Source organism: Mizuhopecten yessoensis, unplaced genomic scaffold (assembly GCF_002113885.1).
Source record: "Mizuhopecten yessoensis strain PY_sf001 unplaced genomic scaffold, ASM211388v2 scaffold9431, whole genome shotgun sequence".
In the NCBI taxonomy this organism is placed as follows: domain Eukaryota; kingdom Metazoa; phylum Mollusca; class Bivalvia; order Pectinida; family Pectinidae; genus Mizuhopecten; species Mizuhopecten yessoensis.
The window spans coordinates 9471-151096 of NW_018408044.1; the positions used below are offsets into that span (position 1 = coordinate 9471).

At 35.4% G+C, this 141626-nt stretch overlaps 6 protein-coding genes, 1 long non-coding RNA gene and 3 other non-coding genes across 13 annotated transcripts in view; 4 read left to right on the forward strand and 6 right to left on the reverse strand.

Annotated features, from left to right (window-relative positions):
- Positions 1–11510: 11510 nt before the first annotated feature.
- On the reverse strand, positions 11511–11581 carry Trnag-gcc. The gene has a single exon. It is a non-coding gene; the product is annotated as a tRNA-Gly (tRNA).
- A 4339-nt stretch (positions 11582–15920) lies between these two features.
- Trnag-gcc lies at positions 15921–15991 on the reverse strand. Its single transcript has one exon. It is a non-coding gene; the product is annotated as a tRNA-Gly (tRNA).
- A 7207-nt stretch (positions 15992–23198) lies between these two features.
- On the reverse strand, positions 23199–23269 carry Trnag-gcc. Its single transcript has one exon. It is a non-coding gene; the product is annotated as a tRNA-Gly (tRNA).
- Positions 23270–45227: 21958 nt separating this feature from the next.
- On the forward strand, positions 45228–57500 carry LOC110458099. The gene is made up of 3 exons (XM_021509669.1): positions 45228–46133; positions 53333–53482; positions 55083–57500. Exons 1-3 carry the CDS (start codon positions 45941–45943, stop codon positions 55346–55348), a joined length of 609 nt encoding a protein of 202 aa, XP_021365344.1. The 5' UTR covers positions 45228–45940; the 3' UTR covers positions 55349–57500.
- Positions 57501–66534: 9034 nt separating this feature from the next.
- LOC110458097 lies at positions 66535–69631 on the reverse strand. Its single transcript, XR_002463768.1, has 3 exons — positions 69136–69631; positions 68501–68629; positions 66535–66641 (listed from the first exon to the last, which is right to left on the reverse strand). It is a non-coding gene; the product is annotated as an uncharacterized LOC110458097 (long non-coding RNA).
- A 995-nt stretch (positions 69632–70626) lies between these two features.
- LOC110458116 (perlucin-like) lies at positions 70627–73931 on the reverse strand. The gene is made up of 5 exons (XM_021509697.1): positions 73814–73931; positions 72862–72953; positions 71995–72091; positions 71266–71374; positions 70627–70759 (listed from the first exon to the last, which is right to left on the reverse strand). The coding sequence occupies exons 1-5, from the start codon at positions 73851–73853 to the stop codon at positions 70627–70629; spliced, it is 471 nt and encodes a 156-aa protein (XP_021365372.1). The 5' UTR covers positions 73854–73931.
- A 330-nt stretch (positions 73932–74261) lies between these two features.
- On the forward strand, positions 74262–83557 carry LOC110458119 (perlucin-like). Its single transcript, XM_021509702.1, has 6 exons — positions 74262–74364; positions 75452–75543; positions 76955–77051; positions 78107–78215; positions 79522–79647; positions 83475–83557. The coding sequence occupies exons 1-6, from the start codon at positions 74319–74321 to the stop codon at positions 83506–83508; spliced, it is 504 nt and encodes a 167-aa protein (XP_021365377.1). The 5' UTR covers positions 74262–74318; the 3' UTR covers positions 83509–83557.
- A 5951-nt stretch (positions 83558–89508) lies between these two features.
- LOC110458118 (perlucin-like) lies at positions 89509–109675 on the forward strand. Of its 2 annotated transcripts, none has more exons than XM_021509701.1 (6): positions 89509–89636; positions 101802–101890; positions 102491–102581; positions 104285–104393; positions 105632–105757; positions 109523–109675. In XM_021509701.1, exons 1-6 carry the CDS (start codon positions 89591–89593, stop codon positions 109554–109556), a joined length of 495 nt encoding a protein of 164 aa, XP_021365376.1. In that variant the 5' UTR covers positions 89509–89590; the 3' UTR covers positions 109557–109675. The 2 variants fall into 2 exon arrangements, with proteins under 2 accessions (XP_021365376.1, XP_021365375.1); XM_021509700.1 differs by lacking the exons at positions 101802–101890; positions 102491–102581; positions 104285–104393; positions 105632–105757; positions 109523–109675 and adding exons at positions 90644–90735; positions 91576–91672; positions 93791–93899; positions 95440–95568; positions 98742–98820 and having other exon boundaries at positions 89510–89636.
- Positions 109676–113513: 3838 nt separating this feature from the next.
- LOC110458100 (tachykinin-like peptides receptor 99D) lies at positions 113514–114563 on the forward strand. The gene has a single exon (XM_021509670.1). It carries the CDS (start codon positions 113514–113516, stop codon positions 114561–114563), a length of 1050 nt encoding a protein of 349 aa, XP_021365345.1.
- A 14826-nt stretch (positions 114564–129389) lies between these two features.
- Positions 129390–141626, reverse strand: part of LOC110458103 (DNA mismatch repair protein Msh6-like) — a 44784-nt gene continuing 32547 nt past the window's right edge. For 2 of the 3 annotated variants that reach the window (XM_021509674.1, XM_021509673.1), the window contains exons 27-35: positions 140689–140821; positions 140044–140142; positions 139608–139736; positions 138636–138723; positions 137969–138058; positions 137250–137404; positions 136594–136728; positions 134245–134312; positions 129390–130131 (exon numbers count right to left, since the gene is read on the reverse strand). In XM_021509674.1, the coding sequence (XP_021365349.1) occupies positions 130065–130131; positions 134245–134312; positions 136594–136728; positions 137250–137404; positions 137969–138058; positions 138636–138723; positions 139608–139736; positions 140044–140142; positions 140689–140821 (964 nt within the window). In that variant the 3' untranslated portion in view covers positions 129390–130064. The other variant, XM_021509675.1, reaches the window with a different exon arrangement.

A 141626-nucleotide genomic window follows, 5' to 3' on the forward strand; every position in this document is an offset into this window, starting at 1 on the left:
GTTCATCTTCCTAGCTACATGTAAATAAAAGTCACAATTCAGAGGAGAAAAACCATTTAATACATAAATACAGATGTCTATGTCTGCTTAGATGAAGACAGGACATTAATAAGCATGTCACCATGACGGTGACGTCACAGGGACAGCCTACAGACACAGACTCTCTGATGTATTGTCAACAGCCCCGCTCAGACTGATTTGTTTATTTTCAATTCAGTTTAATTTTTGGATTTATAGAAATTTCACAAATATACAAAAGTATGCACATTTAATTTTACATCAAGGACAATCTTCAGCAATTTGCATTTCACAAACTTCCCAAAATGCAAATAAACCTTAAAAAAAAGTAATAAAAATTGCACCCGGGCCCCCCGCGTGGCAGGCGAGAATTCTACCACTGAACCACCGATGCTTAATGAAAAGAAACTATACAGTTAGCCATGCATTTTCTTCTCTCATCTTTTTTTAAGTTTATCCTTAAAATTTATAATAATAAAATATGTTAAATGCCTTTTGCAATAAACATCAAACTATATAGTATCTTTAAAAAGTAATATGATAATAATTATTAACATGTTATTTTCACATGTGTTTACTTTGCCGGATGTTAGTGCTAACTTTACACAAAGGGATGTTCTGCTTAAGGCAGGACACGAGTCAAACATGCTACCTTGATGTTGATGTCAGAGGAATAAATACCTTAATGTCGTATCAATAGTCAGCGATATAATTCCCTCCCCTTCTTATCGTAAATGAACAGTAGTTTTAAAAAGGATTTTTGTAAATTTGAAAAACAATAGGACAGCCATTCATTTCCACCTAAGTTCCATTATGATATAGTTTAAAGCTTTTAAATATATAAAAACGTATGCATACTGTGTGCTACATACCTTACAATCATTGACAAAATAACTGTCAGATGCAGAAGAATTAAAAGTTAATTAACGTTGTGAGATTTAACCTCAAACATATTATTGTCAAAATGTCTCCATCAGTAGAGGGTTAACATATAAATGCACCAGTGAACAACGTTTCAGTAATGTTTGAAAAATATATAGGTCTGTGATGATTAAGACCCAATATGAAAAATAGTATACATGCATTTTTGTTCTACTGAAACTCCATGACGATCTAAATATTACCCTTGATGATATACTCATTCCTATAATGAAACATACTTAATTCCTGGGTGTTATATTCGATAGAAAGTTCTCGTTTCTTCTTCATATTGCCTACTGCACATTACAACATAATAAAAAGAAGTATTTAACATAAAAATATCAGTGTCCTATACTGACTGGGGAGCTGACCAGTAGATCTTACTGAATTAACAGAGCAGTTTACTGGATTATGAATCCATTGTTTATGGATCCACAAGAAAATTATATCTGACGTTATTGAATACTGTACTTCACCGGGGTCTAAGACTTGTACTTGAGCGTTTAAACCCACACCAGCTGTGAGACCTGACAAAGAGCAAACGATTCATCGTTATATAATCACAAAGAGAAATGCTGTATGTAATTAGATTAAATTAAAATCCTTCAAGTCAGCTTATAAAATTATATTTAAAAATAAATCAAATTAGATTCACTATGTGGTATTTGCATTTCGTCCTTTCTTGAAAATGCCCAAATCTATGTCGACGCAATCCGATATCAGCAAGTATTGATATTCCTTTTGATTGTGCTTCAGTTTGAAATTATTGTTCTTCAGACAGCTCAATCTTATACGAATCCTACGCCTTTCTTTCAACCTTTTTGAATCTGCAGTTGCATGTACATTATACGAATGTTTCCGTCATATATTACTAAAGGTTTGAAAATGGTCACAAAGGTCGCTGGTGTCTCGGTTGCGAATGCTGATTGTGTTGAGTTTTAAACCGATGATATTACCGCTTATGAGATCACAGTAGGAAAACATTTAGTATCAATACAAAGACAACCAATTAAATACTATTAAATACTACTAAACCGAAAACTGGTGAATGGTATCTCAGCTATAGAGAATGCTGCCGAGAGGAGGTTGTCCTTACCCGTTTCTAGCTATAGGGAATGCTGCTGAGAGGAGGTTGTCCTTCCCCGTCTCAAGCTATAGGGAATGCTGCTGAGAGGAGGTTGTCCTTCTCCGTCCCAAGCTATAGAGAATGCTGCCGAGAGGAGGTCGTCCTTCCCCGTCTCCAGCTTTAGGGAATGCTGCCGAGAGGAGGTTGTCCTTCCCCGTCTCAAGCTATAGGGAATGCTGCCGAGAGGAGGTTGTCCTTCCCCGTCTCAAGCTATAGGGAATGCTGCCGAGAGGAGGTTATCTTTCCCCGTCTCTAGCTATAAAGAATGCTGCCGAGAGGAGGTTGTCCTTCCCCGTCTCCAGCTATAGGGAATGCTGCCGAGAGGAGGTTGTCCTTCCCCGTTCCAAGCTATAGGGAATGCTGCCGAGAGGAGGTTATCTTCCCCCGTCTCTAGCCATAAAGAATGCTGCCGAGAGGAGGTTGTCCTTCCCCGTCTCCAGCTTTAGGAAATGCTGCCAAGAGGAGCTTGTCCTCCCCCGTCTCCAGCTATGGGGAATGCTGCCGAGAGGAGGTTGTCCTTCCCCGTCTCCAGCTATAGGGAATGCTGCCGAGTGGAGGTTGTCCTTCCCCGTCTCTAGCTATAGGGAATGCTGCCGAGAGAGGATCGTCCTTCCCTGTCTCCAGCTATAGGGAATGCTGCAGAGTGGAGGATGTCCTTCCCCGTTTCCAGCTATAGGGAATGCTGCCGAGAGGAGGTTGTCCTTCCCCGTCTCCAGCTATAGGGAATGCTACCGAGAGAGGGTCGTCCTTCCCCGTCTCCAGCTATAGGGAATGCTGCTGAGAGGAGNGAGGATGTCCTTCCCCGTCTCCAGCTATAGGGAATGCTACCGAGAGAGGGTCGTCCTTCCCCGTCTCCAGCTATAGGGAATGCTGCTGAGAGGAGGTTGTCCTTCCCCGTCTCCTGCTATAGGGAATGCTGCCGAGAAGAGGATGTCCCTCCCCGTCTCCAGCTATAGGGAATGCTACCGAGAGAGGGTCGTCCTTCCCCGTCTCCAGCTATAGGGAATGCTGCCGAGAGAAGGTTGTCCTTCCCCGTCTCCAGCTATAGGGAATGCTACCGAGAGGGGGTCGTCCTTCCCCGTCTCCAGCTATAGGGAATGCTGCTGAGAGGAGGGTGTCCTTCCCCGTCTCCTGCTATAGGGAATGCTGCCGAGAAGAGGGTGTCCCTCCCCGTCTCCAGCTATAGGGAATGCTACCGAGAGGGGGTCGTCCTTCCCCGTCTCCAGCTATAGGGAATGCTGCCGAGAGGAGGTTGTTCTTCCCCGTCTCCAGCTATAGGGAATGCTGCCGAGAGAGGGTCGTCCTTCCCCGTCTCCAGCTATAGGCACTGTTTACCTCCAAACTGAACTTTGTCTTTTACCTTTTCGTTTGTTTAATGTTACGTCTTTTAACAATATTTTTATCGACAATTTATTGACCAAATGACCTCGACTGTGTTGTCGGCCTATACGAACGTGATAACTGACTTATCTCCTTAATACTCCATCCGTAATACGTGCACATAAATTGATTATTACTGAACGTTTTGGAATGAAATGTCAGCTTATCGAATATGACATCAATATATTGATGATGTTTTACATATATGGTTATAACAGCACTTCAGTGTTATGTTGTGGTTTTTTAAATCTTATATAAATAAATAAAATGCAATGCTTTTGATTCAGAATAAATGCCGATACTTCGCGATAATTTTCCTTATCTCCTCGGCTGGAAAGATTTTTTTAGTTAGAATTAAGTTTACTGATTAAAAATGTCCAACATTTGATGATAGTCGGGATGCTTCATCAAAATAATATTCAAGTCTGAACACTGCGCACTGCTTATAAGGGATATTATACAATTATTGGCGTTTTATTAAAGAATTAAATTTAATCTTGAAGAACCTTACAAATGCATAAAGTAAATGCATGTACCTCCATGCATCATTAATTAGTGCATAGCTTGCTGTGACATACTGTGTGTATTTACCATTGTCTGGTATCATTGATTTTAATTCAAATTATCAAAGTGGGTAACGATGTGCGAAATTGTATTTATGAGAATCAATCACACGGGTAGAATAGATAGCATCTGAAGACTTACAGAAGAAAAAACAAAAAACAATCGTCAAAAAAGAAAAGATTGAAAAGATTATTCAACTTTCTACAGTTCTTCGCTTTGAGTGTTTTTATGTTTTTTTTATCATGTTGTTTGTCATGTGTTTTTTTTTTACAACTTGTGGTATTTCAGCTCAGTATTCAGCACATATCTGTCACCAATGAATGGCTCAAAGGTGTATATGACGTAAGTGTTCTCCACAGGAAATCGGATAACACTTGTATTACACGTGTAAAGTAAATTGCCATCACGCATACATGTACATCTAATACACATCACAACCCGACAACTCCATGAAGTAACCTGAAGGATACTTCAAAATAGTTTAAAACAATCAACTTGTTTAACATAACACAGACAATTATTGTCATTATGTCCGAGAGATCCTTTAAAGGATCGATATTATTTAATGACGTTATAGTGTTCTGAAGTTTATGTCATTAATAATTATAAATGTACCTAGTAATGTCGGTTTGTCATGTTTATTGGATCTTAATGTGATGGAAAATTAACTTACACGTGTAATACATGTCTTATCCGATTTCTTGTGAAAAGCACTTACGTCATACGCGCCTGTGAGCCATTCACTGATACATATAGCTAATCTCCCTATTTACCATGGTAATCTATAGGAATTGACACAAGTCTAAAGCTTATACAAAGGGTTATCACATGATTTTGTTAATCACATGTCCGATTAAAAAACATTTAAGAACCTGAAGTGAATCTTGATCAACAACCTTATCTAAGATAACATCCGACAAATTGTAGCATTGGACATTGTACGTTATGCATCATGCTGAAAAATACAGAAGATCCTAACTCACTTTCTTAACACACGGGGGAATTTGTTACTGAAATGTTTTCCCCTGAATATATTGCATGCTTCTTGTAAAGATTATAAAATAACTTTTGAAATTGGGATTACAGAGACTGTTAATCATAAGTCAATCAAATATGTTACTGATTAACTTCATTTCATACGTTTTTTTCAGGTTTTCCCCCAATGTTAGGTGACAAGTACATATCATTGCTTAAAATATAAAATACATTTTAGTAGGGAAATATCCTGATTTATCGTATGTTTAGGGAATGACGTGAATAGGTGTTCGGCACACAACGTTACTTCGAGGACCATCATATGTAACAAATGTTGGTATTCCTTTTTAATATGTTCAGCAATGTAAATCCTCTAACCATGTGATCCATGAACGTGTTCTCGCTGTACAACGAGCTTAATGTTTTCACTCTGGTTTGCTCGCACTATTCTGGTTCCTTCGCTAAATACAATTTTAGTTAAAACGAATTATGCCGTCTATAGCTGTAATACCAACTATTTATAGAAAGTTACGACCGAATGTTGACTCGGGTGTGTTCTGGTTTGTGAGATATTGATAAATGGCGATTTCAAAAATATCCAGCAATTGGATCTGTATTTGGCAGTTGACATTATATAGTTTAAGCAATCATAATTAATATTGTTAGATGCATTGTCAAATTAATATAAAAGGTGCATTGTTCATTCAATTCTTTCAGAAAGATTATAAGTTTGGACTGTTTATCCCTTGGTCGCTCATTTTATAGCACAGTCCTTGACAGAAAACATGGGATGTTTGAAATCGAGTTTACAATTACGGGTGGCTCTTGTTATTATTTTTGTCAAGTAAAAAAACCGTACAACCGTCCAACTTATCGGCTTCTGTGTATAGTAATGGTTTCTCGTTAGATATAAGTTTGGATGAAAAGCTGAATATTTCAAACCCTAACAATGCGATTAATCTTTATGTATTACAAATTAAAAATATACTTTAAAACTTCGATCTTTGTTGTAATCAAAACCCTGAGGTTGCCATTCATAACATGGTTGATTCAGATACGTTATATACCTATACTGTACGTTTTCTGTTAATCGAACCCGGGCCTCCCGCGATGCAGGCGAGAATTCTACCACTGAATTACCGATGCTTGATGTCCAATGCATAACGAAATGTAATGTTTGCATTCCAAAATACAAATAAAACATTTCCTGTAATTTTAAAAAAGCAAAACAAAAATTTCAGCTTTTCAACAACAACAAAATATTTGCTATATTGGTTGAGTCTAAATCTTGGAAAGAAAAAAAAATGAAATTCCCTTTGAACAGAACTTGTCTGTCATCTTCGACAACTGTAATGGCCCCTGGAAGAATGGTCGTTGGCTGGGGTTCGAGTAGGCACAGTGCTGTACTTTGATGGTGATTTACTTTGGCGAGGCCTCATTTCTTTGATCTGCCACTCTGTTGACGTGACATCAAGCACTGCCCTTCATCCATCACAATGGTGCTGGTACATGTAATCCCGTTTGACAATTTTGCAAGAATGGATTCACTTTATTTCATGAATCGCGAAAAATATTCTTTCACAGTGGAGCCTTACAAAATTAAAGAAATCAAGAAAGGGAATGTTTTCGAACGGAAACCTTGAACTAACTCGTCTATGTTGGTTATGTTGTAAGAATATAGATTTTTGTTATAGTCCTGATAAGCCAATCAATAGATTCAGCCTCATACGACGTCGAAGCATTGCCGTTGATGACCAGATTCTATACTAATAATATCTCTGTACACATGGGAAAACTTTCAAGTTAACTGTTGGTGACATGCACCAATCACAAACAATATTTCATTGAACTTACTACCGACCTGAGTATTTGACATATATAAATACACGCTGGCCTCATGAAATAGGGATGGATAGGTCTCAGTCACAAAGACCAAAAATGATTGGACGAGCTCTACATGTATCCGTTGTTGTGAAATGTATTGCACTGAAATCAGGAAAGTGGTTTATCTAATGTTACGAAACATCTTTGTTTCCTTTTCGTCCTCCGCAATGAGAGCAAATGATATCTGCATAACATATAAGTTAACTGTATTTTTTCTGTATATAAAGTCTAAATTGAGAAACAGCAACCGTCTTAATAGACAAGTTGGTTGTATAAAAGTATTAAGGTTTGATTAATAAAATGATAAATAACAACGTGCATCGAAATGAAGGCTATGGTTTTGTGTCATATTAAATCACAAGTTATGCTCGTGGGATTTCCATCCATTCAAACACTTATTCAACAGCGTGTCACGGAGCGCTGGATCATTGACAACAGGCGTATCAATAACATCTGGCAGCAGAATGGTTGCTGGCTTGGGTTCCAGAAGACGCACACTGCGGTTCTTTGTGTATCTTATAATTGCCCTTTTCTAAGCATCGCTAGACATGATGGTCATTGAATTTGGGGAGACCTCATTTCTATGGTCTGCCACTCTGTTAACGTGACATCGAACAATGCCCCTTTATCCACCATATCAATGCTGGTAGCCCTCTTTTCTTTCGTTTGACAATTTTACGCGAATGGATACATTTTACATGATTAATTGCTTTGTATAGTCTTTTATAGTCGTGCCTTGCAAAATCGAAGACTAAGTTCCACTGTACTTTGAACTCAAAACCAGTAAAAATAGGGCAACATATGGAAAAGGAAAAATTACATGTCGACTTTTGACAAATTACAAGGAGAATAAGACGAGATGTACCGGAAAGGTTAACGTCTTCTGCTTCATCGACAAGAAACTACAAATAAATGTAGGTCACATCCAAATAATTTCACGTCCACATCAGGAAATCTTGAGGAGAAATAACTACAGAACAACAAGGCACACTAATGAGCATGATAAAAACACGCTAAAACTGGTACGTTTCCTCAATGAAACATCCTCATAGTCTTCATTAACCTGCATCTTTGGAAAACCTTTGTTTTAAGTTCGTCAGCCGTCGAATCGATCACATAAATCATGACATTCGGTGCAAGCTCCTGAATACCAATACGACACGTTACCGAAGACATGGTAAGTAGGGATGTTACTATAAAGTAAGCGAACGTTTACGATCGGAAACTCGAAATCGTCCCGCTAACCGTACAACTTTCTAGTAAGCCGTCTATGTTGATGATTTCCTAAGAAATGGTCAAGATAAGCGTCTGAAGAAGAAGAGTCTGAAGTGCCCTTGATTTCATACTCAGGAGGGTGAATACGATGTCGTGGCCAATAAAATGTCTTGTTATTTAAGTCAGCACATCTTTGATATACCTGAATGTGAAGTTGAAGGACTTGACAAGGTTTCAAATACAAGTTGTGATAAGCTCATCAATAAAGTTATCCTTATATATAGTCTTGGCATTACCATGAATGACAAGATCTAGGCAAAAAAAGTCTCTACACATCCGAGAAAAGTATTTAACATATATAAACACGTGCTGACCTATTTGAATAGAGACGGGTAGGTTTCAGCACCAAAGATGTACGAAAAAAAGAAATATATCACAAACTTTATTTTTTTTATTTCTATGATCGTTAATGTGACGAGTTTAATCAAATCAGTTACAGTATTACATCAATTAGTTACAATATTGCTATAGCGGTCTCCTGGTTACTACCCTCTGGAACACACATGACAACTTGAACTGGTTTTGTGTTCGCTGGTGACCAACATTTTGGTTTATGTATATTTTAGAACTGGAACATACAACTGTGATTTCCAAGGAGAGACAGATCTAGATATTATTTATATCGGTGGTGTTGATGAGATCCATGTGTTCCACTAAGTTATGTATAACACATGGACAAGGCACTGCTGTTTGTACATTGAGCATTCTGTTCCACTGCCAAAAATTGTGACTGACTGTTCTTTCATGGCAATAGCTTTGATAAATCATTTCTGAATAGGAAACCGTACCTTGCAGATTTTTAGGTCACCTAAAACAAAATATCAAGTGACCTATTGCGATCGCCTTTTGTCCGGCGTAGTGCTTCGTCCGTCGTCCGTTGTGCGTCGTCCGTCGTGCGTCCGTAAACAATTTACATTTTCGACTTTTTCTCCAAAACCCCTGACCTAATTTCAATGAAATTTTGCAGAAACCTTACATGGCCAAAGGTCAACCAAAACTGTGAATTATATGGTCCCCAGCCCCCAGGGGCCTGAGGGGTGGGTACAAAAAGGGTCAATATGACTAAAATTTCAAAAAAATCTTCTTTTAAAGATCCAGATATGGTAGAATCAAATACTCTTCATAGATGGAAGGGTCTTAAGGTGCTTTACCAAAATGGTGAATTCTATGACCCTGAGGTCTCACGTTCCTCCCTGGGGAGGGTGTAAACTTTACTATAGTTTATATATGGTAATCACATTTTGGATCAGCATTTGTTTAATTTCCATTGGAATTAATTCAAACTTGGTAAGCATTATCAGTATTGGATAGCAGTTTGATAATATGCACAAATCAGCCCTGACTGACCCCCAGGGGCTGATGGGAGGGGCCAAAAAGGGTTGAATTGACTAAAATTTCAAAAATCTTCTTCTCAAGATCCAATTATGGTAGAATTAAATACATCTTTATAGATGGAAGGTCTTAAGATGCTTTACCAAAATAGTGAACTTCATGACCCTGTGTCTCACGTTTCCCCCGCTGGGGAGGGGGTAAACTTTACTATAGTTTATATAGGGAAATCACATTTTGGACCAACATCTGTTTAATTTCCATTAGAATTAATTCAAACTTGGTTAGCATTATCAGTATTGATTAACAGTTTGATGGTATGCACATATCAGCCCTGACTAATCCCCAGGGGCTGATGGGTGGGGCCAGAAAGGGTTGAATTGACTAAAATTTCAAAAATCTTCTTCTCAAGACCGATATATTGTAGAATCAAATACTCTTCATAGCTGGATGGGTCTTAAGGTGCTTTTCCATAACTCATCTGACTGACATAACCACTATTTTTACATAGTACATATGCTACCCAGATTTTCCACACTACTTTTGCATTACATGTAGTTCAAGTTACCTTTGTTACAAAAGTATTTCTTATTCATATGGCAACATCGATAACACCAGTTTTTACACAATTTAGGTGACCGTTAACGTTAAGGCCCATGGGCCATTTGTTTATAAGAAAGGATATATATATCATAAATATAATATAAATAAAAAACGGTGTCCTAAGTGTAAAACCTGAACGGGGCTCAACCGGGAATGGAGCCCTACTCTTCACACTATTATACTTCATGTATTGCTGAAACCTATTGAGCTTCCCATTCAACGGAAGTGACTTAGCCGAACAGTGATTACGAAAGTTAAGGGGATGTAACTGTAGAAATTAATAGCCAAAACGCAGTGGGACAAGGAACCTTAATTGGTAAATATTGCTGTATAAAAACTCTTTTTCAGAGACAATTTAATGATACTGCTTTTTATTTATGTGTATCAGAATATTTGAAGAAAGTCAATATGTGACTAGAAATAATCAATTTGGCGTTATATCTGAAACATCGGTGGTTCAGTGGTAAAATTCTCATCTGCCACGAGGGAGGCCCGGGTTCGATTCCCGGCCAAAACACATTTCTTTTAGGATAAATCAAATTGTAACACATCAACATAGAGGTAAAATGGATGATATATTTGAAACAAATACATTTTTATTATATGAATATTACCTTGCATTAGTTCTACTCAGTTGAGTTATAACGGTATTTTTTTTAAATGTCTTAATATGTTTACATCTGTTAACGGCGTTTAAAAATTCAAATTATTTTTTACAAGAAAAGCGCATTCTGGATTATTTCAGACAGATTGACCGGAAGTTAGCCATATTTTTTATTGTAGTCACCCATGTTTGTCCTAAGCTCTTTCAAGTGTTACACAGCTTTAGGCAAGACACGAATAAAACGTGCTATACACCTCGATAGTAGCGCAATTAGCAACCATCAAAGATAAAACAACAGATCCTTTACAAGTGGGACTTTCCGTGACCAATCACTTTGTCAGAAGTCGGTGATACACGTTAACGTTCTGTTGGGTTCACAACGAATATACAATTGAAGTGAAGCTTTCTTCTCATATTAATCTAACACTATTAGTTAATTTTCACATTTTACCGAGTGTCTGTTCCTACATAGTATGTTTTTAGACAAACAACCGTCACGAGTTTTGGGACCTTTTTCCCCCTTAACGTTCAGACATTAGATCCAGAATAAACATGTTTCTCTTAGGAATACATTAATCCTGTTACAATTACAATGAACTATGACGTCACAAGAGACGATAATATAGCTAAGCATTGTTTCTTGACGTTTATAATTTAGAGAGATTGATCCATGATCTAGAGTGTTACATGTATCAACTAGCTATAATGGGTTACCAACGTCTAGCAGGTTAAGAGTCTAGGGTGATGAAACAATAACAGTCATGATAGACATGTGTCTTTGTGTTAAAGTATTGCCATTTCAATTTATGAAAATGAAAAAACCTTAAAATGTGCATCGGCCGGGAGTTGAACCCGGGCCCCCCGCGTGGCAGGAGAGAATTCTACCACTGAACCACCAATGCTTGGTGTGTGTATATTATATCCAATTTGCTATTCCCAATTTAAATGGATTTGAGTCGAATGTTATAATAATAAGCATTCATTAAACATGTATATTTACATATTTCTATTCCTTTAAAACCATTGTTTATATTTACAAATAAAGGTTTTTACAAGAAAAGCCTATTCTGGATTATTTCAAACAGCATTGACCGGAAGTTTGCCTTTTTTTTAATGTAGTGACCCATGTTTGTCCTAAGCTCTTTCAAGTGTCACACAGCTTTAGGCAAGACACGAGTTAAACGTGCTATACACCTCGATAGTAGCGCAATGATCAAACATCAAAGAAAAAACGACAGTTGCTTTATAAACGGAACTTTCCATGACCAATCACTTTGTCAGAAGTCGCTCATACATGTTATGTTTGGTTCAGAACGAATATACAACTGTTTTATCAATAATTGATATAATTATTTTTCAAAACGCTATCCCGCCTTTATGACCTTTCTTATCAACTATTTTGAGATAGTTGGTGCTTTATAAAATCATTCATACTCATTTTAATCTAGTCTGATGTTCACGGACAGTGTTTGCAGTTGTAACTAACACAATCGGTTCAGAACATTCTGTTACATTGTATTACTCCATGTCAAATCAATACATTTACTTCTGTCACATAGCGTCTGAATAAGTATTGACCTACGATAGTTCAGGATTACATTTGTTGAAATAGGTCATGCATAGTAGTTCCCCAAAGAGTGAAGCTTTGTTCTCATATTCATCTAACTCTATTTGGTAATTTTCAACTTTTAACAACTTTCTTTTACTTTTTAGACAATTACCCGTCACGAGTTTTGGGACCTTTTTTCCCCTTAACGTTCAGACATTAGATCCAGAATAAACATGTTTCTCTTGGGAATACCTTTATCCTGTTACAATAACAATGAACTGTGACGTCACAACGGATGATAGTATAGCTAAGCATTAGGGAAATTGAACAATTATCTAGAGTGTTACATATGTTAACTAGCTATAGTGGGTAACCAAAAATGTTTACCAACTTCTAGCAGGTTTAGAGTCTAGAGTGATGAAACCTTTAGTATACAGTTATAAAATGGATATGAGGGAAATAGCACATTTATGGTCGTCCGAGGTGAAAAACTATTTCCCGAGGCGGTGAAGCCGTCGGGGGGAATAGTTTTTCACCAAGGGTGACCATAAATGTGCTATTTCCCGAATTACCCATTCTATAACTGTTTTATTATAACGAAACAAAGTATTAAAGGCAATTTAACAAATGAATTGATTTATTCATTTCATTTTACAATTTCAAAGAGAAAAAAATTAAAGGAAGTACTGTATGCATCGTTGTTGATGTTATCTTCATTTCTAGCATTAAAGAAGCGTTTTTATTATACCTCTACTTATTTTACACTATACAAAAATAACCACATAAACAAGCTATTTTCCCTCTAACTGCATGTCAGGGAAATAGCTCGTCTGGAGGGGTGCGATAGTTTTGAAACTATTTCCCTCGGAAAATGCGGGAAATTGAGTGACGTCGTGGGCGGGACCTGACCGAATATTGACCAATCAGCGCAATCGAATCACGTCGACAATATCCGGCCAGTGTAGCCGGTACTTTCTGGACCGACCTTCACCTCGCATTGTTGTTGACGGACGACAACAGAAATGGCGACCCCCAGGTTTTATGTGTTGGACGAGAGCGAGTTGGCGGACATATTGGAGGCAAAGGACAGTTGGAACACACGAAAAACAGTACAGGCATCCGTTACATTGCTCTCTAGCTACCTCACTGAAAAAGGTTTGGATATCGCGGACATGGAAACAGGCACAGTGGAGAATTGTGATGCGACGCTGAGGCGTTTTTATGCCGTGCTTCGAAAGCAAAATGGGAAAAAAGTATGCCAATAAATCTATGGTGGCTATGCGGTTTGGTATACAGAATCATTTTATAAAGACCAGGAACGAAGATGTGAACAACGACAAGCGTTATGTGAAATCGAACTCTATCTTCAATGCGGTTTTGGCACAGTTAAAAAAGGAGGGAGTTGGGGAAACAAAATCAAAAGAGCCAATCACCCCAGAAGATATGGGCAAATTGTACCATGATGTTTTTGACACTGACAGTGCAGATGGGCTACAAAAAAGACACTGTATGAATACATTTATTTCTTTTGTAACCGGGGGCGTGAAAATCGTGAGCATACCAAAGATGATTTTCTTGTCAGCAGGGATTCAGCTGGACGGGAGTAAGTTTGTGTCCGTCAAAAACAGACCAAAAACCACCGAGGGGATGTGCATGACAAAGATAACAAACAGGGAGGATGTACAACAGGCCTGGTAAGTGGAAATGCCTACCTTAAAAAAGAGGGAACATGTTTTGAATTAATTCAGAATTCGCATTTATGTAAATGCTTATTTTCAAGCAAAACTGTGATTTATTGTTTATTGTACATGTGATATCCTTTATTTCATGTTATTGCAAATACTGGTTTTTTCTGATGTTGATTCTCAAGAAAAAATTAGTTTTGTTAATAAAGTGTCCCAACTGTTGAAAATTTGTTGTCTAATAATATTTAGAATATTATAAGGGAGTGTGTGTATCGGTATAATAAAACAGGGGGATCATAAACTTGCTATATCCCTCATACCCATACTTTATCTGTTAATTATAGACTGTATCTCATAGTCACCAATTTTTTCCTATCATATCTAGTCCCATCCTTTTTTTTAAGTTCTGAATAAAAATTGCGTGGACACACGTTCACCTCCTCTGAACTTGCTTGACCCTAATGGTCGACGCTTCCGGCATTCCGTTCTGTTAAACAAGTTTAAAGTGAATTCACTGCAGTCTTTATAACAGCTTTTGTATTTAAGCTACGTTTAGCGTCCAAAATCTGCTGTAACTCCTCTTTACAACAACAAAACGGCCTCCATCAGTGGCTATTTCCGCTGTTGTCATTTGTTTCTGAACATGTAACGTCATGAGCGTCACGGAGAAGGCCCTGCCTACCAGTTTTTTCATTGGTTGAAATCTTATAAGCTCCGCCTACAAATATTCATGAGGGAGTAGTCCTCTTTCTTGCAGAGAGTAGTCAATTAACATACATTATATACATGATACAGTGAAAACACTCTCTGTTGAAATATCACGAGGATAAACAATAACAGCCATGATAGACATGTGGCTTTGTGTAAAAGTATTGCAATTTCAATTTATGAAAAATAAAAAATAAAAAGTGCATCGTCCGGGAATCGAACCCAGGCCTCCCGAGTGACAGGCGAGAAATCTACCACTGAACCACTTATGCTTGTTGCAAAAATAGGGACTTATCAGCTTCTGAGCATAGTTATTCTGTCATTTCTGTGTGTGTTAGATATGGGGAATTTCTATCTAACATCCCATTTCACGTGACGTGACGTCAAAATGGCTCAACAATGACGTGACGACACAAATTTGAAACTCTCCGATGCCGCAATGCGGAAAAGGCAACGTGATGAAATTAAAACCCTTTATTTTGCTTTTATATATTTCAGGTGCAGAGAACGAAAGTAAGAGTACCACTGCCAAAAACCAGCCTGATTTAAACTTTGATATATCATTTCAGAAAAGAAAACCAGACCTTGCGGAACTTTTATGACAAATTATCTGCATAAAGGAATGACGACACTGAAGTGAGAAACCGATCCTTAACTGTTTTAAAAAATGTAAATACTGCTGTTTTGGGACACAACCCAAACAAACCCCTTCGCCAAGTCAATGTGCTGCCCTTTGCCGGTACATTCCATACTCGCGCTGTGTTATCCCCCTCTAACAGTTATGAATACAGTTAATTTACATGTATCAGAGTATTAGTAATATTTGAAGCAAACCCATTTGTGAATGGCGATAATGTATTAGATTTTTATCAAGCATCGGTGGTTCAGTGGCCTGCCACGCGGGAGGCCCGGGTTCGATTCCCGGCCGATGCAGTTTTTTTTCTAATAAAATTAAATTGTAACACATCAACATAAAGATAAAATCAGATGATATAATTAAAACAAATACATTTTTAGTGTATGCATGTCACCTTCCATAACTAAGATGAGGTAAATACTTTGTTTTTGTTAAAATTTGATTGTATACTGTACGGTATTTCAGCCGAAGTTTAACTTCATGTTTATTGTTCTACGCAATGAGAGCAAATAACATTTACATGTACATTATATATGTTAGTAGTAGTGAAAAATTATAAATACATTCTAAATGGGAAACAGCGTCATTCTTAATTTGAAAGTGGGTTTGTGTAAAACCATTATGGTTTGATTTATCAAAATGAGATATAAATAAACAAAATGTGCATCGGCCGGGAATTGAACCCGGGCCTCCCGCGTGGCAGGCGAGAATTCTACCACTGAACCACCGATGCTTGATACTTCATACCATCATCCAATTAAGTATACCCAATGACATATGTATTTGAGTCAAATATTATTCTGATATTCATCATTAAAATGTATTCTATATATTTATAAGAGCGTAGCTCTCGGGCGCCTTCCGCGAAGCTCTTTAATGGTAACACATGCGTGCGTAAACAGAGTTGCTTCCCCTTTCTACACTTTGCCTTTATTTTTTTCGTCCGGAAGTAGACCTCCAGTGGGGAAAACGGAAGTGTATCCTTGAAGAAAAGACATTTGTGTTTTAACACATACCTGAACATCTTCATACAGTGTAAGCAATCTTCATGTTTTATTACTTTTTTAGATAAAAAACTAATATACATTCTGAATGAAAAAAGTCCATCAAATACAACGTGATACAATGCATGCAGCATGAAACTTCGTTCAGAGATTATCATACTATGACGTCACAAACATGTCACTCCATCGGCCATCATCGGTTATTTCCAGAAGGATGGAAAATAACTGGAAAATCTTGGAACTGATGTCCGTTGCATTTATCTCTTTGTCGGTGCTTCATGATTTTTTTTACTTCTCTTCTTGCCACAGGCACAAAAGGTAAAAATGCAGATATTTTCTGAAGATCCTTTTTCTACGGGGAGATATCTTTTAAAAAAAAACGGCATTAAACCAATAGGTCAACGTGTACATTTATTTTTTCATCGTCTAAAATTCCATTAGCTTTTGATTTCCATTTGTTGAGAATATCAACGAATTAATTAACATTTTTGAAAGTCTGGTTATAGTCTTTGCATAATTTATGTATGCATCACCACAACTCTTCAAAGAAACAATGGATAATGCATTTATGTCGAAATCAACAATAATTTTCAAGACAACCACCCCGAATTCAGAGCCGCTTTTTATCAAAGTATTACTTTTTACACAACGCATGCTGATTTATAACTAGTTACAGACAGAAACTGTTTAATTTTATTTGACATATCCTTACCTGTCAAAACTCGATGACAGTAACAAAATGTGAAATTCAATCCGGTGTTTCAGGATGGAACAGTAATTGAGGCTACATGTCGATATAAAGACAATTTCAGTTACATCAAAGTATTACAATGTTTTCTTTTTTAAATTTCATTTTTTAACTAACATCTCTATACATTTACTTAGACTAATCGTCAAATATGTAATATGCACATTGAAACGGAATTACTACTTTTTTACAGTCAAACGTGTAACACACTGACAGCTTCAAATGATAATACATAAAAGCCAAGCCAATCACTCACTACCATATTACTGTACGATAAGAATTCATTTAAATATCAATTTTGGCCCGAACAGGTTCGACCAATAATACCGTGGCAAGGTCGGCCCATGTAGTAAACACATACAAAGTTGTAAAATCTGCGATAAAATCTGACGTTGCATGCTTTATGACGTCATAATTAAGCTGATTCCAATGGGCCGAACTTACCTGAACTTTCCCCGGTCTCCCTATTGTTATGTTGGTTTTATCTCACTAGAGCTTGTGTTTTATTGTTATTCCTCGACTAGCCGACTTTAAATAAAGTTATCTTATCTCATTCTGAAAGTTGTATTCTGAATCAGTAAATATCAGAGATCAACAAAAGCTACGCTCTCTTAAGGCTTTGCCTTATTTGCCTTTTCATATTATTCCCTAAAAAACATCGTTTACATATACAAATAAGTTAAGGCGAAAACTGTATTATTTCAAACGTAATTGACCGGAAGTTAGCCATATTTGTCCTGTTTGCCCTAGGCTCTTAAAATGTCACACAGCTTTAGGCAAGACACGATTAAACCATGCTATACACCTCGATAGTAGCGCAATTACCAACCATCAAAGATAAAACAACAGATCCTGTACACACGGAACTTCCCATGACCTCGACGTTTTTTCTATAAGTCGGTCATACACGTTCTGTTGCGGTCAGAATGACTTTATATTTAAAACGGACAACTTTCTCTATTACCTTTTTTATCATTTCAATATTGTGAGATATTTGACGCTACATAAAAACATTCATAATCATCTTCCTCCAGGCTGATTATCACTGACAAAGCATGTAGTACTTGTAATAAACTTTTTTTTTAAACAAAATACTACAGTAAAACTTCAATAAATCGAACTTCGAAGATTGAACTTCACGATGTGTCAAACTGACCAGACCAGTAGTCGGTAATAAAGGATGATATTACTTTGGGGTATGTATTATTGACAGCTTACACCTAGGTATTCTAAAATGTAAGAAGATCAAACTACAGGTTTTAGTGACGCAAGAAGGTCGAACCACCTTATTTGGATCAGGGCCGCCTTGAGTTGTCTAGCGTTAGATGGTATCGCAGCGTTACACATAATAACTTAAACGATACTGCGGGGTGTTTTTTGGCATTTCATGACGCACAATTTTGACCTTTAGATAAAGATACCTAAGATAACTGGACCCTTGTGATTGTAAATGAATTCCGCATCAGGACATAAATCTAACGCTGTAAACATAACGGTTCGACTCGCCCGAATCTATTTCCCTTTATTGCTGTAAATACTTTATTTGACAAAATAAACGGACTTATATAGCATCCACTGTCCAATGAAAGCGTCATTTGGTTAAATATGATGACGTTCACTACAAATCCGAGTTCGCTGTAGTTACCAGTACTTATACCAGAATAATTGTTTACCGATAGATGTTTGAGTGCAGTAGAGTCAATACGCACAGGCTAGTATGGCCCATTTGTACCGAGGTTATGTTTAATGGACATCAGCCCTGACCAGACCAGTGTGTGTAGATGATACCTTAACTCTGTGTATAATACAAAATGTTTGGATAAAACTACAGGCGTCGGTGATGCAGGAGGGTCAAGGCACCAAATGAGGATATTAGTACTGCAGCAAAAATAATAATCATAAATCACATTATATTTTAATTGCGGTTTTCCTAACATATTATGTACATTGACGTCAATATAATTGTGTTATATCCTTATTTTGCCTAACAAAAATGTGCATCGGCCGGGAATTGAACCCGGGCCTCCCGATGCTTGATATATACCGCCTGATATATTATCTCCAATCAGATATGTGTTCGCGTTATCTCTAATCCCATATGTGTTCGCGTTATTTCCAATCAGTTCTTGTTCGCGTTATCTCCAATTAAGTATGTGTTCTCGTTATCTCTTATCACAAATACGTTCGCGTTATTTCCAATCAAAGGTGTTTTCGCGTAATCTCCAATCAGATACGTTTTCGTGCTTTCTCAAATCACATATGTGTTCGTGGTATCTCCAATCACATTTATGTTCACGTTATCTCTAATCACATGGGTGTTCGCGTTATATATTATCGCATATGTGTTCGTGTTATCTCCAATCACAAATGTGTTCGCGTTATCTCCAAACACATAGTTGTTCGTGTTATCCCCAATCACGTTTGTGTTCGCGTTATCTCAAATTTCATATGTATTCCCATTATTTCCAATCAAGTATGTGTTCGCGTTATCTCGAATCACATATGTATTCCCGTTATTTCCAATCAAGTATGTGTTCGCGTTATCTCCAATCACATTTGTGTTCGTGTTATCCCCAATCACGTTTGTGTTCGCGTTATATCTAATCACATTTGTGTTTGTGTTATTTCCAATCAAGTATGTGTTCGCGTTATCTCCAATCACATGTGTGCTTACGTTATCTCAAATCACATGTGTGTTCGCTTTATCTCCAAACATATATGTGTTCTTGTTACCTCAAGTCTAGTATGTATTCCTGTTATCTCCAATCAATTTTGTGTTTGCGTTACTCCAATCACATTTGAGTTCGCATTTTTTCCAATCACATATGTGTTCGCGTAATCTCAAATCACATATGTGTTCGCCTTATTTCTAATCACATTTGTGTTCGCGTAATTTCCAATCACATAAGTGTTCTCGTAATCTCCAATCACATTTGTGTTATTTCCAATCAAATGTGTGCTCGCATATTCTCCAATCAGATACGTTTTCGCGATTTCTCACATCACAGATGTGTTCGCCTTATCTCTAATCACATTTGTGTTCGCGTAATCGCCAATAAAGTATGTGTTTGCGTTATCTTCAATCAAGTATGTGTTTGCGTTAACTCCAATCACATTTGTGTTTGCGTTATCTCTAATCAAGTTTGTGTTCGCGTTATCTCCAAATCATATATGTTTTCGCGTTATCTCTAATAAAGAATGTTTTTGCGTTATCTCCAATCACATATTGGTTCGCGTTATTTCCAGTCTAGTATGTGTTCGCGTTATCTCCAATTAAATATGTGTTCGCGTTTTCTCCATTCAAATATGTGTTCGCGTTATCTTTAATCAATTTTTGTTCGCGTTATCTCCAATTAAGTATGTGTTCTCGTATCTCTTATCACAAATATGTTCTCGTTATTTCCAATCAAATGTGTTTTCGCGTAATCTCCAATCAGATACGTTTTCGTGTTATCTCCAATCACGTTTATGTTCACGTTATCTCTAATCACATAGGTGTTCGCGTTATCTTATCGGATATGTGTTCGTGTTATCTCCAATCACAAATGTGTTCGTGTTATCTCCAATCACATAGGTGTTCACGTTATCTCAAATCACATATGTGTTCGTGTTATCTCCAATCACAAATGTGTTCGTGTTATCTCCAATCACATAGGTGTTCGTGTTATCTCCAATCACAAATGTGTTCGCGTTATTTCCAATCACATAGGTGTTTGTGTTATCTCCAATCACATATGTTTGAGCGTTTTCTCTAAAGACACATGTGTTTGCGTTCAACATTTTTTACATACAAATGTTTCATAAAGAAAAAGAGAAAAACTGTATTCGGACAATCCAAGTAATACATGTATTTGCAATAAAAACAAGCAGTTTTAAAACAATATATTATAACTTTATACGGATCAACACATTTACTATGGTAATGTATGAAACAAAGTCTTACAATAGTCATTGTCAAAAAGGAATGGCAAATGATTCGATAAATTATTTCTGAAAAGAAAACCATAAACTTTTATAAATATTAGACTTAAATGAAAAACAAGCAATAAAGTCAAAAAAAAATAATCTAATCAGTTACTTTGATATGATTGAAAACAAAACCTCTTAGATAGAGTAGGATTCGAACCCAGGACTGTCGATCTATCAAACTGAATTATCTGGTAAACGGAGGTGCCCTGATCCAATTGCGCTCCAGAACTGAATTAAGTGGAATCTCTATTGGTTTGCCTGCAGCAAGACAAGGATCATTTTACTCAAACAATTTGAAACTAAGTGAAAATAAGAACAACAGAAAGAATAAAATGGAGACCCTTTAAAATATAAAATCAATGAGCCTTCTTTCTCAATGGTATTTGCAATCCTGGAATGTTTCTGTTCAATACCTGTTTTATCATCACAGAAGCCGATATACTGTCGTTTTGACCTTTCCAGTGCATTTCTGCTTCCAATTTGTTCTAATAATAATTATCAGAAACAGTAAAGCATACTTTAATATTTTGAGATTTAAGCCTTTATGTGGTGACACTATTGCATGATTATTTTTTTCTCTTTAACTTGAGACAATTTCCAATGTCATGTTTATATGATTCAACTATAAGAACACACAATTACATTAATGTCATAACGGTTCGCCTAGCCATATATTTGTTGTAGAATCTGAATTTAATAAAATACACGGACTAATATAGCAGCCACTGTTCCATGAAAGCATTGTTTGGTAAGAGTGTCTGTGACCTACACCACACATCGCAGTCCGCTGTAATTACTAACGTTAGAGCAATGGATAACAGATAGTGTATCATAGAGCAGTTGAGTCATCACGTACAAGCTAGTATGACATGTGAAATGAGGTTATATGTTTACAGGGTACCTTTTCTGACCAGACCAGTTTGCGCTGATCAGTGTTGATATAACTCCAGGTTATGCATTGAAACAGCTTCACCCTAAATATATTACAAATTCTACCGTGTTTGCTATCTAAAAAAACATTTCATTAATATTATCATTTTTATTGACCGATAGTCCATGAGCATGCGGATACATTAGTTTTCAACAGACCATACACAAGCAACAACCTTGGGGGAAAAAACTCCAATCCAAACAGGCAAGTCGTCGAATTCGTTAAATATATATTTGACTATTTTCTTACACGTAAACAAAAAAATGCTCTCAATCTAGTAGAGCCCTGTCAAGCATAATATAACAATGTTTCGCCGATCTGACTATTAGGATGACTAGAATGAGTGGCTGTAATCTACCAAATGGTGATTCATGTGTAAACGAGCTATGTCAATTGATAGGCATTTGTGATAGATTGAAATGAACATCTTGTATACAGCACGACGTCAACGTCCATTTTCTATCTCCTCAGATTTGATAAATGTCTACTGAAAATGAAGATTATCGGAAGTTAACACCCAATCTCTTTCATCAAGAAGATATATATAAGAAATTGACTTTGACAAGTCGTACAAAAACTTTGCAAAATTACTGCGTAAGAAGGGCCATACCAAGGCAGTGGGTATCTTCTATTCAACAAATAAATGATTAGGCATACCTTATCATTCTAAAATTTATCAAGGTCAAACAGACAAAATTGAACACTGCCTTCAGCGTTAAAAACATATTTAAACGCTCAGTTTGCTGTACACCACGTGACAGTATTTAATATTTGTAGGCGCAAAAGAACAGCATAAGTTAGATAATTGGATTATCGATGTAACCTTGTATATTATATGCTTATGGACACTAAGGTAGACACAAAACACATTTTCATTGCGTTTTACCTTGTAGACTTTATATAAATCATCATAAGTTTGTATATTATGGTGAAATATATCACTCAGGATTGAAAAATGTTGCAATTTTTTTAATTCAAACAGAAGAGGCATTCTTAAACTTTTTCCAGAATGTCTCACCATCTCAGCATATCACACAATAATACACGACCGAAGTTTGATTATTTCTGAATATCAGAAGATAAAGCTTCACGCTTCAGGATTTCTATAAAGGTTACTTGCTATTGTAACATTGCAACACCGAAGGTGCCAAATGTTGGAAGATCTCGGACATCAGATGTTATTATATCACAGGCAATAACATGCATACTTTGATTCTTCTTTTCCAGTTATAATACATTTCCTTCTACGTAGCTCTGTTTTGACTTGATTTATTGGTAAAAAAAATGGTGCATCGGCCGGGAATCGAACCCGGGCCTCCCGCGTGGCAGGCGAGAATTCTACCACTGAACCACCGATGCTTGATATACATACATGAAATCGCGTTTACTATAGCTCTGATAAAAATGATTTATTCATATGTTAACATTCCTAACAAACCATGTTAATAATTATAAAGCTTAATTCACCTAGTGAGCCGCATACTGTATAAGTCTAACAGGATTGATCAGAAGTCGGTCATACCTGTATATCATTGCAGGCAGCCATATTTTGTATGTGCTACATGTACTACAAGCGTCCAGACACGAGTTAAACGTGTTATACACATTAAAAGTAACACCGTTATCAAACATCAAAGATAAAATGTCGCTACCTGTACACTGTACCAATTGAACTTGTCGTGACCAATCAGTTCGTCAGAAGTCGGTCATACACGTTTTTTGGGTTTGGATTGAAATATCATTATCTGTGCATGTATATTGTTAACCATCGTTTATATTTCAATATAAACGCTTTTCTCTATTACATCTTTAGTAAATTTATATTCTGAGATGTTTTAATTTCATATAAACATTCGTAATGACCTTATCGTAGGCTGGGTTTCACTTTTTTATCAACGAACTGCATACACCGAGATCATTTATGTAAAACAAAATCTTGACGTATTTATACTTCTGGAAAATAACAGAAGTTTGAATTGGTCTTGAGAAACGGCAAGACAGCAACAAAACCGAAATTTGATCCCAAAATCGATGAAACTAGATGAAAATATAAACAACGGAAAGATTTACACTCCTTGAAAAGGTAAAAAGATAAAACACTTTTCAAAATGCATAAGGTACTCCCTCAATGCTATTTACAGTTCTTGGATATTGTGTTTTATCTATATATATTAAAACACAACAGAATGTCGATAAACATGTTATTGTGACATTTTGTTGAATTTCTTGCTCCAAATGTTCTTATCCCAAAGATCAGAAACAGTAAAGCACGTTTTGTTATTTCGAGATTCAATCTTTCATGTCTAGACACTATGACATGATTTGGAAAAGTGGACCATGTGATTATATCAAAACATCATAGTTACATTGTAATCTATTGCCTCTAAATGATGTAAAAACTGAAGCATATAAAGCATGCATTGTCCAATGAAAGCGTCGCGTTGTAAGTTTAGTGACCTTCACCAAACGACACAGTTCGCTACAACGACTTACATTAGAATAATTGTTACCCGGTGGATGTGTTAATGCGGTTGAGTTATGACGTATGAGTGAGTATGGTATGTGTAAACTTAGGATTTGTTAACCCAACACCTTTAATGGCGAGAACAGTTGGCGCTAAACAGTGTTTATATAACTCCAGGGCATCCACATTGCAACATTACGTGATCATAAGTCTACGTCTGGCTTCAGTATTTCAAGAAGGATAACAGCACCAAATGTTAGACCAGGTCGGCCTTGAGGCTATGTAGATTTAATAACTCCGACATGCGCAGTGTTATTCACATACGAGACGAAGGGTCGAAAGCGCAGAGTAAGGGACCAAGTGAGGGAGGGGCGGGCAGAAAGAGTTAAAAAGAGACAGAAACCGAGGCATAGAGAGAATGAATGATTATTAGGAATAATTGTACTGCTGTAATATGCAAACTATTATCTAATTGAATAAGTGACTGGACAACATGAGCTTCAGAGATACAAGGATAGATATATATATAGAATGAAGACAATAGCATACGGTCTGCTTAATAATGTGATTAAACCTAACCGAACAAAGACAGGCTGAACTTAGAAAAATATCATTAAAGCGCATCTTTGCCTAGTGTTGGAGTTGATCATCACCAGACAATCCAATTTTCAGGGAACTGTCACTAGACCTCTGAAATTGCTAAATAGCAAGGTTCAATTGCATGCCTGTACATAATTCTGCTATGACCGTCACTGCTTGGGTTGGGGTTATTTGTCATCGCCACGTGACAGAGATGTCCCGGAAACCAGACATAAGTTGCTGGATTCGACAGAGGACACTATGCAATTATTTTTTTATATATATTTAGTAATTTTTATGTTGGTCTGATGTCATTCTTTTTATTCGATGTCTTTCTGTTGCTGTCGTTGTCCTTTTTTGATTTCATGTTAATTTCCGTTTCGACTTTATTTTGGTTTCTGTTTTATGATGAATTTTCAAGGATTGTATTGGATTTATCAATACCGGTTATTTTAAAGTGAGGACAGCAGCCTCGGTAAACAATGTTTGCCTTACAGACAGATCATAAACACGTATTACTGACAATCATTTTATCATATCTATTACACAAAATCGATGAACAAAATCCAGTACATAAACCCCGAGGACTCCCGAACAGTTGGTATCCTATAATAAATAAGTATCGTGGTGCTCGTTGTCGGGCTGAGACGCAGAAAACAAAGCTGCTAGCGACAGTAACCCAATTATCTCCCCTGTATGATGCGCTATTATTCCCTTTTGGGAGTAAGCTGGCTTTGTATGGATTTACGTAACCATAAAACAGTCAAATGTTGGCTGCTTCATAGTTAATATTATGGAATAATTGCTGTCGTGTGCTATATGATATGTTGTTGTGTCTGTGAAAGATGAATACAAGTCGGTTCTCAATTGGAATATTACTGTCTAAAAGACTTCATAAGCTTACTTTCTTTTCAAGCACAGCAAATTCTGTTAACGTTTCAATCTGTCCTACTTCGTGTTAGTGGCATTTACTCCATAAATGTCTGAACTGTATCTAGTAGACGTATACTATCTCCAATTAAATTTAAACTTTTTATTTGTAAGCCCTGTAAATGACTTGCTAAATCAAATATTGATCAACGTACCAAAACATATCACATTTAACCATATCAGTTTACAAAGATCATTCAATCATATTAAGTATGTAGATGTGATGTTGATACATGTAATTCTCAGGAGTTCTGGCTGGACAATAAAATAATAATGCTAAAATGGTATAGCTATATTTAACAGTAATCAAATTCAACGCATGTTATGATTAATTGTTACACGTGTGTGTTGTCAGTGAAACTGTACTGACAGAACAGCAATCGAACAATATTGGTCACATGCTTGGATTAACTATGCTATTTTATCTTTACTACATGTACATATAAATATGATACCATCATCAAACGAGGTATTTTGTTTTGTGATTGCAGCACTTAACATATTTTTTATTCGATTGCTAAGTTTGTGTAATGAACAGAGAAAGCAAATTAAAATGTATGGGAAATAATGTTTTTTATAAATAAAACTATTTCAAAACAATGCCACTTCATATTCCAATATGTTTTCGGTTTGTCCTGATTTGAAACAGCAATATTTGCAAATGTAAAATATTTTAGGTAGATTTTCTTAAAAACCTTACAAATTCATCATGAACATGTTTATATAGAGCAGAAATAATATGGCATATTGAAGGTATACTTTAGACTTAAAAGTGTTTGAAAACCTTTCCAATCAAGTCAGATTAATAATCGTGAGGCAATGTCGGATGCAGATAACATTCCGTTTTCAAATGTTTATTCAATGACGTTACGTATCAAATTGAACTTGCGTCATATTTTTAAATGAATGCCGATCTGGTGCTGAACATTTTGAAAAAACACGTTTGTTTTGTATGAACACCCTAGTCAGGATTGAGAGGAAAGAATGTTGTTCCCGAACTGGGCCAAAGTCTTTAATTGTTCCAGACGTTTACTCATATATTGCGTTGGCAGTGGTCGGAGAAAAGCCTACTCTACATGGGTGCACTCGATTACCTCCTTTAGTGTACTTTTAATCCTTTTTGTAATTTGTTCTCCGATTAATTCAAGCAGAAGTAAGATTATTAAACATTTTGAAGTGCTGCTAACTAGAATACATTTACAGTGCTTGACATGTAAACAAAGAGGTTGTTCTACAATGTAGTTTAAAGAAGCAGGTTGTTTGCCATAGATAACCAGGTTGTTTGCTGTGTACAGAGATCAGTGTTTGTAGTGCAAATAAGCACAGAAAGTAACGTAAAAGTGCACTATAGTGTCGATAACAAGTACAAAATAGGAGCTCAAGTGGAAACCGAAACATAAAGATACGAAAAGTACATTTATCATGAACTTCAATAACAAATGTAGGCGATGTATCCAGCTGCTCCACACATGATTAACAGTTTCTTACACGACAGGCAGCACAATAATATTGCCACAGAAAAGCCAAAGAAATGTAAAAAGATGAAAAAAAATTAGTAGCTAATAGTCTCCTATATGTAGTTTTATATATAAAAAAAACATCGAGATATGAATGTTGTTTGTTTTTACATATTAGTTACAAAATTGCAGACGACATCTGGGGATTTGATTTGCTTAATCTACGACAAGATATGGTTCCTGTTATCAAATTTATCAGGTTTATGTCATATTTTTAAAATCTGATTTCCGCACTCTGAGCTATTGAACAGATTTTATATTTACGAAACCACAGTCTCCTGTTCCTCAGCTGAATATCCTGGCATGACATTTAAATACCAAAGATGAAGTCTTTTAATTCACCGATCGTTTACTGAAATTTCCTCCACGCAAACGTTTCAGCCTCCACTGCTTCTAAAGTTAATTTCAGGGTCCAGAGCTTGTACTGAGTATCAAGGTAGTTGCGCACTTTTGACAAGTACACTGTTCAATAAACCCTTTTGTACAAATTATACGATGAAGAATAAATGCTACTGTCATCGTCATGATTTGATTTCCAGCTGCTATCATTTAGTATCTACAGGGATTAAAGCCTCGTTCGCTTTGTGGAGGCGCTATGAAGGACACCACGCGTAGTGCAAGAAACGCTTACTATTCCGGAACACCTGGCCCCGGGAACATGAAACTACATTTAGTCTACAATTGTCTTAATTTTGACTATACCAATCTCACTTAACGTCATGAAAGTGACGTCATCCGTTATCGGTTTAGCAAACATTTAAGTCTTAGATTGTTTCTTGATCACAAGGCCTGGTTTCATCTGCGTTTTATTTCGCTGATTGATTATTTTTTACTAATTCACTATTGTTATCTTTTTGTGTCGACTTTGTCCTTGTGTATTCAAACTGTGGAATATTTACAAGTTGACTTGAAGCTTGTTGATTGGATGGATGGAGCGCCATGATGTGACGTCATTTAATTTGCTGTTTCCCTGATTTAGGAATAGTACATTTCTTTTGTTTAATTGTGTATAAATACCTTGTACACATATAGTTTGGATAACACTGAATGTTCGATGTGATGCAAGTTATGTATGTATGTCAATGATAGTTGTATGAAGAACGCATGCATCAGAGTAATGGAATGATGTCTCGAATAGATGATCAATTATGAAGCTACCTACTAATTTTATATACACATGTAGGACAACATGTGGTGTTACATGTATCCATGCTGGAGGAGAAAGTAACGAAAACATTCGAATAAGAGCGGAAACAACGATGGAAACCAACCTGTGAAGATTACAGTAAATATTTGTTAGACTAGAAGCTACGAGGAGCGCACTAAAATGTAGATTGAAGAAGAATGACGGGAAAAGTTAATAGCATTTTGGAAAGATATATTATCCTTAGGTACGTCACAAGTTATACAGGTGCAAGGAATCAACCTGGCAACAATTGTCCCCGACTGTATGCTACCGTATTGAGCAATGTGGCCATACAAATCATTATTATGGTAATCTTGATCATATTATACATTAATTCTATTATCATGATTAATTCTTTATTTCACAACGAAAAATAGCACAATGCCGCAGATGCAGACAGGGTCGGGTTTCCTTGAGCTGGCCCTTGCAGAATATCAGATTAGTTTGTGTCTCTGTACTTGATTCAGCCTATTCTACAGTGTTTTCCAGTCTGGTCGCGATGGTCCCATGGGCAATTTCGGGTAATAACTTGCTTCATGCTACCTACGTGTGACAGACAGCGTACAAGGTGATAGGGTCAGCACTATAAAACTGGAGTAATTACAGCAATGCATGGTAGCCAGGAGCCCGAAAGTGGAAAATCCTTATCATAACAGACCTATTTGCGATAGTCACTTCAACAATGTACGGTAGCTCGGTGCCTGATAAAGGACAATCCTTATCTTGCGACCTGTTTGCGTCAGTAATAACAACAGGTATGGTAGCCCGGAGTCTTGTAAAGGCCAATCCTTATTACGACAGACCTGTAAGCATCAGTAACTACAACGATGACTTGCAGCCCGGAGCTTTTGGGCAGACATCAGTACTAACATCAGTACTAACAACTTCCCTATCTGTGTTTTTGAGCTTACGAATACATGAACGAGTCCCTTACTTATAGCATTAATTTTTCATTGGTATATCTAAGTCTACATCGTCCACAACTATATACCCATGAAACTATAGCATCGGTTACCAATAACGATTCGGAACGATTTGTTTCAATTTGATTTGATCACTAGATAGCAGTTGATTTCCGACCGTAAATACATGATCGAAATCTGTCTGTAAATCTTAAGTAGTAAAATTCGTCAGGTAACTCATTCAATAGTACACATGGACTTTTAGTAATTAAATCAACAAACAAAATCCAGTTTGAATTGTAGATATCAAAGTGATGCATAATTCATCACTGATCATGACATTACATATTATATTAACTATAAGGCTGATGTGGAATGACGAACTGCTCGTAATAGGCAATTGTTACATAATGAAAATGTAGGTGGTCTTTGGGCTGATACGTGACATTTGAATATTTTAGCCTTCGGCACATATATTTTCTTTATAGAGGCAGTTAATGTTTTATTCAATCTCTATCATCCTAAAATGGTGTTCAATTGTGATTCAGATTATCAGTTATCAATCTATAATTTGTTCTTAAGCATATTTGTACTGAGTAGGCATTAAACACGACCATATGATATATGCATTGTATATTAACCAGTTAGTTTAATTTATCACATATTTATTTTCACGAGTATACCTCGGGGAACTTGTTGGAGAATATTTTGATTCACGTGATAATTAATGATTTATATTTAAGTGAAACATCCGTCAATGAGTTACATTGATGATCGGCGTAATAAAGAGATCAACATGAAAATACTATATTTATGGGCAGATTGATCGAGTGGTTAGCACTCCGGCCTTCCACGCAGGCAACTGGGGTTCGATTCCCGAAGTCGTCGTACGCATGGAATATTCAGAGAAAGTGTTTTTCTTCTGCCCACACAACTCCAACAACCCAGGTGGAGTATGAAATGGTCTGGGGTGGATGTTGCGGTATCTGTGCTGTTCAAGCGAGAGGGCACTTTAAATGATACCGTTGGAAGCACGGTCCCACTACAAACAGAACACAATACATCTCCAGCACACACGCAGGCATATACACATAGGGGAGATATTAGCCAGGTGGCATAGGACTAGTAGCTAGCGCCTGATAAGGCAGCTCCTGCGAATTTCTCAAATTGTATTGATTACTATATATGCTAATTGTATTGATTGTAAAAAAAATGGTTTATCTATGTACTGTTAAGCGCTTTGGAGTTGCTTAGGTTAGCTAGATAGGGCGCTATATCAAATCCTGTATATTATTATTAGTAGTAGTAGTAGTAGTAGTAGTAGTAGTAGAGGTAGTAGTAGTAGTAGTAGTGGTAGTAATAGTAGTAGTAGTAGTAGTAGTAGTAGTAGTAGTAGGTAGCAGTAGTAGTAGAAGTAGTAGTAGTAGTAGTAGTAGTAGTAGTAGTAGTAGTAGGTAGCAGTAGTAGTAGTAGAGGTAGTAGTAGTAGTAGTAGTAGTAGTAGTAGTAGTAGTAGTAGTAGTAATAGTAGTAGTAGTAGTAGTAGTAGTAGTAGTAGTAGTAGTAGTAGTAGTAGGTAGTAGTAGTAGTAGTAGTAGTAGTAGTAGTAGTAGTAGTAGTAGTAGTAGTAGTAGTGGTAGTAGTGGTAGTAGTAGTAGTAGAGGTAGTAGTAGTAGTAGTAGTAGTAGTAGTAGTAGTAGTAGTAGTAGTAGTAGTAGTAGTAGTAGTAGTAGTAGTTAATATTCTTTAAATGCCCAATGCTTAAATTGACATATAAGCAAAGAGGTATAAGTGACATTGCGGACAAAGTTTTTTTTATATTTTCAGACCATTTTATCAGGACACAAACAAGAATATATACATATCACATCATTTAACAGAGAGTACGTTTACCACGTAACAATTCTATATCACAAACTATAAAACAGAAAAAAATAATCAATGAATATCCGATGTTAAAACATATCCGTTCGGCAGCTGGTAGTAGTAGGATAATTGACGTGGAAAATCCAACTTTAAATCGTATGTCGTGAATAAAATAACTCCATAAATATGCAAGAAACACCAGATGTTTTTTTCTGATATTTAATCATTCTATATTTCGGTCCCTTATTATAACCTTTGGGGAAAACATGACAGAAACACCAGTAATGTCTCTATCTTATATGACTATAGTATGTTTCGGTCCCTTATTGTGCCCCTTTTGGGATCAAAAGTTGTTATATTAGAAACATAAATCTTTCATACCTGGAACATTCTACATATCAAATATTTGTTTTGACATTTATACTTCTTCAGAAGAAAAGATCTATCCATCTGTCTCCATTAGGAAGACAAATATTTAAAATCCCATTGTTATGTATTGGTATTATTCAATAGAAGATTGTGTTGTGTTGTGGTGTAAATAGGTATATTAGCTGTCAGAAAGAGCCATTCTCTCGTTTGGGGTCGACAATCGACGTTAGGGTTAATACAATTGTTTACCGTTACCAGTTGACATTTTTATGTTTATAATGTTCTTCCAATATTAATAAGGAAAGCTCTGTCACATTTGATACTTCACATAACAGTATTTGATTTGTTTAAACAGAAAAAGTCCCCCACTTTGGCCCGTTTGTCTGAAGTCAATTTGTCAAGTCAAAAGTCGAAAACGCATTTAACATCTATTGGTAATCCTCAGTTACAATTGCTCCATAAGCATGACATAAACAGTTTCTCCATGTTTAGTTATTTAGCCATGACTATCTGACTACCTGGGGATCCAACACACAATTACGGTGCAAAACAATGGAATATCAGTCTAGGATTGATTTCAATTGATTGGAATGTTATTCCATTTTTACCACTTACAAAGCCCTATCAGGCTGAAACCCACCATTTAAACAATCCTCAATGCTTCCATCATCTAATATGTATGCTTCATGTCAAGTTTAAAAGAAGACTATAGATCCTTTGTAAACAGAAGTCATCGATGTGAAATGTTAGGCTCAAACAAAATAACAAAACGAAAACGGATCGCCGTAGATGAATTTTGCCTTCGGCTAAGACGACCTAAAACCAAGCATTTAAAATAAACCCTAATCAAAATTCAAATATAAAAAAATACATAAATCATTTGATAAAAACGTTTGAAAAAGTCATGATTTACGGCTATGTTGTCGTTGTGTAGACTTTTAAACACTGTGATCAGATACGTCATCTTGTCAAACTTGTAAAGTCTGTTTGGCGTGAATCACGGGCTGATATTTATGTGTACATGTCTCACTTTTGATGTATGTGCAGGAACAGATCATTAACATATTAATGAGCCTTAATGATTTATACATTTCCTGTTCATTGTTGTATTTATAATGGATGCCATAACAGATTTATTAGTTATGTTCAATTTCATTCGTCAACAGTTAATAACTAAACAGGGTTTTTAATTCAGCGTACGACAAGAATTGATGAGTTTTAAGGTTAATTGTGCATATCGTCCCAACATTTTGGTTCCTGGAAAGTAGCTTTTGAGTGTTAAGAATCGGAATCGAGCTGTTTTGATTTACACATATAGTGCTCTTTAATATTCAATAAACAAATACGTAATCTGGGAAGCTGTTAAAAACATGAACAGATACACAGATAACCATATTTTGGTCCAAATAAAATCCACTAACCTCTCTTTTTTCTCTTTATGTCCTTGGCACAAAAGACCCTACCATTTTTTTTCTATCTTATCGCGTATTTGCCACCGCACTCGTCTCATCCCAATATTACTATCTGATCCTTTCTCTTCCCAACTGTCCTACTCTTAGTTTCCCTTCAAGTTACCCGGTCAGTGATGTTACAGACCCTGCTATTATCAATTATCAAAGTATGCCAATCCACGCCCACGTTCTTTTCATTACGGTCTCACGAATTTTTACTATAACTGTACTCTGATGCTTTGTCGGGTCACCGAAATTTCATTATTTTTGTTAACATGAATTCCGAAAGATGTCTAGTACTTTCTATAGCCTTCCTGTTGCCAGGATCTACATCCACATGATAAAACTGTTATGACTTATGTGTATTTTAAACTTTTGGAGAAGATAGAAGAGTAAACGACTTACCTTAGTCTGTAAAACTGTGTCTTGCTTTATCATGCCTGCTGTTGATTGATATAATAGTGCAAAACATAAAAGAAACGATGTACAAGAAGAAAATTTTGAAAGTAAATGGGAAAAAGTGTTCTTGAAAATAAAGGTAAGGGTCATTTGCTTTATCGACGTCACCGACAAGTAATTCTAAATCCCTGATGGGGACAGAAATGACCCTTAACGCCTCTAGTCCTTTAACATGCTCTCGTTTTGCCAATAATATGGCGTATTCTTCCTCATAATCCATTAATATCTTAAAATGACATTCCAATCAATAGTAGAGGTCTCTTGTTAATTTAGACCCCTGAGACCCCTGGCCGACAAATAAGCATACAAATCACTTCAACTCTTTATGATTTTTGCACTAGAATCTAGAATTCATATTGAATTTGGAGAAACAAACTTTAGGGTTTGTGTATATATTGCTATGCAATTGAGCCAGTAGTTATGGAAACACATATCACACAGCAATTTGATGCACTTTGGTGTCTGTACTAGGTACAACATTTGAAACCAGAATTCTCTTCTTCTGGCTTTGGTAGCAAATACAGCGGGGTTGAACCAAATCAAGAGTAAAGTGGTTTTCGTTGTTCATCTTTCCGTCTAGAGAGGATTGACTCACTACCCCCTCTTTACAGGACACAACGTATATACATGAAGCATTTTCTCAAAATCGAACGTCTGTTCTCGCATGGTGACATCCTAAACCGGAAATAGTACCCACACAAAAGTGATCCACTTAAGAAATAGTAACATCCGTGATTTCCATTGTTGGGTTCCAAGATATGCTAGACTTCTGACAAGATTTGCGGTCGCCATCATGACCTCACTGTGAAATATTCTACTTCTTTGAACGATGTTAATATCACATTTTTGATAATGATCATAAGTGTGTCTTTTGGTTTCGATTTATCTACAATATGAAGATTGTTTTAAGGTATTATCATGCTTCACCACTACATGAATCAAAATAAATATCCTCCAAAACACGAACATATCGCAGCCTCCCAAAACGCCCACGCAAACGCTACACGCATACATCTTTCACACACAGGAGGCCGTCCTTAAATTACCATAGATGTCGATAGGCCGTTAAACAATACTAATAACCAAACCAAACCAAATCTCTCAAAACCCAAAACCCATTCGTGGTATTGTCATACTTTAATACAATACATGATTATTTTGATCAAAATTCACGCGTGATTACAATTGCTAGATATATGATAAACAGATCTATAAATATTGGAAGCAAAATTCTATGTATTCCTTTACGTTACGTCGAAGATAGCACATCGACAATAACGTGAGTGTATCCCTCCAAGTTATCTAAATACAACGTTAACTGCTTGTGTACAACGGGCGATAACTCGTACACACTTGATCAATTTGAAATTTAAATCATATTGCATATAAAATTCGATTAAATACGTGAATGTTGATCAAAATAATTTCGATTAAATGAGCTGCATCAGATAAGAATTTAAATCTGTTTTTACTTTATGTCAAACAGGTTTTTTTATTGTAAGAATCTTTAGAACTTCATTTGTATCTAATCGTACGTTATCAGATCATGTTTTAAGCGTGTTTTAAAGAAGATTTAAAGGATAGATTACTTCATGCAAAAAATGACATGTATTTTTTATGTATCACAATATGCAGTTGTTATGAATTCCTGTGATCGCTATTTACAAATTATTTTTCTTATAAAACAGACGTTTTGTGAGACTAGTTTAGAGAAAACTAAAATAAAAAGGGTGCCGTGTATTTTCAATCAAAACGTTTACACTTATATTCCGGGTCTCTGATTTCGCGTCAATTTAAATTCAAAGTCTAACAAAATCAATTAAAACGGAGTTTTATGAATTCATCTTCATATACATGAACATCGTACTGGTAGCGCCAAATTCAATGCAATTATATTTACTATGACCTTTTACAGAGTAACGTATAGTTACACTTAGACTAATCTCACTTGTGGGCGGTCATAGACAGGTTAACAAAGCATAATGCGATTAGCACGAATTGTAAGCAAACAGTCTTATTAGCCCGAACTAAATTTTAAAGAACTTGTACATATAAGTAAACTAAGACATGTGGGTGGGTTGGATTATCTAGACATTGTGCAAACTCGAAATGTAGTGAACGGAAATGGGGACTGAGAGATCCACAAGAGTGAAAAAAGAAGAGAATCTTAGGGCTATACAACGCAAAACAGAGAACTTGGGTATTTTTCAGTCCAAAATGTATTATTTAAAGATTCCAATTTCATACACAGAAGTAAGATAATACAATGTATATATATATAAATTACTTTTGTTAGTATCAATAAACAACAAGATATTACCTGATGTCAACATTCGAACTCAAAATCGATAAAACTAAGGCAAAATTAGAACAAAGAAAATATTTACGTGGACACCCTTTAACAGTACAAGGAGTACAAGACCATGTGTTCCAGAAGGGTAGGCGTCTTCTGCTTCATCGACGATACCCGCAAAGTAAATCTTAGGCGGATCCAAGTAATGTCACTTCCTCTCATGGAGAACGCGGGTAGTGACAACAAAACCACAAGGCACTCAAACGACCATAATCAAAACCTTAACCTTCATATTACATATGAACAAGCACATAATGAGGTACATATAAATAAAGGATGTTGTCAGGTATAATACCCATTATAAATCATTAATCGAAATTTAAACTGTCCAGACATATAAACCGTTTGTGAAAGAATATGAAATGCCTACAGGCATATGTTAGTCATCTCTCAGTACCGACTTATCATATCTAATATTCATATTAAGCAGCAATTCATATCTCAGTACCTAGATGTAATATAACAGACACCACCAATAATCATGTGACGTACAACTAAAATACAATAGAAATTGTTTAAAAATTGGACAAACTATCTATGCATTAGGAAATCACCGTTTAACATTGTCATGATAAGATATTTGATCATCCTATTGTTAAAATATAAAGCTACGTAGGGTTATTAGAGTTGCGTGGACCGGAGAATTCAACACATGCCGTGTTATTCCATCAATAGGTTATTTTCCTCTTGTTTGGTGTAGAGTTAAATTTCTTCTGGAACAAAGAGTAAAATAACCCCATTATATATGTCACATGGATTTTTAGATAGACCTAGCCAATGTTGTCATCATATCATAAATCACCAAGGTACACATCTCACCAACTTTATATAATAATTAATTTTTGTATAAGGGTCTTTGTTGGTGACATTTACCTTCCGTCCACTCTGGATTGTTGACAGGACTTTGCTTTCATGACGAATCGTGGACCTGCCAACGCGTTTATTTAATGAAATTGTCCTCGATACCCTAATGTTTCATAATGGCTATCTTCTTTCAGAAACCATAAAAAGGCCTTGCCCTTATGCGTGGTATTAGAAAGAAGCTCTTTTTATGGAGAATGAATAGGTTTTTTTAACATTGTGCGGGTGTTCATATTTTTGTAATAAATCGAATGCTCCGAAATAAAACCGATCTGTATTCCAGAGTGGTTGCCATGCTACTTGCACAATGTATGTACGATGGTAGGTTGATAAATGAGCAAAGACAAGTTTTGATATAAGACTCTTTACTTAGTAGATCTAACAAAGATTCTGCGATGTCTGATAACATATGTGAGAGCAAAACCGGAGTTATCTTAACTATTTGGTGTTTCAATATATCTGGCTCTTTTTCAATAATTATTTGTCCTGGTTATTCATATCTCAGTACCTTGGTTTACAAAACACTTATCTATGCATGTTATTCAACTCGCAGTAGATTCGCTTTGCATACCTATAGACATAAGGAATCCATCTTTTATTACATTGATCTATTATAATATTTACACAGTAGATTAGCTTTGCACACCTATAGACGTAAGGAATCCAACATTACATTGATCTATTATAATACTTACATAGTAGAATTTCTTCTCTCATTATCTACATGTACATTAATTCTAATTGAAACAAACATTTCTATTGGTGGTTTTTTTATGTTATCAGCTCATAACATAAAAAAACTGACGAAAGATGGCTCGGATGAAAGAACTATTACAAGCGTTTTGATTGTATGCTGGAAACAGTTTTTTTTTATTTTCATAAGAATTAAATTATAAGTATAAATTTGATTTATTTATTTTTTTACGTTATTGAGCCATAACAAAAAACATGAAGTGTATTCGGAGTACACTTGCTATTCAAGTTAAGCCTTAAAGGAATTAATAGAGATTGACAGTAAACCTGTGTCTACATGCGAGTTGCAATATATGTAGGCATAGGTATTCTCCATTTAAAATAATGCTATTTTAGGATATCAAACAATCAGTAGAAATATGAAGTAAGGAAACGCCTTTTTTAAATATTTGTTTATGGTTCAAATTGGATTTAATTTCCCCAACATCATTAAGGAGGGATGCCAAGGTTGGGGTTCCCCGGGTTCATCCCTCTTATGTAATGTAGCTTCACAGTAGGAGACCTATTTCCCTTCATTCATTCTTCTTTATCATTTCGTTTCTCATGCTACCAATCATTAAATATTTCATTCTCATTCATTCTAATAATATTAATGTTTAACTGAATCAAGTTAATGATATATTAAATCTTACAAACAGTTCTTTTTATTCATATAAAATATTGTTTTTCGTTCATTGATGTTGAGAGCCAAATAAGAGATATTTTCGGCAGCATATGATCAGTTCGTCCATTAAGGACACATTAGTGAGGCAAATGTCAAATTATTGAAAGTGTTTCAAAATAAATGTAACAATACAACAAAAAGGGAAGTTGTCATTCAAATTCTTAACAATATTTCAAATTTGCAACGCTTGCCGCAGCATACTATATGTATTAACCTAGTAGATCGTGTCAGAACACATTTTAGCCACAATGGTACGGCCAATATCGGGAACTGATCATAGTCCACAAGCAATGTTAACCACATTTCGTTGTGAAATAATCGTTTAAATGCGAAGTTATAACATACATGTAAATTTAGTCTGTTGATACAGAAAGCAATTATTTTAATACTTCAAGCCGTAGATTTTCCAATGTTTGAGGAGGGGTTAATATATCCCAACACTTTTTGTGTTATCCCTATTAAACAATCAATCAATCGTTTTCTTATCTTTTGTAAAGATACACAGACTATTTCTAATACCACACATGCAAATATATATCTTCATTTTTACAACTATTTCCATCTAGGTGATGAGTAGAAACACGTTGTGCTTTTGACTATTTGGTTTTGGGATACCTGACTTTTTATTTTAAATTTTATATCTTATAATTTGCCTGTCATTACTGGAATTTAACAACTCACTTATATGAAAGATTAACATGGAGACTATTGGAAATGTACAAGGAGAAGAAATCAAGTGACTGTTACGTACTTTCCCGGTTTTATACTTGGCAAATCACAGTATCTTTACTTAAATGACAAGTGTTCATAAAACCAGAAGATTCTAACTGACTTATTGTCTGGGTGAGTAAGAGTCTTCTGCTTTATGAACACTTGTCATTTAAGTAAAGATACAGTGATTTGCCAAGTATAAAATCAGGAATGTAACAGACAAAACATGCGGAAAGAAAGGGCAATACACGACTGGAAAATCGACGTGTCCACCCTTATCATACCTGTCTGTAGGAATCCGTCTCTGTTGATCATGTTGTAAGTAAAGATCGGGGTAGATGGCTGAAGTAGAAGGGTATTCCGTGTCCTTGATTTTGAGTTCACGTTTGTTTATAGGGCAATATATTTATTTCTTTAATTTAAAAAAGCACATAAACAATGTGTATGAAAGTGAAAGTGAAGGACTTGAAAATGTCTATTTTACCTGTTCTGATAAGATCTTACATACATTCAGCTCTATGTGAAAATAAAACTAAGTCGGTCAAAAGATGGCCACAGTTTGTCCCCATTGGCATGTCAATAGTCTGCTGGAAAGTCTAGCCACCGAACATTACTTATCCATCTTTTTCATCGCATAATCTTACTATTGAATCTGGAAGATATAGCAATTTGGTGAGACACCTTAGAACTTGTACTTTTAATTGTGGATGTTTCTAAGACGAGTATTATTTTTTTCTAGTATGAATGTTTTTTCTGATAATAGAACAAAATATGTTTACCCGTTATTCGGCCGTCGTTCTTCTGTCTTCAAGCCTGTCAAGTAATGTAAAACAACTTAATAATCTTAGTAACTTTTTGTGTATTGCCACTGCCAGGCGTGATATCTACTAGTAATATTATTTTGTTAAATTGTATAGAACATGTATTAATTGCACGAATTATGACACGGAGCGAAATTGATAAACATTATTTAGCCTCCGTTATCTGGTATAAAGTACATTTAGTATGTTTAACACATCTTATTGCATTGTAACACTCCTATAGGTTGTACTGCTTTTTGAATTAACTTAATTGAATTGAATTTTTCAGTACCTGGATTTTTTTTCAATGCTTATATTTATTACATTTTTACCAGTGAAATATTGAAAATTATTTATTCTATAAAAGTGATATTTTTCACTAAGGAAAAATTTGATATTTTCACGAAGGAAAAATATCACTTTTGCTGATTTTACCAATCAAAACGCTGGTTACAAACCACCTTGGGAAAACAATACAAGTGGTTCATCTGGTAAAATCCTGGTTAACTTAAGGAAAGGCAAGCCTCAAGAAAATCCGTCTAAGACATTTGTCCGTTCTACTACCCAGAATAATCATCTGTTACCTATCATGGAGGAATAATACTCTGGGGAAACAAACGTTTAATTCCACAGTTAACATTCATTTTCATGAAAGCCAGCAGACTATGCAGGTCAGCAATTCCACAGACTTAGATGAAACACGGTTTCAGCGTCTCCAAGTCCAAAGTAGTCAGAAAGTATAAGAGAATCAGGGTCATAAGAATAGCTTACATAGGTGGTGTTGATATTTTATCATCAGGATAACTAATGATAAAACAACGCTGCATTTTCGCCTCTCACCACCATTGTAGATTCGGCGCTTATCAACAACGCGTAGTGATCTGAGTTGATAGGACGGGACCTTTTCTAAATGATTAAATTACGATAGACATTTTGCATACTTTATTAAAAATATGAACTTAAGTGCCTACGTAATAAAATTAAGTTACGAAAGAAATTCAATTATGTCTGCAGAGAGGACCATATTTTGTCGGGTAAGATTGTCTAGACCTGCTAGTGATAAAAGTAACTAGATCGTGTATGGTGAGCTTGATGTTTCGTTTTGCGTTCCAGTGTAGGTTTTTCGTAAAATAAATGTACTAAACAGAATATCTAACAGTGTCTTGAGTAATACTTTTTACATATGAATGTTTCACTTTTTTTACACTCTGACACATTTCTAAAATAAGTAGACGATTTCTTATAGACAATCTTTAATTAGCCCCTATACATTAATAATCTACACATAAATTATCTCTCATATAAAACCTTTTATTATTTAATCTACATACAGCTAATGACTCGATCCTTACATATGCATACGAAATTTAATAGAAATGATAAGCAAATTAGACAAAATAGTCTACACTCCAGGCATTCACAATCACGTTATTAAAAAAAACACACACACAAAAGCAGGCTTGAGCAATGCCACTAATCGTATATTAAGTGCTAGATTCCCCAGTGGTGGGGTCCAATCTATCCAAATAATTCTCATGTGAACCCCTACATTCAAGGGCATTTGAGTCATACACGTACACGAGACCCCGGTCACCTGTTTCGCGCACCTGTATTATACCTGTCTCTTCACTTACATATACGAAAAAATCTACCTGCTTTCACACCTATATAGCTAGACCCTGCCTACCCCGAACTTCGGCCCAATACACCTCACCGATAAGAAGGTGTTATACACGGCCTTGATACGGCGGTGACGTTACAGGTCAGAAATGTGCTTGTTGCTTACATACACATATATAGGCCAGGGTTTTATTTGATAAAAGAAATCTATACACTGTCAATAGAGGTTCGTCGTTCACTTTAAATCTTCAAACTGAGACAGGGCCACCTTTGGGGGATCCTCGAGAGGGCTACCCCCGTATAGATTTTATGTTTGTATAACGGTAGACTACGTGAAATTAACGTGTTCTTGTTGTATTGTGTATTGTGTAATGGTTGACAAAACACGGGCCGTAGTTTTACGAACATTCGTTCGAACGAACACAACGTCTAAGAATTCTCTCCAAAATCTTCAAAATTTACAAATTCCAAATTATTATATGATTGGCAATATAAAACTAAAAATGTTACATACCAGATTAAGAAACAGAGCTAGTACCTTAACTAATGATCTATTCCATGCAAATTTAATCAATTTCCGACACTGTCAATGTGGTCATCCCGTTGAAAATACCTATCATTTCTTTTTTGCTCGAACAATTATGTAGAACAAAGAATTAAATTATAACGTGAAACTGAACCCCTCTCTTGGAAAAGGCTTTACATAAGTTGGACAGCTTGTGCCCAATCCCTTTTGTATATTAGATGCAAAACAAAATATGTTTTAATCAAAACGCGTTATTGTGGTAAATTATTTGTTATGTACCAGACTCGAATTTTACGTCAAATCAGGACAATACAAATATACAGTAAACCTAACGTCATAAACTAGAAACCGGTGTTGTTGACTTGCCGATGCATTGAGAAGTATTTTGGAATGCATTTTTCAGAATTTATAGAAAATTTATCTTATATAATTTGTATTATAACGAATCTTGTCCGCCCAAACATTTTATCAAGCATACCAAAAAGCCCGACAATAACTTTGGAGCGATTGATCCCCTTCCTTTTGGATAAACATATTTATATTGGCCTATTGTAGACAGTTATACAAAGAATTGATATTAACTAATTCATCTATTTTACTTATGCTCAATATTCAACATCAGTATGTATATTTTATAAAAATGTTTTTTTATCGTAAAGTCACTAAGTGCTCTTACTAATTACATGTTGAATGTTTTATCGTCGAAATCCCGTGTTAAGCTGTGAATCTGTGCATGCAATTGTTTGTGTCAATTGTAGCATGTGTGTAATGTGATATTTTGTCAGTTTGGTTTGTATTTCCGTACTGCTGTGTAGTGCAATGATGACGTCATAATGAATGTGAATGTTAATTGGTATTCATATCACATCAACTCATGTAGAAGTTAGTCTTATACATGTAGCTACCAGAGACTCATTGAATTATACGTCCGTAGGCGCGTTTTATCATTCGAATGGAAAATACTTTTACTAAATTTTCATACATATGTTATTTTTACAGATAAAAGCGTTTTTGTTAAACACTATCATCATATCAGTGGTCTGAACCTTCCAATTATAATTATATATACGTTGTATTTCGCGAAACTTTGAAAATCAGGCCGTTAAATTGTTACCACTCTTAATAATGTCGTTGTGGTCCTTGTGCCTCGCTTCATTCTCTTCTGTAGTGGCTACCGGACTATATACCATTTAGCCTTAAGATCACAGATGTTATACCGAAACAAGAAGGCGCCGCGCAGTGAGGAAAGTCGAAAAAGGATGTTTTTGTTTCAGACAACTAATGTCAGATAATCTTTTTGGATGATCTACAGGAAACACACATCATAAACAACGCTATGTACTCGTCAACTTTAAAAGTATTTGAGGAAGAAGAAGATTGTGCGTAATTTATAGTTAAAACAAATATTTTATAACTACTGAAATTGCAAAAATATCTACGAAAGATCAACTCTCTACCAGTCAACTAAACATTTTCATTATATAAATTAACCAACCTGCCATTTTGATATATACGTCACTGTCGGCTCACGAATATTTCCACAAAAACAATAACTTGATGATAATATTGTACTTATGACATTCTGATAAAATTGTACATGGATATATTCGATGTAAGGTAAAACAAAATATCAACGATAAATGTATGCCATGATGTGGTGGAAGTGTTTCGAAATAAATTGTAATATTTACAGAGAAGACGGCAAAGTCATTATAGTGTTATATTAATGTAGCAGACTAGTTAGGGTAACTAGCGATGTATGGGTCCAAATAGAAGCCGTCGACTCCGAACTGTCAATGTGGTGTTTTGTCTTTCAAAGGACTTGTCGACTCCGAACTCGTACATCTGTGGTTTAAAACGATTTCACAGGCTTCAATGTGCAAATGAAAAATTGCAGTTAAAGTATTTAATCTAATATCAAATACAAACGTATTCCGTCTTTTCGTATTGCAGAGTTATCTGCTCTTGTGAGCAGGTATTGAGTATTACGTCATTGGTTAGTGAGAGTAACGTCATCAATTTTAAAGCAAACGACGTAATTTTCTCACACAAACCAATGACGTAACAATCAATACCTGCTCACAAGAGAAGATAACTCTGCAATACGCAAAGACGGAATATCATAAAGATGCAACACACCAATTATAAAAAAAGTCAGTCTAGACTCGCTCAACACTTTATTCACTACTTTAATCAAAGTTGAGAATCCATGTGTGACATGCATATCCTTTCGAAACGAGTACCACGCTACGAAACTATCAAATATACGTTATTAATGATATATGAAATTTGGACTTGGCAAATTCATTGTATCAACTTTAAAAGGTGCAAAAGATTCCGCGGATTGATCACACTAAAGGTATTGATAATGGAGCAAGCATCCCAGATCAAATGTCAACAAGCATGCATCCTTATACAATATAGGTATACAAATGCGGTCTCAGTGAAGTCTCATGCCGCCTAAATGCGAAATAAGATATTTGTTTTGTATTGCATAGTATATACACAAACGCTATTAGATTTATAAATGATATCGTATATCTATTCTTCAGTGAATTTGTTGCATTATTTTGTATCGTATTTATTTTATGTGGGTTTTTTAATTGTATAAATCGCATTGTTTGATATTTCATTACATATCTATCTCATTGTGTGTGTGTTTTTTATCTTTTATTGTGAAGTCATCGTTTTTTTATCTGCTGTGTTATTTTTATTCCATTGTGTTAATTGAATGGTATATATTTCGTTCCCGCATATTATATTATGTATTTATCATCATGTGTTGATTATTTCAAATTTTATTGAATATACACGATAACTGTGAGTTTAACAAGACCCAAGATTTCAGACTTGACACCTAAATAGATATCCCTTCAGACAGACATTGCTATCGTCGTCACATTTATTTATAATGATGTATAAATGATATATATTATCTCCGACGCATCAGATATACAATAAATTGCAGTGGTTTGTATTTTATTCCCCCACTCCCACACCCGCAGATGGTCTAACATAACGGCAGGTTTAACACAAACGACGTCGGTGTTTGTCCATTTAAATTCCGGTTTTGTTGCAGAACGACCTTATCAGACAGATCTCCGGATAGATTTAAAGCCATAAGCTTGTGTTTCTATTGAATATACATTTATATATTTTAATCAAATGGGTTAAATACCCTCTACGACATATCGTTGATATACCCCGTATACTTTGACCCAGTAACGCCCCAATTGGGCCCCACTCAGATCAGGAAAGAAACTTGGCACGATATAATGTATAAATGCATATACAAATCCTGAGACGAGAGCTGTCAGCGACTCGGGTTAAACACAACGTGCTCGACTGATTGGGACTAATCTACGTATCAATACAAGCTATTGAGATCGGACTAAAATTTTAAAACTTGAAGATTATAAACAGGTATTATAATGATACAACTCAAATCGGTGATAATAGATTTGAACTTGAAGAGTGGTGAAGTTTGGCCTGGCACATTGGACCATATAGATTCTGAACACACGGAGGGTTGGTTGCCAAACTAGTCCAGGGTGCTGAGACGTGCGCAGTTCACTCTCTCCTTGTACAACAATTCGGCAGAGTGACGCAAGGCAAATATTGATGAATCACTTCAGACGAAAGTCGGGACACATTTAATAATTTCGAAGGGGATATATTTTTTTGAGGTACAGGTGAATGTGCTGGTCATGGAGTTTTTAAAGGAACCAACTTAGTTATATTAGACAAACCAATGTGCAAATTTTATAAAAATGTGATGAAATGGAGAAGTACACCCTCCCTGTTTGATCCCTTGACCTCCAGAGACAGGCTCATCGATCCCTTATAGATTTTTATTTAAAATCATTTATCAAATCCTGATAATGATATCGTGATTAATTTCGAGGATCGGAGTAATTAAACTACATAACTTTTGGTCAAGGACGACTATTATAGGTGTGGCCAGCTGGTTAGTGGATGTGAGTTCGAATTTCTTCCGTGACTATCTGAAGCTGGAACATCATGCCTTGCCGTATCGAACTGGATTGGATAGCTTGCGTCATTGAAATTGTAGGAACAATATTCTTTATAATTGGGCTCTCTACTGACCACTGGGCAGCTTCGGACGACGGCTCGGCACATTCTGGTCTCTTCACATCCTGTAAAAGCAATGGCCTCTGTTATGACACGCACGTGTTCTATGCAGGTTATGCAGGTGAGTTGTTGACCAGTATGACGCCATCCACGTACATGTACCATGTTTATTTAATATTCTTTGTGAGAAATAATAGCTTTCCGGTCCTTTTCCTGGAATCTCTATTATTTCAATAGACTTATGCAGAACAAAAATGTGTAACCTTATATTCGAGATCATACAGTAAACAATGCTATTTTTCTTTTACTAAATATTCGGAGAAACCCCTAAATACTATACGTTTGTTCTGACAATGACGTAAGTGTTTGTTTGAGTATTAGCATGGCAGAGTATATTGTAGATAATCACGTCCTACCTAGAAAGGACGTAATCCGATATTGTCATTTTCGTATTCGTTTGCAAATCAGAGTATAGACATTATGTTATTAAGATGAAAATGAAATGATATTTTGTAATATTCCTGTAAACATTTATGTATTAAATCTATAAAACTTCACGGTAGGGAACTGAATAAATCTGAGGAACTAAATAAATACTCTTACAACTATTTATATATTTGATAGACTAAATATATGGCCAGTACTAATTTTATGGGAAAGTCTCATTTTTTTTACTGAGGTCCTGTCGAGGTAAAAGGAAAATTTCGGAACATTTCATAGATAATAAAATTTAATATTATTGTTATCAATTTACTTTGAATGACTTGTCTTACTTTGAAATATTCACGATATACGTGTTTTCTGTCACTGCAACAGAACAGGGAAACCGTTATCTTTTATTTATTACACATTTCAACAACTTACACGAACATTTTAACTGCATTAAAAATGATGGAACTAGCAGAGCATTTTTTAATTCGCCTGAAAACAAGGCTGCACGCCATTTTTAATTGACATCACAGCACAATTTTAACGTTTTCTGCAATTATCTACGATTTTTTTCTCTCGAAAATGTGACCATATGTGCAGATATTTAAAAACCTTCTTGCAAAAAATAGCTTAAACAACCACTTTTCGTTACGTCGCTTCACAGTATAATAAATATATAAAATTGATATCTTGCACTTAATGAAATAAATACTTAAGTGGTTATGTAAGTATGTAAGAAATAGGTACTTCATTGTGATTACACCTTTTCTAGTCCTGTTGATAAATTACAGGTAGCTATCACGCTGTAAATCTCGTGCTAAATTCTACAAATACTGAAATATATCGGGAAGTGCTGTTCAATACAGTATACACAGGCCTCGATATAAACAATAGGACAGGGTAAACCAAAACATGTTATTGTAGATTCTGACCTATTTACACTCAGTATTAATTAATTAGCAATTAACTAAATTTGGCCCTGACCACGACCTTTGTCGTAAAGGTCTTCGGTGATTGATATATTTGTATATCTTATCTTTACACATGTAATTTTGGTGTAATACCTGTAGCTGATTAGATCAATATTCCATACCTTGATGACGCATGGATGTATAATGTATATCGATAAATCAATTGATATGGTATATTTTGTTCCTCGTCGTCCGGTTTACAGGACAAGGTTCCCTTCTCTGTTGTCTACTATGTATATATGCCTTGTTAAACACTCATTTCCCTGTTGTCTATTATAAAGGTTATGACTTTAAACTCCCTTAACGGGATTCTCGTACACAGAACATGATTTCTATTTCCTTCCCTTTTGTCTTTTACGTAGAACAAGCTTTTAGACTCCTTCACCGTTGCCTAATACATATACTTTGTTTTAAGTAAAATGGCCATGACTTTAGACTCTCTTACCGGGAACTTCGTACAAGTGACATGGTTCATACTTCCTTTCCCGTTGTTTGTTATGAAGAACAAGGTTTCAGACTCCCCCACTTTTGTTTTCGATATACATATACTTTTTTTAAGACTCGTGTCCCTTTTGTTTAGTGCACAAACCATGACTTTAGAATTTCTTAATCTGTGTCTCGTACAAATCTCATGATTGTATGCTTCATGTCCGGTTGTCTTATGTGTAGAACAACGTTTTAGTCACCTTTCCCGTCGTGCGCTTGTAGGGCATATTGTTATACTCTGTTCTCTGTAGCAGACTAGTACTTGTGACCAATTGTAGTGTGGTTTGAAGATATTTTCATAACATTAGATTGTAATATAAGACAAGCTTCACAGAATTTATAAATATTTTCATTTTGACATTAAAATTAATTCTATTTGATCACAAACGAAATGCTTAGTGACTTTAAATTATATGAATTATCGATGAAATTGTATGTAATATTTAAAAAATAGAGACCTTAAAAGTGGTTTACATTACAAGTCTATGAAAGTAATTGATAAAAGATAAACTTCGGTTAAAACCAGGATTTAATGTTTTTAAGACTTATAACCTTAACAAATTAAAAAGCAAACCTTTATCTAGTTATATGTTTAAATTATTGAAAATCAAATCATTTCAGTATGTATAAGAATTGAAAAAAAGTTTTTTTTAAAGAAAAAAAAAGAAAAAATATTTACACAAAAAAAAACTCAAATGTTTAAAACCTTAATTATCACAAATATATAGATGTTATCCAGACATTAGGATTTTAAAATGAAATGATCCTGGACATGTATTCTAAATGTTGATATATAATGTCAAAATTATTATCTGATTGTATAGTAAATACATGTAATTAGATAAACGTCATTCCATGTTAATCACTTTTATTTGGCCATGCTATTTCAAAGCATATATTCAATCCATATGTTTAATTACTGGTTGATTACAATTTGTTCCCGGTAATTATAGCGTATCAGTTAATTTCTCCAAAATTGGTCAAGGTCAGACAGGAAGGATCAGCAGTCCTTTGTTATAATTAAGCTTTGAAGAACCAGATCTTATAGAACGAGGAAAGAAATTTCATTATGTGACATCGTTAACTCAAAAATCTAAAACAAGATGTCCTTTTAAAAAAGTCTTAAAATAAATTAACAAATCTGTGTGTGCTTTTATTGCTAATCCTGAGCTTTTTCTTAAGATTGGTACGTTTGAATTTTAGAATGATTATGTTTCATAACCAATAAGAGTTTATGTGTAAAATAAGCTAATTTAGTTATGAATTTAAAAAAAAAAACAATATATGTGACATGTAAATTTTGATAGAACCATTGGGGAGATATAATGTAACGTGGCCTTGGTGTTCTGACATGGCTGCTCCCCACACACAACAGACTGAAGGACTTGTATGTAAGGCAAGGTACATAACGATAGATCAGATGTCAATAGAGACCTGTCGGTTCCCACGTCTTAACTATACATTATACCCGCCATACCCCCACAAGGACATTATCAACCCTTCTTAAAGCTTTCTGATCAGGTAAATGAACGTTGAGTTATCTTTCACTGAGAATTAAAGAATCAAAAAGATTGACGGAAGAATAAGGCAGAATATACAAAAAACATTTATATTGAAGATAAAAAGAAATTTAATACTAGGACCATTATGTCTACACCTGTATGATAGATGATATAAACAGTCCATCATGCCGTTTTTAATTATGAGGCAAACATTTTTATATGTATAATTTTCTGATTCATTGTAGGACCAAATTAGAATATATATATATGTAGTCAATAAGATTATAACAAAAGATAACCAACTATATTATATGTGCATGTACCATATTTAAGCATTTAACTGCTTTTCATAGTCAATATGAATGCCAACTGGACAAAGACAAACCCAATGAAGAAAGCTAGTGCTTTATTTTGGACTTGGCCTTGCCCAGTTGGCATTCATTTATATTTTCTATGAATGCCAAATGAGAGTAGTTCGATGCTTAAATATGCTACATACATGCATGTAAAAAAAGTAAGTTCAAAACGTATATTTGCCAGTTTTGAAAACAGTATATCTCGAAAATACCAATTCCATTTTGCTATTAGTAAGCTTTTTATCCTATTTGTTTGTTCAATTCATAGAACAGCCACATTGGCTTGTCAGTGATACCCAACAGCTGTAATATCATCTTCCTGTCAACTAAATTCAGTTATGACAATGTTAATGTTTATGATTGTTTATTTTCGTTATAACACTAATTGAAGCAACTCGTTATGGCCGAATCGATCACCATCATTTTTATGTTTATTTAGTGAAAAAATATTTGTATTTCTGGTTTAAGACAATGTGACGAAACGTGACGACAATGATTTCACGATAGTTCACTCTCCTTTCCGTAGTTATAACATACCAACCACCCTTGTTTTATAGAGTCTATATGTCACAGTTGAGCCGTTTTTCAGAGCCTGTTCCTAGTGTTTCTAGATAGATGAGTTCATTCATTCAATCAGTTTTTAAGAAGCCTTTTTTAAGAGCTGCTCATCATTTTTGTTTCTGTTGTTTCCTCTGTTCATATAGACTGTCATTCGAATTGTGCTCCATTTTTATAAAGGCTTAAATGTCTTTTAAATATTACATTAGATATGTCGTTAACCAACTTAAACTTGAACACTGAAATAGAAACCAACAGGGTAGCATGCATTTTCCATTATAAATCTTCCTAGTATTCATAAAAAATTGAAATGAAGTTTGAATTGTCATGAGTATAAACAATAAACAAAAGTGTTGATTATAACTCTATTGTATTCCCTTGTGAATGTGGATCTTACCATCCCACTTTACATAATGCTGACTACAGTTTTTGAGTCAATCATTTAGATGACTAATACTTTCGTTACGTTACGTCAATGCCACTCGTGATATTTGGATTCACATAGAATTAAATTACTTGATGTACTGAATCGATCGTTCACAGCTACTACACAAAAAACACATAGGATACAGAAATATATTTTCATTTACTTATTTAAACTTCCTTTTATTTTTCAATTGCTTAAGTAAATGATCAAGAAGCAAGAAAACCCGGTACTTATATTAAATCTGTCTAATTTGCATAATTTGGCTGATTGCCTTATTTGATTACTTCGTGCCTTATTTTATTACTTCGTTCATTCATTACCTCATTAAATCTTTCTTTCATTCATAGCAGTATACACATTGCTTTCACCATGAAGGGTACCCGTACCACTGCCGAAAACTGTTAGTGCGCGTTGGACGCTTTAATTAATCATGATTTGAAAAAAGAAATATTTATTTAGTGAAGATTTTAAGATAAATAATAAAGATGAAACAAATGATATATGACTAATACTAGTATTTTAACTGGAAAATAAATTAACGAGACCAGGATTCGAATCCTGGAAACTCGACAATGTAACGGGACAGGGATCCTCGAAATAAATGTAAATGTCGACACTTAATTATCACATAGTCACGTAGTACTGTAGGCCATTTAAATGAGATTTGTAAAACAAAATCCAAAAAATATATGAAATATTTAAATTAATTTTAAACTAAATTGTGTAAAACTTTTTTTCTGTCTGGCAACTAAACTTCAACAAAACGAATAATGTTAACATGAACACTTGTTCACACTTAACACTTATTGGATTTAATCTTGCTATATTCGCAGTCACCAAATACAGCGAGAAATTGAATACTCAGCAAATATTATTACCATAAAATATATCTACAAGCACATAAGAAAAACTCTTATACCCGTCTACGCCCGAATAATGAAACAACGATTCAATATTGCATTTCACATATTTTTCAAAACACACTTCATAAAACAAATTCTATCCCTGATATATAAAAGAACCATTGTGAGTTCAATATTTATACCCAGCCAGAAATGAAATCCCGAGAGCCGATTCTGATCGGTCGGAACAACCGCGATATGTAAGATGACCTCTGAATTTCTATGAGTAGAAGTTAAATTGTATGTCCTACAAGTGTTCTTTTCAAGGGCATAACTGTTACCGAGCTATTAAATGAGATAGAGTCATTTTGAAACTTTCAAATTAGGACCTAGTCCTTTAAAAAAACGTCTTTATATTTCTATTGAGTTAACAACGAAATACATATTCCTTTGATTTGAATAGCTTTCAGACTTAACACGATGGACAAGTATATCTGATTAAAATCTCATGATTGACAACTGTGGGCCTATACTTTGACACACAAACATCATTCCTGGGTCCATTAGTCCTGCTAATATTTGTCCTCTGGGCTGTATTCCGGCGGTAAATAAGTCACAGCTATGCATTCACGTGTATACCTACTTTGGTAAGCTTCAGCCTTTTAAATGACACTAAGTACTACAAGCTTTTGTCGACGACATTTAATCAAACCGACTTCCATACTTACATTCAGTTAACTATATAAACAATTTATCAATGAATACATCGTACCAATTTAACTCCTATCGTTTCACTTTAAATATGCTCATGACTTTACGACAGAAATATATAGCACGTTTACTATCACACGGTATTCGCCTTTCTATTATATGCATTAATAAGGTTTTACCATTTTTGGGTTTGAATTATAACATATTTATTTCAACACAACACATTCATGTATTTATACCTGATATTACGTCATGTTTACGTCATCAGATATTATGTACAAATATACATTATAACCGATCAGTAGCAGAATGGTACACAATTAGATAAATATTCTGTTCAAAAATAATTTAATGACGCATGGCGTTCAAATTTTGGTCGAACACAGCTTATGTCAAAATTAGCACCGGGTAAAAAAACAAAATCCAAACTAAAAGATATCCTAAAATCACATGATAATCTTATCGGAAAAGGAAATGAAAATATTTCAAATTCGATCAGAATGGCGAAAACAAAACTTATATATTTCATTAACCTCTCAAAGCCCTGTGGTGTAAGTATGCCCGTCAGCATTCGAAATCTCGCACTAAAATCATGATATTCGGAGCTGGCAAATGAATGCCAAATCAATGCCACATGTTAACACCGGTTTGGGGAGTGGTATACTATCAAGAAAGGGGATATTCATGATTGGAAAACAAAGATATTTTTTGCTGAAAAAGACAATTATGATATTCAGATGTTTTATAAGCTACGTCTGTCAAACAGCCACAATAAGTAATCATGAAAGGCAAAGTTCACAATCCCCATTAAAAATAGCAAACAACGTGTACTATTTATTGTAGTAAAAAGGTAACTTCTCTGGTGTAGATTAGAACCATAGATTAAGGATGGTGACTTTTACAAACCCTTGTACGTTGACTAAGTAAATACTTTGCTTACAAGTGCTGCTATGAAATTCTTTTTTCAACTTGACCTGTTTGTGCTGTATTCAGTTGTAACATTTTGTATTTTAACTGCCAGTGTCGTTGTTGTTTCAGAGAAGGGCCAGATTATCTGTGCTGCCGTCTTCACACTCCTTGTCATGGCTGGCTTCTGTATAGTTCTGCTCCTCATGTTGTTCTACATGTGTGGACTTTTCGAGGAGAAATCTGTCGGATTACTGGCCGCAACTGTGTCCTATATAGCAGGTACGTTTCTCCCTTTTCTCCGTCGTTCATTTAATTTTATCATGCATACACCTGAGCAACATTAGTGTTAAAGATCCGACTTGTTTCAATGATTAAGTTAAAGAAAACATTTTCTCCGACATTTCTATAAAAATACGTTGCATTTAAAAACGAAATTTGTTTTTGAACTGTATAATTTGTCATAGTATGTCATTGTCCCAATAATTACATCTGCGTTACCGTTTTTGATTGAAAATAGAAGGTTTACTGCGTGTGTCGTTATAAATCATGCTATCAATCTTTCGAAAATCAGTAGAACGTTTTGAAAGCCCAAGGTTAAGTTGAATACAAAATATATTGTAAATGGCGAATGATGGTTCGCGACCGTGGTTTAATACAAACCAAGTAGCGATTCAAATAAAGAACTGAAAGCTGAAAAATATCGGTTTTATTCTGTAGTATATTAAAAAGCACGCCTAATTTATTTTTAAATATCGACGACTATTTATTTTCAATCAAATCTTCAGACGTATTTTACATGTAGTAAATAATTTTCTTCATTAAGCTTACGTGGAATTCTCGAAAAAACAAAGATTCATCAGAATAATAGTTTATTAAATAAGATAATTTGAAACTATTATTTTGTTAAGAGCATGGAATTATATCCTTTTCAAATTAACGTAAAAGTTACATTTAAATAGCTAAAATAGCAAAAACATACAGACAATACATTCCCTACCATACCACTTTATTTGAATACACTATAACAAATATTAGGGATTTAGTTTTCAATATAGCTTTATTCTAATAAAACATAAACATACAGACAATGCTAAGAATATTACCTTGTATAATTACAATACGTTTAATCAGAAAATATTTCACAATATTACTTTTTATTACATTTTTACCAATGCAAATAAGAAATAACAAATTTGATGTGAATTGCAGTAAATTTCTTCAAATGTGAAGCCATCACTTTTAGTATTGACCTATCATAACGGCACTTTCTATTAGTTCCAATCGAAGCAGCAGATTTCCAGTTGCAGCTGCAGATAACGTAACAGGACATTAACCGTTAGTTTGGTACACCTTTGCAACATATACTAAGTTCTCTAACTAACCACATTTTTTTGTTACCAAGTCTTAGCAGCTAATAGCAATATCGATATTTGCACTGGTGAAAAATATTGATAGTCTGCCGTGCTCATGTCTTAATCATGATATTCATCAAGAAAATATAACATGTTCTCTATTTATCAATGCAACATTAACAGACAGAAAAAGTTTACATCATTACTTTTTGTCAATAGCGCAACTTAAACATATATAATATAATTCACATTGTAAACAATACAGCGAATACACGCACTTCAACAACGAAATAAAGACGATAACAGCGCTTTAGAGTAGTTGACTTCAATCTTACCATAGATAATAACCCTTACTAAGTTTTTATATTTTTTATTCTATTTTTTCTTAATACATCATGTTCTAAAGTAGATTGATGTGACCTAAGTATAGACCACCAAAAAGCTTTTCTGTGCACTGTATGAAATGATGTATCAACATGTGTTGCAGATATAAGGACATGAGTTAATATGTTAAATTTCCTTTTCAGTTTTTGTCGGTTTTATTGGGATTATTGTGTACGGGTCAGCAGTCACCAAAGTGTCACAGACGGTCAGTTGGTCATGTGGTATGGCAATCATGGGACTAATTATCAACCTAGCTGGAGGGGTCATCATGCACGTAGGTAGTCAGAGATACAAACCCAACATTTTCCTGCTACCACCCATTCCCCCTAGAAGGGGACATCCTTTTATGATATCACAGCATCGCATGAGCAGAAGACTGTTGAACAAACGTGCAATATTACCACGATAATGATAACTTAAGTCGTATCATCTCGTATTACATAGTGTGAATGGAGTTGTTTCAAAATCTGCCATTCCGTTACTAAAAATTGTGGAGCATATGGCAAATCTGACTGAACGTCAAAGAGCAACTGAAACGACCGGACTTGCTTCTGACGTGAATGGCAATAACAACCGGAAGTGTTCCTTACTTGGACAGCTTCAATAACCGAAAGTGCTCACCACAAGGACAGATACAACTACTAAACAACTCCAGCTGACATGAAAGTAACATTTACCACAAGTGTTCATGAGATGAACCGCAACAGACACACCAGAACCTTATAAACACTTCTTACCAGATTACTGGTAGTGTAAATTAACAATAATCAGTCGTCACCTATGTGGTGTTGCTTTGGATACATCAAAAAAAAATACTTAGAAACAATGACGGTAAGACGAACAAAGTGTTGTTAGAATTATCTTATAATCTGTTACATCTCCGTGTCAACCTGATAATTTTACCAATAGAAAATGGCATTCATCGTTCTCAGCTATCAGCGTAAGCCATACGTGTTGTTATATATGTGACTGCAATGCATCCTTTTCGCAAACGTGTCCTCTCGCTTCCGTCATTTCTCAAAACAAAACATATTTTTCATGTCGAGTTTTCGTACAACGATCATGATGGCAAAATCAAGCAAATGTAGGTTAAGTAATATAGCTTGAGTTAGTTATCTAGGGAAATTCCTATTTGTTTCATAAAGAATGTGTTCAGTGCTGTTTTACCTGCTTGCAAATAGCAAACATAATAGCGATACATTTAAAACAACCTCTAATGGCTAATTCGGATAAATGATGTATAATAATATTGCTCCTTTATTTACATTTTTGTGTTATCGTTAGACGGTATGTGTCAATGTAGCGATCTTTCTTTCATTATTCACTGCCTTAGTTCCTGCCAACTGTCCAGCCAAACTGTTCATCTATTCTACTTTGTGTTCCTATTATTGGTTTTAATTCTTTATCCCATAAATAACGTTTCGTTTTACAAGCATATTTAATTTCACAATACATAATTTCATCAGGGGTGACAAGTTTTCATTATATAAAACCCCAACATGTGCCAGTTTTTAAATCATTAGAATAATATTCATGTGCTTAAATGCATTAAATCGTCGTTATTGTATTGTATTGAGACAGTGGGCTTATATGGTTGTGGCTATTGAACCCACAACCCTATTACATTACACAGGTTTCTATAAAAGATTTTTCTTTCGGATTAAAGCGAATTGAAAGGGAACATTATAATATAATCCTAAAGCATGACAAAGCATTTGCATTAATTTGAAAAGAGCAGAGTATATTTGTTATCACCGTGTTTCATTAATAACGTGATGATAGTTGTTACAGTATAAATGTATTTTTAAGTATATACAAAAACAACGAACGTGATTTATTTCAAATTGATTCCAATAAGTTTCAGTTCTTGTATAAATTAAGTATTGGATTTCTTTTGAAGTTAAATAAAAGAAGAAAAGAACCCATTATTCTACCTTCAAGTGACGACTATCCATACATATTATGTTGAATGACTGGAAGATCTAGAGTATATGTATAATAGAATATTTAAAATGACGTCAACCAGATAATTTAATATATGTTTCCGATAGCCTTTTTCCAATAACCCAGGTAAAACTCTATTTTCTATAATGTTTCCATTTACGTATTTTACAGACACGTGTACGAAAAAGATCAATTGCATTGCTTAATTAAAAATAGATAACTGCCTTTTATTCATGTTCATAGTTTAGCAATAAATTTAAATACCTAAATATTGAATGAAATCCCACTAGTAGTGTTTGTATGTAAGTTATACAGGCAATCCAAATATACTTACCCGTTGACTAGATATCTGTTTTATCATTTTGAAGTGATCTTATATTTAATTATGATTTATTCATTAAAATATGATTAACATTATTAAGATGGATAAAGTATTTGCAAATAATTTTTTTCGATGCACAGTTCATTTAGTATAAAACAATAATCTCAATGTGTATGTCTTTCAGAGAATCGAATTAAGTTTCGCGTTGTTAATTTAATTAGCGTATATCATCAGAGATACGGAGAAGCATAGAAAGATATATATACATAAAGACATATAGAGAGAAAGAGATGGAATAACAGAGAGAAATACAGAGAATAAGAGAAAGATAGACAAAGAGATACCGAAAGAGAAACAATTAGAGAGAGAGAGAGATAAAGAAAGAGAGAGGTAGAGAGAGTACAATGACGAAGGGTACGACGCCATACAAATACGAAATATACTAGTTATTGCGTTGTAATTTTCAGAAATATATGAGTATGATTTGCAACTGTGATGACATATATGAGCTGTATATGACAATGTTTTTGAATGAATCTACCTTTGATTAGAAAAGGGTCCCTTATTCGTAATAATATCGAGGAAACTCATTTTCGAAAACGTTCAACTAAACATTGATTTTGCGAATGAAATACTTTGCGAATCGTCGGCGGCAAAATCGATTCTTTGCTTTTGGTAACTTAGTGTAGTACAGTATCAAGGGGGTATGTCGGACGCAGTTATCTACAACAAAACCAGGCTCAAATTAAATAGAACTTCCAAACAGATTTAAGTTTTCTAAATTTTGTATTTTGAGATATCTTGACAACAAATTACATTAAACTAAAATATAAATAGCTGCCCATCGTTAAAGATAATATAACATTTGATCAGAAAGTCCAAAATATTTCTTTAAATATATTTTAATCACGATCATGTGACGAATATATATATAACTGTCACTTAGACAACCAAAATCAGAAAGCTTAAATCGGAACCTTAGTTTTTTTCGTCACATTTGAGCCATGGTTACAATTGTTGTACTGTATATAGTACCAATATGTTGAGTAAGACGTCCTTCAAACAGAACGACTCTGGTATTCCATACACCTTCTTTTGAACAGATTGTACACCTTATCGATTTTTATCATGTAGATGTTTTGATCTACCGATGTCAGCTATGACACGACTACCTCACGCCCTATGTTTCGTTTATAACTTCGTATAGCATGAATGTTCCCACAGGGTGTTACAGCTGTCATTAATGGATTGAAAGCAGTGCCACAACTTTTAAATATTTCGATTTTACATAGCGTTGATGTTACCCTGATCGATATAGCCATAAGAACAAATCAAGTGCTGTATACAATAACGAATCCGTCCTATTTTATTTAAAGTCGGTGTATATAAATTCCCACATATTTTTTGTGGTTTCGACAGCGCCAGACTTATAGTGCAATCCTATAAGGGTTGCCCTATAGGATTGCATGGTTTTATCGGTAGGCCTGTAGGGTGACATGATAAAATATATCACTGTCGATAAACAGTGCTATTATTAACACTTGTATACAATATAATATTATATACAGTGTATATTCTTGTTATGTATGTGTTGTTTATATTGTTACTTATGTAAGTTATATTCACGATGTATTCGTGCTGTAATCAATACGTGTTTATCGCCGTTGACTTTTGTTAAGTCACATGGCGGTCTTAACATTAACGACTGTTAAAACCGGCCAAAGTTGAATGTTTAAACAATTATATCTCATAAAAACATTGTTTTAAATGAGAATTGTATGTAGTTAAATGTGCCAAAGTAGTATTCAAAAGAGTCGATTTTGTAGAAAGCATAAATGTGATATTGATGTTATATTTTATTTATATCTATTATCTACAATGATGTTTCTTTTACTTTAAATTCGTATTTGTAATTTGTATTTTCAATTTGCAAATTCAAAATCTCATAAATAATTTTAGGCAAATATCAAATTATTTTTTCGATTGTTTTCTCCAACATAAATGACATATCTCACGTCAATGTTTTCATTTTGTTTTAAATTAAAATTGAATTGTGCGCACTGAAAATAGGGTGTAAAGAGTAAACCTATAGTTTTCATTTCGTTTCTAAATTATTGTGTTCTACGTCAGCCTTTTAAGTGTTCTTTCATCGGACCTGGCTCTAATTTCCTGTAATAAACAAAGCAACTGACGAGATCACTCTGTTGCTATAAATATTTCACAAGAAACTATATACATATGTATGACACCTGGTATTCCTATTTATTAATACTTTGTATTACATTTTATAAAAAGAAAATGCAAATATATTTTGTTAGTGTTATACACAAATAGAAAATTAAAATGAAGAAATGTTATCTAGAAATATGTTGTTTATTGTTGATTTTTCGTCACGGAAATTGTCGAGGGATTTAGTCTGCACCCCAAGAGACAGCCGAGGGAGTTAGTCTACATGAGGGGTAATTTTTCAGAGGAACACAGGCTGATAGAAAGCTAACTCCTTGGGCAGCGAAGGCAGGTCAACAACGGAGAAATGATCAATTTGACGAATTAACCAGTATATTGAATGCTGTTACCATTCAGGTCATTCTTCATTATGAGGGAATAATGATTACTAATGGTGGTACAATAGCAAAGGTGTATTTTTTGTCAACGAATCCTTACGTAATTGTACACATCATAAATATATAATTTCAAATGAAATTCTAATGTGCACGATATTTATGAAACAAATTCTAATGTGCACGATATTTATGAAACAAGCGTAAAAATGCAAAACGAAACTCATGATCTCATGTAAATTCAGGATTCTTTTGGTCTTTCATCCTTTTTGACAATTGTCCTTGTTGACATTTCAAAAACATAATACACGACGACGTTTACTGTGTAACACAATGGTTATATGATAAAAGATATGTACTAGGTATGCCTAATAACACAAGAATAATACACTACGTCTTATCCTAAATACTAGTTTACTTCTATTTACGCTGTATATAGGGTTCATTGGCAAGATCCGGATACGATATCCTCTATAATTCATTTACAGGTACTTATGTAGGAAAATAATGACGACTTCATTCACATCACACTTAAAAAGAAAAAGATAAATAGGAGCCAGGCCGGTAAACAGTACGAGTACTATGGCGTCAGAACAGGGACGAGACACTGCTGACGTATCAACATTGTACGAGTTGGCACGTTATACGATAGCAATGATTTAGTACACACAATACAATTTGTTTAGTATTTTTGTCAAACAATGAATGAGTGTGTTGTCTCTTGATTCAATTTACCTGAAGATTTGAAAGGTGTAAATCGGTTTTCCTTTATCGGGTTATCTGTTGATCAGCCGTGCTGAGAATACACAATACCACAGGTCGTACTAAATCGGATTACACATTTTAACGAACACAGATCGTGTTTTATAAGTATGTTAAGCTTAACGAATGGTTCACCAAAAGAATTCGATAGAAATTTCGGAAAATATTGGAAAATGTTCGTACATCCTAATTTAGACATATTTTACACATATAGTTGATACATATGACTTATACATGTTGATATGTATAATTATAAGCTTTATTTATTTACAACAAATTGTGTTTTTCCAACTTATATTTATCACTTGTATTGCCCGAACGGAGAGTGCAGGGGGTCTTATTGTGTAAAGGTGTACCCGCAGAACACCCGGGTGGTTATGCAGGTGTCCCCATAATTCTTCGTATTGAATCAGTTAGTAGAACTCCGGGCGCCTTTGTGAAAGGCGAATGCGCTATCCACTTCAACGCAAGAACCCTCATTACATTCCATTATTAACCGGATGAATGAAAAGACACGATTTACGCGACTTCAGTAACACAGAGACCGGTTTTGTTTTAATTTAGCTGATAATGATGAACGGATGGTCTTGACAAGTCAGTAGTAGCATTCAACTTATCCAATTATGAGTTTGTGGTATTTTCATTTAATCCGTATCACCTTAAACTAGTTGATAGCATTTACTTTTGAGTAAACGGATCGCCATTTTACTATATAACATGTATTCATGTCAGGGGTCCCTCCAGCAGATGACTGGGGTCAATGCTGATGCAGGACACAGATGTGCAGCAAAGAATTCGGCAACGCAAAACTAGGAGAAGGATCGGAGAGTGGAAGAGGAAACCGATGCTGTTGCTATCACAGCAGTCATAATAGCTTCGAGATAGGAGTGGTTGGTGCTATATTTCACGTAGAGATAAGAAAGCAGGCGAAATACGTTAACACCATAGTTGTGTATATGTCTGTAAGGTAGTTCGGAGGAACTGTGTCTTCAAAATATCTAGGAGTGTTCCTGTGAGAAAGTACAGCTGCAGCTACAACTCTGATCTGAGATCCGATCACCTAATTCATATGTGTTAGCCAGGCTTGGGAGACACATTCAAAAGTAGATAAAATAGTGATTAAGCTATTTCATATACATGGCAGATCACATTTACTCTCTTCTGTGTCGTTTCAAAATGAGAGGGAAGAAGAAATATCCTGATTCTGAAGTTGTTCTCACATCTCTTATAAGGTACATGTGTAGACGTATACTGTATTATTATACATCAGTTTTAGAACAGCGTTTGTGATTGGATGATACTGGTCACATGGCGTGACAATAAAATATCATGTTGCCCTCACGCGCTCAAGTTTCCCCGAGCATATTTCACTTACTCGGGGAGCATCTCAAGAAATATCGGAAAGAGCCTCCACAACCTAGTTGTTATTTATTTTCGGCATAGTAGTATATGTATGGCCCTTACTGTAGGGAACCACTATTCTTAGTTCTCCGAGGTTAATCTTTCGCCCTCGTGAAACATGATTAACCTCGGAGAAACAAAGAATCGTGTTTCCCTGCAAAGGGCAATACATTTCTTTCTCTAATTTCCATGTGTGTAAGATAAAGCTGTCCAGGGTAAGAAAAGGGTGTAGGAAATTTCTATCCTACACCCCATTTCACGTGACGTGATGTCACGATGGCCCAACAATTACGTGAAGTCACGAATTTGGAAAACTCCGATGCGGCAATGCGGAAAAGCAACGTGATGAAATTAAAACCTTTTACAATCTATCAACCGTTATGAAATTAAAACCTTTTACAATATATTTACCGTACAATTTAGAAAGATGAGAATAATTGTTCAATGCAAACTCTGTTTGCTATTATGGGATAAGGATTAATCTGACTGACTGATTCATTTTTTTCGAAAAATAAACAGGGAAAAATATTTTCAAAATGGTGTCTAGTCCAAATGCATTTTCAAGGTTTCTGAACTTATCCTACACTTCTTGGCATGACAGAGTCTTATATTGTTATATACATCCTTATAGTGTAAGGGCAATGAGAAAGTCCACACTGGGGTCAGGAAATTAGATTAGCAATGCATGATAGTTTGTAACACATGCATTGTGCATAAAACCATATCAAACAGATTTCTCTGCTATATGTACTATTAAACTGAGTCCCATCAGTTTGTAGTGTGGCTTGGTACGAGTAGCCTTATACGTCTCAAATAATTCACAATACTTCTAAGTTACTTTGATCGCAAGCCAGTATAATGATTACATGTTTGCTCACATTAGCCTATCCGCTTAACAATGACGTAATGCACTGGTTTGGAATTGACGTTATCATACTGTCATATACTCATATTTCTCCTTTGTAAAGGTAACGACGAGTAGCCTTGGCCCGTTACACAGACAATACACACGTGTTTATATAACATATTGTGTAAAGTGTCTATTGCATTCGCGATGATTACTCGTGCGTTTGAAGTTGAAAACATTTAAATGACTTACATATGCTTAATCAAAACAACAAAATGATAACATCGCCGTTATATATTTTGTCAAATGATAACATCACCGTAAACTGTTTTGTCCGAAAAACATCAAACTCTTTAACAAAGAGCCTGATCTAAACCTTATCTTTGCATATGATTTGTTCCATTGAACAGTTTGTTTACAGGACATATGTTATAAAATATCATGGAGTAAAAAATGTTATGCAAGGAGGAACAACACAATCTCTGATTACATGTACACACAATCTGGATGTTAAATTTTGATTGCCTCAACAGTTAGATGTTGGTGTTACCACCTCTGTAAGATGTGTATGCATTGCATTAAGTTTGCCTTACCCTTATCAAAGAGATATGCTATACTTAACCACAAACGTATCTCTTTTCCAAGACAGTTCCTCAGTTTAGGAACGACATTTTTATCAAATCATTGACTTTAAAAAGAAAACAAATATCTTCGATATTTAGGTCACAGGTACCAACACGTGAAGCTATATTATAACCATTGTTAGCATAGTGAAATATTTGTATAGGTCTTTTTCAAACGAAGTAACCCGTAAAAATCACACATTTTACAGAATTATAGTTATTCGAAATCTGAATGTATGAAATAGAAATATTTAAAAGAAAAACAGAAACGTTTGGGTCGAACCTCGAAATTTTCATTGAAAACCGTACATTTTATAACTGAAGGCATCCGTAATAGATACACAACATCAAAATCAGTTTTAAATTTATTAGCAGCAAAGTCAATAAAAATAAGACAAAGAATTGTAAAATAGAAAAACTCCTACTTATTGCTTTTCTATATGTGTTTTATATAGAAGAGAAAAACACTCTCAGTTGAGCTCTTCTTGACGATTATAACTTATTCCATGGTATACTCAACCTTATACGAATGGTATACTCAACCTTATACGAATGCATTCGTGCAACGATGTCATTAACGCAGGCTAAATTATTAGATAACATTAACCTAAATTATTAAAGGCAGTTAAATATAACACAAATAACAGGTACGGATATCACATTAAAACTTATTGAAAAACGGGGATTCGAAAGATGGAAAAAAGGTGATAAACAAACTCACAATTAATATGAAATAGGATACCTTTATTAAAGTTTATGTTTAGCAGAAATTGTGCTAAGTGATCTGTCATTTTCAAAGGAATTAAATCTACACAAGGTTGTTCAGTGCACACAAACAAAACTTGCTGTGACAACCCTAGGATTAAAGATGTGTGCAATGTCAATCTTGTCACGCATATCCCCCACACTATTTGTAGTGGGAGTAAATCAAGCATAAAAACTTTGAGACGTTCAGAATTTGTTAAATGCATGTTACAGTTTTACAAGGATGATACTATATTTATATACACCAATTCACTTATTGAACCAATCCTTGATAAACTAGTGGATTTTAATTGATTCTGACTTAAGCTCACTAGTTTAGTTTTAGGATCCATTCAGCGAGTCCCTCTCTAGCCTAAGTTTATTTGTGACCAGGATCAATAAAGCAAGTATCTCTCTAGCCGAAGCTTATTGGTGGCAAGGATCAATTGATCAAGTCTCTCTCTAGCTTAAGCTTATTTGTGGCAAGGATCCATTGAGCAAGTCTCTCTCTAGCCTAAGCATATTGGTGGCAAGGATCCATTGAGCAAGTTTCTCTCTAACATAAGTTTATTTGTGACCAGGATCAATAAAGCAAGTATCCCTCTAGCCTAAGCTTATTGGTGACAAGGATCCATTGATCAAGTCTCTCTCTAACCTAAGCTTATTAGTGGCAAGGATCCATTGAGCAAGTCTCTATCTAGCCTAAGTTTATTTGTGACCAGGATCAATAAAGCAAGTATCTCTCTAGCCTAAGCCTATTGGTGGCAAGGATCCATTGATCAAGTCTCTATCTAGCCTAAGCTTATTGGTGGCAAGGATCCATTGAACAAGTCTCTCTCTAGCCTAAGCTTATTGTTGGCAAGGATCCATTGAGCAAGTCTCTCTCTAGCCTAAGCTTATTGTTGGCAAGGATCCATCGAGCAAGTCTCTAGCCTAAGCGTATTGGTGGCAAGGATCCATTGAGCAAGTCTCTCTCTAGCCTAAGTGTATTGGTGGCAAGGATCCATTGAGCAAGTGTCTCTCTAGCCTAAGCGTATTGGTGGCAAGGATCCATTGAGCAAGTCTCTCTCTAGCCTAAGCGTATGGGTGAACGGAACCAAGTAAGAAAGTATCGTTCTTATCCAAGCTTAATTGGGACAAGGATCCAATAAAAAGTAATAATTACACTATGAACGGTGACAACCTGAAAAATGAATGGTGTGTGAAAGATCTTGATGTTTGGCTGACCTCTTCAATGAGTTTTAGTACCCACATTAGTCGTTCTGTTTCCAAATCAATGCGAAGGCTCGGTTTTATTAAACGTACATGTACAAGTTTTAAACAAATACCTGTTTTAAGGTCCCTATATATAAGTCTTGTCAGGAGTCAGTTAGAATATTGTTGTCAGATCTGGTCTCCTTACCAAACATCTTTAATTCACGAGGTCGAAGTTGTCCAGCGTAAATGTTTGAATTTTTTATGTTTTAAGGCACACGTTGATTACAATTCCATGTCTTATGCTGATACTTGTAGGCATTTTAATCTTCCTAGCCTCGAACAAAGGCGGGCATTTTTAGATTGTGTATTGCTTTACAAATGTGTTGATAGTGATTTTGATTGTCCATATTTAGTCAAGTAAATTAGAAAGTATAGTATTTTAAACAGGATTCAATGTAATTTTAACTATCTTGATTTTGGCACCAGACTCAGACTGTGATATGTTTTGTTCCTCTCTCGCCGAGTTTAAAGTACGGTTAAAGAATATTTGCTATCACTAGTTTCTTTTGTTTTACATATGAGTATCTTTTAGTCTATGTTACATGCATAACTGGCTGTGATATTGTATACTTGTGTTGTAATGTTGTTATCCATTCTGTAAGTGGATCCTTGGGTCTGTTGAATTGGAAATAAATAAAATAAATAAATAAACAAGTCTCTCTCTAGCCAAAGCTTATAGGTGACCAGGATCCAATAATCAGGTTTATCTCTCTAGCCCAAGCTTATTGGTGACCAGGATCCTAACAGCAAGTTTCTTTCTAGCCTAAGCTTATTGATGACCAAAATTAAGTATTGGTGACAAGGTCCAGTTGTATGAATATTGATAAGCTCAATGATACATTCCGACCGGACTTCAAATTCAACTTTTTGAAGAAATGGGCATAAATACTAATATATTTTGAGGCAGGTGGTAACTTTGAATACCGATCATATATAGTTTCTTTATATTTCTATTGGTGAAAATACGTTGAAATAGCACCAACTCAAATTTACTCTGAATCTCTTAATAAGGATATCTGAAAAAATAACTTTAAAGTGATACATTTAAGATTATATTTAGTTCTAAAATTTTAAACAACCTTTTACGAGTGACCAGACGGATACAAATGTAATAACATGAGATCAATTCCCTATGTAAGTGTATGAGTCGTTTTATTCTTTTATTGAAGCACGATTTGTTACACTCAAAACAAACTCACTGATGACTTTATCCAAAAACTGTGCCACCCTCCCACTCAATGCTGAAATAAAACATATTTACAAATTCAAATATAAGTCTTAATCAGGGCATATTATAATATGATAAAGAAAACATTGCACATTTAGAAGATTGGTACAGAAAACTGTATACTTTAATTGGCTTAAACAAAACAACTGATGAGAAAAAGAAGCTCAAACAAACAAAATTCTACAGTTAGTGATTCATATATATAATACACCAAGTCATAGTTCTGAAACGTTCCACTGATATTGTTCGATTATTTGTGTTGGTTTCCATGTCAACAAAAGGTACTCGTTAATAAGTCACTTCACTAGATTATACACACTCGGAACTCCTAGGGTGGCTTGTTCATCGTACACTTATGCATTTGGAACACCTCGTCCGATTCGGGAGCTGCAATCAGGGCGATGTGTTCCGAATGACACTAACGATGGAGCGTAGTGGAATCAACTGAGGTTTGCCGATTGGGATTATGCATGCTTGTCCGTTGCATTTTGATCTCTAAGGGTTATCGATTTGAGTCTCGTTTCATAGAATTAATCGTGATTTTTTTTTTCTTTTTTTTTTCTTTTATCTTCTTCATCGATTAAACAAATAAAGTTATTGTTAGACAGCAACATGTGTGGTTTGAGGCTTAGTTTGGTATGGTTCCAAAATTTGTAAACGAATGTTAAATAATATCATTAGATCTTAATCATTGCAATTTTTGAAATTGCAAAGAACTGCCACTTAATGACATACAAACATATTTAACTCTAAAACATATGTTAAAGCTGAAAGATGGATTATTTTTTCATTCAGATAATAACATGCTTTCCGTGAAGCTTATTCCACATTTTTCAACAACCTCAATTTTAAACAGTACACTTATCAACACCATGAATTCGCTCACAGAATAACTTATTTAGACCATTTGTTTTACATAACAATTATCATAAATATAAAGAATTGGTGGTTTTTTTTACTTCTTTCTGATGAATGTTGAAATTGAAAAATTGTTTCACATTAAAAATTATTCTTTGAAAATACGAACAAACAGAACGTTAACAAAGTGTTACAGACTTTATCTAAGATTAATTGTTTTATAAACAACAAAAACAATTTGGGTATAGGCCCGAGACACGTGTATGAGTTGGGCAGTGCAGTAGCAGCTTTACTTATTGTATGTTCTGGGTACTTAGCATAACGTTATTTTCCAATATATGGCACCATATCGATTCTAAAGAAAATATATTTAATAATTATACTTAGTTTTTCAGCACGGATTTTAAGGTATATAGGGAGATAGGTCATATACATTAGCGTTAGACGTGTTATAACTTATTTAAATGAATCACTCCTAAATGTTCGCAATATTTGTGGAACTGAAATTGTCCTGTGTTGACAATTATCAATACTACTATTAATGATAAACAACATTTGATATAGCGCCCTATCTAAGTTAACATAAGCCACTATATAAAGCGCCCTTTCTAGTTAACATAAGCCACTATATAAAGCGCCCTTTCTAGTTAACATTAGCCCCTATTTATAGCGCCCTATCTAGTTAACATAAGCCACTATATAAAGCGCTTTCAGTTCATGAATATACATTAAATACAATTGGCATATACATTAATCAATAACATTTTGAGAAATTAGCAGGAGCTGCCTTATTAGGCCCTAACTACTAGTCATATGCCACCTGGCTAATATCTTCCTATGTGTGTATTCCTGCGTGTGTGCTGGAGATTATATCAATCGTGAAATAATTTGATTAAAATAGCTTAAACATTGACGTTAAAAATATATAATCCTTAACCTGTTAAAAGAAGCAGTCGTGAGCGTTTGACATTTGAAGGGCTTACCAAAAAAAACAAATTTGCAATACAATCCTACCTGGCTTCACAGATGAAATTTTGCTTGGTATTGCAGTCTAGATCATTCCAGAGGATGCTGAATGAAAATCGTATCTCCAGACAATTCTCTGTACGACCGGCATTGTCAGGCTGCCCCGGGGACCAATTGCTGGCGAATTAAAGGAATGTATTGAATAATATCTATCAATTTAGTAAATATATCACATGAGGAAATTTTTACAAGAAATCTTTTGTTTCTGGGTATATTTAAAAAGTAGTCAAGGTATAAGAATAAATGAAGATAAAAGAAGATATCACTTTGGTTTAAACATATTAGATTGCCAATTCATTTGAACAAGGGATTAAGCACACGTTATTACAATTTCATGTTAATTTAGCAATTTTTCTCCCGTCATACATTTACAATTACACGACAACAATGATAACAGGCATAAACATGAGGTAAATATATATAATATCTACACAGGTACACAACATAAAAAACACCGTTCAAAATATATTGATGAAGTGATGTACATGTCTAAATAAATCAGAGTTAAGGTCCATCGAAAGATATTTTAGTTACAGAATATGTGAAATAAGATATCTGGTAAAACCTTTATGTGCAAACGCTCTAAAATTTAAGCAGAGATTATGTTTCTAAATCATTTATACGTGTAGCCGGAAATTGGAATGGAATTTCCATTTTTTCCCATCCATCGGAACTCTCCCTCTTTGACAACATCAGTTCCGTCTAACCAGTAATTCTCCGGAAAAATTGTTCCTGATTAAAAAAAAAATGTAAACCGTTCATGTTGTATTTTGAAATACCTAAGTTGGTGTTAATCTACTTCAAAATCAACTTTTAATCTACATGTATCTTGCATACATTGAAGTTATTCTTTATGAAAAACAAACTGTTATCAAGATATGTATAAATGTAAGATATTGAAACCGTGAAATCAGAAATTACTCTTCAGTATTCACACGTGCAGGATGAGTAAGTTCTTTTTATGGTCATTCCTGTTGTATTACAGTACGATTTGTCTCCCTTCTGCTGTTTATGATAATATAGGCCGTAAACAATGGAAAAGAAAAGAAAAATTACAATTAATTGACGATTATTCTCATTAGAATCTATTGACTATCAATGATTTAATTGATTGCTTACTAAGAATTACAATATAACGATAATTGAACTTTATTGAACAACCCATGGTAATTAAAAGAAACAATATATTTACCTTTTTACTCTTGACCATCGACTTTTCTATCTAGAATACCTGTGGTCAACTGGAATTTAAAGTTATTCTTTAACATTACAATGTATTGGCTACTAATTGTATGTCCCAATGACCACTGATAATTNTTGTTTTATAAACAACAAAAACAATTTGGGTATAGGCCCGAGACACGTGTATGAGTTGGGCAGTGCAGTAGCAGCTTTACTTATTGTATGTTCTGGGTACTTAGCATAACGTTATTTTCCAATATATGGCACCATATCGATTCTAAAGAAAATATATTTAATAATTATACTTAGTTTTTCAGCACGGATTTTAAGGTATATAGGGAGATAGGTCATATACATTAGCGTTAGACGTGTTATAACTTATTTAAATGAATCACTCCTAAATGTTCGCAATATTTGTGGAACTGAAATTGTCCTGTGTTGACAATTATCAATACTACTATTAATGATAAACAACATTTGATATAGCGCCCTATCTAAGTTAACATAAGCCACTATATAAAGCGCCCTTTCTAGTTAACATAAGCCACTATATAAAGCGCCCTTTCTAGTTAACATTAGCCCCTATTTATAGCGCCCTATCTAGTTAACATAAGCCACTATATAAAGCGCTTTCAGTTCATGAATATACATTAAATACAATTGGCATATACATTAATCAATAACATTTTGAGAAATTAGCAGGAGCTGCCTTATTAGGCCCTAACTACTAGTCATATGCCACCTGGCTAATATCTTCCTATGTGTGTATTCCTGCGTGTGTGCTGGAGATTATATCAATCGTGAAATAATTTGATTAAAATAGCTTAAACATTGACGTTAAAAATATATAATCCTTAACCTGTTAAAAGAAGCAGTCGTGAGCGTTTGACATTTGAAGGGCTTACCAAAAAAAACAAATTTGCAATACAATCCTACCTGGCTTCACAGATGAAATTTTGCTTGGTATTGCAGTCTAGATCATTCCAGAGGATGCTGAATGAAAATCGTATCTCCAGACAATTCTCTGTACGACCGGCATTGTCAGGCTGCCCCGGGGACCAATTGCTGGCGAATTAAAGGAATGTATTGAATAATATCTATCAATTTAGTAAATATATCACATGAGGAAATTTTTACAAGAAATCTTTTGTTTCTGGGTATATTTAAAAAGTAGTCAAGGTATAAGAATAAATGAAGATAAAAGAAGATATCACTTTGGTTTAAACATATTAGATTGCCAATTCATTTGAACAAGGGATTAAGCACACGTTATTACAATTTCATGTTAATTTAGCAATTTTTCTCCCGTCATACATTTACAATTACACGACAACAATGATAACAGGCATAAACATGAGGTAAATATATATAATATCTACACAGGTACACAACATAAAAAACACCGTTCAAAATATATTGATGAAGTGATGTACATGTCTAAATAAATCAGAGTTAAGGTCCATCGAAAGATATTTTAGTTACAGAATATGTGAAATAAGATATCTGGTAAAACCTTTATGTGCAAACGCTCTAAAATTTAAGCAGAGATTATGTTTCTAAATCATTTATACGTGTAGCCGGAAATTGGAATGGAATTTCCATTTTTTCCCATCCATCGGAACTCTCCCTCTTTGACAACATCAGTTCCGTCTAACCAGTAATTCTCCGGAAAAATTGTTCCTGATTAAAAAAAAAATGTAAACCGTTCATGTTGTATTTTGAAATACCTAAGTTGGTGTTAATCTACTTCAAAATCAACTTTTAATCTACATGTATCTTGCATACATTGAAGTTATTCTTTATGAAAAACAAACTGTTATCAAGATATGTATAAATGTAAGATATTGAAACCGTGAAATCAGAAATTACTCTTCAGTATTCACACGTGCAGGATGAGTAAGTTCTTTTTATGGTCATTCCTGTTGTATTACAGTACGATTTGTCTCCCTTCTGCTGTTTATGATAATATAGGCCGTAAACAATGGAAAAGAAAAGAAAAATTACAATTAATTGACGATTATTCTCATTAGAATCTATTGACTATCAATGATTTAATTGATTGCTTACTAAGAATTACAATATAACGATAATTGAACTTTATTGAACAACCCATGGTAATTAAAAGAAACAATATATTTACCTTTTTACTCTTGACCATCGACTTTTCTATCTAGAATACCTGTGGTCAACTGGAATTTAAAGTTATTCTTTAACATTACAATGTATTGGCTACTAATTGTATGTCCCAATGACCACTGATAATTACCCTGAACGCTCATAGTTTCACTATTTATCCATACCTGCGGTGTCAATCTGCTTCAATATGTTGACCAGGTACGTCTCCTCTTCCGCGGACTCGACCACAGCTAGGTCGCCTCCCACCACATCACAATATTTCTACGGCGGAAACGGACTTAAATATACATATAAGTTCATATCATGAAATATTAATATAGTATCTCATGTATGCCTAAAATGCTTAAAAGTTTACAAATCCTTCCTCGTAGGGTAAAAATGAGAAATTTTGTAATGAAAACAATAATATACAACAATCTTTAAGCTCTACCTGTCGTTTCGTGTAGGTATTTTACTAGTAACATACAGTATATATTAATGTATTGTGTAGTATAACGCAATACCATACAATGCAAATTATTTTATTAAAGTGTCACATGTCAATTTTGCTAAACATTCATACATACAAGCATGAATTAAAATATACAAACAATATATGATTGACACCCAGCCTACTGAGGCTGACGAGACACTATAGGTATTCGTTAATACGACGTAATTTATCGATACTAAAAATAAGTTCAGAGATACTAAAAAAGGGTTATTTTATTGTGTAGTTGTACCTGTTAAGGACATATTATTCAGGAAAATCCATTATAACTGTTTATATTCATTTCAAAATGTGATTACCATAATGCATGAAATGTAAATGCATGAAAAATGGTAAACTTCAAAGATATCTAATATCAAAATTGTATATCTGTGTATTATTTCCATATATTTACATTGGCGCTTCCTAAGGTTTACAAAAAAAAATCTTCCTTTTCCTTTTCATAATAACGAAACGTCTATACAATTTATAACTAAGTTAAAATAATTTTCAATATTATCCATCGTCTTTCTGGTTTGCATACACAATACATACAACTTACCTTAGCTTCTATCCATGTTGAGTTCAGTCCTACCACCAGGTAACAGGAACCTCCATGGAGAGTAAACCCGTACGGACAGACACTAAAGGCACCTACACAGAGATCAACATCATAAACATTCACTTAACTGACCCCAACCTCAAACCCTTCATTTCCTCTGACTCATCAGTTGTAACAATCATGTTAATTATACAAAAGTATATAAACTAACAATTAAAGACAATAGTATATGTTTTTAAGAGAAGTGTATAAACATTTGTCTGAAATATCTTCACGTTTCAATTTGTGTACATGACATGAATTTACTAAGGTTTGTGACTTTTGTATTGAGCACTTATACAACGGAACAGAATTTGGTCTTTGGTGATATATAGAGTGTAAAACACCGAAGAAAAAATCCTCCCCGTGAAAATAACCAGATATGCGTTTTACTTCTTAGAACTGTATTTAACAAACAAACCAAAACCTTCCCGAAGAATACCTACGGTTAATACCTATTTTCTGCAAAACTAAAATTCGAATCTGCGTCTAAAATGCTCCAAGGAATTGCCATTGCAGCCAACTAAGATGGGCAAGGAATTAACTCTTCGTGCAATGTTGAACAATAACAAAAAACACCAAAGTGTCCACGAAACATCGAACACAAAATCGATCAAACAAGGGGAAAATATGTACAAAGGAAATATTTACATGGAAACACGAAAAGGTACAAGGAGAATAAAACCAGGTGTTCCGGAGTGTCTTCTAGACCAAATCCTAGTAATGTTTCATCCTCAACAATGTTTCCAGACAAAACGTGTTAATATATGCATCAACAAAACTCGCATAAAACCAGACCAATACAACAAATATAAAAGTTACAATTGTAACATTATAAAATATTTATTACCAACAAACAAAGCGACAAAAATAATCTCATAGTAACAATTGTGATAGTAACATGAATACTTACCAACGAAAAGGGTGGACAATAGAACTGCTAGAGTCAACATTATTATCTGTGTAAATTTAAAAGGTCGACCGATTGATAAGGATATAGCTTGGCTGTGTGCGTGATAAAGAATTGGATGCATGTCATTTAGGTCAACCTGTCCAATAACTGGTCTATGTAAGGGAGGAATGACGTCGATTCGTCATTTGCTATTGACTAGCGAATTGAAAAATAATATAAAATAATTCCGTTACAAATTGCTTTGAAGAAATATTTTGAATTGTTTCTTGTTTGAAAACTAAGTGTATTAGTATAAAAATGCGTTTCGGTAATTAAAATGTGTTTTATTTCGGAAGTAGCATTTCAGCGATACGAACAATACGGGTTAAATGTTTTCTGATTGGTTGTAATTATGCTATATAAACAATTCGAGAAGCGAAGTGTTGACCTTACAATCTAATACTGATAAGAAACCACTATTAATAAGGACAAGCACGATCTTACACTCCCTAACCAGACGGTCAACATGAAGATCATTGCCCTCGTCTTCGTTCTATGTGCAGGGTTACAAGGTAGGGGGTTACAATTCGATTAAGAGTATCCTAATATGATCTGCTTAATTGTGTAGAATTAATATCAACACATATATGTTGCCACAATAGCAGATATCCTTTTTTGCTTGAGCTTTCCATTTGGCTTACAGTATTTCCCAGGTCTCTAACGGTGAAATGTATATATTGTTGTTGTTGTGGTTTCAAGTTTGCGCGGTTTATTGAAATCTGGCACAGCCTAAGGTTAATGAACATATATAATTGCTTATATCTTGGCTTTTATTCCATTCGGTTTCTACTCGAGATTTGAATATATATAGAGACCTCCAGGTAAATTAAAAAAGCCAGGTGCCGGTGTTCTGGAAATTTCGTTGCTTTAAGTGCCATCTGTCTCCCATATGCAAGATTCTTGACATTGTATAGTGGTGTATGTGATACAATCGTCCTGGAGCAAGTAGCTTCATGTAATGTCCATTTGCACAAGTAACAATATCATCAGTAGCTCGAGTTTTCTCTGGCCCTGACATCTTTCTGTCAAAATGTAGAAGTCTGGTGTCAGGGCCAGAGGAAACTCGGGCTATATCGTCAGTAGAAAATAAAGTAACGAAACGGGATTGGTATAAGTACTGAGCACTTGTTCCCGAGTTGTTGCTGATGATGTATTGAATATAACATGTTTTGTTTATTACCAGAAATAAATAAGGTTTAAATTAAATAAAGTAAATACATCTGTAAAAGATGAAGGTCAGACAGGTTGATCAAGTCGTTATGCAAATAATATAGTTTTGCACACGTAAACAACCTTGTCTGTAGGCCTCAATGAATTCTTATTAAGCTATTTGAAAATGTACATATGTCCTTCAATTATCCTTCTATCCTTATTAAGTAGAAATACGGTAGAGCTTTAGTTTTTAATTTTGTTTCTGCCACATCTACGTCTGTAAGACACACGTTTCAAAATTTGATTCTTAATTTACGATCTTATGCGATTCCTAAATGCAATACTAAACCACTCTATAAGTCCTCAAATCTCAGTGTAATTTAAACAAAATGAGACAAAAAAAACATAATTCAAGCTACAAATATTTAATTACATTACTCCATGAAGGTTCGCGAGGAGGATGTCCGAATAATTTTGAAAAGCATGGCGATGGCTGTTATAAAGTGATGGTTGAACCTGTGTCCTGGATCAATGCCAAGGTATGTACATATCAGTTATACCCTAATAACCATGTCCTTGTTATATATATATTAATAAATTAGAAAATGTATTTATATATATCAATATATAAATTCTTTAATTAGGTTTTTATAACTATAACCTTTATTTCATTCATGATTTGGCAGAAATTGTAAATTTTGCATCAATTTTGGTCAAATGTAGATGATTTTATCAATGTGTCCTAAGCCAAAACAACCACAATCAATTGAAACTGAGAACTTGATTGTAAGCGAATCTGCTAAACTACGTGAAATGGAACATGTAGATATGGGTATTATATGTATATTACAATGTATTAGTAGTAAATAATATGTGTTACCTGTAATCTCGAATATGATCGACCCACGACCTCAATAAGCATATATAAAGAGAAGAATTGACTACACACTTTGCCGTACCAAGCGTTAACGCAGTAAGATTCTATTGTTATACCTGTATCAAACATTATATACAGTTTACACAGTCAGCTTTGTTACCATCAAGACTTTTACTTTAGTTATAGTAATTGTTTTTAGACACTGTAGTAAATATTTTTTGCATTCTACTGTTCACTTCAAGTCAGCACAGAACAGAAAAGTAAACTCCAGTACAATGTTCATATAGTTCATGTCGATGAGTATACTTGGACAGGCGTTTACATATAGGTCATGTCGATGAGTATACTTGGAAAGGCGTGTACATATAGGTCATGTCGATGAGTATACTTGGAAAGGCGTGTACATATCGTTTATGTCGATGAGTATACTTGGAAAGGCGTGTACATATCGTTTATGTCGATGAGTATGCTTGGAAAGGCGTGTACACATAGTTTATGTCGATGAGTATACTTGGAAAGGCGTGTACATATAGTTTATGTCGATGAGTATGCTTGGAAAGACGTGTACATATAGTTTATGTCGATGAGTATACTTGGATAGACGTGTACATATAGTTTGAAATATTATATACTCGGTGCAATCATGTTAAATGTCTGGTCGTCTGTCGTATCAACGGGAAACCGTATATTGCAAGTAGAGAATCTCGTACTACTGCCAAGACTGGAACTATTGGACACTGTTTTCATGCATGATTTTTAGCTTTGATAAATCATTTCTGGAAAGAAACCAAACCTTGCGGTACTTTTTATCAGTAGTCCCTACCCACATGATATCATAGGTCTTATTTAATAAACTATTGATAACATAGGTCTTATATAATAAGCTATATATATCACAATTCCTATAAAATAAGCTATTTATATCATAGATCAGATATAAAAAGATATTTATATAATTATATCATAGGTCTTATATTATTAGCTATTTATATCAAAGGTCTGATGTAATAAGTTATTTATATCCTAGGTCCTATATAATGAATAGTTTATCGAAATACTAACTTGTATTTCAGCTATACTGTCAAGTATTTGGCGCAGACTTAGTGAAGATAGAAACACAGGAAGAGGAAACATTGCTGGAAACAGTGTTAAATGAAATACATATTAACAGTAGGTATACCTTAATACCTTCCCCGTGTTAACTGAGGTACATAATAGCAGTAGGTATACCTTAATACCCTCCCCGTGTTAACTGAGTTACATAAAACAGTAGGTAAACCTTAATACCTTCCCCGTGTTAACTGAGGTACATAATAACAGTAGGTAAACCTTAATACCTTCCCCGTGTTAACTGAGTTACATAAAACAGTAGGTAAACCTTAATACCCTCCCCGTGTTAACTGAGGTATATAATAACAGTAGGTATACCTTAATACCTTCCCCGTGTTAACTGAGGTACATAAAACAGTAGGTATACCTTAATACATTCCCCGTGTTAACTGAGTTACATTATAACAGAAGGTATACCTTAATACCTTCCCTGTGTTAACTGAGGTATATAATAACAGTATACCTTAATACCTTCCCCGTGTTAACCGAGGTACATGATAACAGTAGGTATACTTTAAATTGTTTTTTTATTCTTTTCGAACTTTTCACGCTTTGTGAAATCTTATATGAAACATTTTTCTCGATATCTTCTTTGTAAAACCATTATACCAAACCAAAATATTACGAAATATATCCAGATCTGATTTTAAAGGTTATTTATTTTCCATGGTATGTAAGTCCCCGACAACAAGAATACTGTTCCAAGATAAAAGTCCTAGGACACTCAATACAAGATCATAACAAATATTTAAACTTTAGTCTAACTTTAAATGTTTTCAAACATCGACACTATATTTCAACATAAATATTGAAAAGTAATATGGAATAAGTCGTAATCAAGGATCCATTATTATGTATTTAAGAAACCAGAAATTAAAAACACTGTGTTTCTGCTAAATTATATAAAGAAAAGCAAAACAGAAGCAAGCTAGTTGTAGCAGCATCGAATTTTGGCAGTTTATGTTGTCTTCTGTTTAGTTTTGACGTCTACTGTACCTAACCACTCGATGGGGAAATAATTTCTATTTTCAAATTTAGAGATACACTTTATAAACAAGTAAGTTCTTGTCTTGAATCAAAACCATGCAACATGTATGCACTCTTTTTCATTGAAGGGACTGCCCCAATAGAGAACTATTGGGTGGACGGGTCGGATTTGATGGCTGAGGGGGAGTGGATGTGGGTGGGAACACCTGGTTACTCTCAGGCCATCACCGGCTTCACGTAAGTATTATACGTTGCGAAATCGTAAAATAACTTTACTCCGTCACCCCTGAAATTTCATAATGAACTAATCCAACCTTTAAAATGGAAGAGTTCGAATGTATCTTCAGGGGTGAAAGAGTTAAGATCAGATAAGATCAGGTAATTGCACAGGCTATTTATAGTGATCAGTCTATATAACTAGCCAGGATAAATGTACGACCGAAGTACATGACTATACAATGATATGACATGTTATGCAAAGAAGTTCTCATTTTATTTCAGCATTAATCAGACGCGGATTAACTTTCCCAAAATCTGCAATCATTGGGAAAATCAACATATTATGTTCCTCTATTATTGTTGAAATAAAACCAGGATGGGGAAAGAATGGGACAAAATCAACGAAGGCCGCTATGTTAATCATTTTTCCAACATTTTTGAATCCCGTGATATATAATCAAATAATATACAAACATGTGTTGCTTTTATCGGAAAATCGGCAGACGGTTTGAACATAAGCTTGGCATTTACAATTTCAATACAGGGGACTTTTGTGGAAGAATGTTGCTCGTAAATGCATATGTTTTGCGGGACAAACTGATGCATGCACATTTATTATAGTGCAATAAAGCATGTTTTTTAACAATAAAAAGTGTCGTTACATCATAGACGTGGTAGAATAATAGTTAACATAATGAAGATTAAATTGGTACTTTTCGAAGCTACACTACGTATAATATGATACCATCTTACTGATTGAAATATTATATTTAGCGTCATAAATCAACTTATGAAGTCTCAGACTCTAACATGCACTTTGTTGAAGGTTGGGTGTTATGTGCTATGCAAAGTGCAATTTTTTCAACATCTTAAAAAAATAACATGGAAACAATGATAACACATTTTTTTGTTTATAAATGCATATCGATTGTGTTATAACTACATGCATAAAGTGTGATAATCGTACAGAACAATGAATGTTATGAACATTAATTGTCACCAGATATTTTTTTCATAATTATATAAAGTCAAGTTTAACATGTTTACGACAATACCACAATACATATATCGGTAGGATGCTAAGCTTAAAGGGAAAATACTTTGTTTGATGACTATCCGTATCATTTTGTATTTTTGAGTCAAGAATTCTGTTTATCTCCTAATACAATTGTTAAACAAGAGGTGATAGGAATTTCTATACAAATGGTATGTACAGTACAGCATTGTCGTCTTAATGTTAGAAAAACAGCTCTATAGCAATATACAATAGAACATATGAGAATCTAAACATTTTGGAGCTAGACACCATACCTTTATATTTCAGTCACTGGGCACCGCGTCAGCCTGATAACAAAAACGGTGAAAACTGTATGCTGATCAAATTCGACTTCAAACTATTTTGGAATGACGAACACTGCTCGACTCATGAAAGCTTCATCTGTGAGGCGGAGTAAGTATCCCACGTGATAAAGGGTGTATGAATATAAGACTCTGTTATACCCAGGAGTGTAGGATAGGGAAATTTCACCCGAGGGGTTTTCAAATTTGGTAAAATCCGAGGCTGTGCCGAGGGTTTTGCCAAATCTGATAATCCGGATGGTAGATTTTCCCTATCCTTAACCCCTGGGTATGAAAGAGTATTTTTCTCTCATTCCAAGTACCAGTATAAGCTTAAAAACTATGAAAATACGTTAGGATTGGCTACCATTTTGAAAATTCCCACTTTCCCCTGAGCTTTTTGACGAAAACGAATCTGTCGGCGAGATTAAGCATACTCCATATTTGCAAACATAGGTACAGAGGAAATAATCTCAGCTTGAGAGCTTGTACGGTCAATATATTGTAAATGGTTTTATTTTCATAACGTCGCCTTTTCCGCATTGCGGCATCGGATTTTCCTAATTTGTGACCCTTTCTTACCCTGAACGGCTCTATCTTACACACACAGAAATGATAGAATAAAAAGTTGCCTACAAGGCGGAGAAATTATCCCAAATGATAAAGAATGCATGTATCTAGATTGCTTCACCTGTGAGAAAGGGTAAGTATTTCCCTTGAAGGCGAACATATGACTAAGTGAAACGAAGTGGTTGTCTTATATGACGAGGAATGTCTGAATATAGCTTTACATGTATCTGTACGGTTGAGTATAGTATCCCCAGAACAAAGAGTAAGTGCATCTAGTGAGGCAAATTAATATCCCTCATAATGAAGGATGAACGTCTCTAGATTACATCATATGCGAGGCGGAGTAAGTATTCCACATGACGAAGAGTAAATGGGAAAACTTCAGGAGTAGAACGGAGTATTTGGGTCATCGTTTAATAATTCTGTATCTTTTGTTAAAGTTATAAGTGCTGAGAGAGAATATGCTCAGGGCAAGCGGGGAGGTCCTCGGTAAGAGACCCCCATATCTGTAAAATTTCCTTCCAAAAGATACCTAAATTTCTGTGTTTTGATACTTCAAATAGTCCAGTTTTTGTTAAGGTCCAAATCTTATCTCCTCCAAAGTTGTCTATATCATCTATTAATAGTTTTTTTCCAATCTGAATGATTGTTGACATCCAGACATTTGTTTTATCCATATTAGTTTTAAAGCTGTACTGTAAGAAAAAATACAAATACCTAACAAATTATTATTAATTTTCCAGGTTCCTCGCCCACGTACTTGTTTTATAAATTCTAAATCAATACTAACAGGTGAATGATCAGATTTGTAGACAATATCCATATCTGCTTTTTGAATGTAGTGTTGTAAATCGGATGATACTAAGAAATAATCTAAGCGACTTTTTTTACCATTAGGGCCAAACCAAGTGTACTTTCGTACATCACCATTCAATTCCCTCCGAACATCAATTAAATCTAGTTCCTGCATCAAGCCATAGATTGTATATTTAGCTTTGGTATTATTACTAATACGTTAACTAACAGTATCAACATAATAATCTAAAGCGACATATCAATCCCCTCCAATAGTTATAGTATCGTTTACAATACCCTCTATCTTATTTTGTAAATTTTTTTAAAAAAATCTGGAGAGTCATCATTTGGACCATATAACCCACACAGAGTTGATTAAGTATCATGCACTCTCATTGTCAAGAGTAAATAGTTTCCATTTGGATCTTTGTTTTCACTTTCAATTTAAAAATAAAACGAGGTATTTAGAGATATAGCAACTCACCTACTATTAGAAGTAAAAGAAGCAAAAACAATATAACCTCCCCATTCATTTCTCCACAGTTTTTCCGGTTTTGAATCGCTACGTGTGTCAACCAAAATAGAGATATCATATTTGGATCGACATCGATGGAAAAGGCCCGCCTTTTAACTGTATCACTTGTTATCTTTTACTTATACAGATCTATAACAGTTGAGCACTCTGCAAGCTGTTGCCAAATTGTCACCCTATAACAAAGGAATTGATTTTATAATCAATCCACTTATGTGTTACTGTCCTTCTTCGTTACGTAAGCACTCTCGGTGATAGATTTAAGATTTTTCTATGAAACGTACTTTAAATGTATGTAGCTATTTTTTTCCAATGAAAATTGGCCACAGTGGGCAGCATCTTATACGAAAATAACAATATTAGGACATAATCGATATCTGTCAACTCAGTAAATATTGTGGTAATTGTAAATATCTGAAACAAACATATATTAATATTTCTCTCCTTTCTTGATGAAAATGAAGTTAGTGAAGCTCATTAGATAAAGAAGGATCTTGCGTCGTGGATTTAATTAGCCCAAAGACTACGCTTCGTTTCACATTCACAGAAATTCTACCTCTGATTGGTCATTGTCGGTTAAAGATAATAAAATGATGCTTGCACCCATAACCCTATCGTCGTACTCCTACAATCGATTGTGCTATACTTATCGACGCACAGTAAGTGTACCGCAGTCGACTCTGGGTCAATATAAAGCTTTAAATTCTAATAGATGCAGTTGAAAACAATATTAGGACAAGGAATGTCACAAAAAGATACATATTTAACAGTGCTAGATTATTGACAAATGTACTACTCAAACTGATACCATCAGGGACATACTGTGGTTATCATAATAAAAATAGCAAAGACATAATTTAGTGCAATAAAAATCAACAAAAAAATAAATTATTTAAATAGCATACTAGACATACATAGGTTATTGAAAACAATATCATAGATTTGAACGGTTAATTATTGATAAATATCATAGACGTACGGTATTATAATAAACACCTAAGACTTGCATGAAAACAACAGAAGCGAGTATTGAAGTATTCACAAAACCGTAATTTGAACTCAAAATCAATATATCCTTCTTATAATTAATCGACGACACTGTCCTGTACTTGANTGAACTCAAAATCAATATATCCTTCTTATAATTAATCGACGACACTATCGTGTACTTGTAGGTCATATCCAAGTTAGATCAAGTCATCCGAGCGGGAACACGATAGCGACAACAAAACCACTACATCATTGGCCTCACTATGGCACAAGACACACTGATTAGTAACATCATTGGCCTCACTATGGCACAAGGCACACTGATAAGTAACATCATTGGCCTCACTATGTCACAAGGCACACTTTTAGTAACATCATTGGCCTCACTATGGCACAAGGCACACTGATTAGTTAAATCATTGGCCTCACTATGGCACAAGGAAATTAGAAATCAAATATTGAAATAAGATCACGATGATAGACATTAAACGTACCAATATCTTCAACAGCCTGAATATCAGGAACGGAAATCGTGACCTATAACTCATTGCAAAATTTATTTTTGTGAACCTGATAGACAAGGGATATATATAGGGTATTCAAATAACTAATACATAGGCCATATGATACGTAATACCTCATAGACTCCTTTATATAAATATAACAAATACCTAATACATAGGCCATAGGATATTTAATACCTGATAGACTCTTCTATATAAATAAAATAAATAAATATTACATAGGCCATAGGATATTTAATACCTGATAGACTCCTCTATATACATATAGTTACCGAAAATTTGACAACCTAAACTTGTCCACACTGTTGGAATTACTTCTTTGCCCCATATATATAGTTACCCATATACCACTCTGTATATATATAGTTACCCATGGACCCCATCTGTATATATATAGTTACCCATAGACTCCTCTTGATATATTTAATTACTATTATTATTTAATTTTTATATTATGATATAATATAAATACATATCAATATTGAACAATTAAAACATTTGTAATCGATATAAATTTTATTTTTACAGATATGAGGCGGATCCCGACTCAATTATTGGCTGAAGTGATATTGTCAACAACACAGTGATAATAAATACAGGACAATAATAAATGTGTACTTGTCTTTTACTTCATTAACATTAATTCACTCGAATATCAAGTACATCCCAGGGTGGTTTAAGGATCTCCGTACCACTGCCAAAACTGTATGTATTCGAGACTGTTTTTTCGGGTATGACTAAAGCCTAAATAAATTATTTCTGGAAAGAAAACCAATTACTTGGTGGTCTTTTATGAAACACTATAAAGATGAAATAAACAACATAATCAGTGTTTTGAGTGCAAAACAAACTGCGGGGAGTCTAAGAGCTGGTATAGTTAACAATATTACACTGTGTTCTATTGTGACTAAGGAACCTGTTTAGGACCTCATCGGAAGTAATGCTTTAGTTGTCTAAGAGCTGGCACGCACAGTTTCGTATTTTTCTACCGCAGGTATAACTAACACCAATATAAAATATTATCCAATAAGTTTAGTTGATATATTTAAATATTAATTATTGTATTAATGCATATATTTTAAAAGATTGGTATTAGGAAGAACTCATTACTATATACTAAAAGGGCTGGAATAATTCCGAGTTATAAAATTTTCGAACGAAACTCGGGTGTTCCGAAGAGCTACGGGAACTTAGAAAATGTCTGTGAAGTTGCTTGGTTTGATTATTCAAATGACCATTGGTTTTGATGGCCAAAAAGAAGGACCATGGTGAGCTTATGCCATACCGCAGCGTCCGGCGTCCGTCAACTTTACACTACTAGTCATGAACCACTGAGCGGATTTTAACAAAATTTAGTCTGAAGCATCCTAGGGAAACCAATTTTGTATAAACCGTGGGTCTAGTCCCCTAGGGGCCTGAGGGGTGGGGCCCAATAGGAAAACATGGCAAATTATTCTTTAAAATCCTTTTTCTTCTGTAGGAATGAAAGGATTTGGTCCATATTTGATATGAAGCATCATTGGGTAAAGGGGAACCAATTTTGTATAAACGGTGTGTCTTACCCTCCTGGAGGCAGAGAGGCGGGCCTCAATATGGGAAATAGAGGTAAAACCTTTAAAATCCTTCTTCTACCATCGGGATTAAGGGATTTTATCCTAATTTAGTCTGGAGCATCCTTGGGCAAAAGGGACTCAATTTCGTATAAACAGCGAGTGTGGCCCCCCTGGGGCCAGAAGGAAGGGGCCCAATAGGGAAATAGGGAATAATCTTCAAAATACTTCTCTTCCGTAGGAATGACAGGATTTTGTCCAAATTTGATATGAAGCATCATTGGGTAAACGGGAACCAATTTTATATAAACGGTGTGTCTCACCCTCCTGGAGGCAGAGAGGCGGGGCTCAATATGGGAAATAGAGGTTAAACCTTTAAAATTCTTCTTCGACCATCGGGATTAAGGGATTTTATCCTTATTTAGTCTGTAGCACCCTTGGGCCAAGGGGACTTAATTTTGTATAATTGGTGGGTATGACCCCCCTAGGGGCATAAGGCCGGGGCTCTGTTTGAAGTTTGTTCTCGCTATATCTCAAGTACTGGATGGATCTTTCTGAAATTTCATATCTACTTACAGCACCTACCATGGAGGTCCTCTGGGCCTCTTGTTTGAAGATGAAATTGTCTATTTTGCTCTTTATTGGGCCCATCTTATGCCACGCCCTTCTAGGTTGTAGAAACTTGACTGATACAAAATATGGTCACCTTATTGCCTCAACCATTTTTACCGTATATTGTAACAATTTATATGGTGACAGGCCCTTCTAGAAAGTAGTCTTTTATGAGTTAAAATTTCCCAATTCCCCCTTATTGGCCCAGCCACTCAAACCTAAGGTGGCCACATCCTAAAAATATAAAAGGCCAACAATACATTGTTTTGTGCCTACCCAAAACTTTTTTGCCAATTGTGTAAAGGAGGAACAGTTCAAGTCAAGAACACTCTCCTTTCTTTGTATAGGCTAAATAAAAATAAATGAAAAATTGCATTTATTACCTATCTATACCTATCCGTATTTTTTTCAAACATTTAACAGGAAACAAACACCTTTTGTTGTATATAGAGGATACTCATACCCAATAATTGATGACGCTTTATGAGGTAAATCAAATAGTGTAAGTTTATATGCAGTATGTTATCAGCAAGTTTCAGCAATTAGATGATATATAACTGAAACTAGTCATGAGAGATACTTCATATACATAGCTTATTAAAGAAATACATAATGTAGTGTACAGAAAATGTAAAGATAGGATTATGTATACACAGCATATAAAGGTACTATACAGAATATATGAAGTACAGATATATTTCATTCGTTATAAACTCTGTACACAACTCTATATGCTCTGTTTAACACTCTTTATATCACTCTGTTTACTACTCTCTGAATACTATGTATATGACTTTCTATATACTCTGTATTATATGATGCTTGTGTACTCTGCATACCACTATTTATATACTCTGTATACTATGTATACCACTCCTAAAATAGCCTGAATACCACTCGATATACAACTCACTTTTTACTCTGTGATAGTAAATATATCTGTATGTAAAGTCTGAAACAATAATAAAAGTTCTTCATAATGTATGTGAAAACAAGATAATTAATTATTATGTTTTTCTAACATGTCGGTGATAATAAATATAATTAAATCCACATGTATAATCATGCAGTTTTAACAATATGTAATTTTTCTGTTACATGTCTGTGAAAGTTAACACAAATTTATAACCAGTCTGAAGCAATGATTAAAACTTCATAGCCTGTCTGTAATGGTTAATACAGGTGTAATTATTGACACTGAAGATGGGTCTGAAACAACGTTAGTGCGTACATATGTACATGCACTGCTCATGATCTGTGAAAGTAAGTTCTTGTGCATTACCAATCGGAAACAATAAATAAATGACCATAACCTAAAGTAAATTTGCAAACGCTCTAAAACTGAAGCAGAAATCATGTTCCTAAATCTAGCATACGTGTAGTCGGAACTTGGAATTGAATTTCCATTTTTTTCACTTCCATCGGAACTCTCCTTCTTTGACAACTTCAGTTCCGTCTAACCAGTAATTCTCCGGAAAAATGGTTCCTGAAAACAAATTGTAAACCATTCATGTTTTATTTTGAAATACCTAAGTTGGTTTTAATCTACTTTAAAATCTACTTTTAATCTATCTTACATGTTGAAGTTCTTCCTTATGGAAAACACACTGTTATCAAGATATGTATAAATGTAAGATATTGAAACCGTGAAATCAGAAACTACTCTTCAGTATTCACACGTGCAGGATGAACGTATAAATTAATTAATCACAATTAAGGCAAAACATGGTTGAGAAAATGACAAGTTCTTTTTATGGTCATTCCTGTTGTTTAACAGTACGATTTGGCTCCCTTATACTGCGTATGATAATATAGGCCGTAAACAATGAAAAATCGAAGAAAAATTACAATTAATTGACGATTATTCTCATTAGAATCTATTGACTATCTATGATTTAATTGAACGATCCTATGGTAATTAAAAGAAACAATATATTTACCTTTTTACTCTTGACCATCGACTTGTCTATCTAGAATGCCTGTAGTCAACTGGAATTTAAAGTTATTAGTTAACATTACAATGTATTGGCTACTATTTGTATGTCCCGATGACCACTGATAATAACCCTGAACGCTCATAGTTTCACTATTTATCCATACCTGCGGTGTCAATCTGCTTCAATATGTTGACCCGGTACGTCTCCTCTTCCGCGGACTCGACCACAGCTAGGTCGCCTCCTACTACACCACAATATTTCTACGGCGAGAACGTACTTAATTATACATATAAGTTCATATCAGGAATGATATTATAGTATCTCATTTATGGTTTAAATGCTTAAATTTTTGCAAATACTTTCCTCGTCGGGAAAAAAGAACTTTTTTCTTTTTTCTCAACCTCAATACTGAAAACAATAATATACAACAATCTATAAGCTCTACCTGTCGTTTCGTGTAGGTATTTTACTAGTAACATACAGTATATGTGAATGTATTGTGTAGTATAAAACGATACAGTACAATGCCAATTAGTTTATGAAAGTGTCACATGTCAATTTTGCTTAAAATACATACATACAAGCATGATCTAAAATATACAAACAATATTTGATTGACACCCAGCCTACTGAGGCTGACAAGACACTATAGGTATTCATTAATACGACGTAATTTATCGATACTAAAAATATTACTAAAAATAAGTTCAGAGATACTAAAAAAGGGTGATTTTATTGTGTAGTTGTACCTGTTTAGGACATATTATTCAGGAAAATTCATTATAACTGTTTATAGCTTCCAACACAATATTCATTTCAAAATGTGATTACCATAATGCATGAACATGTAAATGCATGAAAAATGGTATACTTCAAAGATGTCTAATATCAAAATTGTATATCTGTGTATTATTTCCATATATTTACCTTTTCCCTGCCTAAGGTTCACAAAAAAACATTTCTTTATTCCCTTTTCATAATAATGAAACGTCTACACAATTTATAACTACGTTAAAATAATTTTCAATACTTTTCATATTTTGTATTTCCGGTTTGCATACACAAAAAATAAAACTTACCTTAGCTTCTATCCATGTTGAGTTCAGTCCTACCACCAGGTAACAGGAACCTCCATGGAGAGTTAACCCGTACGGACAGACACTAAAGGCACCTACACAGAGATTAACATCAGAAACATTCACTTAACTGTCCCAACCTCAAACCCTTCATTTCCTCTGACTCATCAGTTGTAACAATCATGTTAATTATACAAAAGTATATAAACTTACAATTAAAGACAATAGTATATGTGTTTAAAAGAAGTGTATAAACATTTGTCTGAAATATCTTCACGCTTCAATTTGTGTACATGAAATGAATTTACTAAGGTTTGTGATTTTTGTATTGAGCACTGATACAACTGACCAGAATTTGGTCTTTTGTGATATATAAAGTGTAAAAACACCTAAAAAAATATCCTCCCCGTAAAAATAACCAGATATGCGTTTTACTCCTTGTAGAACTGTATTTAACAACAACCCAAAACCTTCCCGAAGAATACCTACGGTTAATACCTATTTTCTGCAAAACTAAAATTCGAATCTGCGTCTAAAATACTCCAAGGAATTGCCATTGCAGCCAACTAAGAATTAAGGAATTAACTCTTTGCGCAATGTTGAACAATAACAAAAAACACCAAAGTGTCCACGAAACATCGAACACAAAATCGATCAAACAAGGGTAAAATATGTACAAAGGAAATATTTACATGGAAACACGAAAAAGTAGAAAGAGAATAAAACCAGGAGGGTTAAGGTTCATATAGTCCAATTATAGTAATTTTTCATCCTTAACCATATTTTCAGACTAAACGTGTTAATATTTGCATCAATAATACTCACATAAATCCAGACCAATACAACCAATATAAAAGTTACAATTATAACAAGATAAAATATTTATTACCAACAAACAAAGCGACAAAAAATTATCTCATAGTAACAATTGTGATAGTAACATGAATATTTACCAACGAAAAGGGTGGACAATAGAACTGCTAGAGTCAACATTATTGACTTAGTTTCTCTGTGTAAATTTAAAAGGTCGACCGATTGATAAGGATATAGCTTGTCTGTGTGCGTGATAAAGAATTGGATGCATGTCATTTAGGTCAACCTGTCCAATAACTGGTCTATATAAAGGGAGAAATGACGTCGATTCGTCATTTGCTATTGACTAGCGAATTGAAAAATAATATAAAATAATTCCGTTACAAATTGCTCTGAAGAAATATTTTGAATTGTTTCTTGTTTGAAAATTAAGTGTATTAGTATAAAAATGCGATTCGGAAATTAAAATGTGTTTTACTTCGGAAGTAGTAATTCAGCGATACGGACAATACCGGTTTAATGTTTTCTGATTGGTTGTAAATATGTTATATAAACAATTCGAGAAGCGAAGTGTTGACCTTACAATCTAGTACTGATAAGAAACCACTATTGATAAGGACGAGTACGATCTTACACTTCCTAACCAGACGGTCAACATGAAGATCATTGCCCTCGTCTTCGTTCTATGTGCAGGGTTACAAGGTAGGGGATTAAATTGGATTAATAGGGGACATTTTTTTGCTTGAGCTTTCCATTTGGCTTACAGTATTTCCCAGGTCTCTAACGGTTAAATGTATTTATTGTTGTTGTTGTGTTTCCAAAAGACCAATTGAAAACATTTCTGTTTATTTAAGCACATGCACGAGCTACATCAATAAAGCAGAGATATGCTACTGATATATCGCTGTTGATTGAAATTTGGCACAGCCTAGTGTTAATGAACATATATAATTGCTTATATCTTGGCTTTTATTCCATTCGGCTTCTTCTCGAGATTTGAATATATAGAGACCTCCGGGTAAATTAAAAAAGCAAGGGACAGGTGTTCTGGAAATTTCGTTGCTTTAAGTGCCATCTGTCTCCCATATGCAAGACTCCTGACATTGTATAGTGGTGTATGTGATACATTCGTCCTGGAGCAAGTAGCTTCATGTAATGTCCATTTGCACAAGTAGCAATATCATCAGTAGAAAATAAAGTAACGAAACGGGATTGGTATAAGTACTGAGCACTTGTTCCCGAGTCGTTGCTGATGATGTATTGAATATAACATGTTTTGTTTATTACCACAAATAAATTAGGTTTAAATTAAATAAAGTAAATACATCTGTAAAAGATGAAGGTGAGACAGGTTGATCAAGTCGTTTACTGCAAATAATATAGTTTTGCACACGTTGACAACCTTGTCTGTAAGCCTCAATGAATTCTTATTAAGCTATTTGAAAATGTATATATACCCTTCAATTATCCTTCTACCCTTATTAAGTAGAAATACGGTAGAGCTTTAGTCATTTAATTTTGTTTCTGCCACATCTACGTCTGTAAGACACACGTATCAAAATTTGATTCTAAATTTACGATCTTAGGCGATTCCTAAATGGAATACTAAACCACTTTATAAGTCCTCAAATCTCAGTGTAATTTAAACAAAATGAGACAAAATAAACTTAACTCAAGCTACAAAAATGTAATTACATTGATCCATGAAGGTTCGCGAGGAGGGTGTCCGATTAAGTTTGAAAAGCATGGCGAAAGCTGTTATAAAGTGATGGTTGAACCTGTGTCCTGGATCGATGCCAAGGTATGTACATATCAGTTATAACCTAATAACCATGTCCTTGTTTTATATATATATATTACTAAATTTGAAAATGTATTTATATTTATCAATATATAAAAAAAAAATAGGTTTTCATAACTACAAATGTATAACCTTTACTTCATTCATGATTTGGCAGAAATCGCAAATTTTGCATCAATTTTGGCCAAATGTAGATGATTTTATCATTTTTTTTGACACTGTAAGATATATTTCTTTCATTCTACTGTTCACTTTAAGTTACCACAGAACAGAAACGTAAACTCCAGAACAATGTTCATATAGTTTATGTCGATGAGTATACTTGGAAAGGCGTGTACATATTGTTTATGTCGATGAGTATGCTTGGATAGGCGTGTACATATACTTTATGTCGATGAGTATACTTGGAAAGGCGTGTACATATAGTTCATGTCGATGAGTATACTTGGAAAGGTGTGTACATATAGTTTATGTCTAAGAGTATACTTGGAAAGACGTGTACATATAGTTTGAAATATCATATACTCGGTGCAATCATGTTAAATGTCTGGTCGTCTGTCGTATCAACGGGAAACCGTATATTTCAAGTAAAGGATCTCGTACTTCTGCCAAGACTGGAACTAAGTATTGGGCACTGTTTTCAGGCATGATTATAGCTTTGATAAATCATTTCTGGAAAGAAACCATACCTTGCGGTACTTTTTATCAGTTGTCAATGCTCACATGCTGTCATAGGTCTTATCTAATAAATTATTTAATCATAGGTCTGATGTAATAAGCTATATATATCATACGTCCTATATATTAAATAGGTTATCGAGATATTAACTTGTATTTCAGCAATACTGTCAAGTTTTTGGTGGAGACTTAGTAAAGATAGAAACACAGGAAGAGGAAACAATGCTGGAAACAGTGTTAAATGGAATACATATTAACAGTAGGTATACCTTAATATCTTTCCCGTGTTAACTGAGGTACATGTTAACAGTAGATTAACCTTAATATATTCCCCGTGTTAACTGAGGAACATAATAACAATAGGTATACCTTAATACCTTCCCCGTGTTAACTGAGGTACATAATAGCACTAGATGTACCTCAATACCTTCCCCGCATTAATTGAGCTCCTAATAACAGTGGGTATACCTTAATACCTTCCCTGTGTTAACTGAGGTATATAATAACAGTAGGTTTACCTCAATACCTTCCTCGTGTTAACTGAGGTACATAATAACAGTAGGTATACCTTACTGCCTTCCCTGTGTTAACTGAGATACCTAATAACAGTAGGTATACCTTACTTCCTTCCCTGTGTTAACTGAGGTACCTAATAACAGTAGGTATACCTCAATACCTTCCTCGTGTTAACTGAGGTACATAATACAGTAGGTATATCTTAATACCTTTCCCGTTTTAATTGACGTACCGAATAAAAGTAGGTATACCTTAATACATTCCCTGTATTAATTGAGGTACATAATAACAGTAGGTATACCTTACTGCCTTCCCTGTGTTAACTGAGGTATATAATAACAGTAGGTATACCTTACTGCCTTCCCAGTGTTAACTGAGGTACCTAATAACAGTAGGTATACCTTAATACCTTCCCTGTGTTAACTGAGGTACATAATAGCAGTAGGTATACCTTAATACCCTCCCCGTGTTAACTGAGGTAAATAATAGCAGTAGGTATACCTTAATACCCTCCCCGTGTTAACTGAGGTATACAATAACAGCAGGTATACCTTAATGCCTTCCCTGTGTTAACTGAGGTACCTAATAACAGTAGGTATACCTTAATACCTTCCCTGTGTTAACTGAGGTACATAATAGCAGTAGGTATACCTTAATACCCTCCCCGTGTTAACTGAGGTACATAATAGCAGTAGGTATACCTTAATACCTTCCCCGTGTTAACTGAGGTACATAATAACAGTAGGTATACATTAATACCTTCCCCGTGTTAACTGTGGTATATAATAACAGTAGGTATACCTTAATACCTTCCCCGTGTTAACCGAGGTATATAATAACAGTAGGTAAACTGAGGTACAAAATAAGTGTATATATACCTCAATACCTTCCTCGTGTTAACTGAGGTACATAATAGCAGTAGGTATACCTTAATCCCTTCCCCGTGTTAACTGAGGTAGATAATAACAGTAGGTATAACTTAATACCTTCCCCGTGTTAGCTGAGGTACATAATAACAGTAGATATACCTTAATACCTTCCCCGTGTTAACTGAGGTACATAATAACAATAGGTATACATAAATACCTTCCCTGTGTTAACTGAGGTATATAATAACAGTAGGTATACCTTAATGCCTTCCCCGTGTTACCTGTGGTATATAATAACAGTAGGTAAACTGAGGTACAAAATAAGTGTATATATACCTCAATACCTTCCTCGTGTTAACTGAGGTACATAATAACAGTAGGTATACCTTCAATGTTTTGTGTTTTTTTCGAACTTTTCACGCTTTGTGAAATCTTATATAAAACATTCTTCTCAATATCTTATTTGTAAAACCATAGGGAACTATTAATGGAAAGAAAATAGTACGAAATATATTTATATCTGATTTTAAACGCTATTTCTTGCCAATGGTACGTAAGTCCCCGACAACAAGAATACTGTCCAAAGATAAAAGTCCTAGGACACTCAATTCAAGATCATGAACATTTTACACTTTAGTCTAAATTTTAATGTTTTCGATCGTCGACACTATATTTCAACATAAAGATTGAAAAGGAATATGGAATAAGTCGCAATCAAGGATCCATTATTATGTATTTAAGAAATCAGAAATTAAAAACACTGTTTTTTCTGCTAAATTAAATAAAGAAAAGCAAAACAGAAGCAAGCTAGTGGTAGCAGCATCGAATTTTGGCAGTTTATGTTGTCTTCTGTTTAGTTTTGACGTCTATTGTACCTAACCACTCGACGGGGAAATAATTTCTAATTTCAAATTTAGAGATAAAATGTATAAACAAGTAACTTCTTGTCTTGAATCAAAACCACGCAACATGTATACACTCTTTCCTTGAAGGGACTGCCCGAATAGAGAACTATTGGGTGGACGGGTCGGATTTGTTGGCTGAGGGGGAGTGGATGTGGGTGGGAACACCTGGTTACTCTCAGTACATCACCAGCTTCACGTAAGTATTATAAGCTGCCCAATCGTAAAATAACTTTAATCCGTCATCCCTGAAATTTCATAATGAACTATTCCATCCTTTATAATGTAAGAGTTCGAATGTATTTTCAGGGGTGAAAGAGTTAAGATCAGATAAGATCAGTTAATTGCACAGGCTATATATAGTGATCAGTCTATCTAACTAGCCAAGATAAATGTACGACCGAAGTACATGACTATACGATGATAATATGACATGTTATGCAAAGAAGTTCTCATTTTATTTCAACATTAATCAGACGCGGATTAATTTTCCCACAGTCTGCAATCATTGGGAAAATCAACATATGTGCGTGTATTATTATTGAAATAAAACCAGGATGGGGAAGGGATGGGACAAAATCAACGAAGGCCGCTAAGTTAATAATTTGTCCAACATTTTTGAATCCCGTGTAATATAATCAAATAATATACAAACATGTGTCGATCATATCTATTCATTTATGTAAACTTAAACGGTAATGTGTTTTCGTTTCTACATCAGTGCCCGTGCTCCTATAATATTATAGGTGTCCTAGATAATACATTTCAATAAGGCTGTTCTTTTGCGCGTGAACATTTATCACGCGAAGCTTTCAACTTTATGTCACAACAAGCTGAGGGTATTTATCTTTTTCTTGCCTTGTGGGCAGTTATCCCCTTTAGCATGTTAAACCTTGCTTTATTTGGAAAACATCAGATATATCTTGATTTATCGTCAATATACGCGAAATGATAAGAACTAAAGACGATGCGTTGTGCATGCTGCCTGAGCGTCATCTTTTACCCTGAACAAGTTTGGTATGACTGGTGAATGCTAGTATCACTGAAAATCTAACAAGCTTCATTTGAAGTAGCCATTTGGTTGATCAATTCGGCAAGTGATAAGCACTGATGTCGTTCTTTATACCAGACATTTATTTCAATCAATCACAAACATCGATTTATCGACATTCCTCGTCAACACATAAAATAAACACATGAAAGACTTACATATACTATTTCGAGTCACTTAATTGGAAAATCGGCAGAACGTTTGAACATAAGCTTGACATTTACAATTTCAATACAGGGGACTTTTGTGGAAGAATGTTGCTCGTAAATACATATGTTTATATGTTTAAATTACATAGTGCAATAAAGCATGGTGTTTACCTATGAAAAGTGTCATTACATCACAGACGTGGTATAATAATAGATAACATGAATACAGATTAAATTGGTACTTTCCGAAACAACACTACGTATAATATGATACCATCTTACTGATTGGAATATTAGATTTAACGTCATAGATCAACTTGATGATAGGAATTCTATACTAATGGTATGTACAGTACAGCATTGTCGTGTTAATGTTAAAAAGCGTGCATCGCTTAATATAAGTAACATAAACATAGAGAGGACATTTATCATGGAAAGGTTGTGAAGTGGTGCGCTCAACATTAACTCTGTAACAATATACAGTAAAACATATGAGAATCTAATAGATTGGAGCTAAACACCATACCTTTATATTTCAGTCACTGGGCACCAGGTCAGCCTGATAACAATAATAACGGAGAAGACTGTATGCTGATCAAATTCAACCTCAAACTATTTTGGAGTGACGAACGCTGCACGACTTCTGGAAGCTTCATCTGTGAGGCGGAGTAAGTATCCCACGTGATAAAGAGTGTATAAATATAAGACTATTTTATACCCAGGAGTGTAGGATAGGGAAATTTCACCCGAGAGGTTTTCAAATTTGATAATCAGGATGGTGGATTTTTCCTAACCTTCACACTGGGCATGAAAGAATACGTTTCTCTCATTCCAAGTACCAGTATAAGCTTAGCACCCATGCAAATGCGTTAGGACTGGCTACCATTTTTAAAATGCCCACTTTCCCCTCGACGAAAACGAATCTGTCAGCGAGATTTAGCCTACTCCATAATTGCAAACATAGCACAGAGGAAATAAAATCATCTTTATAACTTGAACGGTCAATATATTGTAAATGGTTTTATTTTCATAACGTCGCCTTTTCCTCATTGCAGCATCGGACTTTCCTAATTTGTGACGTCACGTCATTGTTGAGCAATTGTGACATCACGTCATGTAAAACAGGGTGTAAAATAGAAATTTCTTATACTCCTTTCTTACCCTGAACAGCTCTATCTTACAAACACAGAAATGATCGAATAAAGATTTGCCTACAAGGCGGAGAAATTATCCCAAATGATAAAGAATACAAGCCTCTAGATTGCTTCACCCGTGAGAAGGAGTAAGTATTTCCCTTGACGGTGAACATATGACTCATTATAACTTCATCAGTAAAATGGCGTGGTTGTCTTTTATGACGAGGAATGTATGAATATAGCTTTACATGTATCTGTGCGGTTGAGTAAGTATCCCCAGGACAAAGATTACGTGCATCTAGATAGGATCATTTGTGAGGCAAATTAAATATCTCTCTTGATGAAGGGTGAACGTCTCTAGATCATATGCGAGGCGGAGTAAGTATCCCACATGACGGAGAGTAAATGTTTACCATTAGGGCCAAACCAAGTGTACTTTCGTACATCACCATTTAATTCCCTCCAAACATCAATTAAATCTAGGTTCTCCATCAAGCCATGGATTGCATATTTAGCTTTGGTATTACTACGATGACAGTAACTAACAGTATCAACATAATAATCTAGGGCGACATTCCAATCCCCTCCAATAGTTATAGTATCGTTTGCAATACCCTCTATCTTATTTTGTAAATTTGTAAAAAAAAACTGGAGAGTCATCATTTGGACCATATATCCCGCACAGAGTTAATTTAGTATCCTGTACTCTCATTTTCAAGAGTAAATAGTTTCAATTTGGATCTTTGTATTCACTTTCAAGTTTAAAATCCAACGAGGTTTTTAGAAATCTATCAACTCCCCTACTATTAGAAGTAAAAACAAAACAAAAACAATGTCACCTCACCGTTCATTTCTCCACAGTGTTTCCGTTTTTGATTCGCTACGTGTGTCAACCAAAATAGAGATATCATATTTGGATCGACATCTATGGAAAAAATCCCGCCTTTTAACTGTATCACTTGCTATCTTTTACTTATACAGATCTATAACAGTTAAGCACTCTGCAAGCTGTTGCCAAATTGTCACCCTATAACAAAGGAATTGATTTTATAATCATTAACTTTTGTGTTACTGTCCTTCTTGGTTACGTAAGCACTTTCCGTAATAGATTTAAGATTTTTCTATGAAACGTACTTTAAATGTATGTAGCTATTTTTTTCCAATGAAAAATGGCCACAGAAGGCAGCATTTTATACGAAAATAACAATATTAGGAAATAATCGATATCTGTCAACTCAGTAAATATTGTGGTAATTGTAAATATAGGAAACAGGCAGATATTGAAATTTTCTCTCCTTTCTTGATGAAAATGAAGTAAGTGAAGCTCATTAGATAAAGAGGATCTTGCGTCGTGGATTTAATTAGCCCAAAGACTACGCTTCGTTTCACATTCACAGAAATTCTACCTCTGATTGGTCATTGTCGGTTAAAGATAATAAAGTGATGCTTGCACCTATAACCCTATCGTCGTACTCCTACAATCGATTGCGCTATACTTATCGACGCACAGTAAGTGTACCGCAGTCGACTCTGGGTATTCGACAATGTCGTCAATATAAAGCTTTAAATTCTAATAGATGCAGTTGAAAACAATATTAGGACAAGGAATGTCACAAAAAGATGCATATTTAACAGTGCTAGATTATTGACAAATGTACTACTCAAACTGATACCATCAGGGACATACTGTGGTTATCATAATAAAAATAGCAAAGACATAATTTAGTGCAATAAAAATCAACAAAAAAATAAATTATTTAAATAGCATACTAGACATACATAGGTTATTGAAAACAATATCATAGATTTGAACGGTTAATTATTGATAAATATCATAGACGTACGGTATTATAATAAACACCAGAAGCGAGTATTGAAGTATTCACAAAACCGTAATTTGAACTCAAAATCAATATATCCTTCTTATAATTAATTGACGACACTGTCGTGTACTTGTAGGTCATATCCAAGTTAGATCAAATCATCCGAGCGAGAACACGATAACGACAACAAAACCACAAGGCACACTGATTAGTAACATCATTGGCCTCACTATGGCACAAGGCACACTGATTAGTAACATCATTGGCCTCACTATGGCACAAGGCACACTGATTAGTAACATCATTGGCCTCACTATGGCACAAGGCACACTGATTAATAACATCATTGGCCTCACTATGGCACAAGGCACACTGATTAGTAACATCATTGGCCTCACTATGGCGCAAGGAAATTAGAAATCAAGTATTGAAATTAGATCACGATGACAGACATTAAACTTACCAATATCTTCATCAGCCTGCATATCAGGAACGGAAATCGAATAAATATAACAAATAACTAATACATAGGCCATAGAATATTTAATACCTCAACAAAAAAGGTCCTTCTGTATAGATTTACCACCTCTGTGTAGATACAGTGTATAATTACCCATAGGTTCTTCTGTTTAGATTTACCACCTCTGTACAGATATAGCTACCCATAGACCCTTCTGTATAAATTGAATATAGAAACACATAGGTCCTTCCTTATCAATTTATTATTATATAGAAACACATAGGTCCTTCCTTATCAATTTATTTTAATAAAGATTCCTTTGTATAGAATCCTCCTATATTCACTCAATGCAAACTTCTTGAATACATATCAATATTGAACAATTAAAACATTTGTAATCGATATAAATTTTGTTTTTACAGATATTCGGAGGATCCCGACTCAATTATTGGCTGAAGTGATATTGTCAACAACACAGTGATAATAAATACAGGACAATTATAAATGTGTACTTGTCTTTTACTTCATTAACATTATTTCACTCGAATATCAAGTGCATCCCAGGGTGGTTTAAGGGTCCCCGTACCACTGCCAAAACTGTATGTATTCGAGACTGTTTTATCGGGTAGGACTAAAGCCTTAATAAATCATTTCTGGAAAGAAAACAATAACTTGGTTGTCTTTTATGAAAATCTGTAAAGATGAAATAAACAACATAATCAACAAAAGTGTTTTGAGTGCAAAACAAACTGCGGGGCCAGACTGAAATTCGAACCATGGACTTTAGGTTGTTGGACATGAACTGTCACTGTAACCGATCGAGCTACTTAGTCAACGGAAGTGTACAAGTCCATAAGTGCTACAGTTGTATTCAAACGAAAGTTATAGGGAGATAACTGCATACAGAAAAACAGCAGTGCAGTGGGACAGGGATCCTAAAATAGAAAAAGTTCGTATCAGGATATATAGACTTGTTCAGTTTTGAGTTCATATTACAAAAAAAAACATGATGATTTATTACAATTTATATCCAGTACAGAGTGAAGATACTCTCAAACAGACTTTAAAAAAATCACGAGATTTGATGTCAATTAATTCTCACAGGGTAGTTATGTGGTTTATCCCATAACAAGTTAGAATTAACAAAATAATTTGGTTTATCCGATCGGAAGAAAATGTAATGTACAGTGAGATGTCATAACACAGGTATGGCGTCACAAAGAATTGTGACGTGATTCCATATAAAATAACGTCACAATGTGCAGTTATCCCAAAATATGAAATAACGTAGAAATGATGGAACATACAGCAGCTATGAGATACAAGTAAGTTCACCACGATTGTTGGCTGGTTATTGTGATCAAATTGTTTACAGACGTGACAATTAGATAAACATCACTAGTTGTTTCCTTCCGAAAGTTTATATAATTTCAAAAAATCTTCATTTATCTAAGCTTTTCCAGTTTCTGACCAGAGAGAAATCTCCTACAATAATAATAATAATTCGAGGTTCTTACGTAGGTCGTCTCAAAGCGGTTCACAAATTATAATCCGTGGTTATATGGCCTTTTCAACCAGCAAATAGTATGAAGGAACCACGAAATTATATTTAGTTAACAAACTAAAGATCTAAGTATCTTCAAACCAAGAAAGAAGGTACCCACGAACAGTTCATGTCATACATTATGAAACATGTCACTTTAATATCTTGTGTTAAATGAAAGATGTCAATCACATATTAATCATCCAGAACGGAAACAGTGCCTTAATGTCGATACCCGTTCGGTTTGAGTCAAGATGAGTCATTATTTAACGTTATTCCTTACAAATAAAACTAATGTGTTATTAACACTTGGATACTCAATATTGACACATTTTCGTAGATTATATGATGCTCAGTGACAAATTGACTTGTCTTTTACCGTTTTCAATCGAGTTTCTATCGTCTGGCTCTCCTTTAAACATAACGCACAAGAACTCTTCTTGTAATATTGCAGTTGCAATAATACATTAAATTTGTATTGCACAATAGTCAAATACCTGTTGTCATTAAAGTATCCCCAAACATGGCATGTTGTCTGTTCCTCATGTTAACAGGGGGTGCACATCAAGTATAATCATTGGTTATATGGTAAAATGAAGTATAATCATTGGTTGTATGGTAAAATGAAGTATAACCATTGGCTATATCGTATAATGAAGTATAACCATTGGCTATATGGTATGATGAAGTATAACCATTGGTTATATGGTATAATGAAGTAAAACCATTGGTTATATGGTATAATGAAGTATAACCATTGGTTATATGGTATAATGAAGTATAACCATTGGCTATATCGTATAATGAAGTATAACCATTGGCTATATGGTATGATGAAGTATAACCATTGGCTATATGGTATAATGAAGTAAAACCATTGGTTATATGGTATAATGAAGTATAACCATTGGGTATATGGTAAAATGAAGTATAACCATTGGTTATATGGTATAATGAGGTATAACCATTGGTTATATGGTATAATGAAGTAAAACCATTGGTTATATGGGATAATGAAGTATAACCATTGGTTATATGGTATAACGAAGTATAACCATTGGTTATATGGTATAATGAAGAATAACCATTGGGGATATGGTAAAATGAAGTATAACCATTGGGTATATGGTAAAATGAAGTATAACCATTGGTTATATGGTATTATGAAGTATAACCATTGGTTATATGGTATAATGAAGTATAATCATTGGTTATATGGTATAAAAAGGATGCATGTACAAAAACCATGGCAACGAAATTAAGACAATTACCTGCTAGTCAAACATGACGTCATATCAAGTCTGTGTCTGCTCTATCTCTCTCAAATATCGTTTTGAAAGAAAGAAAAAATAGATCGGAAAAAAAGTATGAGGGTTTTTTTGGACATGAAGCATTATGAAAAAACTGCAATCTGCTATGAAATAAGCCGTTCTTTCGGTTAGGCGGTCACAAATGCATCCTCTGGCAATGAGGAAGTGGTAAGGTGATGGTCAGATCCAACATTTAAAGGTATACTTGACACATTTAAGTCCAGAATTAAGACAGGATATTGTTGGCGCAATCAGGTTAAACTCTACGATACATTCTAGATAAAACGAGATCCGTTAATCAAGTTTATCCTCCATACATTCAGGTTAAGCACTTAAACAAAATCGCGATATTTTCGATATGTTGAGGAGCATAACTAAGACTTAAACTTAAATACAACGTCGTCTGGCACTAAGAGATATCATTGGTACAATTAGTTTTAGCTCGGAGATATATCTTAAAAACAGCGATGTCCAACACTTATTATTACAATCCCTATTTATTCCCGATACAGCGTTAGCCAGTTCCCCGATATATCGTCGATGGCATAACAATAAATGAATTCTGATAACATGAACACGCTTTATCCAATGAAAGCAGGTTGAGATGTAGATGTTTTTTATAATAACAGATGTGCTGAGTTGCCCTGACGGATTTGAGAGACATGGATACCGCTGTTACAAAGTCTTCGCCTTACACGTCAGCTGGATCGATGCTAAGGTAAGGCCAAAAAAGGAAACATGCAACAACTAACGGTAGAGTTATGTTAACATGATTGTTTGAATGTCATGAAGGTGGTTTAATTACATGTTCCTAACTATTATAGTGCGACTTCATATGTTTTACATTGTTTTATAAGTAATGATAATAAAACATTTTTTAAACATCACTGGAAATACAAAGCAAAGAAGCACCTGTTTAAACATTTATAAAACCAATGCAGAAATTCAAATAAAGTAAACATTTACTGTACAAAATGGTATTGGTATAAAAATATGGCATATGGTGAAGACTAAATCCTTATCTTAAAAATCTTTTTTTTTTATCTTTAAATTGTCATTTGATATGTATGGTCTGTTGGTATTAAGAAAGTAAAATGTTCTTATTAATTTTGGAAAAGAGCATTCGATTACTTCCGAAATGTTTTGGATGAAACAATGAGTTTAAATAGTTTAAGCGTAAACGTTAGAACATTTTAACTAAAGAGACGCTTGCAAAGTTCTAGTCAAAAATAAAGAACAGTCAATCGTCAAATAGAGATATGACTTTCCTTTTCAAAAGAAAGCTCACTATAAACATTAATATGTATGATTATTCCAGCAATACTGTCAGTTATACGGAGCCGACCTTGTGCAAATTGACTCTGCTTTAGAGGAGAGTATTGTTGAAGGAATCGTGAAGAGATTGCATGGTACAGCTATTATTTATTCCTTTTATACATTTCACCTTTTCATTTACCACGATACTTGTTACATACTTTAATCAGACACCGTCAAGTGAAATCGTCGATAAATTGACCTTGTTAATCCATTCTCAAATAACTACTAGTTTTATTTTGGAGTGATACATTTAACCAACGTCACATGACTTTAAAGTTATATATTTAACCCTTATCACATGACTTTAAAGTTATATATTTAACCCTTATCACATGACTCTGAAGTTATATATTTAACCCTTATCACATGACTTTGAAGTTATATATTTAACCCTTATCACATGACTTTAAAGTTATATATTTAACCCTTATCACATGACTTTGACGTAATAAAATGTCGTTTAGCAATCATCACATGACTTGGAAGTGGTGTAATTAGACATCATCACGTGACGTTGGAGTTATACAGTATAATCACACATCATAACAGGACTTCGAAGTGATACAATTTTAGAAACCATCACAGGACTTTAAAGTATTTCAATAAGACACCAATGACTTTGAGTAGAGAGGGGAAAAAGACATCATCATTTTCACGAGGAATTAATTAGCAGGATAAACAGGTTAAAGAACTAGTTTACAGTTACACTGCTTCAGTAACTGATAGAACTAACTAACAGAGAGTTTCGCGTGGTACTGCCTGCTTAGTCACTGGACCAACGTTCAGGTAAAAACAGGACAACTTCCCATATATTCAACAACATGTTTACGCCGTAAACATGTTGATAGCACTGCGCTGCCCCTTGGTCCGTTTTCATGAAACATATTCCGTGCTAAAGCAACTTAAATTGCTTAAATCATGTCAAACAATGAGAAATCAAAATAAATATTTACAACAGTATATAATTTTAAGTCTCTCCAAAATTGTTTTCCAAATCATGGACGAAATCCGAATTTTTCATCAATTAACAACCAGGGCCCGTATTCATGAAACCGTTCTCCTGCTCAAGCATAGTCAGTAGGGAAAACATCAGCAAACACCAGAAAGTTAATCTAACGTGTGACCTAAGGAATGAAAGTTTAACATATCCAACAGGACTCGGAGCGTGTCAAAACGTGCGAAAGCGCCCGGTACAGTACTACAGCTATGGTCTGTGGTTCATTCTGTAACCGAATAGAGGAAAGAAAAGTAGTCCCGTCTCCACCTGAATATCTGTCCAGTGACGAGGCAGGCAGTGCGCCCGCGAAACTGTCTCTTTAGTTGTTTTTAATCACTCTAGTAGTGTAGCAATAAATTTACTCTTACACACCGACATATTGCATTTACATATCATAGACTTTTGAATACTACCATTGTAAATTATTACATAACATAGAAGGGGTGGAAATTAATATTTTCGTATTACATTGAGGTATAATATGCATTTCTATTAGATATTATCACACGAATTTGAAGGTCATTTTGACATTATAGAAAATAATATACGAGTTGATTGTTTAAACAAAACTTTAATGTCTTCTGAGCTCTTTTAGACTTTGAGTGGTAAACTGAAAACTAAAAAAAAAAAAGATAAGCACAGCATGCAATTGATAAGGTTATGAAGTTTGAACTTTATATAATACGCAATACATTTAGAACAAGAATAAATAATTTCAAATCACACTTTTTAAACGTTTCTCTGAAACCACTGAATACGCATTCAAAAAATAATCCACGTGTTTTGATATTGAAACAGGAGCTGTTGGGGAGGAAGTTTACTGGACGGATGGGAGCGACCTTCTAACGGAGGGAGAATGGCGCTGGATTGGACAACCAGGAGAATCCCATTTAATTGATGGTTACACGTAAGACATGATTTTAATATTTATATATCATTATTATATTATTAACGGCGATACATCATGGCCAAGTGTATTTCTATTTCCATAAGCGTAAGTAAATAAATGTGCTAAAAAATGAAAGATCTTTCAATGGGAGGCAAAATAGTTTGTGAAGGCAATAGTTATACAGAATGTGGCATGAGCTATTTAAACGAACGTTGGCCATCGGTTTCTTAGGTAGTAGTGGACAAAAATATAGGACATTGATAACATTGTTTACCTTTTGTAAAAGTAAGATTTAGTTTCGGGATATTTTCTGGGCATTACGAACATATATTACAAAAAGAAATAGATCAAGGATACTTAGCAGCGCTATCATAATACAATTAGATTTGTTTTATTGTATGCATGCATGTTATAAAAGTCATATGTCTAATCATGTCGGCTATCAATGAAAATCACCTTTCCCAATTATATATATCTCACACCTTATAGGTGCAAAATGTTGTATTATACTAAACGGCTTTACATTGAGTTCATCTATATAGTTAAAAATGTGGCAGAATGCACCAATATTATAACAAGTGTTGTTGTTTTTCTCTAAAATGTGTTTTTTGTAAATAATCTCATGTGTTAACAAACGAAGAGTAATGTTTTGAAGAGTACAGTGCAATCAGTTACCATTATTCTGTTAATCTCGAAAGAGAAATCACTTTACACAAATATTGACATAAAGAATGTTTCTCTAATATACCGTATATAATATTTTTTTCAAATAACCATTTTATATAAAAAAAATTATAGAAGTTGCTTAATTATCGGCAAGAATAAAATTATGATTTTTTTAATGAACTTTGATAGAAATGCTGCTCAATGCAATTTATATTGTGTAAGGTTTTTTTGTATTCGTCTTTGATATCATATGCAGTGTTGACGTGCAGATGTAATTCCCGGAACAGCATAACGTCAACCAAATGTTTGCTCCTTACAGGCCGGAGAGGTAGCATTAAAATAACACAGATATCAATAGGTTATAATATCCCATAAACTCTTTTCACTTCTTAAAGTATATATGAGTTTTTCCCGTTCTTTTCTAATTCGCCCGACACTTGAAATTCGTGTTCTATGAATGCAAGTTTTGCTAATATTTGTTCGCAAATGCATAACATTACAAACGCGATAATTATCCCCTGACTTGCATATAATGTAACACTTTCAAGAAGCTGGAGTTGTGAGATCTTTGGAATTCTATTTTCTGACAGACATTGGCACCCTGGTCAGCCGGACAACGCCAACGCAGAAAACTGTCTGGAAATACGAGCCGCATTCGGATTTGATTGGAATGATCACCAATGCTACGATAAAAAGAATTTCATTTGCGAAGCTCCGTAAGTTGTCTCCCTTTGCTAACCATTAGGGTAATACATGGGACCTATATATATAAATGCACATGTGTTCTCATGCAAATCCAAATCAAATACCAGTCATTAGGAAAGCAGTTGGATATGTCGTTGTGTGTAAAAGATCGCAACGATAAAGATATAAATGATTTCAATCAAATTTATATCATTTGATAATTATTTCTGAGATTTTTTTTATCGTATGATATACTAAGTAAATAATTGAGCAAACTAACCTGTTTTGTCTAAAGATGAAGAAAAAAAATAAAACACCCTTAATTAGCTCTTATCTCTGAATATATACGACGTTATCTACGACGTTATCTTATTTTGAATTTTGATGTTATACTGTGCACTATTAGCATAGCGTTCAGTTAATGACAGCCAGATCCTAAAAAAATGAAAGATCTTTCAATGGGAAGCAAAATAATTTGTGAAGGCAATAGTTATACAGAATGTGGCATGAGATATTTAAACGAACGTTGGCCATCGGTTTCTTAGGTAGTAGTGGACACAAATATAGGACACTGACAACATTTGTTTACCTTTTGTAAAATGGGTTAACAAGTGCTTAAATAGTGATTAAAGAAAACGTTCAGTTTTATAAATACGTGGAACTATTTCTTTGCAACTTAACAAAATTCTGTACCTTGTAACTAAATATGAAGGAAAGAAATGATTTTTTAAAAGTATCCACGTTTGGCGCTATGGATTGTCTATGAACATGTATGATTAGGATTTGATATTAAGTTAATCAAAATCTTAGCTTCAATGTACCTTGATATGCAAAGTGCTTGTGTATATAATGGTTTTGTCACTGTGGTTCCTTATGGCGAAAGGTACTAGGCACGGTAGTATATTATCACCATGGTTGTAGAAAGTATTTATCAACGATCAATGGAAGAATTATGCAATTCAAACGCATCGCAAATGATAGAAGATGTTAACGTTACTTGTCCGACACAGGCTGACGATATTGCACTTTTGTCTTATACCAAGTGTAATCTAGATGTTTTGATGAATATATGTTACAGATATAGTTGTAAATGGAGGTTTAAGGACAACGCCTCAACAACAAATATTGTAGTTTTTAATTAATCTAATGGATCCTCACGTAACTGGCGTGTGGGTGAGAAGGAGTCTGAACTTACCACACATATTGGAACATTTTCTAGACCAATTTAAATTTGGTCGTCCAGTTATTGAAAATGTTCTTCACAAGTTTAGAAGTTTCTCGTTTTTAAATGGAGGGTTTATAAGGAAGTCGATAAACCCTCTCATTGGTCTGAAGCTGTTTCGCTGTGCAACTCTTCTGTGCAGTTTATTTGGCTCGGAATTGTAATTTTCATTAAGTGTGAAGGATTAGTCACGGCTTGAAATAATTCAACATTATTGTACCAAAATCATTCAGTGTTTTCCCTTCAGGACACGTTCTGACATGGCATTTGGTATGTTGGGGCTTACGTCACTGAAGGCGAAAGTAGTGCAGTCTAAACTTCAATTATATGGTTCTTTATGTCGTCTGAGATCTTCAGCTGCTGTAAAACGGCTATTTTTATTACGGTTGTACCAGAAACACCTGTGCGTTCATTAAAGTACCAAAGGTGTCATTTATGACATCTGGATCATTATTTTGAAATACGGTCTGGAAGAGTACTTTAACTCTTTCTTGGAAGAGGCTCCTTTCCCTTCCAAACAGTCCTGTATTTTTTTGGTTAAAAATGCTATTTATTCAAAAGAACAATCAGAATGGTATGAGACCCTCAACAATTATGACGATTTTTGTCGATTCCAATATTTACATGGAACACTTCTTTCGTCGTCTCTTTGGTTTCTGTGGAAACAGTTATTTTCTTTTCAATTTTATATTTGCAGTAGAGTAGCGAATTTGTGGTTAACAAGCCAAAACTGTGAGCTGTTATGTGCTAAATGTAAAACAATGTCTCAGGATGCTCCAGCTCATTGCTTCGGTTACCTTCTGTGACGAACTATTCACTAATGTTGTAAACAATTATCCGGTTGAGTTGTACGTCAAACTGGATAAATTAGATAGACAGGAAAGTGTTTGTATCCTGTTAGAGCACATTCCTGATAATATACGGGAACTATTCCCGGATGACGAGTGCTGCACTAGGTTTGCATACGAGTGCTGTCGTTTTTATGTCAAAGCTGCTGAATTCACTTTCCAGTAAATATGTATATATATGTATTTACATGACTTTGGACAATTCAAATTGAATTTGTTTCAATCATGTATATATTCTTTCCCCTTCTTATTTTTCCTGTTTCATGTATTTTTCCACATTGACGCCTTGACTTAGTACGATCAATATATGTCATTTATGACACCATTGATATGCCTGTAGTTCATTGATATCAACTTATTTCTAGTTCTGCGTCTACATATCGTTGCATTTTTGTATGTACTATTCATTTATGGAGGAATGAAGTTAAAGAAGAAGAAGTAGTTGTGATGTTAAGGGCAAAATAGCTGGAAACCTAAATTCTCTAAACTACCGTTGATACAGTTTATGTATTTCAAAATTTTAAGGAGTCCTAATTCATTTCAAATTAAATGTGTAAAGTGTGTTTCTTATGAACTTATGACCGTGTCGCTACTCAAAAGAGTGTAGCAATCAGGGTTACAGCAACCCCCTGGGACTAACTGTAATCCACCAGCAGAGTCTACCACCTTGTAAAAGGACCTATATTAAAAAGATATTGAAGTGCCGTGTTATGGTCCTTTTTTATTTACCTTACCTTTTCATCATTCTCTTAGCTAGTATCCAGGTAACTAGTAATCCAAAGCTTACACATTGTGAGTCACCAATAGTAGCAGGTCTGATAGTGTCTTCCTTATTCTATCACTCCAAGTGTAAACGTACCATCAGATAGCGAAAAACTGTATCAATAAAATAGAGCTACCTGCGAAAGAAAGTAACCAAGGATATATGATCAGCCGCTCCTGAACGGTCTGGGGAATATCAAATTAGCTCCAGTTCAGTTCAAGTTTATTGTGTTTTGTTTCTCATCTTCCGGCTCGTTATAATAATCCCTCCAGTCTCATCACTCTGAGTGTGTTCTCTCTGAGTGTCAACTATCGGACTCTCCACTCTCTATCTATAAATTCTACTTACAAATTCAGAAGGTATCTAACTATAATTTCTATTTGTCAACTATTAAATAAGGGTGGGACTTATCCTCATGAGATTGACAGCTAACAGGTGGTCAAATGTAAGCTTCAGTCTGTTTAATTACATTTAATGATTCACACCTCCCTTGCTCTTTTCACTATTATAAAGTTAGCTACCTGTCCTTTCATCATCAACACCAACAATCCTACATTCTCCCACGATAACACCTTGTCCTCAACAGTCTGTCTTTCATTCTTTAACTTTCATCTGACATCAATTCAATTTCTTTCTCTTACATCAATTCCGACAATTTCTCCCGCTTGTCATGTTTTTAATCATATAACAGATTGTCCACCAATTCTTCTATACCCTACTGTATGTACAATTCGTATCCTACGGACATACCTCCATTAGGATCCAGTGTTATATGGGATTTTATCGTTTATATTATTTCTTTGACCCACTACTGTATATAGATATATAGATAGAATAGATATTTAATTTTAAATAAGAATTCCATTTACTGGCCTTAATAAGGGGAATGTTTTATACAAGTTCTAAGCTTGTTAACCGATGTGTATGTATGTATTTTAAATGTTCACTTTTTTGTTGATTTCAGATACGGAACCGATCAGACTGAGATCATTGGTTAGATCACTGATGTTCACAGATCCAGTACAACACGGTTCTTCTTTGTATTTTATTGCTGTAAAACATGCAAATCAATTAAACCATATATATATATATATATGTAACCGTTACACATAGTGTGACGAAATCATTTTTTTGCCATTTTATTATTAGAACTCTACACAATTTTGTTTCAAATGAAGTCAATTCCGTCTTTGCGTATTGCAGAGTTATCTTCTCTTGTGAACTTGTGAAGGTATTGATTGTTACGTCATTGGTTTGTGTGATAAATTTACGTCGTTTTCTCACACAAACCAATGACGTAACTCTCACAAACAAATGACGTAACAATCAATACCTGCTCACAAGAGCAAATAACTCTGCAATACTCAAAAACGGAATAGCAGGGGAAGTGCACTTGTAGTATAGAACTCATGCCAATTCAGGGAAAGAACAGGACTGCTACATCCCACTACATGATCGTTTGAGGCGACTGATGTGCCCCCTCCTGTAGAATCCTCCCTGTCTACTGTTTAGGGGACGTTGAAGAAACCAAGAAAATACCTGCTGTATCCCACTGTATGTGTATTATAAAAGGCGACTGATGTGCACAATCGGGGTTTTTAACGTGTCTGCTACAAAGGGGACACAAAAGAGGCCAACATTGATCTGCTGTATTCATTGCCACACTTAGGATATTTTTCGTTTCCCATTTTTCCTGTCTTCTTTCTTTTCTATATACATTATTGTCATGCAGTGTCTCCCTAGGCAACCGTCCTTATATGATCCTGGCTGTTGTGTCTCCCTAGGCAACCGTCCTTATATGGTCCTGGCTGTTGTGTCTCCTAAGGCAACCGTCCTTATATGGTCCTGACTGTTGTGTCTCCCTAGGCAACCGTCCTTATATGGTCCTGGCTGTTGTGTCTCCCTAGGCAACCGTCCTTATATGGTCCTGGCTGTTGTGTCTCCCTAGGCAACCGTCCTTATATGGTCCTGACTGTTGTGTCTCCCTAGGCAACCGTCCTTATATGGTCCTGGCTGTTGTGTCTCCCTAGGCAACCGTCCTTATATGGTCCTGGCTGTTGTGTCTCCCTAGGCAACCGTCCTTATATGGTTCTGGCTGTTGCGAGGACGTTAAACTCCAAAGAAACAAACGAATCTCTTGTGTGTCCATATTTTTAATAAGCCTACCTCGATATGTAGCAATGGTTTTTAACGCGTCTTAAGGTATTTTATTTCTAATTTCCATCAATAATACACAAAATTCGGATAATCTTAATATTAATCAAAATATTATTCAAGGCCTATTGGTTAGGAATGAAATCCTACTGCTGTATTCATTTCGGTGAAATTGGACATGAGTAATCTCAGAAAAAAAAACAAATAAAATCGATGATTTATCATAACAAAAGAAGGTATCACGAACTCCAGACAATAAGAAACCACGCACTTCGTGTCAACTACAACGTCATGGAGAAGATGGAAAAATAATGGTCTAAACAAAACCACGGCTATTGAATAAACCTCCACTATCAGTCAATACACAGCTTCATCGAAGTGTGCACAAAACTACCAAGAACTCGGCAAATAGATATTATTATTATTGTATGTCATTTTCTCTTTGGCAAAAATTTTGCTGGTAAGTATAGGTGTTACAAAGCGACCCACAATCAATTTAATAAAACAATTTAGAAAAGTATACATCAAAACAATGTTTATTCCGAAAATGAATGAAATTGTGACTATTCAACACTTATGTGGCATTTTAATTATCTTTCCAATGGTTAAAAGTAATTGCCCATGAACTATGTTACCCTCTTGCTTGTTACAGTGTTAATCTGAATTTGCCATTAAACAGTAATGTTTTTATTTTTTACCATTACATTTTATGTGACGGGAAAGCCTAACAGAATTCGGGTACCATGAAATTTTCACATTAAAGAATATCTTAATGGATCAGTTTTCCAGTCTGTTGAATTGTAGAGAAGCTGTTTTGGAGATTTGAACAACACACTTCTCCGAGTGTCAAAATATTATTTTATTCTATTTTATATTTTAATTTCCGTGTAGGGCAGTCTGTTTTGATAGGAATATGAGTCTTTTTCTTACAATAGGTTGTTCGTAAATAATACTCCAAGCGATACCGCATGCAGAACTATCAATGGTTCATAATTTTACACAAATTAGAATCCTAGTTATTTTCTCAGAAAGAAATATAAAATTAGTTAAACTTATAGTACATGCGTCACATAGCAACCTCTGTAAAAAGGCACTGTCAAACAAAGCAGTATTAATTGTTACCACAAGATACGATAGCTGTTAGCATTACTCAATCAAACTGATATAAAAATAAAATATCTAACTTACGAAAGACTAAGATTTTAAAATGGTGGGCGCCACGATCCTACAGGAATCTGATATCTTACTACGACTACTTATAATGAGTTTTGGAGCTACAAAGCAGTCTCTTTAAAACAGGCCGTTACAGACATGGTCAGTAAAAAGACTTCCTCCCGTTCTAATCACTAGCAGCTGATAAAGCATCGATATGTCACACGATCAGTAATACATAGTAATGTCGAGCTGTAATAAAACAACTCATGTCTGTGAACAAAGCTCTTAAAACAGGAAATCACAAGCGATGTAATAAATAATGACACATTATTAAGTGAAATGGTTAAATTCAGTGCTATAAAGTATTATCTGATTATAAAATACGAATCACATGCGACAAAAAGATATATGGTTAACTTTTACCTCCCGGACAGAATTGCTCGTGAAGGAACACCTATTTTACCTGTTTGTCCATAGGTCTTTACGTCATTGACACATCGATCTGTGATCTACTAATGAACGTTACTAAAACCAGACGTGCCCGTCCGACGCAGATCACGTACAAACTTGCTACTGTTGTCGCAGAATATAAGACGCACTTTTCTTCTGACACCAAACACGTGTAACTGAAGTAGCCGGATAAAAAGCGCAGTTCTCTACTGATACAGAGTGTATAACTGTAGTACCAAGATATAATACGTGTATCTCTCCGGATACAGAGAGGGTGTATAACTGTAGTGGCAGAATAAAAGACGTGCCTCTCTCCTGATACAGAGGGTGTATGATTGTAGTGCCCGGATATAAGACGTGCCTCTCTCCTGACAGAGAGGGTGTAAAACTGTAGTACCAAGATATAAGACGTGTCTGTACGGATACAGAGGGTGTTTAACTGTAGTGCCCGGATATAAGGCGTGCCCGTCTCCTGACAGAGAGGGTGTAAAACTGTAGTACCAAGATAAAAGACGTGCCTCTATCCTGATACAGAGGGTGTATGACTGTAGTGCCCGGATATAAGACGTGCCTCTCTCCGGACAGAGAGGGTGTAAAACTGTAGTCCCAAGATAAAAGACGTGCCTCTCTCCTGATACAGAGGGTGTATAACTATAGTGCCCGGATATAAGGCATGCCTCTCTCCTGACAGAGAGGTTGTACAACTGTGGTACCCATATAAGTCGTGCCTCTCTACGGATACAGTGGGTGTGTAACTGTACGTAGTGCCCGGATATAAGACCTACCTCTCTCCTGACACGATGGATATGAGTTTATAATATATACTGCTCTGCTGATAGTGAAGGTATGTAACTCTCTGACACAGAGAATGTATAACTGTAGTGCCCGAATATAACACGTGCCTTTCTCCTGACACAAAGGTGTATATCTGTAGTGTCTGGATATAAGACGTGCCTTTCCCCTGACATAAGGAATGTATATCTGTATTGCAAGGATATAAGACGTGCTATCTGTAGTGCCTAGATATAAGACGTGCTTTTCTCCTAACCCAGAGGTGCATACCTGTGGGATCAAGTTATTACCTTGAAGATATAATATTGATCACACTAAAAGTTAAGGTAATATAATTCTGCTGTATATTTCAGCAGCATAATAAACATTTCTGAGACATCTAGGACTCTGTCTCATTCCCAATAATGATTGTAACGGCGGAGTTGGTGTACGTTTGCGTTCTGTGTGTGGCCGGGCTGGTAACTGTAACGGGAAATGGCGTTCTTGTATACCTCATGTGCTCTAAGCGAAGCCTTAGGAACGCTAGCAACTTCTATATGGCGTCCATGTCTATCGCCGACACTGGCGTCGGCCTGTTTGTCCCCGCCGCCATTGTTGTAACCATCATGGACATACCGCTACCAGTCGGCTGGGGTTATTTCTCCCCATATTTCGAACTCGCCACTCTGTCAGCCGGCATTTTCTCGTTCCTTCTTATCTCCTACGATCGGCATCTTGCTGTATCTAAGGCGTTGACGTACCATGCGACAAAACGGTCGGCGTTGACGTCATTGGCGGCGGTGTGGGTTTCAGCATTTATCTACAGTTTACGCATATTTATACAGTACGAAGTCGCCAAAATATTAAAACGGGATTTGCCTCCGTTGGACGGAGACGACGATAACATAACAGAAACTTCAAACGACGACGACGAAGTCGAAGGTGGATTTTGCAATGTATTAGTGGAGGAAGATTATAATGATTTAATCTTCAGATGTGTCGATTTTGTCATTCTTTTCATTATTCCTATAGTCTGTATGAGTTATTGGTATAAAGGAATAATAAGTAACCTATGGGCTGGGAACATTACAACTACGTCTCACGTGCGGAGGAAGAGGAGAGTAATCAAACTCCTCATCATCAATGTGGTGGTATTTTTCGTCTGTTGGATACCTTTTTATTTGTCCGATATCATCAGTGACACGCACGTGCTGGTGATGAGGCTAAAAGACCCCGAGTATGACGAGGAGGCTAGTTCAAAGGAGATCCGACTCTGTCTCATCTTCATTGCAATATCTCATAGTTATTTAAACCCGATCATCTTTTTATCTTTCCATGCTGATTTTAAAGCCGAATTGACGTCGACCGTCATCTGTAAATGCGCCTGGGCCAGGCGCACGCGCACTGTCGAACCGACGGATCAGACATTGCGCACTGCGGACCAGGCAGATGAGGGCCTACGCACTATAAGCTGAGAGGACTCTTAACTAAGTGAACCAATTAATCAGTACATGACAGTAGTGCTAATTACTGGCGTCTTATATGGAAGAATTGCAGCGAGGTAGACATTGCTAGGAAAACATTACAATTTGTGTAGGGCACGATTCTAGTTTTTCAATACATTTGTTTTTAAAAGTAAATGTGTCCTCATGACCCCCAACTCTGGAAGTCAGTCATTCAAAACAGTCCCGTATTGGGTTCATATGGGATATTCGTAAAAGAAATTGGAAATTTTTCACAAAATAAAATCTATCAAACTAAAAAAAAAATCAATCGTAAATAACCCTTTTTCATTTTGTTTGAGAAGTGATCGTGCGACATCAAATATTTCTATTCATTTGTTTTTAGTTAAGCGGCTACCAAATCGAACTGATTCCAAACAATGCAAACAACACAACAGTAATGCTACTCTGCAGGATGATGATATGTGAAAGCGTCGTTTAATTGATGTAAGAAGTCACAGAAAGTGATCGTGATCATAGACGTAGTGCTGGAGTTGTTTGTTTTTTTTGTTTTTTATTTAACGCCCTTTTAACAGCTAAGGTCATTTAAGGACGTGCCTTCGTGTGTGTTGTGTATCCTTGCATGTGCGTGTTTGTCCCGAAGACAGTGTAGGTTGTTATACATACATATTTGTGATAGTAAGGATCTAATGCCGACTTTATAGTGCTATCTCACTGGAATACCATGTCGAAGTCACCCAGCACAGCATTCCGCCCGGACACATTATTCTGACAACGGGTGAACCAGTTGTTGCCAGTACTCTCAATGCTGAACGTGAAGGGGGATAACAACTTCCATTTTTAAGGGCTTTGGTATGTCCCGGTATTCTGTGGAAACCATAAATTTAGTTTCAAAAAATCACTTTGTTAAAACAAACAGATATCGTCATTTTATAAGATAGTCCTATGTAGCAAATCCGCATTTCCACCTTTTGATGAGCGATATATCGTAAAACACATACAAGGTTTGATGAAGGAGGTAGAAACTTAGAAAGTCCTTGTAGATGGACATACGTTGTCGCGGTGTAAAATTATGTACTTAAGTGATTATATTTAAGAGTAAAAACATCCATAGATCATTCTTACATGTACTAACATTAAGGTAAATAATGTTTTTTGAGCATATTTACATCTATATTTAATGAAACACAAGCCAATTGAAATTACTCGGGGTTATCCTTGGTAAACCATTTCCTGAGTTTTGCCCTTGTGTACAAATTGTCTATTTCCTTTTTAATATTTGTCCACTCGGACAACGATGGTCGTTTTTATAGTAAACCGTTCAGTTTGTGCTACGTACTAGAACAATGGTCGTTTTAAAAAGTTGACTATTTTATTTGTATTACTTCGTAATATAATGAGTTTTCATGGTTAACGTACGACTTTGTGTCCCTCGTAAAAATAATGGTCGTTTAATTTAACATGTGCCATTTGTTGCTTTGTAATTTTTTCAAAATAAACGTTTTAGTTTGCGTCCAATTGATATTTATTGTTTGTCCCCATTAACAATGATGATTGTTTTCATTGGAAACCTCTACATTTGTTCCTGTTCATGAAAGTATATTCGTTGTTATGGTAAACGTTTTAATTTGTTTCCGTTCGTGAAAAAATATTTCTTGCTTTCGGAGTAAGCCGTTCACGGAGTGTAATTTGGCAGCAAGAGACGAGCGAGTGTCCACGGCCAGTTTCACTAACTTGCATGTTCGTATTCCCATGCCTAGTAATACTATATATGGTTATGGGGTAGGGATTTCAATCTTTTAAAAGTTGTGACCAAATGACTAAGACTTTCACACCCAACATTTATATTATTGTTGTGATGTTTTAAAAATAAAACCCAGGGACTAAGTATCTACGGGAGGGGCTGGACACTGGCGCCAACCCTAGTAGCATATGTGCATGTTGTGACCTACAGGCCAATTTTCCAACCAAAGGTCAGACAAGCCGACAGAGGTTCCATTCTTCGATTGGACGTGAAAAGGACCAAGTCACCTGCCCGACCACGTGGGTTTTCTCCGGCTACTTCTATTTTCTCCCTCATTATTGCCCCCTTCGCACTCCAAACCGGGCTAACAACAGTGGTGAATATTAGTTAGAACCTGTTTTATAATTATTGTAAGATAACAAGGCGTTATTTCTCCTTCTGAAAGTCGTTAATTCCACTCATGTAGACCATTCACCATCAGGTTAAAAAGGATCAATTTAATAAAATCGCTTTTGTGAAACGAGAACAGTTCCTATTCCGTATATGGCATTTGCGAGGATGTCCCTACCCAACATTAGACAAGACAGCATTTGTTCACTATACAATAAACGTTTTACACCCAATGAGTTACCAACACTTCAGTACCGACCACAGCACTGCCTGACATCGGGCATTACATTAACATCACGTCAATATTCTCCCTTGAAGTTGTATTGAAACTGATGCACATTGCGGTGTAAAAGGAAAATGGCAATACAGACTTATTTCAGATATTCCCTCGGTGTAGTTGTTTTAACGTTTTCCAATGAAGGAAGCATGGTCATTGTTTCTCATATATCTGTAAAAAAATCCAAAATTCAGATAGTCGTTTAAAGAATGTACACACAGCATGAAGTTCACTAGTGCATTTTCGGTATAATAGAGTATTGCCGTGTTTTATTGCAATCAGGCATCGTATTCATGTCAATATTTCCTCCGTTGTGGACTCTCGTTTAAGCGACATTGTTGGCGATGCTCGAACATGATGTCATCCTGTCAATATTTGCCGGATCTAATCGAAGTTTAGTTCAGTTAAGGTAATAAATGTCCTTCTTACATCATAGACTGATATCGTTAATAGTACATGGAAATAAAAGCTACACAGCACAGGCATCCATTGTAGACATCGTGTCCGCCTTTGAAAGATTACTCGATCGTAATGACATAATTATCTACGTTATACACACTAATTACATACATGGAAGTAAACGAGGGTTTAAAATAGGACCACTGAACTAATTAATGAGTGTAATCTGTTTTGACTTATGTATAAGACACACTATCATAAATACTGTGGTTGCATGACAGAGAGAACAGGAGGCCCAATGGGCCTGAATCGCTCACCTGGTATTAATCTCACACTTGTAATCTTAAAAGTGGACTAAACTACAACTACAGGCAGAATATCAGTGTTTGATTCATAAGAACCTATTAAAAGATTAAAACATATGACGCCAGTGACCTTGAATGTCGAACAAGGACATTAGGGTGAAAAGAGTTTATAGTCTTCAAACCCAGCATGCTTCTAGCAAAATATCATTACCCTGTACCTTTTGGTTATGCAGAACAAATCATTTATAGATTAAAACATATATTGACCACTTTGACCTTGAATATGGGCGCAGGTCATTTATTTGAACAAACTTGATAGCCCTTTATCCCAGCATATTAATGGCCAAATATCATCACCCTAGGCCTCTGGGTTATTCAGAAGAAGTTGTTTAAAGGCTTTAAACATATTTGATCCTGTGACCTTGAACATATGTCAAGGTCATTCATTTGAACAAACTTGGTAGCCCTTCATCCCAGCATGTTACTGGCCAAATATCATCACCCTTGCTGTATCGGTTATTCAGAAGAAGTTGTTTAAAGGTTTTAAACATATTTCGTCCTGTGACCTTGAACATATGTCAAAGTCATTTATTTGAACAAACTTGGTAGCCCTCTATTACAGCATGCTACTGGTCAAATAGCATCATCCTAGGCCTCTTGGTTATTGAGAAGAAGTTGTTTAAAGGTTTTAAACATATTTGACCCCTGTGACCTTGAATATAGGTAAAAGTCATTCATTTTACAAAACTTAGTAACTTTTTATCCTAGCATGTTACTTGCCAATTATCATTATCCTAGGTCTCTAACTTATTCAGAAGAAGTTGTTTAAGACAATTGACCCCTGTGACCTTGAAAATTGGTGAAGGTCATTTATTTGAACAAACTTAGTAGCCCTTAATATCAGCATGCCATTGGCCAAATATCATCACCCTGGGAATTTAGGTTATTCAGAAGAAGATGTTTAAAAATTTTAACATTTTTGACCCCTGTGACCTTGAATATAGGTAAAGGTCATTTATTTGAACAAACTTGGTAGCCCTTCATTCCAGCATGTTACTGGCTAAATATCATCACCCTAGGCTTCTCGGTTTTTCAGAAGAAGTTGTTTTAATGTTTTTAACATATTTGACCCCTGTGATCTGGAATATAGGTGACGGTCATTTATTTGAACAAACTTGGTAGTCCTTCATCCCAGCATGTTACTGGCTAAATATCATCACCCTAGGCTTCTCGGTTTTTCAGAAGAAGTTGTTTTAATGTTTTTAACATGTTTGACCCCAGTGATCATGAATATGATTTAAAGTCATTTATTTGAACAAACTTGGTAGCCCTTCATCCAAGCATGTTAGTGGCCAAATATCATCATCCTAGGCCTCTTGGTTATTTAGGAGAAGTTGTTTAAATGTTTTTAACATTTTTGACCCCTGTGACCTTGAATATAGGTGAAGGTTATTTATTTGAACAAACTTGGTAGGCCTCTATTACAGCATGCTACTGGTCAAATAGCATCATCCTAGGCCTCTTGGTTATTGAGAAGAAGTTGTTTAAAGGTTTTAAACATATTTGACCCCTGTGACCTTGAATATAGGTAAAAGTCATTCATTTTTACAAAACTTAGTAACTTTTTATCCTAGCATGTTACTGGCCAATTATCATTATCCTAGGTCTCTAACTTATTCAGAAGAAGTTGTTTAAGACAATTGACCCCTGTAACCTTGAAAGTTGGTGAAGGTCATTTATTTGAACAAACTTGGTAGCCCTTAATATCAGCATGCTACTGGCCAAATATCATCACCCTGGGAATTTAGGTTATTCAGAAGAAGATGTTTAAAAATTTTAACATATTTGACCCCTGTGACCTTGAAAATAGGTGAAGGTCATTTATTTGACCAAACTTAGTAGCCCTTCATCCCAGTTTGCTTCTGGCCAAAAATCATCACCCTATGCCTTTCGGTTATTAAGAAGAAGTCGTTTAAAGTAAAATATTGACGCCGGACGCCGGACGACGGACGGACGACGGACAGACGACGGATGCCTCACCACGGCAAAAGCTCACTTGGCACTTCGTGCCAGGTAAGCTAACAAGAGGCCCAATGGGCCTGAATCGCTCACCTGGTATTAATCTCACAATACAGGCAGAATATCAGAGTTTGATTCATAAGAACCTATTTAAAGATTTAAACATTTGACGCCCGTGACCTTGAATGTCGAACAAGGACATTAGGTTGAACAAAGTTTATAGTCTTCCAACCCAGCATGCTTCTAGCAAAATATCATCACCCTATACCGTTTGGTTATACAGAACAATTCATTTAAATATTTAAATTTGTATTGACCACTGTGACCTTGCATATGGGCGCAGGTCATTCACTTGAACAAAGTTGGTAGCCCTTCATCCCAGCATGTTAATGGCCAAATATCATCACCCTAGCTGTCTCGGTTATTCAGAAGAAGTTGTTTAAAGGTTTTAAACATAGTTGACTCCTGTGACCTTGAATGTAAGTCAAGGTCATTTATTTGAACAAACTTGGTAGCCCTTCATCCAAGCATGTTACTGGCCAAATATCATCATCCAAGGCCTCTTGGTTATTCAGGATAAGTTGTTTAAATGTTTTTGACATTTTTGACCCCTGTGACCTTGAATATAGGTGAAGGTCATTTATTTGAACAAACTTGGTAGCCCTTCATTCCAGTTGTTACTGGCTAAATACCATCACCCTAGGCTTCTCGGTTATTCAGAAGAAGTTGTTTTAATGTTTTTAACATGTTTGACCCCAGTGATCATGAATATGATTTAAAGTCTTTTATTTGAACAAACTAAGTAGCCCTTCATCCCAGCATGTTACTGGCCAACTATCATCACCCTAAGCCTCTTGGTTATTCAGAAGATGTTTAAAGGTTATAAACATATTTGACCACTGTGACCTTGAATATAAGTCAATGTCATTTATTTGAACAAACTTTGTAGCCCTTCATCACAGCATGTTACTGGCCAAATATCAACACCCTAGGCCTCTTGGTTATTCAGAAGAAGTTGCTTAAAGATTTTAATGTATTTGACCCCTGTGACCTTGAAAATAGATGAAGGTCATTTATTTGAACAAACTTGGAAGCCCTTCATCACAGCATGCTTCTGGCCAAATATCATCACTCTAGGCCTTTTGGTCACTGAGAAGAAGTTGTTTCGGGCCAGGTGAGCTAAAAATTGCGAAAACACGCGGATGATTGGACAGCAGTTATGAAACATACAACGAAACCCGTCTACTCAAAAACAAAACGGAACAAATATATTGGTTTTATCCGATACCCTGTGACGCAACATCTTGGTCAGATAAACCTGCCTAATCCGACAACCTGTGGATAACAACGTATTGGTCAGAATGAACCCGTCTTATCCGACACTTTGGTATACAACATATCGGTCTCATTCATCTGTCTAATCCGACACCCTGTGTCATTTAACATATCGGTCGTACCAACTTTTATTCGTCAGACCGGAATATAGAAGTGGTGCGCAGTGCTAGCTAGGGTTACCTATTGTCTGTGAAAGTAACCTTAAACCTTACTAAAGAGGAGACCCAATGGCCCTGTATAACTCACCTGGAATTCAATGATGGGTGGTTTGGTGGTTGGGTGGTGCAGTGAATAGCGCAATTGCCTTTCACCAAGGCGGCCGGGGTCCAATTCCCCGATCGGCGTGAAAGTCACCACATAGGTCACCCAACACATGGGTTTTCTCCGGTACTCCGGTTTCCTCCCACAATAAGACCCCGCGGCGCGTTAATATCCGGGCCAACAAGAGTGATTAATATAAGATGAAATAACTTGTTTCTTAATTGTTGTAAAATAACGTTTATGTGAACTTCAACACATATCGAAATCAGCTTTATTCAAACAAACTCGATTGGACACTACCCTTATTGTTAAAACCAATCTCACCGATGTGTCCTGAAAGTGGGTCAAGGTCATTTCCTTGAACAAATTTGATAGTTTTTTATTCCGGCTGCTCGGAGAAACAATCAACTTGGCCGGATATTAAACTTTTTTCATTTCTGCTTGCAACAAAAGGGGTTACGGCGTGTTTTGGTTTGTAATTATACTTATCGAAGCAATTATACTTAAAATATTTCTGAAATTTCATTACTTATATTTTAGCCGTACGCAGTTTTTCCAACAGATTGCGGTTCGCTTGCTTAAAAAGGACGTAATTATAACAGAGAATAACAATCTGCACTAGGATCTTTCTTTGACACTTGAAGTCAATGAAATATATCAATAAAAAATCATATTTCTTCTCTTGACTTTTCATTGCTCAGAGAGAGACATTTTATACCACTTATTAAATGGTCTATAGCAACACTGCTACAAAACCTTGCATTTTTCAGAATTCATAGAGTTTGTTTACCTCCTATTAACAGCTATGCTCATTTAAGGACATTTCAGGTTTTGGTGGTGAAGGAAAGCCAGAGTTCCCGGAGAAAAAACACCGACCAACGGCCAGTACCTGGCGACTGTCCCACGTAGGTCCCGAACTCGCGACCCATTGGTGGAGGGATAGTGGTAGCAGAATGTCAGACGCCTTAACCACTTGGCCACCGCGGCCCCAAAATTCATGTAGAACATGAAAATGAAGTGTATTTGCTACAGAACGGAACGGGACCTATTTTCTTAGTGCGACCCCGCCTCCGTTTGAAACATCCTAGATCCGCCCTTTTAAATACATGGTAGGCATGCCTATGGTAATGATGGCTAGGATTCCATCAGTAAGTCATCCATAATGTTAATGGATAATGACAGAGAACTACAGGCCATCCGAGGTTAATCCGAACAACTCATATAGCAGCTGTCCTTATACAACTTGACGTAAAAATTGGGTAAATCATCCGAGCGCTTGTAACAAGGCAATAACCGTTCGTTTGACTTTCGAGTGTCTCCGTTCAAACGTGCTTATAACGAAGAATTGTATGGACCGCGCATCTGAATGATAAAGACGCTTCCTTAATCACCCACACATACCGTATAATACGGTGTAATGGTGGATGAATTTTCCGGAGTATTGTCAATAACAACGTTTTTCATCAGCATATCGCTTTCTAATTTTCATACACATGTACTGATTTGATTAATAAAGTAGTTTTATATGCAAATACGAGAGGAAACAATTATTTGACGTCAATGATGATCGTGGTGTCACTGAACGTGTATTCTATACTTAGAGTAATCAGCAAATTCAACTTGAGGTATTTTATTCCACAACCCGTTTTATAACAAGAGGCCCAATGGGCCGGCATCGCTCACCTGGTATTAATCTCACACTTGTAATCTTAAAAGTGGACTAAAATACAGCTACAGGCAGAATGTCAGTGTTTTAAAGATTTAAACATATGACGCCTGTGACCTTGAATCTCAAACAAGGACATTAGGTTGAAAGTGGGTCAAGGTCATTCAGTCAGTACCCTGGGCCTTTTGGTTATTGAGAAGTTATTTTAGTACATTTGACCCCTGTGACCTTGAAAGTTGGTCAAGGTCATTCATTTAAACAAACTTGGTAGCCCTTCATCCCAGCATGATACAGGCCTAATATCAGTACCCTGTGCCTTTTGGTTATTGAGGAGAAGTTGTTTGAATATTTTACGACATCCCAACATGATACAGGCCCAATATCAGTACATTGGGCCTTTTGGTTATTGAGAAGAAGTCGTTTGAAGATTTTAAGACATTTGACCCCTGTGACCTTGAAAGTGGGTCAATGTCATGCATTTGAACAAACTTGGTAGCCCTTCATCCCAGCATGATACAGGCCCAATATCAGTACCCTGGGCCTGTTGGTTATTGAGAAGAAGTTGTTTAAAGTAAAATATTGACGCCGGACGCCGCACCACGGCATAAGCTCAAATGTCCAGGGTACTGATATTGGGCCTGTAGCATGCAGGGATGAAAGGCTACCAAGTTTGTTCAAATGAATGACCTTCACCAACTTTTAAGATCATATGGGTCAAATGTCTTTAACTTGAGAAGACTTCATAAGAAGTTGGTTAAAGATTTTAACATATTTGACCCCTGTGACCTTGAAAATGGATGAAGGTCATTTATTAAGTCAAAGTTGGTAGCCTTCATGCCAGCATGCTTTTGGCCAATTATCATCACCCTAAACCTTTTGGTTACTGAGAAGAAGTTGTTTTAAGTAAAAGCTGACGCCGGACGGACGACGGACGCCGCACCTTGCCATAAGCTCACCTGGCCCTTCGGGCCAGGTGAGCTTAAAAAGGATAGCCATTGAGAAAGCCCCAAAGATACCGCCAGAGCCCTAAACTCATGGGCCGTAACCTTGAAAAGCCTTCTGACATCATCGGAAGAAGACTCATAAGCCAGTTAATGGCCCGACACATCCGAGATGGATTTGTACCGATATACAAGACTGGCCATTCTTGAAAAGGTAGAAAATACCAATAATCCCCCTGCCAAAGCATAAACAGGAGAAACGCGCAGATAAGGCATGAACCTCAACGCCCGTTCTACCTGAGACAAGGGTGACAAGAAACACCGTCTCGAAACTTTAAAAAGTTTAAGAGGCCTGATTAAAAGGCTCGTAGGAAGGCCCTAAAAGGGACTTCAGAACCAAGGCTAAATCCCATTAAGGAGTAAGACATCTTAAGATAGGTGTCTTAATGATAGAACATCTAATGAGGGCTGAAATGGAGGAGGAAGATCCTACCTCTAGTCGCACTGCAAAAGCTAAAATAGCGCACATGTTGAAGGGGGGTGGGTGTCAGTATGCAACCCATTCCAGTCCAGAAACCAGAGCTTCTACTGCCCATACTGCTAGAGCTAGAACGAGAGACACACGTAGGGCTGCAACGATATATCGTATTGTATCACGATACTTTCTTGTGTATCGTGTTTTGTTTGCCTGTATCGTGATACACTAACAGTACTTAAATTATCTTTTTTTTTTATAAAACTTCTCAAAAAGTGTTCTCGTCTTTTTTAATCCTGGTCCACTGTGCAGTCATACCCAAAAGTACTAGAAATTATACAAAAATATATTTCGATAGTATTTACTATTGAAGCCTATGACAACATCCTGCACTCAATCATTATGAAGCTGACCTTTTAAGCAGATATTTGTGTCGTGATACGTATCGTATCGAAAGCATCGTACCACGATTCGCATCGTATCGTGAGGATTGCATATCGTTGCAGCCCTAGACGCAAACGCCGGCAACTGATGGTTCAAAGCTGTGGCAAATAGGTCTACATGAGGCCTGTCCCAAACAAAACTGACATATTGCTCGGAATATTGTCGAATCGAGTTGCCACTCCGTCAGAACCGGTTGAAAACGTCTTTATAGGGTATCTGTAAGGATATTGAGTCTGCCCAGAAGGTGCTTGACCTGAATATTAAGGCTCAACTCCTGGCAAAGAAGCAAATGCTAATGGCGAGGGCACAAAGGACGTGAGACCTGGTGAGTATCTGTTGCCATGCAAATTACGTGAACTGAAGCACCAGACTCCTAGCCTTGGTCAATGTCTCTTGAGCTGGAAGGACAATACCCCTTGGTACGTTGAGCCGCTAGCATAGAAACACAAAGTTCTGAGAGGGAAACCTATTTTCTCGAGGGAGGTGATGAACCCGACATTGAGAAAAAGACTCGGATCGAGTCGTCGAAGTAAATATGGATGTCTACGCTTCGCTGCTGCAGGAAACCTACCACAACCTGCAGTAGTGTGATAAAAACTAAGGGGCCCTGGCATGGACAGGCCAAAAGATATAGCCCGGAATTGAAAGATCTTGCTCTCGTATGAGAAGCGAAGATACTTCCTGTCCGACATCTCATTCCCTCCCTGACCGGGACTGCCATTCACAGAACATCTCTATAAGAGCCGTTACCATGGTATCAATTTACTAGGATGATATTTACACAAAAGTATCAATTTCTTAACAGTTTAGTAAATTAGCTGAAAGATCATCAAATTTTGATGCTATGCATGCTCTTTTGTCTGCATTTCGCTATTCTCTTTTTGAACTAGTCCGAATTATTCTGACGTTTTATAGACTTTTTTTATATCGGTCTGTCGTCGTTATCGATAGTCGATAAAACGTCAGAATAATTCGGACTATTTTTGAACAAGCACACACACGTAGTCTTTTTTATTTATTTTTTATTTTTGCAAACTGTATATATTACCAAACTGTATATATTACCATACTGTATATATTACCAAACTGTATATATTACCATACTGTATATATTACCAAACTGTATATATTACCAAACTGTATATATTACCAAACTGTATAGTATATATTACCTAACTGTATATATTACCATACTGTATATATTACAAAACTGTATATATTACCAAATTCTAAAGGTACATTCACATGTATTGGCTGTTCATCTTTCAGGATACGAAGTGGTAGACTCTGCTGGTGGATTTTGTCAAGTCCCTGAGCTCTGCCATAACCTCGATGACCACAGTTAGGTAGCGACACGATTCATAATATACCAACTTTACTAATGATTTAATTTGTAATGAATCAGGCTCCTTCTTAATTTTGAAATTCATAAAAGGAATTTTACGCACATGCCTCTCTGTTTGCACAGTAATTTAGACCATTTGATTTTTTTTGATTTTTTGACCCCTAGCATCACCGATGAGTTCGAGAAGGATGAAACAGCTTATGTAGCAGTGTTGTTTATTCTTGGTTTACTATACATATTCTATGTGCGTTACGTTCATCTTTTAAGATACAAGGTGGTAGGCTCTGCTGGTGGATTTTTAGTTCTTATAGCTTTACTCTTCTGGTGGATTGCATAGTCCCTGAGGTCTGCCGTAACCCTGATGGTCACAGTTATTTCTTTTGAGTAGTGGCACCGCTAATTATACATGTACATACACTTCACTAATGATTTAATTTGTAATTTATCAGTACTACTCTAATTATTTGAGATTCATAAAATAAAGAGGTTTTACGTGCCTGTCCCTCTATATGTACAGTAATTTGGACCATTTGGATTTGAACTTTTTAGCTCCTATCAGCTCTGATAAGTCCTAGAAGGACGAAACAGCTGTATGATGCAGTGTAATTCATTGTTTGGCATACTGTATAGTGTATGTACTACCAAACTTTAAAGGTGCTTTCACCTTACATGTGTGTTACTTTCATCTACCAAGAGGCTTATGCAAACCAAGTTGCAACATAATCTTTGAGGGACTTGTTTTAGCTAGATTTTTCGATCCATCCATCTAGGGGCAAAGTTTTCCCCCATTATCCCTTTAGCACTTTCCATAAACAACCAATGATATCCATACAAAATCTATATAATTACCTGGTGGCCATTTCAGGTTTTTTTCCACTCCGCAAAAGTTTAAAGCAAACACGAATACATTCTAAAGGGATCATGTATATCCTTTTTCATTGCTGTCCCTTCAATAGTTCTCAGTAAATAGCAATAACAACTTCAAATGCAAGATCTAAAATAGCTGCCTAGTAGTAAAGGAAGAGATGTCAGGACAAAGATTTTTAAGAACGGGACATAACTACTTAAAAAGGGTCGTAATGAAAAATACTATGGTGATGCACGACATCAGGGGATTATATTTCAAACTTTCATTGAACTTGGCAGAGTAGTTCAAAGGGTTATTTTCAACAAAGGGGCAGAACTCCTTTTAAAAATCGGAATGAAAAAGTACTACTTGGATGCACAACATCAAGGGGGAGTTGCCATATCTGTAAACTTTCTTTGAAAATGGCCCAGTAGATTAGGAGAAGTTGTCAGGACAAGGATTTTTCAACAAAGGGCCATAACTCCATAAAAAGGGTTGGAGACAAATATCTTGATGCACAATTTCAGGTGATAGTTATCATATCTGAAAACTTTCGTTGAAATAGGCCTCATAGTTTTGGAGGAGTTGTATGGAGAAGTATTTTTCAACAAAGGGCCATAACTTGGTAAAAAAGGGACAGAACGAAAAACAAAAGCGGCCTATGGGCCTTCACGGTCACCTGATATATTTATACAGAGAGTTGATTTTGTTTTTAACATGAACAGAAATATTATTCAAAGTGACAAAAAACAATAAAACCACCTTATTCAATATCTAGCATACAGATTTAAGACTGAAAAGTATTTGAAACTAGCACCTTTGATTCTAACCAAGGAAAATGAAGAAATTTTCAAAGTATCAAACTGTCNATCAAACTGCTATCCAATACTGATAATGCTAACCCAAATTGAATTACTTCCAATGGCAATTAAACAAATGTTAGTCCAAAATGTGATTTCCCTATATAAACTATAGTCAAGTTTACCCCTCCACATGGGGAAACCTGAGACCCCAGGGTCATAAAATTCACAATTTTGGTAGAGAACCTTAAAACCCTTCCATCTAGGAAGAGTATTTGATTCTACCATATCTGGGTCTTGAGAAGAAGATTTTTGAAATTTCAGTCAATTCAACCCTTTTTGGCCCCACCCATCAGCCCCAGGGGGTCAGTCAGGGCGCATATGTGCATACCATCAAACTGCTATCCAATACTGATAATGCTAACCCAAATTGAATTACTTCCAATGGCAATTAAACAAATGTTAGTCCAAAATGTGATTTCCCTATATAAACTTTAGTAAAGTTTACCCCCTCCCCAGGGGGAAACGTGAGACCCCAGGGTCAAGAAATTCACAATTTTGGTAAAGCACCTTAAGACCCTTCCATCTATGACGAGTATTTGATTCTACGATATCTGGGTCTTGAGAAGATTTTTGAAATTTCAGTCAATTCAACCCTTTTTGGCCCCGCCCCTCAGGCCCGGGGACCAAACCAGCAACTATTTTTGTTGACCTTTGGCCATGGAAGGTTTCTGCAAAATGTCATTGAAATTGATTCAGGTGTTTTGGAGAAGAAGTCGAAAATGTAAATTGTTTACGGACGCACGACGGACGCCGCCGGACAAAAGGCGATCACTTTGTCTCAGGTGACCTAAAAAAACTGGATGCACAACGTTAACTTCAGGTGGTAGTTGTCATAATTATGTGGAAAGTTTCGTTGAAATTGGTCCATTACTTTAGAAGGAGTTGTTTGGACAAACTTTTTCTACTGACAGACAGACAGACAAGCTGATTCCAGTATACCCCCATAACTTTGTTGCGGGGGGTATAATGACATGCAAAGGCCAACAAAGACCCAGGCCTGCCATACCTATTGCAATAGATATGATGATCGATTGCTTGGGATTGGCCTTTAGACAACATTGATACATGTAACAGCACAAATCAATCATCCAGAAGATCTAGATTTCGAGTTTTACCGTTTAAAGACTTAATTAAATTAATAAATCAAGGCAAACACATGTTGCATATAGAATGGTGATTTAATTGCCTTTTAAAATTTGTTAATGACATCATCACAGGCAGATTGTTACGATGATAAATCGCGATCATGATATTTAATTACAATGAATATCTTTTACATATACACTTAGTGTAGAACTATAGACTTCATTCATTTTGCTACAAATACTGTAATAATTTGATATTGCATCATAACAACATTAAATGTTTGAGATATTGTCCTCTAAGTAGTCCGTCGACCTTAACTTCACAATGATGCAACAACATTCAGTCTAAAGAAGAGTTCTTCACACTTGACTGTACATGTGTTGATCATGTAATTATTATGTTTTGTCAGCTGTTTACTTTGATGAGCGACTTTTGTTCTGCTTTTTTTCTGGTACAAACACACAATCATACCTGTCCTGGTTCATCATGCATACATAGATCTATTTAATAAGTTTTGTATCAGAAACTAAACGTCCTTCAACACATTGTTCCTCGTTTACTTTAATGTACTCGTTTATACATCATTTACTGCGATGTACTATTTATATTAAACACATCTGACACTGAATTGCTGCTCCAGTCCAATCGTTTCACTCAAACGCCTCTCAGAGTGTTTTGATATGTCCCTGATCAGCTGTGTCTTGTAAGTCCCCTTCCGGTATTCAGTGATCAATTTACTTGTCATTCAAACTTAGTTAAGTAAACATTTCTTGTCACTGAATGATTTTACTGGTCCATCTACTTCAGATATCATTTGAACATCCCTGGAAAGCATGCTGTTGTGTTCCTGATCTGCTACTTTACACCTCCATCTTACATTTTATGATCATTTCATTTGCCGTCCAATCAAGCTTTTGTGAAGTTATAGCTCTCCCATTGTTTATCTACTGCCATCGTCCACCAATTTTATACGTCCTTCCAATGACTATCAATGTTCACACTTAAGTCATGTAACATCGATCCTATGGCCCTATGTGTCAATCACACAACTGAAGTTGAGGTTATTTTCAATTGCTCTAGTAATCTAGTTAGAGGTCATTTAGAGGACCTTGGATTTCACGCATCCCTGATCTGCTGCTGGAGATTCGACAACTTGTCCACTGAACAGTCCTTGTGTAATGCTCTGTAACAATAATCAAAACATTGTATTATTTCTTCCATTACAACAGTATCTATCTGTAGAATGATTGATTCGGCCAGTCCTTGTGTAATGCTCTGTAACAATAATCAAAACATTTTATGATTTCTTCCATTACAACAGTATCTATCTGTAGAATGATTGATTCGGCCAGTCCTTGTGTAATGCTCTGTAACAATAATCAAAACATTGTATTATTTCTTCCATTACAACAGTATCTATCTGTAGAATGATTGATTCGGCCAGTCCTTGTGTAATGCTCTGTAACAATAATCAAAACATTGTATTATTTCTTCCATTACAACAGTATCTATCTGTAGAATGATTGATTCGGCCAGTCCTTGTGTAATGCTCTGTAACAATAATCAAAACATTGTATTATTTCTTCCATTACAACAGTATCTATCTGTAGAATGATTGATTCGGCCAGTCCTTGTGTAATGCTCTGTAACAATAATCAAAACATTGTATTATTTCTTCCATTACAACAGTATCTATCTGTAGAATGATTGATTCGGCCAGTCCTTGTGTAATGCTCTGTAACAATAATCAAAACATTGTATTATTTCTTCCATTACAACAGTATCTATCTGTAGAATGATTGATTCGGCCAGTCCTTGTGTAATGCTCTGTAACAATAATCAAAACATTGTATTATTTCTTCCATTACAACAGTATCTATCTGTAGAATGATTGATTCGGCCAGTCCTTGTGTAATGCTCTGTAACAATAATCAAAACATTGTATTATTTCTTCCATTACAACAGTATCTATCTGTAGAATGATTGATTCGGCCAGTCCTTGTGTAATGCTCTGTAACAATAATCAAAACATTGTATTATTTCTTCCATTACAACAGTATCTATCTGTAGAATGATTGATTCGGCCAGTCCTTGTGTAATGCTCTGTAACAATAATCAAAACATTGTATTATTTCTTCCATTACAACAGTATCTATCTGTAGAATGATTGATTCGGCCAGTCCTTGTGTAATGCTCTGTAACAATAATCAAAACATTGTATTATTTCTTCCATTACAACAGTATCTATCTGTAGAATGATTGATTCGGCCAGTCCTTGTGTAATGCTCTGTAACAATAATCAAAACATTGTATTATTTCTTCCATTACAACAGTATCTATCTGTAGAATGATTGATTCGGCCAGTCCTTGTGTAATGCTCTGTAACAATAATCAAAACATTGTATTATTTCTTCCATTACAACAGTATCTATCTGTAGAATGATTGATTCGGCCAGTCCTTGTGTAATGCTCTGTAACAATAATCAAAACATTGTATTATTTCTTCCATTACAACAGTATCTATCTGTAGAATGATTGATTCGGCCAGTCCTTGTGTAATGCTCTGTAACAATAATCAAAACATTGTATTATTTCTTCCATTACAACAGTATCTATCTGTAGAATGATTGATTCGGCCAGTCCTTGTGTAATGCTCTGTAACAATAATCAAAACATTGTATTATTTCTTCCATTACAACAGTATCTATCTGTAGAATGATTGATTCGGCCAGTCCTTGTGTAATGCTCTGTAACAATAATCAAAACATTGTATTATTTCTTCCATTACAACAGTATCTATCTGTAGAATGATTGATTCGGCCAGTCCTTGTGTAATGCTCTGTAACAATAATCAAAACATTGTATTATTTCTTCCATTACAACAGTATCTATCTGTAGAATGATTGATTCGGCCAGTCCTTGTGTAATGCTCTGTAACAATAATCAAAACATTGTATTATTTCTTCCATTACAACAGTATCTATCTGTAGAATGATTGATTCGGCCAGTCCTTGTGTAATGCTCTGTAACAATAATCAAAACATTGTATTATTTCTTCCATTACAACAGTATCTATCTGTAGAATGATTGATTCGGCCAGTCCTTGTGTAATGCTCTGTAACAATAATCAAAACATTGTATTATTTCTTCCATTACAACAGTATCTATCTGTAGAATGATTGATTCGGCCAGTCCTTGTGTAATGCTCTGTAACAATAATCAAAACATTGTATTATTTCTTCCATTACAACAGTATCTATCTGTAGAATGATTGATTCGGCCAGTCCTTGTGTAATGCTCTGTAACAATAATCAAAACATTGTATTATTTCTTCCATTACAACAGTATCTATCTGTAGAATGATTGATTCGGCCAGTCCTTGTGTAATGCTCTGTAACAATAATCAAAACATTGTATTATTTCTTCCATTACAACAGTATCTATCTGTAGAATGATTGATTCGGCCAGTCCTTGTGTAATGCTCTGTAACAATAATCAAAACATTGTATTATTTCTTCCATTACAACAGTATCTATCTGTAGAATGATTGATTCGGCCAGTCCTTGTGTAATGCTCTGTAACAATAATCAAAACATTGTATTATTTCTTCCATTACAACAGTATCTATCTGTAGAATGATTGATTCGGCCAGTCCTTGTGTAATGCTCTGTAACAATAATCAAAACATTGTATTATTTCTTCCATTACAACAGTATCTATCTGTAGAATGATTGATTCGGCCAGTCCTTGTGTAATGCTCTGTAACAATAATCAAAACATTGTATTATTTCTTCCATTACAACAGTATCTATCTGTAGAATGATTGATTCGGCCAGTCCTTGTGTAATGCTCTGTAACAATAATCAAAACATTGTATTATTTCTTCCATTACAACAGTATCTATCTGTAGAATGATTGATTCGGCCAGTCCTTGTGTAATGCTCTGTAACAATAATCAAAACATTGTATTATTTCTTCCATTACAACAGTATCTATCTGTAGAATGATTGATTCGGCCAGTCCTTGTGTAATGCTCTGTAACAATAATCAAAACATTTTATTATTTCTTCCATTACAACAGTATCTATCTGTAGAATGATTGATTCGGCCAGTCCTTGTGTAATGCTCTGTAACAAATATCAAAACATTGTATTATTTCTTCCATTACAACAGTATCCATCTGTAGAATGATTGATTCGGCCAGTCCTTGTGTAATGCTCTGTAACAAATATCAAAACATTGTATTATTTCTTCCATTACAACAGTATTCATCTGTAGAATGATTGATTCGGCCAGTCCTTGTGTAATGCTCTGTAACAAAAATCAAAACATTTTATGATTTTTTCCATTACAACAGTATCTATCTGTAGAATGATTGATTCGGCCAGTCCCGGTGTAATGCTCTGTAACAAATATCAAAACATTGTATTATTTCTTTCAATCACAGCAGTATCTAGCTATAGGATGGTTTGTTCAACCGGAAGGCCAGACTTCCCTGCAGCATAGCTGAGGACAGAGTCTGAACTCCAACACACCACATGCTGCTGTCAACAGGTGCTTTATCCTACAAAAGTACACGTACATTCAAAAAAAAAATATTAGTTACTCGATTGATTTTTACTATCACAACTGTATGATGCAACAAATTCCATGTCTTCAAAACATCTTGATTTTTCTTTATTATTTGCACCAATTTCAGTGCAACATCCACCTATGTAATTTACTAAAACATTTGATTCCCTGCTCCAAACGATGCTTCACAGCAAATTTTAGTTGAAATATGATCAACAATTCAGGAAGAGTAGACTTTTGAAGCTATAAACATTAAAATTACTTCTTTATAGGCGCAGCCCCAAGGGGTGGAATTTCTTCCTTTACAAAACTAAATTTATTCTCATGTGCCAAGACACTTCATAAGAAATATGGTAAGGTTTGTATATAGTTATAGGCGAGGATTTTAAAACTTTCCAAGTCACCCCCTCTGTAAACTTTTGAATCATGCTTCCAACCAAATAATGTTAATATCTATAATTTCAATAAAGTTGCCTTTTTTCAATTTCAAATGTATGGCGCTTCCAGTCAAATTTTGTAAATTCCTTTTAGTAGTTCAGAAGTTATTTGAAGAAGTTCTAAATAAGTGCCATGGTACTGCGTAAATCACCTTCTTATTTGTGTTGAAGTAATATAAACTTTTGTTTAATTTATTCTCTTTAAAGTTTTTCAATGAACTCTGATTAAGATATCGTAACACCAATACCTAGAAGCACATGTCTACCAACAGGTAACGTGTACGTACCTGACAAGCCGGAGTTTTGCCGTGCTCTCCTCAAACTCCCTGGACTTCTTCACTGCCACGCGGATTATCTGCAGAAAAGAAATTAATTCACAATTTGTAACGAGGCTTTTCAATGTCTAACACTAACCTTATTCAAAAGATATAATGTATGACCGTAAAACATCCAGGTGTCCCTCACCTACTATCCTCCACTTTGAGAGAAATGGAGCTAAATAAAAAGTCTACTAACCAAAGTCAGTGAAGTGGAACATACAGGTAGCGCTGACCTACATAGTGTAGTACTCCTCAGGATGTACCTGTTTATTGTGAAGTGGAACATACAGGTACCGCCGATCTACATAGTGTAGTACTCCTCAGGATGTACCTGTATATTGTGAAGTGGAACATACAGGTACCGCTGACCTACATAGTGTAGTACTCCTCAGGATGTACATGTATATTGTGAAGTGGAACATACAGGTACTGCTGACCTACAAAGTGTAGTACTCCTCAGGATGTACCTGTATGTTGTGAAGTGGAACATACAGGTACTGCTGACCTACATAGTGTAGAACTCCTCAGGATGTACATGTATATTGTGAAGTGGAACAAACAGGTTCCACTGACCTACATAGTGTGGTACTCCTCAGGATGTACCTGGATATTGTGAAGTGGAACATATAGGTACCACTGACCTACATAGTGTAGTGCTCCTCAGAACGTACTTGTATATTGTGCAGTGGAACATAAAGGTCCCGCTGACCTACATAGTGTAGAACTCCTCAGGAAGTACCTGTATATTGGGAAGTGGAACATACAGGTACTGCTGACCTACATAGTGTAGAACTCCTCAGGAAGTACCTGTATATTGGGAAGTGGAACATACAGGTACCTCTGACCTACATAGTGTAGTACCCCTCAGGATGTACCTGTATGTTGTGAAGTGGAACATACAGGTAGCGCTGACCTACATGTACCTGAATATTGTGAAGTGGAACATATAGGTACCACTGACCTACATAGTGTAGTGCTCCTCAGAACGTACTTGTATATTGTGCAGTGGAACATAAAGGTCCCGCTGACCTACATAGTGTAGAACTCCTCAGGAAGTACCTGTATATTGGGAAGTGGAACATACAGGTACTGCTGACCTACAAAGTGTAGTACTCCTCAGGATGTACCTGTATGTTGTGAAGTGGAACATACAGGTAGCGCTGACCTACTTAGTGTAGTACTCCTCAGGATGTACATGTATAGTGTGAAGTGGAACATACAGGTAGCGCTGACCTACAAAGTGTAGTGCTCCTCAGGATGTACCTGTTTATTGTGAAGTGGAACATATAGGTACCACTGACCTACATAGTGAAGCACTCCTCAGGATGTACCTGGATATTGTGAAGTGGAACATATAGGTACCACTGACTTACATAGTGTAGTACTCCTCAGAACGTACCTGGATATTGTGAAGTGGAACATACAAGTACCGCTGACCTACATAGTGTAGTGCTCCTCAGAACGTACTTGTATATTGTGCAGTGGAACATAAAGGTCCCGCTGACCTACATAGTGTAGAACTCCTCAGGAAGTACCTGTATATTGGGAAGTGGAACATACAGGTACTGCTGACCTACATAGTGTAGAACTCCTCAGGAAGTACCTGTATATTGGGAAGTGGAACATACAGGTAGCGCTGACCTACAAAGTGTAGTGCTCCTCAGGATGTACCTGTTTATTGTGAAGTGGAACATATAGGTACCACTGACTTACATAGTGTAGTACTCCTAAGGATGTACCTGTATATTGTGGAGTGGAACATACAGGTACCTCTGACCTACATAGTGTAGTACCCCTCAGGATGTACCTGTATGTTGTGAAGTGGAACATACAGGTAGCGCTGACCTACAAAGTGTAGTACTCCTCAGGATGTACCCGTATATTGTGAAGGGGAACATACAGGTACCGCCCACCTACATAGTGTAGTACTCCTCAGGATGTACCTGTATAATAAGTTTTATGACTGTTGGACTTGTTGCATCAGAAAATGAAACCTTACAAACTTTAACCAAGATGCCTTATGGACACGTGGATAGGAAAGTTAAACACTTCAGGCCCCTTTAACTGATGTGGCAGGGGATTCGGTCTAGTGAAAGTAGCTGATTTACAGATAAACCCAAATATCTGGGGGTTTTTCTTTTTATATTTTATTAAACAGGAGTTAAATATTTTAGCCTAATTGACACCCAACTTTTGTGGAGCGCTATCGCTGCTTACTCTAAGCATACCTAGAGAATTCAACATTATTTAAACATCATGTTTCATCAAAGGTGATTTATGCTAGTTCAGATAAAACTACCTATCAAAATTTCTTACCTCGGCAGGAATATTGGCCAATTTTGCAGCGTTGAATCCATAACTCTTGGGGCAGGCTCCATGAGATAATTTGTAGAGGAAGGTGATTGTCTCCTGTGTGGGGTCTGTCTCGTCCTCATTCTCCACCATACAGGCCTACAGGGGAACAAGGGTCTACATGTACATATCCCTCCAATAAGGACAGAATTAAGTAAATGGATGGAGTTCAGATGGGGGGTGATCAGGGTCCAAATGGGAGTTGTAGTTGAGGTGGGGTTCAGATGGGGGAAGGGTGTTTAAGGGGGGATAATACCTGTAGACAGCAAGCAGCACATATATAACATAATATAAACATATATATATAACGTGGGACAGAAATATCCAGCCCAACGGTACAGAATTTTAGGCAATACCTGAGGATTGCAATGGGTTTTTTTTCCAATGATTTGGTAACTTTGAAGGGGCATGAAACTGAATACCATTGGGACAACATTTTTCATTGTGTAGCATGATCTCAAAGAATTTGATTTGAGCAAGGAATAAATGAGTGATCATAAGAATCGTTTTATGAATGCCCAGAGATTGCTGGAAACCAGAAACTTGCTTTATCCCTACTTTACATGTATAATAGCTAACATTCTGCGAGTAATTAATGATCACTATTTTCGAATACACACCATGTGACCAAGTCTGATATTGGGGTCATGTGAAAACTCCTCCACCAATGAATGGTAATGCGTCGAGAAAAGTGTACGACAGCAGACGCGCCTGGAAAGCTCCTCCACGACTGAACAGGCAATGGCCGTCCCATCATACGTCGCTGTTCCTCGTCCTAGAAAATACAGTAATAATATAAACTTTAGTATAAACTCACAAACATCAGTACAAACTCATACCTGTTTAATTCATGTTAGCTTTTGTTAAAGATCGTAAATGTCTACATAAATGAACTGCACATCAATATAAACTTGTTCAAGCTGATAAAGCTTTCTTTTTTAAAGTCCCAACCATGAATTTTATAATAATAATAATTTGAGGTTCTTATATTCCGCTTTATCACAATTCACAACCTAGGCCATAGGTCGTATCAAAGCGGCTCACAAATTATTATCCGTGATTATAGGTCCTTTGCAACAGACCAACATCTTTCTCAACTCCCTGGGGAGCATAAAGCCGGCACTCACAGCTAGCATTCAGCAATTCTAGCATTACCAAACCGCATACTCATTTACAGCTGAGTAGACTGGAACAATCGGAGTAAAGCATCTTGGTCAAAGATACAACACAGTGCCGTCCCGTGACTCGAACTCGCAACCCTTCGGTCACGAGCCCGGCGTCCTACCAATGGACTACTGTCCAGCCTGGAATACTCAGAGCAGTATTACAAAACACTTACCTAACTCGTCCATTAGCACTAAGGAATGCTGTGTAGCATGCTGTAAAATGGCCGACGTCTCGCTCAACTCCACGAAAAACGTACTTTCACCTACAAACATACAGCATTGTTTGATTACCTTATGAGTGTTCAACTTTCAACCCAGCTGTGAAAGATACTTTTGCAATACAAACACTTTGGGGGGAAATTGCCATTTAAGTTAATGATATTCCGTAATTGTCATTTCAAATGGAATAAATAGGATTCTTTTTACAATGTTCAATATTAATTTTTTCAAAAGATTTAAAATATCTGCATGAAATTAGTATATACCATTAAATCAGAATTTTTAAAACCACTTCTTATAATATCTGATCATTCTGCTGCAGATGCATGCAGTTCCTAACCTTTTACGACTCTGCTTCCTTTTGGTGTATTAAGTTTTTTAAGTGTTATTGTTGTCCGGTTCAATATGAGTTTCCTGTTGCTGGGCCCTTATGCAACTAAGAACATCACTATCTCTGTGTAGGGATTTTTTTTAAATAACTCTATAATATTTGTTACTTCTTATACTGTAATGACAGCTGCCACGTTAAATAAAACAGTCTTGTAACATTTTGGCAGCTTCCATTCCATAGAAAGTACTTTTTTTTTATACCAACAACATATTTTAATACATGATACCAACCAGCCATAATTCTGTCTGAGGCACCAAGTCTGGTGAAGACACGGTCCACTGGTGTCATACGACATTTCTCAGCGGGCACATAGCAACCCTGCACAAACACAAATCATCAGAAACACGATGACAAACTTGGCATTTATTGCAATGTTTCTAGCAAGACATGTGGTCACAACATGCAATTAATGAGGAAGTAAGCAAAATGCATACCTCTCCCTACAGAATTGAACAAAAGCCCATATTGTCATTTCTATTTTCCGCAGTTTATTCAATATAGAAAATCATCAATGTAACATGAGTTACTTACAAAGCAGAATGAGTTATCAATGAAATTACATCCTTCGATATTTAAATTCAGAGGAAAACACAGAGAACAAAAACACAGAACAATTCCAACTGAAGGTCTTCTAATGTAATGTGAAATTCTGGATATTTTAATATTTGTATCCAAAGTAAGATCTTTCATTGCTTGTGCTTAGCTCCTTGATGTATATTTATGATCTGAATGTAAATTGAGAGGGTTCCCTGAAAATGTCAGGTAGGAAAACACTGCCCCACCTGGCCTGGCCTGCTGCACCCCTCCCTCCTACAAACACTGCCCTGCCCCACCTCTCCTACAAACACTGCCCTGCCCTGCCCCACCCCTCCTGCCAAGCTCCTCCACCCCAGCCATCCAACAAGCACTGCCATGCCCCACCCCTCCTGCCAAGCCCCATTCCTCCTGCTAAGCTCCTCCACCCCACCCCTCCTACAACCACTGCCCAGCCCCATCTCTCCTGCCAAGCTCCTTCACCCCACCCCTCCTACAACCACTGCCCTGCCCCATCTCTCCTGCCAAGCTCCTCCACCCACCCCTCCTACAAACACTGTCCTGCCCGCCTCTCCTGCCAAGCTCCTCCAACCACCCCTCCTACAAACACTGCCCTGCCCACCTCTCCTGCCAGGCTCTTCCACCACTTTCCCCCTATGAACACTCACCATTTGAGCTATTACAGTGATGAGACCCACTTGCCGCATCAACGTGGATTTACCACCCATATTTGGTCCTGTCACCAGAATAATCTTACTGTTAGCATTCTCTTGTTCATCTGTCTCCATTGAATTCTCCTGTAACAATGAAATCGACTTTATGCTCTAGGGCCCCGACTTCCATACAAGGTCACTTTTAGGTAGGATTTCCATATCAATTTCATGAAATTTCACTATATTAAATGCATTAAACATCTAGAAGTTGTCATAAAAACAATGCATTTGTTAATTAAAAGTAGTGGTTTTCTTTTTACAAATGGATAGAATATTTTCCAAGATCTTTTTAACTAAATAAAACAACTTTCTAATGGTGGATATTTACACACTCTCTTGATTTCAGGGCAATAAAGATATCTCCATGTATATGTTGATTTCTCATACTCACATCGCCCACTCCAATAAGAGTGTCGTTTGGTATGAAGTCTCCCCCAGAAAATGTCTTTGCTATGCATGGATGCCGTCCATCTCTGATCTCAAGGAATGGCTAAAATAAAGTCAAACAATATATAACAAACAAATGAAATATAGAGTCAATCTAATGATTAATAATATGTGGGTCAAATGTTTTGTTTTTTTGTGACCATAAATGGCACAGCCCCTGAGCCCGCCGGAGGTCAACCCCTTCTAGCAAAAAAATATTTGATGGATCATTTTACAAAATATGTACGTTTGCTCTCTGTGACCACTCACGGCCAAACTGCCTCGGGGGATAGCCAGTTCTTGATCAAAGATTTTCATCCCCACCACAGGATTTTAATCAACCCCAAGTTTCATCAAAATCTGACGGATGGTTTCCAATGATAAGTCGAAAACATGACAGTTTATGCACCACGGATGACTATGCAAGAAAGGCAATCCCAATTGGTCACCTTTGAATGACTTAAGTGACCAAAAAACATAAAATAACATCAAATATGTCAAATGACAAAATTAAAACATGATTTAAAACATTTGAACAGTGTCCAAAGAGCAAACAGATGTCAGTTGTCGACATCAGAGATTATATGGTAAGGCAACCTATATCACTTACCTCAGTGTCATCAGCAGGGGAGACAACCTCTGGTCGACACATAACTCCGTCACCACACCGACTATAGGAACTAAGTGACATCAGAACGTCTAGCACAGAAATACACTGTAGAGCCACCTCCCAGGTCTTGTACCTATGGATTACAATGTTACATAACACTACTTGTACCTAGATATTACAATGTAATATAACACTACTTGTACCTAGAGATTACAGTGTAATATAATACTACTTTACCTAGGAATTACAATGTAATATAACACTATTTGTACCTAGGGATTACAATGTAAATATAACACTACTTGTACCTAGGGATTACAATGTAACATAACACTACTTGTACCTAGAGATTACAGTGTAATATAATACTACTTGTACCTAGATATTACAATGTAATATAACACTACTTGTACCTAGAGATTACAGTGTAATATAATACTACTTTACCTAGGAATTACAATGTAATATAACACTATTTGTACCTAGGGATTACAATGTAAATATAACACTACTTGTACCTAGGGATTACAATGTAACATAACACTACTTGTACCTAGAGATTACAGTGTAATATAATACTACTTGTACCTAGATATTACAATGTAATATAACACTACTTGTACCTAGAGATTACAGTGTAATATAATACTACTTTACCTAGGAATTACAATGTAATATAACACTATTTGTACCTAGGGATTACAATGTAAATATAACACTACTTGTACCTAGGGATTACAATGTAACATAACACTACTTGTACCTAGAGATTACAGTGTAATATAATACTACTTGTACCTAGATATTACAATGTAATATAACACTACTTGTACCTAGAGATTACAGTGTAATATAATACTACTTTACCTAGGAATTACAATGTAATATAACACTATTTGTACCTAGGGATTACAATGTAAATATAACACTACTTGTAC

What these genes read in the sequence shown, in the direction of transcription:
- LOC110458119 (XM_021509702.1), top strand. Translation starts at nt 74,319, where the DNA reads ATGAAGATCATTGCCCTCGTCTTCGTTCTATGTGCAGGGTTACAAG. An exon ending in TGTCCTGGATCAATGCCAAG is followed by an intron (nt 75,544 to 76,954) that starts GTATGTACATAT and finishes CTTGTATTTCAG; the next exon opens with CTATACTGTCAAGTATTTGG. An exon ending in AGCTTCATCTGTGAGGCGGA is followed by an intron (nt 79,648 to 83,474) that starts GTAAGTATCCCA and finishes TTATTTTTACAG; the next exon opens with ATATGAGGCGGATCCCGACT.
- LOC110458116 (XM_021509697.1), bottom strand. Translation starts at nt 73,853, where the DNA reads ATGTTGACTCTAGCAGTTCTATTGTCCACCCTTTTCGTTG. An exon ending in ATTGTCCACCCTTTTCGTTG is followed by an intron (nt 72,954 to 73,813) that starts GTAAGTATTCAT and finishes ATCTCTGTGTAG; the next exon opens with GTGCCTTTAGTGTCTGTCCG. An exon ending in CAACATGGATAGAAGCTAAG is followed by an intron (nt 72,092 to 72,861) that starts GTAAGTTGTATG and finishes TTTCCGCCGTAG; the next exon opens with AAATATTGTGATGTGGTGGG.
- LOC110458100 (XM_021509670.1), top strand. Translation starts at nt 113,514, where the DNA reads ATGATTGTAACGGCGGAGTTGGTGTACGTTTGCGTTCTGTGTGTGGCC.
- LOC110458099 (XM_021509669.1), top strand. Translation starts at nt 45,941, where the DNA reads ATGCCTTGCCGTATCGAACTGGATTGGATAGCTTGCGTCATTGAAATT. An exon ending in GTTCTATGCAGGTTATGCAG is followed by an intron (nt 46,134 to 53,332) that starts GTGAGTTGTTGA and finishes TTGTTGTTTCAG; the next exon opens with AGAAGGGCCAGATTATCTGT. An exon ending in AACTGTGTCCTATATAGCAG is followed by an intron (nt 53,483 to 55,082) that starts GTACGTTTCTCC and finishes TTTCCTTTTCAG; the next exon opens with TTTTTGTCGGTTTTATTGGG.
- LOC110458118 (XM_021509700.1), top strand. Translation starts at nt 89,591, where the DNA reads ATGAAGATCATTGCCCTCGTCTTCGTTCTATGTGCAGGGTTACAAG. An exon ending in TCTATGTGCAGGGTTACAAG is followed by an intron (nt 89,637 to 90,643) that starts GTAGGGGATTAA and finishes TGATCCATGAAG; the next exon opens with GTTCGCGAGGAGGGTGTCCG. An exon ending in AAATGGAATACATATTAACA is followed by an intron (nt 91,673 to 93,790) that starts GTAGGTATACCT and finishes CTTTCCTTGAAG; the next exon opens with GGACTGCCCGAATAGAGAAC.